At 35.2% G+C, this 144,179-nt stretch overlaps 2 protein-coding genes and 1 long non-coding RNA gene across 3 annotated transcripts; 1 reads left to right on the forward strand and 2 right to left on the reverse strand.

The window, feature by feature from the left end:
* Window positions 1–12,982: 12,982 nt before the first annotated feature.
* On the forward strand, window positions 12,983–42,014 carry LOC121443460 (zinc finger protein 711-like). Its single transcript, XM_041645213.1, has 9 exons — window positions 12,983–13,024; window positions 14,768–14,890; window positions 16,393–16,497; window positions 26,023–26,568; window positions 33,704–33,859; window positions 34,501–34,638; window positions 36,947–37,081; window positions 39,871–40,014; window positions 40,682–42,014. Exons 3-9 carry the CDS (start codon window positions 16,419–16,421, stop codon window positions 41,857–41,859), a joined length of 2,376 nt encoding a protein of 791 aa, XP_041501147.1. The 5' UTR covers window positions 12,983–13,024; window positions 14,768–14,890; window positions 16,393–16,418; the 3' UTR covers window positions 41,860–42,014.
* A 7,111-nt stretch (window positions 42,015–49,125) lies between these two features.
* On the reverse strand, window positions 49,126–61,265 carry LOC121443461. Its single transcript, XR_005973668.1, has 3 exons — window positions 61,181–61,265; window positions 51,277–51,391; window positions 49,126–49,292 (listed from the first exon to the last, which is right to left on the reverse strand). It is a non-coding gene; the product is annotated as an uncharacterized LOC121443461 (long non-coding RNA).
* A 767-nt stretch (window positions 61,266–62,032) lies between these two features.
* LOC121443470 (protein POF1B-like) lies at window positions 62,033–118,254 on the reverse strand. The gene is made up of 14 exons (XM_041645220.1): window positions 118,188–118,254; window positions 117,748–118,071; window positions 102,648–102,722; window positions 95,359–95,439; window positions 87,690–87,791; window positions 84,425–84,598; window positions 79,676–79,806; window positions 75,697–75,724; window positions 74,275–74,349; window positions 67,896–67,988; window positions 66,935–67,048; window positions 65,777–65,929; window positions 65,369–65,488; window positions 62,033–62,221 (listed from the first exon to the last, which is right to left on the reverse strand). The coding sequence occupies exons 2-14, from the start codon at window positions 118,030–118,032 to the stop codon at window positions 62,033–62,035; spliced, it is 1,620 nt and encodes a 539-aa protein (XP_041501154.1). The 5' UTR covers window positions 118,033–118,071; window positions 118,188–118,254.
* Between the last annotated feature and the right edge of the window lie 25,925 nt (window positions 118,255–144,179).

A 144,179-nucleotide genomic window follows, 5' to 3' on the forward strand; every position in this document is an offset into this window, starting at 1 on the left:
GAAATGACAATGGGAAAAATTAACAAACCATGGCCCACTAGCCAAATCTGGACAAGTACCATTTTCTTTTACATATATTCTGCAATTGATAGGGGACTTATATTTGAAATCTCCAAAGGAATGATTTCAAAACACATTAAATGGAACACAATTCAAATGTCAAAGTATATAAATTTCTAATAGAAGACAACCATGCCCACTGTGTACAAGTTATGGCTGCTTTTGGGCCACAAGTAGGAGAGTTGAGAAGTTGTGATAGAGGCTTCACACCCCACCCCCTTGGATTGGGTATGTAGTTCAGCAGTAAAGTCCTTTTTTTTTTTAGAGTGTATGAGGTACTGGGTTGATCTCCAGGACCACGGGAAAAGATTTATTACTATTTATTTTAACAACTAAAATATCTAGTATCTAGTACCTTTCAGGGAAAGACTATTGCCTCCTGGTCAAATAGTACTTTAGACATTAAAAAAGATCTCTATAGGTATATAGTTCTAGATACCTGAATAAATGATCTAGAACAATTACATCTGTGTTTTTAAATATTCAGATTATTTTCTCAATAAAGAGTTACCCTTTCCTCCCCCACAAAGGAACATGTCTTCTCCCTCTTTAAACAGTGCTATAGATTCTGAATGAACCTACAATTAAGGCTTCTTTCTCAGAACAGAAGACTTGTTAGAATTACAACCTGGTTTCTATCTCCTTTTCTGTCACATTTCATCACTCTTTCTTGCATACCAGTCGGATTTTTCACCTTTCTGCAGACAGAAGCTAAAAATGTCACATTCAGAAATTATTTAGTGTTCATTTCATTTAGTGTTCTATCCCCTTTCTCCCCCTTTTAATCTTTTTTAAATTTTATTTTACCTTCTTCCTCAAATTATCTCCGTTATGAAAAGGATGGAATGGAGAATGAAATGTCACATTCAGGAATTATTAGGCGTTCGTTTCATTTATTTTTTGTGTTACCTTTTCTTCCATTTTAAAATTGCATTTTTAATTTTTAAAAAATGTTTTACTTTCTTCCTCAAATTATCTTTATTATGACAGGTTGGAGGGGAGGGTGGAGGAAACTTGTAAAACATATATAGGTTTTATTGCTGGAGAGGCATTATCTCCGTGGTCAGCCTAATTTGTCCGGTCCTCCAGGGTAGAATATATACACATCCACACACCACACACTCCCACACACACCACACTCTCACACACTCCCACACCACACCACACACACACACACACACACACACACACACACACACACACACACACACACTTTTTAAAAGGCAAGCCCCCATCTACTGGACATTCAGCTTTTTCCCTCGTTCTCTTTGCCTCCTTTAGGAAACCTAGAAAACAAAATCTTCCCACGGAAACTCCTCAGGGACGTCCCAAGATCCGAGCTTGCGCACTCGGACTCCTCCAGCGGCAGCTTAGTCTTCGTAGCAAGTCCGTGGGGTCTCAGAGCACAAACCCAGAGCGGGCTCCGCGGTCTGCAGGCGGGCGGGCGGGCGGGAGGGTGGCGCGGCGCGCTCCCCCCCCCCTTGGCCCCCTACCCTGCAGCAAGGGTTGCATGACTTAATGCAACCTCAGCATGTAGTGGCGCTATAAAGCAGGACAAGGCGGCACGCCTCCCAGACGCAGAGTAGCTTGTGATTGGCTCGGGCTGCGGAACCTCGGAAACCCGAAAGCTCGGACCTTCCAGGTCCACAGCTGCCGCCCCCCCGCAGCAGTGGCGAGAGCGGCCTCAGTCTGACTGGCGGCGGCGGCGAAGGCGGTGGCAGTGGCGGTCCCGCGGCGGCGGCGGTGACAGGTAAGGAGACTCCTGAGGAGAAACTTGGGAGCGTCGGCTCTGCCACGCTCCGCGTGTCTCCGCGAGGGGAGAGGCTCCCAACTAGCGTCTCGGGGAGGGCGAAGGGAACAATGGAAGTGGCGTCTAGTCCCCGAGCTTTCCCCACAGCCGCCGGAGTCCCTGCTTCCTCCTCCGCCGCCATCGGAGGTCAGAGAAACGTTGGGGGGAGTGAGGGTCTCTTCCCCGGGCAGCCCCCTCCTCTCCTAGACCGGAGCTTCCCGGGGGAGCCAGAGCCATCGTTTTGGCCGTCGGTGGTTTAGGGTGACAGGAAAATGGCGGAAAACAAAACGGTGGAGAGTGCGGCGTCCCCTCGACATTTTTCCTTAGCGACCCCCCTCCATGATCCCCTCGCCCGCGCCCTGTGTCGCCGCGCCAACTCGCCCGCTGGCGGCGATGGCGGTTGCCCGGAGCTTTCGGCACGCCCGAGGGCTAACGGGGCACGGCCAGGGAAGTGGCCCGGGGCCGGGCGTGGGAGGGAGCGGGGATCCGAAGCCATCAGAGCCCGGCTGGGTGGGGGGTGCCTGGTGCTGTCTGCCGCAGCCGTCGCCGCGGCTGCCTCCAATACCACCATTTTGCTTGGCGCTGGGCTCCCACGTAAGGCGGAGAGGCGGGAGCGAGGGGCAACGGGCGGTGGGGTGGGGGCAGCGCCCGCCGGTGACCTCTGCGCCGCGGGAGAGCAGGGAGGGCGACGCGGGGGACTCCTCCTCGGCCGGCTCTCACCTCTCCGCTGCCAAGGCTCTCTTGTTCTCGCTCGCTTGAACATCAGCGGGCTGGGCGACACCGGAGAGGGCACGTGTGTGCCTTCTGCTGGAAATGATTGAAACTTGGCACGGTCGTGGGAAAGGGAGACTTCTGCGGGAAGAGTGCTGCGTCCAAAGCTGCAATATTGCTACTTGCCAGGGCTCCTTTGTCTATCTCTGCAAATACTACTTTCCCATTCTCTCGCTCAGCCGCCTTACCATTTCTCTTCTGCCCCTCGCCCTGTTGACATCACGGAGCAGCTTGCCCCTGAAAGAGCTGTTTAGAAGAGGCAGATGAGAGTAAAATTTGATTTTTTTTGTGTGTGTTTTCTGTTTCTCGTGTATTGATAGAGGGATGTTTACTTGAAGCATAGTTGCTTGGTTGTTCTCTGTTCGATAACCTTGTGTGGTACATACACTCTTGAGAAGACTGAGCAGCTTACCTGCCTATTGGTTATTAACCACCATACTGCTGTTCCTTTACATTGTTTAGTATTGATCTTATTGAAACTTCCTATAGGTGAAAAAGTATTGCACTTTATCTCTGTGCTATTTATTCAGTGTGGCACTTCCCATAATATTTGCCCAGTATGTTGTAATTTTCACACTTTATTGAGTGTTAGAGCAGAATTTTCTGTATGGATTTGGCAAAAATACACCTTGCCCTTAGTTGTTCTTTACTTTCCAAGTGAAGGTGTTTTAAAAATCCGAAGTAAAGAAGATTTTGCCTTAAGCAGTCGAATTCTAAATGTGATATTTTTATACTACAGGGTTTTTTTTTTTGGGGGGGGGGGGGTAATCTGGTAGTGTCCTGGCTGCTTTTTAGATAAACACAGATTTGAACAGGTGAGCTTTCACAACCTCACCTTACAAGTTTGAAGAGTAGAGAAAAACATTCTTAAGTTGTGTAAAAGCGATTTGCTTAAAAATGTCTTGACGCATCTAATTTGTATTTTCATAATAGGTAAAGAACATTTCCCCAGAGAAAATGCGTTGTTTTGAAGGACCAAAATAAAAAGAAATTTTGCAAAATTCACTTTTCAGTCTGTAAGGAAATCTACAGTTTCTTCAACTCACTTGTGCAAAGGTGATTAGCAAATTACCTATTCTTTTTTTTACTAATTACAAAAATTTAAAACCATAGAATAACATTTGTAACTATTGTTTTAGTTATATGATAAAGAAATCAAATGATAAAATTGAAGTCTGCATAGTACTTTAAAGTGTCAAAAATAAATCCTTACAGCATTTTTACTTAAATGTATGGTTATACAGGTAATTTATGGTGTACTCATTTGCCCTTTTGTCCTTATCTTGGATGACAGCAAGACAAAAACATAGTAATTGGAAAGAAAGGCAAAATAGACCTAAAACGTCCTCTCAAATATCTACTTTTGTCCCTACATAATTGACCTCATTATTTTGATACATAGAAAAAATTAGCCACTGATAAAGATTATTTTTGTGTAGAAAGTATACAACTCAGACATTTAATACGGCGTTTGTTCTCATGATTCTTCTGCCTGTTGGGTAGCTAGAGAACATCACAGCAAGGGAAAATGCTTAGCCATACCCCAGTACTTACTTTGGGTGTCCTCGTTCTAAAATTTTCATTAAGGACATAGCCCTAGTGTAATATGTCTCATTTTAACAAACACTTCTGAGTGAAAATAACAAGTACCTTTTAAAATTCACACAATTTTGGTTGTTTGGTTAGAATCTCTTATTGCTGACGCAATGCATATATGCAATTTTAAGTATTATATTGAGTGGCAACATCTGGCTTTCTGTTCCAATATGTCTGATTGTCTTAATATAGAGAATGAAACAGGTTGAGCTATTGCTTTAAAAACTTCCATAGAATAGCAAGATTTTATTAATCATTACTGGAAAATATCAGTTGTACAATTGCAAGCAAATGAAAGAAGCAATGCTAAATGTTTGTATGTGATTGATTTTATCTTTACCATATTTAGGAAGCAGTCATGTTTCATGATTCCTCAAAACTGTGAGACAAGAGACTGTAGTAGAGTGAGGCCAGAAGTCCTTACTGGTTCAAAGAACTCCGGGGAAACTTGTGATAGAACATTTTGCATTATAAGTAGAGCCCCGGAGCCAGAGGTGAATACAATATCTGCAGAGCTCCGCTGCAGGGCTGATCTGGGTGTGGAAGAAATGGATGAGAGCTACTGGATGAAACTCACTAAATCTAGACATCTGAGTCCTCTAGTAATGTATAAACAAACATACCAACTAGTAATCTGTCCTCATCTTATTCTTTTTCTTTATTACGTATATTTTAACTGGACCTCAGTCTTGCAGTTTTGTTCTTTTCCTTGTTTTTTTTTTATCACATTCCTATGGATCATCACCATCACTGTGCCTCATTTTCCATTAGCTTGGCTTTACTTCCACTTACCTCTTTTGTGTCTAGTTCTCACATAAAGCAACTAAGCAATTTGGGGTTTTTCTTTTCTTTTATAATGAGCCTTGCAAACCTGGTTGTAAGGCATATTTTCTATTTTTCTCAAAACAACTGATTTGGAGGTAAATGTATTTAAACTGTTTTTCAAACCATTTATTTTACAGATATTTGTGAATGAACTTTGCTAAATATGGATTCAGGTGGTGGAAGTCTTGGATTGCACACTTCAGATGCTAGGATGGCCCATACCATGATTATGCAGGATTTTGGTAAAGCATTTTCTTTGTTGTATCTTATGATTATAAAGTAAGAATGTATTAAAATTAACAAGGAAATAGAACTACACTGAAATATTCATTCACTAGGAAAATTGTACAGCAAATTTTCATAAAGGCATATATGAATAGTATATTTAAGATCATATAATATGTAAGAAGTTTGAGATAAAGGAACTTGGTATATAAAGATAGTATTTTATGAGAAATGAAAAACTCTATACATAAGTGCTTATTTGTATCATGTGATAGTATATAATAATTTTCAGATGTAGAAAATGTTAAATCAGCTGTCTAAAATGTGCTTTAAGTTGCATTGTTCATGAAGCTAGAGAGTAATGTGCTTCTATCAAACAAAGGATTAAGATGATTATAAAGAGATAAAGGTAAATCATAGATTTGGTAATTATGTTCAGATATCACTTCCTCAAAGTTACACCAACAAAATAACACCTCTTTTTAAAAAGATTCACAAACGTGTCTGTGTGTGTGCACATATGTGCCACATGTGTGTAGGTGTCCACAACAGACTCCTAAACCAGGCATTGGCTCTCCTGGTGCCAGAGTTAAGGGTGGCTGTAGGCTGTCTGACATATGGGTACTTGGAACTGAAAGCAGGACCTCTAAGAGGGCAGAAAATACTCTTAATTAACCACTGAGCAATTTTTACAGCCCACCACCTTTTCCCTTTTTTGCTCTAATAAAAGATTCCTTACTTCTATGCCCAGTTTTTTCAGTGGCCTTAAAACAGTAATAATTTTGATGAATATGTTAAGACTACATTGATAGTCTAGAAAGAAACTAAATTTTGGGAAGATTGGTGTGAATTTTAAAGGAGGTAATGGTGTCCAAATTAAAAGATACAAGGATCGGATCTTAACAATTGAAGATGAGGTAGGATTTAAAGTAGAAAACAGAAATGATAAACAGTTGTTAAAAAAAACACAGAACCTATAGGGTCATGTGGAATTAATGAAGTTGAAATCAGCGATGGGCAAATAGAACTAGTGATACTTTGCTTGCCTAAGAAAATGCTGCTACTATTCTCAGTGTGATTTAATATGCCATTTGCTGCCCTATTTTAAAGATCTCAGTTTTAAGGATTAGAGGAACTGTATTCTAGTCTTGATAGTGATGTTATCTAGGTTATGAACTTGACTGAATTACTGATCCACTTTTATAATGAGGACGTTGAGGTTCTCTTGAGTTCTGTGATTCTTTGACATTTGTCAGATAAATACATCTGGGTACCTCAAGGTTGAATTTAGTAAGGATTGAGATGATTGTTAAGGTGACATATAAAGAAGCCATTGATTTATTCTTCTAAAAGATGAGTGGGCTTTCTTGTTTATGAATGATTTAGAAATGATTTGGGATGGGTAAAAAAGTAGAAGAATTGTAATAGTTAATCTTGGTTGGTGACTTGATTGGTGTGAGAGGATTTTAAATAGTTACTAAAGCCGATGATTGGGTATTTTTTACACTTACCTTATAAGTAGGCATCACCATCTAACAGACTAGGGACCTAGATGCAGTAAAATAGGAGAATGCCTGCTATCACAGGCATAGTCTCCTTCTGTTTCCTTTTCTCCAGGAGGTTAGCTCTACTACATGCTCCCTGCTGTGATGTTCAGCCTCTCTCACTTCAGTCCCTTAATAATGGAAACAGGTGGAAATTTCTGAAACTGTGAGCCAAAACGAATCTTTAAAATTCTCCTCTCATGTTTAAATCACAGTAATGATAAAAAAGTGACATAGAAAGAACTATAGATGAAAGGAAACAAGGTTAAATATACAGATTTATTTTTTAGTCCTTAAAATACTTGTCTGGAGAGTTTATAAACTTTAAAATGCTAAAACCACTTATGTTATGAGTAAATTGGGAGCATAAGAGTCAAGGGAAATGATAGAAGGGGAGGGGGCAGAAGGGAGGAGAGTGAAGAAAAATGTATAGCTCAATAAAAACAATAGACACCCTAAATATAAAGAAACTTTAAAAACTCAGAAGCAGAAAGGACACATCTTACAGAACTTCCATAAATATATATTATGTACTATGATGATTTATTATATTCATTCCCTAGGTACCACATTATATACCACATTATATTATTTCCCTCCAGTCTTCTGTCTTTGACACGCTTCCTTTCAGTTTCATGTCTTTTGATGCTGGGATACATTGCTGGCTGGTAGAGGTCACAGTCTGCCATAAGCCTAACAGCTTTTTCTCTAATAGGTCATCCTGAGGCTTTGGGGATCCTAAATGTTGCCTAATGGCAGATATTACAGGGAGGAGGAAGAGGGACAAGAGATAGCCTTCTTGGATTTTTTTTTTTTTTTGGTGGGGGATTCTACCAGCCAGCAAAATATTTGCTCTCTAAATTCTACATGTGAAAAATTGCAATCTTGGAGCGATTGGTTAATTTTACTTAACACAATGATCTCCAGTTCAATCTCTTTAAATGCAAATAACATTATTATATTCTTTGTAGCTTAAAGAACTGTACACAATTGAAGTAATATTGGTAATAACTTAAAGTTTTTAAAGTTATTAAAATATAATAAAACATGGACTATTATACAACATTTAATTTTATGATGGTTGAGAGAGGAATCAGAACACATCATTACAGAAAGAAATCAATGAATCACAAAATAAAAGAGCTAGAGAGGAGCAATCAAATAAAAGAACTAAAAGACAAGAAATAAAATGACAAATAATAAGTCCTTCTTTATCGATAATTATTTTTAAGCAAGTGTATCACATTTCCCCAAACCTCCTAAAAAAAGCCAGATTGATTCAGTGGATTAAAACAAAAACATAAGTTAAAACAATAATTAATATTCAAACACATGCTGTTCACAGAGACTACCTTTAAAGATTCACATGTGCTGAAAGCGAGGAATAGAAAGGTTATTTCTTACAAAGGCAACAAAACGTGGTAGCTAAACTTACTTCAGAAAACCTACAATTTAATGAAAAACCTGTTGTAGGAGACAAAGAGAGTCATTATATAGCAAAGGAAAATGAACTAAATATAAATTTATCATGCATTAAAGGAGCTAAATATATTAAAAATATTGGCAGCAAAAAGAAAAATAGTAATATTATTATAGAAGACATGTTACCACACTTTCAATAGTAAGCAAACTATCTAGACACAATAGTGAAACAGATAGATACAGAACATCGTACCTAAGAGAGACAGACTGTACATTTGATTCAAGCGTATAAAATATTTTACATAATAGACCATATATTGTGTGTCACAAAGAGAATTTCAGTAATTTAAAAAGAGCTGAAATAGTATTGTCTAATTAGAAAGGACTATGGATTACCTCACTCAGGACAATGTTTTTTTCTAGTTCCACCCATTTGTTTTCAAATTTCATGATGGTATTTTTTTAACAGCTGAGTAATAAACCATTGTGTAACTATATCACTTTTTCTTTATCCATTCTTTGGTTGAGGAACATCTAAGTTTTTCCAGTGTCTGGCTAATAGAAATAAAATTGCTATGAATATAACTGAGCAAGTGTCCTTGTGGTAGGATGGAGCACCCTTTGGGTATATACCCAAAGGTATATAGGAATGGTATAGCTGGGTCTTGAGAGCACTTTAAAAGGCATTTACCATTATTAGGTACCAGACAAGTGAGCGCAAGTTTAGGATCTAATAAGATACCATTTTCTATGTACTAGATAATGTAAACTACAGAATATCGATACCATCAAATTCTGGTGAAGATACTGATAGGGAAACAAGATATTTGGGTAATAACAGCCTGGAAAAATCTATTTCAGTATTTCATCTCATGTTCCACCATCGGAGATGTTGCCTGGGTCTGTTGCTACATTTGAGACCTTAAAACTTTTGATCTTCTACTAAGGATATTTTGTTGTGCTGAAATAGTTTCTATGGAAAACGTAAAATAGTTGATTTTTCTTTTTCATTTTAATTTCAGAATATTTAAGTCAGTATTCTATGGATGCAAGAAAAATAGCTTCCACTGAATTTTTGTTTGGGAGATCTCTTTTAAGATCCTGACATGACTTAGAAATTTTTGTATTTAATATGTTTCTATCATTAATAGTTACTATTATCTTTGGAAGCTTTTGTGTACTTTTGGCATGAACACAGTTTTTGAAAGTTTCCTCTTTGTTAGAACAAAATGACAAAGTCTCATCTTACCATTTCCTATTTGAAACATGGAGTTAGTCATTTCCCCTAAGTTTTCCTGGTCCTGGTTGTGGAGGACAGTATTTAGAATTTGGTGTGTAATTTGTAGTTTTTATTCTAGGTCATTTTGAAGGAAAATGGTATTATGGTATTATTCAATGTTATTAATTTTATTATGTCAGTTAAACATGAAAAGCCCAGCAGTACAGAAATACACTCTTTGTTCTTTTGTGTGTCTGAGTGTCATTCAGAAAACAAACAACAAGTCCCATTGAAATAACTGCATTAATTTAATATCACATTATATTTTGGATGAAACTAAATTGTAGCTGACACATGAATATGACTGCAGTGGCATATTGAATGTGGCTCGCTCTACTGTATGCTACGAGATGACTCACTCCACCCATTACTCTAACTACCAAGATATTTTATTATGCACAGCACACCAGGTAGTACCATATAATTTACAAATGAAATCTGACTCTTGTTTTATATCATCCCAGAACAATTAAAACAGTATTAGCTACTGTCAACATGTTTGTAAATAGAAATAGAAATATGAATGTTGACAGTGCACGACAGTATATATTTATAAAGTGTTCTTCTAGGTGACCCAGAATATGCTTACGTTCATTCATTTTGTATTATTCCATGGGAGTTGCCTAGGTTACAGTGAAAGCAAGAAGAGGAATAGAGTTCATACATGAAATTCAATTTAAAGAGAATATAGATGATGACAAACTGTGACTGCAGAATCATTGAAGAAAAAAGAGACAGCAATATTTGGTTTCTAAATGTACTATAGCAATCCACTATTAGTTAGCAGAGGTTCCTGAGGAAGTCAAAGGACAAGCTATAAAAATAGCACGCTATAAATTATAAAATTTATAGAACCTAATTAATATTATTGGTCTTGTAGCTAGTAAGAAACAGAAGAGGCGCCAAAATAACATTTATTATTATTATTATTTAAGACATCACAAAAGCCTGCACTTCATGTTTTTTCTTCCATATGGTAGCCAGTTTCCTCCCTTAAATATTTATCTTTTCTGTTTTGATTTGATTATATTGATTTTTTTTCTCTTTCATTAAATAGGGTTGTATGGAAGAGAACGGAGTCAGAAGAGCATTACAGTGGTCAGTCTCTTGCTGGAAGATTCAAGTGAAGGAAGAACGGAGGTGGCAACTCCATTCCATTCTAACTTTTCTGGCTTGGAAACGTGCTATTTTGGGATTTCATGACAAAAGAGGCACAAAAGTGTTGCTTAGCATAGCGCTGTAGTAATGTAACTAAGAAGAAATGTGAACAAAGGGTGATGTTAGAAATGGTCCAAGTTTGGTGTATTCTACAGATGTTAAGGAGGTAGAATTCTTATGACATTTTGCTTGGCCATATGTTTAAGGAAAGAAAAGCAAGGAAGAATTTTGGGTTTTTCAAAATTATGTACTACACTGCTGCCATTCACTATACTGACTCTCTTTCTACACACACACACACGCACACATACATGCACACTTGTGTACACACAGAAAAAAAACCCAAAACAAAACAAAAACCAAATCCAACCAACCAAACATACAAAAACCCTTCTTTTTCAAGTTTCTTCTAAATACTCAGTTGGAATTGTCACAGGAAAAGAGCAGTAAGCAGCATTTGACCAAGTATTAAATATAGAAATATGTCACCATATACACTCATAAAAACACCTTTCTTCATCTAAGAAAGAAAATAGAAGTGTAAAGAAATGACAATGGGAAAAATTAACAAACCATGGCCCACTAGCCAAATCTGGACAAGTACCATTTTCTTTTACATATATTCTGCAATTGATAGGGGACTTATATTTGAAATCTCCAAAGGAATGATTTCAAAACACATTAAATGGAACACAATTCAAATGTCAAAGTATATAAATTTCTAATAGAAGACAACCATGCCCACTGTGTACAAGTTATGGCTGCTTTTGGGCCACAAGTAGGAGAGTTGAGAAGTTGTGATAGAGGCTTCACACCCCACCCCCTTGGATTGGGTATGTAGTTCAGCAGTAAAGTCCTTTTTTTTTTTAGAGTGTATGAGGTACTGGGTTGATCTCCAGGACCACGGGAAAAGATTTATTACTATTTATTTTAACAACTAAAATATCTAGTATCTAGTACCTTTCAGGGAAAGACTATTGCCTCCTGGTCAAATAGTACTTTAGACATTAAAAAAGATCTCTATAGGTATATAGTTCTAGATACCTGAATAAATGATCTAGAACAATTACATCTGTGTTTTTAAATATTCAGATTATTTTCTCAATAAAGAGTTACCCTTTCCTCCCCCACAAAGGAACATGTCTTCTCCCTCTTTAAACAGTGCTATAGATTCTGAATGAACCTACAATTAAGGCTTCTTTCTCAGAACAGAAGACTTGTTAGAATTACAACCTGGTTTCTATCTCCTTTTCTGTCACATTTCATCACTCTTTCTTGCATACCAGTCGGATTTTTCACCTTTCTGCAGACAGAAGCTAAAAATGTCACATTCAGAAATTATTTAGTGTTCATTTCATTTAGTGTTCTATCCCCTTTCTCCCCCTTTTAATCTTTTTTAAATTTTATTTTACCTTCTTCCTCAAATTATCTCCGTTATGAAAAGGATGGAATGGAGAATGAAATGTCACATTCAGGAATTATTAGGCGTTCGTTTCATTTATTTTTTGTGTTACCTTTTCTTCCATTTTAAAATTGCATTTTTAATTTTTAAAAAATGTTTTACTTTCTTCCTCAAATTATCTTTATTATGACAGGTTGGAGGGGAGGGTGGAGGAAACTTGTAAAACATATATAGGTTTTATTGCTGGAGAGGCATTATCTCCGTGGTCAGCCTAATTTGTCCGGTCCTCCAGGGTAGAATATATACACATCCACACACCACACACTCCCACACACACCACACTCTCACACACTCCCACACCACACCACACACACACACACACACACACACACACACACACACACACACACACACACTTTTTAAAAGGCAAGCCCCCATCTACTGGACATTCAGCTTTTTCCCTCGTTCTCTTTGCCTCCTTTAGGAAACCTAGAAAACAAAATCTTCCCACGGAAACTCCTCAGGGACGTCCCAAGATCCGAGCTTGCGCACTCGGACTCCTCCAGCGGCAGCTTAGTCTTCGTAGCAAGTCCGTGGGGTCTCAGAGCACAAACCCAGAGCGGGCTCCGCGGTCTGCAGGCGGGCGGGCGGGCGGGAGGGTGGCGCGGCGCGCTCCCCCCCCCCTTGGCCCCCTACCCTGCAGCAAGGGTTGCATGACTTAATGCAACCTCAGCATGTAGTGGCGCTATAAAGCAGGACAAGGCGGCACGCCTCCCAGACGCAGAGTAGCTTGTGATTGGCTCGGGCTGCGGAACCTCGGAAACCCGAAAGCTCGGACCTTCCAGGTCCACAGCTGCCGCCCCCCCGCAGCAGTGGCGAGAGCGGCCTCAGTCTGACTGGCGGCGGCGGCGAAGGCGGTGGCAGTGGCGGTCCCGCGGCGGCGGCGGTGACAGGTAAGGAGACTCCTGAGGAGAAACTTGGGAGCGTCGGCTCTGCCACGCTCCGCGTGTCTCCGCGAGGGGAGAGGCTCCCAACCAGCGTCTCGGGGAGGGCGAAGGGAACAATGGAAGTGGCGTCTAGTCCCCGAGCTTTCCCCACAGCCGCCGGAGTCCCTGCTTCCTCCTCCGCCGCCATCGGAGGTCAGAGAAACGTTGGGGGGAGTGAGGGTCTCTTCCCCGGGCAGCCCCCTCCTCTCCTAGACCGGAGCTTCCCGGGGGAGCCAGAGCCATCGTTTTGGCCGTCGGTGGTTTAGGGTGACAGGAAAATGGCGGAAAACAAAACGGTGGAGAGTGCGGCGTCCCCTCGACATTTTTCCTTAGCGACCCCCCTCCATGATCCCCTCGCCCGCGCCCTGTGTCGCCGCGCCAACTCGCCCGCTGGCGGCGATGGCGGTTGCCCGGAGCTTTCGGCACGCCCGAGGGCTAACGGGGCACGGCCAGGGAAGTGGCCCGGGGCCGGGCGTGGGAGGGAGCGGGGATCCGAAGCCATCAGAGCCCGGCTGGGTGGGGGGTGCCTGGTGCTGTCTGCCGCAGCCGTCGCCGCGGCTGCCTCCAATACCACCATTTTGCTTGGCGCTGGGCTCCCACGTAAGGCGGAGAGGCGGGAGCGAGGGGCAACGGGCGGTGGGGTGGGGGCAGCGCCCGCCGGTGACCTCTGCGCCGCGGGAGAGCAGGGAGGGCGACGCGGGGGACTCCTCCTCGGCCGGCTCTCACCTCTCCGCTGCCAAGGCTCTCTTGTTCTCGCTCGCTTGAACATCAGCGGGCTGGGCGACACCGGAGAGGGCACGTGTGTGCCTTCTGCTGGAAATGATTGAAACTTGGCACGGTCGTGGGAAAGGGAGACTTCTGCGGGAAGAGTGCTGCGTCCAAAGCTGCAATATTGCTACTTGCCAGGGCTCCTTTGTCTATCTCTGCAAATACTACTTTCCCATTCTCTCGCTCAGCCGCCTTACCATTTCTCTTCTGCCCCTCGCCCTGTTGACATCACGGAGCAGCTTGCCCCTGAAAGAGCTGTTTAGAAGAGGCAGATGAGAGTAAAATTTGATTTTTTTTGTGTGTGTTTTCTGTTTCTCGTGTATTGATAGAGGGATGTTTACTTGAAGCATAGTTGCTTGGTTGTTCTCTGTTCGATAACCTTGTGTGGTACATACACTCTTGAGAAGACTGAGCAGCTTACCTGCCTATTGGTTATTAACCACCATACTGCTGTTCCTTTACATTGTTTAGTATTGATCTTATTGAAACTTCCTATAGGTGAAAAAGTATTGCACTTTATCTCTGTGCTATTTATTCAGTGTGGCACTTCCCATAATATTTGCCCAGTATGTTGTAATTTTCACACTTTATTGAGTGTTAGAGCAGAATTTTCTGTATGGATTTGGCAAAAATACACCTTGCCCTTAGTTGTTCTTTACTTTCCAAGTGAAGGTGTTTTAAAAATCCGAAGTAAAGAAGATTTTGCCTTAAGCAGTCGAATTCTAAATGTGATATTTTTATACTACAGGGTTTTTTTTTTTGGGGGGGGGGGGGTAATCTGGTAGTGTCCTGGCTGCTTTTTAGATAAACACAGATTTGAACAGGTGAGCTTTCACAACCTCACCTTACAAGTTTGAAGAGTAGAGAAAAACATTCTTAAGTTGTGTAAAAGCGATTTGCTTAAAAATGTCTTGACGCATCTAATTTGTATTTTCATAATAGGTAAAGAACATTTCCCCAGAGAAAATGCGTTGTTTTGAAGGACCAAAATAAAAAGAAATTTTGCAAAATTCACTTTTCAGTCTGTAAGGAAATCTACAGTTTCTTCAACTCACTTGTGCAAAGGTGATTAGCAAATTACCTATTCTTTTTTTTACTAATTACAAAAATTTAAAACCATAGAATAACATTTGTAACTATTGTTTTAGTTATATGATAAAGAAATCAAATGATAAAATTGAAGTCTGCATAGTACTTTAAAGTGTCAAAAATAAATCCTTACAGCATTTTTACTTAAATGTATGGTTATACAGGTAATTTATGGTGTACTCATTTGCCCTTTTGTCCTTATCTTGGATGACAGCAAGACAAAAACATAGTAATTGGAAAGAAAGGCAAAATAGACCTAAAACGTCCTCTCAAATATCTACTTTTGTCCCTACATAATTGACCTCATTATTTTGATACATAGAAAAAATTAGCCACTGATAAAGATTATTTTTGTGTAGAAAGTATACAACTCAGACATTTAATACGGCGTTTGTTCTCATGATTCTTCTGCCTGTTGGGTAGCTAGAGAACATCACAGCAAGGGAAAATGCTTAGCCATACCCCAGTACTTACTTTGGGTGTCCTCGTTCTAAAATTTTCATTAAGGACATAGCCCTAGTGTAATATGTCTCATTTTAACAAACACTTCTGAGTGAAAATAACAAGTACCTTTTAAAATTCACACAATTTTGGTTGTTTGGTTAGAATCTCTTATTGCTGACGCAATGCATATATGCAATTTTAAGTATTATATTGAGTGGCAACATCTGGCTTTCTGTTCCAATATGTCTGATTGTCTTAATATAGAGAATGAAACAGGTTGAGCTATTGCTTTAAAAACTTCCATAGAATAGCAAGATTTTATTAATCATTACTGGAAAATATCAGTTGTACAATTGCAAGCAAATGAAAGAAGCAATGCTAAATGTTTGTATGTGATTGATTTTATCTTTACCATATTTAGGAAGCAGTCATGTTTCATGATTCCTCAAAACTGTGAGACAAGAGACTGTAGTAGAGTGAGGCCAGAAGTCCTTACTGGTTCAAAGAACTCCGGGGAAACTTGTGATAGAACATTTTGCATTATAAGTAGAGCCCCGGAGCCAGAGGTGAATACAATATCTGCAGAGCTCCGCTGCAGGGCTGATCTGGGTGTGGAAGAAATGGATGAGAGCTACTGGATGAAACTCACTAAATCTAGACATCTGAGTCCTCTAGTAATGTATAAACAAACATACCAACTAGTAATCTGTCCTCATCTTATTCTTTTTCTTTATTACGTATATTTTAACTGGACCTCAGTCTTGCAGTTTTGTTCTTTTCCTTGTTTTTTTTTTATCACATTCCTATGGATCATCACCATCACTGTGCCTCATTTTCCATTAGCTTGGCTTTACTTCCACTTACCTCTTTTGTGTCTAGTTCTCACATAAAGCAACTAAGCAATTTGGGGTTTTTCTTTTCTTTTATAATGAGCCTTGCAAACCTGGTTGTAAGGCATATTTTCTATTTTTCTCAAAACAACTGATTTGGAGGTAAATGTATTTAAACTGTTTTTCAAACCATTTATTTTACAGATATTTGTGAATGAACTTTGCTAAATATGGATTCAGGTGGTGGAAGTCTTGGATTGCACACTTCAGATGCTAGGATGGCCCATACCATGATTATGCAGGATTTTGGTAAAGCATTTTCTTTGTTGTATCTTATGATTATAAAGTAAGAATGTATTAAAATTAACAAGGAAATAGAACTACACTGAAATATTCATTCACTAGGAAAATTGTACAGCAAATTTTCATAAAGGCATATATGAATAGTATATTTAAGATCATATAATATGTAAGAAGTTTGAGATAAAGGAACTTGGTATATAAAGATAGTATTTTATGAGAAATGAAAAACTCTATACATAAGTGCTTATTTGTATCATGTGATAGTATATAATAATTTTCAGATGTAGAAAATGTTAAATCAGCTGTCTAAAATGTGCTTTAAGTTGCATTGTTCATGAAGCTAGAGAGTAATGTGCTTCTATCAAACAAAGGATTAAGATGATTATAAAGAGATAAAGGTAAATCATAGATTTGGTAATTATGTTCAGATATCACTTCCTCAAAGTTACACCAACAAAATAACACCTCTTTTTAAAAAGATTCACAAACGTGTCTGTGTGTGTGCACATATGTGCCACATGTGTGTAGGTGTCCACAACAGACTCCTAAACCAGGCATTGGCTCTCCTGGTGCCAGAGTTAAGGGTGGCTGTAGGCTGTCTGACATATGGGTACTTGGAACTGAAAGCAGGACCTCTAAGAGGGCAGAAAATACTCTTAATTAACCACTGAGCAATTTTTACAGCCCACCACCTTTTCCCTTTTTTGCTCTAATAAAAGATTCCTTACTTCTATGCCCAGTTTTTTCAGTGGCCTTAAAACAGTAATAATTTTGATGAATATGTTAAGACTACATTGATAGTCTAGAAAGAAACTAAATTTTGGGAAGATTGGTGTGAATTTTAAAGGAGGTAATGGTGTCCAAATTAAAAGATACAAGGATCGGATCTTAACAATTGAAGATGAGGTAGGATTTAAAGTAGAAAACAGAAATGATAAACAGTTGTTAAAAAAAACACAGAACCTATAGGGTCATGTGGAATTAATGAAGTTGAAATCAGCGATGGGCAAATAGAACTAGTGATACTTTGCTTGCCTAAGAAAATGCTGCTACTATTCTCAGTGTGATTTAATATGCCATTTGCTGCCCTATTTTAAAGATCTCAGTTTTAAGGATTAGAGGAACTGTATTCTAGTCTTGATAGTGATGTTATCTAGGTTATGAACTTGACTGAATTACTGATCCACTTTTATAATGAGGACGTTGAGGTTCTCTTGAGTTCTGTGATTCTTTGACATTTGTCAGATAAATACATCTGGGTACCTCAAGGTTGAATTTAGTAAGGATTGAGATGATTGTTAAGGTGACATATAAAGAAGCCATTGATTTATTCTTCTAAAAGATGAGTGGGCTTTCTTGTTTATGAATGATTTAGAAATGATTTGGGATGGGTAAAAAAGTAGAAGAATTGTAATAGTTAATCTTGGTTGGTGACTTGATTGGTGTGAGAGGATTTTAAATAGTTACTAAAGCCGATGATTGGGTATTTTTTACACTTACCTTATAAGTAGGCATCACCATCTAACAGACTAGGGACCTAGATGCAGTAAAATAGGAGAATGCCTGCTATCACAGGCATAGTCTCCTTCTGTTTCCTTTTCTCCAGGAGGTTAGCTCTACTACATGCTCCCTGCTGTGATGTTCAGCCTCTCTCACTTCAGTCCCTTAATAATGGAAACAGGTGGAAATTTCTGAAACTGTGAGCCAAAACGAATCTTTAAAATTCTCCTCTCATGTTTAAATCACAGTAATGATAAAAAAGTGACATAGAAAGAACTATAGATGAAAGGAAACAAGGTTAAATATACAGATTTATTTTTTAGTCCTTAAAATACTTGTCTGGAGAGTTTATAAACTTTAAAATGCTAAAACCACTTATGTTTCAATTTTGGTTATAGACCAGAGGGATATTTGAATTTCAATATACTAAACAAATTTTCATTTTCAATGTCAACTTTGTAACTTCCTCAGTAGCTTGAGTTTTTCTTGTATGTAATACTTTATTTATTTTTAGTTGCTTGGGAAATAGAAGCTACAACTTTTTTCTTTTTCATTAAAAATAATTCATATGTCATACCATTAACCCCTTTTAAATTTTATATTTAAAGTAGTTATTTTTATTTGTAGTTATATGTATTGTATATGCATGTATGCCACATGCATGTTGGTTCTGAAAGTCAGAAGATGATGTCAGATCCTTTGGAGTTGTGTTACAGGCAGTTATAGGCCACCTGATGAGGGCTGGGACTGAACTCGGGCCTTAAGGAAGAGCAGCAGGCGTTCTTAACTGCTTAACCATCTCTTCATCCACCATTTTAAAGCTTATAATTCTGCATTTTAGTACACTTTGAGAATTCTGCAGTGATTACCAGCCATTTTTTTTTCGAGACAGGGTTTCTCTGTGGCTTTGGAGTCTGTCCTGGAACTAGCTCTTGTAGACCAGGCTGGCCTCAAACTCACAGAGATCTGCCTGCCTCTGCCTCCTGAGTGCTGGGATTAAAAGCATGCTCCACCACCGCCCAGCCCGGCCAATTTTCAGATATATATATTATACTAAAAATTATAATCTCAAAATTTTAAAAATATAAAAATGAAACAAAATTTCACATACTTGTTAGCAGTTACTGCCTATTCCTTCTTTCTCCACCAGTTCTTTTTTTTTTTTTTTTTGGTTTTTTCGAGACAGGGTTTCTCTGTGGTTTTGGAGCCTGTCCTGGAACTAGCTCTTGTAGACCAGGCTGGTCTCGAGCTCACAGAGATCCGCCTGCCTCTGCCTCCCGAGTGCTGGGATTAAAGGAGTGCGCCACCACTGCCCGGCTTCTCCACCAGTTCTTAACAACTAGTAATTCAATTTATGGATTTACCTATTCTGAAGAGTTCCTATAAATACAATCATGTAATGTATGGCCTTTAATGCTTGGCTTCTTTTACTTTAACACATTTTCATGTGCCATTTATGTTATAACACATAACTCTTTTATTACCAAATGCTGTATTATCACATAGCTGGAAGAAATGTTTTCATTTGATACATTCCTTGTTTAAGGAAGGAGTGAGAAGATGGGAAGGTTTGCAAACTACTTCCAATTTTAGTTGGCATTGTCATAGTTATATAAGTATTCTCTAAAGTGAACTAATGAAGTAAATGTTTCTATGTCAGAAAAAAATTAGAGAGCTACTGTATTTTGTTATATACCTATTCATGATTCAACTGCTTAGTTGTGTTTTTAAATGATAAGTTATCTTAAATTCCATTTTCATGATCTTTTAAATTGAAATGGGTAGTTCAATCCCTACTGAATTTTTATATTGTGATAATACTGTTATTCTTAATTATAGTGAAATCAAGAGTTGCTAATATGAGTAGTGTCTACTCATTTATTGATTTATGGTTTGTGATTGTGCTGTTCTAGAATATGTTAGGTTTCCATTTGTAAATAGATTTTGAATTTTTTGAAGTTATACAGCTATGTGTCACAAGGTCTCCAAATTCTGTAAGGTTCTCATTTGAGACTATGAGATGAATATTGTATAGAAAATTGAAAGAATTAATTTACAAGTTACTAAATCAATTTCTTTTGAAGGATTGTTAAGATTTAAAAGTTTATAATATTATGTCATATAATAGTTTTGCTGATGTTTGAGAACAGAGATTCACCTTACAGTCAGTGGCATTGAGTTTAATAGTTTTTTAAGATTTTAGTGTTGGAAAGGTAAGTGTTGCTTTGAAACTTATAAAGCAAAATGGCCTTATATACTAGCCAAAGACAGGCTGTTAAGAATTTTTCTTTGCTGTCACTCCAATGTGGTGCTAGATAACATTTGAAGAAATCCTCACAAAATAGAAAGTACTTTGTCAGAATTTACCGTTTGTTGTTGTATGTTTATCTCATTGATTCATCTGAAAGAATCCTATGTAATTTTTTAACTAGTAAGATAAGTTCTTCATGCCATTAGGTACTACTAAATAAATGTTAAAATAACATTTAAATGAGTTTCTATGTGCTAGCTCTTTTAATTCTTCTCAAAATAGTCCTATTTGCTTAATTTTATAAATCTCTCTTTTAAAACTTATCTAGGATAAGAAACAAAACTTTTCCTCTTAGGAGAGTAGAAGAAGAAGAAAATAATACTACAACCCTGAGTCAAAGGATGAATACAGCTAACCTCTCTAAAATATAATTTGGGGTGGCTAGCGAGATGGTTTACCAGGTGAAGTACTTATCATGAAAGCTCAACAACAACCTGATAATTACAGGTTAATGGAGAGAAGCAACTCCACAAAGTTGTCCTTTGGGGTTCTACCCGTATTTTATATGCACAGCAGTAATAAATACATTTTTAAAGACAAATATATTTTCTTCATAAAAATGGAGAAAACACTCACACTTAATTTGAGGATTAAATGAGATTTTTATATATGCGTGTATATGCTCTCTCTCTCACACATATATAGTATAAGGTTGCTTAATGCATTGTTAGCGAATAATAAATATTACCTATGTGTATCTGAATAAATGACATTTTTAAGGAAGTACAGCTCATTTATAGCTGAGTAAATAAATTTGGTTTTGGAATTTAATGAAATGTAACAGATGAACTGATAAGAAAGCAAAATTATGGATCTTTTTAGTCTGAGTAATTTGACGTTATTTTGCAGTACTCATTAGTTCTTGGTCTAGATTCTTTAAGGTCTTTGGTTCAGTTTAAAGAAGTATAATCAGGGTAAACAAGTATATTTAGCTTCATTTTGGTTTAGGTTTGATGGATTTTTACCTATTCTAGGCTAGGTGAACTTTGAATCATTTATTTTCTTAGAATCAGCTTAGCCAGTTTAATCTGAGCTTTTGAGCATAGGCTAGCACTAGCATTATTCTAGCCTTCCATCTTTTCCCCCTGTCTAATCATAAATCAAACTAATCTCCAAGAATACTTTGAAATAATTAGGATTTCCTGAATATTAAATTATTGATCTGTAAAAACAATTTTATGAAATAGTAATCTTAACATTTACATATATAGCATCCCATTATTAGGAATTTAATAGACTTAATATTTAATTTTCTTTGCTAAAGCTATCATTTCTAGTCTGGATAAATGTGAGACTTGAAACTCTACTCTGTCCTCATCTCTTAATTTTCTGGAGTAAAAAACGAGAAAAAATACTTTTTAAATTCATATTCTATTTGTCTACCAGTTTTGTAGGGTTGTGGTTATGTTCTTTTTTCTTTTATTTTTGAGATAATATATAATTTTTTCCTTCTCTTTCCTCTCTCCTGACCCGTCTCCTAGATCCCTGCTTACTTTATTTCAAATTCATGGCGTCTTTTCTCATTGATGTATATTGATAAATATTTTTCATACATGTATGTTTCTAAGTATAACCTACTTAGTCTATAAAATACTACTTGTATATATGTTTTCAGGCTTGACTATTTGGTATTGGATAAGCAGTGGGTGTGCTCTTTCTTGAGGAAGACTGTTTCTCCCACTTTGAACATTTTTTAGTTTAAGGTAGCTCCTTGTGTAGGTTTGAAGCCTGGTGTCTATTTTGGCATGTCTGTTGTTATGTTCTTTTGATGTAATTTAGGATTTAGGTGAAAACAGAAGAATGTTGAGAAGAATTTAGAATAGTTGAAAGGAAGGATGGGTGTGTTGGCATGTGCCTGTAATTCCGGAACTCCTGAGGCAGAGTCAGGTCAACTATGAGTTCCAGGTCACCCTTGACTACATAACCAGTTTGAGGCCAACTTAAACTGCATGAGGCTCTGTCTCAAAAATCAGTAAAATAATAGTAATTATTCCCAAGACCTCTGAAAATCAGTTTTCTTTTCATTCTTAGCTTTTATCATTAATGGTAGAAACTGGTTTCCAGCTTTAATTAACATCCTGATGAATTGATTATAAGTAGTGAGCATTGTAGTGCCTACTTTACATTTTTTCCAGATAGTATTTTATAAGAAAGTAATCATTACGTAGATGTATTGGTGTATATGTGTATGTCCTAGTGTTTATGTACAGGCTATGTACTGGTGCATTTCATATAGATAATGCATTATAAGTAGACCCACAAACTCTTTTTTTTTATTGCGAAAAGAAGAAAAAAAAACATAAACAAAAAACAAGTTTCCACCTCCTCCCAGCCTCCCATTTCCCTTCCCCTCCTCCCACCCTTCTCCCCCTCCTCCCACCCTTCTCCCCCTCCCCCCACTCCTCTCCCCCTCCCTCTCCAGTCCACAGAGCAGTTCAGGTTCCCTGCCCTGTGTTAAGTCCTAGGTCCTCTCCGTCCATATCTAGGAAGGTGAACATCCAAACTGGCTAGGCTCCCACAAAGCCAGCACATTAAGTAGGATCAAAACCCCCTGCCATTGCTGGCGAACAATGAGGGCTGATGAGACAAACTCTTTTTTTTTTTTATTGCGAAAAGAAGAAAAAAAAACATAAACAAAAAACAAGTTTCCACCTCCTCCCAGCCTCCCATTTCCCTTCCCCTCCTCCCACCCTTCTCCCCCTCCTCCCACCCTTCTCCCCCTCCTCCCACTCCTCTCCCCCTCCCTCTCCAGTCCACAGAGCAGTCCGGGTTCCCTGCCCTGTGTTAAGTCCTAGGTCCTCTCCGTCCATATCTAGGAAGGTGAACATCCAAACTGGCTAGGCTCCCACAAAGCCAGCACATTAAGTAGGATCAAAACCCCCTGCCATTGTCCTTGGTGTCTCATCAGCCCTCATTGTTCGCCATGTTCAGAGAGTCCGGTTTTATCCCATGCTTTTTCGGTCACAGTCCAGCTGGCCTTGGTGAGCTCCCCGTAGATCAGCTCCTCTGTCTCAGTGGGTGGATGCACGCCTCGTGGTCCCGAATTCTTTGCTCATGTTCTCCCTCCTTCTGCTCCTCCTTGGGACGTTGGGAGCTCAGTCCAGTGCTCCTGTGTGGGTCACTGTCTCGATCTCTATCCATCACCAGATGAAGATTCTATGATGATATGCAAGATATTCGTCAGTATTGCTCTAGGATAGGGTCATTTCAGGTTCCCAATCCTCAGCTGCCCAAGGAACTAACTGGGAACCTCATCTTGGGCACTAGGGAGCCCCTCTAGGGTCAAGTCGCTTGCCCACCCTAAAGTGGCTCCCTTAACTAAGAATTGTGGTTCCGTGCTCCCCTATCCACCTTTCCTTTATCCCAATTCTCCCGTTTCCCAGGTCCCCCCTCCTTCCCTTCTACCTTTTCTCTCCCCATCTCCCCTTACCCCCATCCCACCCCCCCCCCCAAGATCCCATTTTCTCCCCGGAAATTTGGTCTACTTCCCTTAGCGAAGAGGACAACTATATGTTTTTCCTTCGGTTCACCTTCTTCCTTAGCTTCTTTAGGTTCACCTATTGTAGACTCCGTGGTCCTTATTTATGGCTAGAAACCAATTATGAGTGAGTACATCCCATATTCATCTTTTTGGGTCTGGGACACCTCACTCAGGATAGTGTTTTCTATTTCCATCCATTTGCATGCAAAATTCGAGAAGTCATTGTTTTTTACCGCAGCGTAGTACTCTAGCGTGTATATATTCCATACTTTCTTCATCCATTCTTCCATTGAAGGGCATCTAGGTTGTTTCCAGGTTCTGGCTATTACAAATAATACTGCTATGAACATAGGGCGCTGGGACCGAATCTGAACCGGGAGACAAACTCTTAATTTATTGTACCACCTCAGGGTAGCAGAACTTAAAATTCCCCGTGAAGAGAATCTATTCTCTTACAGTATTTACAATGGAAGTGGGAGCTGGTGCCTACCATGCTACTCAAGAGAAAAATTAAAATCTTCTCCCAGTTGCAAACTTATTAATATTATCGAGCTAAATCTTAGTCTGATATGAGTTAAGATTCGTTTCTCTAAAATCAGGTATTAAAAGATTCTAAGGTTTTGGATATAGCAATTTCTTTAAGTTAAAGAATTTCTTGGGAATTTTATGGCTATATGTTTTGTGGTATGATGTTATATTAACTTATAACAGTATCTCTTTTTCTCATTTTGCTTTCATTTTTCACAAATATATAGTCATTGAAAGTAGGAAAAAATAGTATAGTTAAGGTCTTATATACTTTTTATTCATTTTCCTCAATGCTGGTATCCTATTTAACAATAGTACAATATCAAACCCAGAAAATTAAAGTTTTAGGTAATTTTTGTTATCTAAAACCATATACCTTGTTCTTCTTCTATCGTTTGGACATACATTGGCTTGTGGATTTTAAATTTTTTATTTGTACTTTTTTACAATTTCACATATGTATCCCTTGCATTCTGATTACTCTTGCCTCCTCCTACTTTGTACCAGCTCTGTTCACTCTTCTCCCCAATAATTATTTTTTTATGTCCATCTCTCTCTTTCACTCTGTGACTCACATAGATTATCCTGGGCCATTGTGCATTGGGGTGTAGAGCTATTGTTGGAACCTGGTGGACTCAGCAGAGGTTATACAAGTAAAGACAGTGAATTCCCTTTCTCCCATATAGCTAGCAGTTCACAAGTAAAGGATTGAGCCCTGTGAGTTCTTTTGCATTCTTTGACTGATTGTTGATAGGACTTGTCTTGTGGGGGTAAGTGCAAGTAACTACAGTTATGTGAGTAAGGATTACAGTGGTCTAGGGAATGCCATTTCTAACTCTTCACCTTATCTTTAGGTATTACATACATCTTTAACTCTCCCACCACCTCTTTAATTTTTTCTTAGCCTCTGAAGGGGTGATTTAAGTGAATTGTTTAAGGATGGACCCACATCTGTCATTTATTTTCTTCATTTTGTGTAGTAGATCCATGTCAAGATAAATTTCCGTAGATTTATTCTGGTTGTTGGTTCTATCAGTACCCTTATTCCTCTTTATGACTAAATGTTACTCTGTGATAAGGATGTGCCAGCGTTGATTTAGCTAAACATTTATCTGCTGATGGACTGATATTTGGAAAGTGTTTATTTTTTACTATTATGAATAAAGCCACTATAAACTGTTTTGAACATTTAAGTATAGTTTCTGTGTAAACATGTTTTACATTTTCTGTGGAGAAATTTCCTAGAGTGCAATTGTTGCTTTGTTTAGAAAATGAATGTTTAGTTTTGTCAGAAACTGCCAAACTGTTTTTCGCTGAATGACTTAATATTTTACATTCACCCAAACATATAAAAGATACATTTTTCTCTATCTTCAGCAGCTGTGTTTTTTTATTTTAGTTATTTTAATTACAGTGTGGTGATATCTTATTATGTCTTTTTTGCTTTTAAATGACAATAAATTACTTTTAAGAACTTACATTTTTTTTTGTTTTTTTTACACTGATCTCTAACCCAATTCCTAATTAGTGATTTTTTTTATTACAGTTAAATTATCAACAATGCTTTTTAAGTTTTATTTATATATATATTATATTCCTCCAGATATCTAGTACATACTTAAACTATTTTATAGAAGTAGATATTTATTGAATATAATATTTTATTAATAAAATAACTTTACCCTTTTTTGAATAATTGTTTGTATTGTAGTGGCTGGAATGGCTGGTACTGCACATATCGATGGAGACCATATTGTTGTTTCAGTTCCTGAAGCTGTATTAGTTTCTGATGTTGTCACCGATGATGGGATAACTCTTGATCATGGCCTTGCAGCCGAAGTTGTCCATGGGCCTGATATTATTACAGAGACTGATGTAGTAACAGAAGGTGTGATTGTCCCTGAAGCTGTACTTGAAGCTGATGTTGCCATTGAAGAAGATTTAGAAGAAGATGATGGAGATCATATCTTGACTTCTGAACTAATTACAGAAACCGTTAGGGTACCAGAGCAGGTTTTTGTAGCTGATCTTGTTACTGGTCCAGATGGACATTTGGAACATGTGGTTCAAGATTGTGTTTCAGGTGTTGACTCTCCCACAATGGTATCAGAAGAAGTTCTTGTAACTAATTCAGATACAGAAACTGTGATTCAAGCAGCTGGTGGTGTTCCTGGTTCTACTGTTACAATAAAAACTGAAGATGATGACGACGATGATGATGTCAAGAGCACTTCTGAAGACTACTTAATGATATCATGTAAGTGAAACATAAAGTCAATTACTTGGGAGATTAATTTCTATAATTTAGAAAGGTATTCTGGGACAAAGGATATATTTCATAAAAGCAATAGAAGGGATCTTTTTTTGAAAATAATTTCAAAGCTGTGGTGTTGAACTTTCAAAGATGTGCCTTTTGAGCTTACATATATTTTTAATGTACTCTGAAATTGCAAGCCAAAGTAAAATGAAAAGGCCAATTATGTCTTAGAATAGAAATATGTATTTAAAAGGCTTGATAGAAATATTAGTTGATATGAAATTTCAATGATAAATATATATATATATATATATATTTCAAAATGAGCAGTAAATTATATTATTACTGCTTCTTAAAAACATAGCGTGCAGGCATTGTTAATAAACTTCTACTTAAGAACATAAGCATAATATGTTTAGATAGGTTATGTAAATTTATAAATTTTTCAATCAAAACATAAACTTTGTGTCCTGCCATTCTTTCTAGATTATGTTTTATTTTGATTGAATGATTATATGTATTCATATGTGGTCTATGGAAAACTAATGCATTAGTTTCAGACTACTTATAGCACTCTGTGTGAACGAAGATAGAACTATTTTATTTTCACTTTGGGTGACAGATTTGCGAGACCAACCATCAAATATATCCCATGATATGTTTTTGATGGTGTTTATAAAATGGTCGCATATTTGCCTTGAATGCAAAAACTCCTATGTTCAATCCCCAGCACACACACATGAATGCACATGCATGCACACAGGCCTGTGTAAAAAGAGTGGGTATATTTTTTATAAATTTTGAAGGGATCATGCTTCAAATAGCAAAAAGTAGATAAAGGTTTTTAACTTTTTCAGTCGTATTTTTTCCTTTTAAAAATAAAAATGAAACACAGGGAAGGGAATCACTATGCAGAAAGTCTATGTATGTGTGCCTGTGTGTTCATACAATGATTCTGTGTTATAAATATGATAGTTATTTTAAAACTAAAACCACAAACTAGATTTATTTAATTTTTAAACATAATTATAAAGTCTATTATGTTAACCTTTCTTTTGCAAGCACTTGTTTTTTTGAGACAGAGTCTTACATAGTGCAAGCTGGCCTCAAAGTTGTTAGGTACCCAAGAAGAACCTTGAACTTATGGTCCTTTGAACTCGTTTCTATGTCTGGACCACTAGGATTGTACGCATGTGCCATTATGCCCAGCCTGGAAATAATTTGCCAGTGAATATTTACATTTTCTTTAAGAGAATTAGGTTCACTACTAAAAGATTTGGGGAATGTTATTACCTATTCTTACATGTATGTGTCTTGCTGGGACAGCCCCAGATTTACATACTAACTTGACACTAAAAGCTATGACTATCAGATAAGATGTTATAGCAAAATTTATTAGTGTCTCTATATTAAAATAACTGCAATATACATTCAAAAGTTATTCATTAAATTAAACTAGTATGAAAGTGCTAGAAAGTTTAGACATCATGTTTTTATAGGTAATCATAACTTAATATTTGTTTTTGCTTCTTTTATTTAAGGTTAGTATTTTCATTTTACATACCAACCACAGTACCTCCTCTCGCCCCTCCACCTGCTCCTCTTCTACCCCCCCCATCCACTCCTTATATAGGGCAATGTCTCCCATAGAGAGTCAACAACAAAGTCTGGCATATCAAGTTTAGGCAGGACCGAGCCCCTCCCCCTGTATCTAGGCTAAGGAAGGTATTCCTCCATAGGGAACAGGCTCCAAAAAATCAGTTCATGCACTAGGGATAAATGCTGGTCTCATTACCAGGGTCTCCCCAAACTGCCAAAGCCACACAACTGTTTATCATAATTAGAGGGCGTTTTGGTGGCCCATGCCGGTAGGATTTGCTAAATGAGGTGAAGTCAGGAGCATCACAACTTTAAGGCCAGCCTGGACTACACATTATCATTTGTTTTTAAATTTTTTAAAGAAAAAGACAATTCTAAGTTTGGTACCATGGTGTGTGCCTGTAATCAGGATGTAGAGAGACAGGAGGATCGTCAGAAAGAGTCATTAATTTTTTAGACGATTTAAGTTAGAAAATTTATCTTTTTATTTTAAATAATAAAATATAAGATAAAACAAAAACTAACACATCAGAGTTGAACAAGACAAACAAACTTAAGGAAAAAGCCCAAGAGAATGTACAAGAATCAGAAATTCATTTATTTGCGTACCCAGGAATCCAATAATGACAAATGAAGAGATTTCTTCCCTTTTAGGCTGATAGAATTTAACAGAAAATTAAAGAGAAGATTCTATTATTAGCATGTTATTGAAACAACAGTGATTTAGTTTTAGAGTGACCTTAAGCTAGAGATGGATTACTTCTTAATTATTTGTGAGAGAAAAGCAGAAACAGTTTAAAAACTTCCTTTAGAACTTAATCATGTACAGTGAATAATCCAATCTCACAAAGCCAAGCATTGTGTGGGGTTTTTTTCTCCTATATGGAATCTACAGGGGTGAGTGGGCTAGAGGAAATGAAAATAAAGTATTAGGGATCTGGAACCAGAAGGGAAAAGTGAGAAGAGAGCAGGAAACATAACAAAGTGATAGAGGGTGTAAATATGATCAAGGTACATTATATACATACATGGAAATGTCATAACGAAATAGATCTTTGTACAAGTAGTATATGCTAATAAAATAATACTATATATATATATATATATATGTATACACAAAATCAAATACTTTCTTATATTATCCATGAACTCTAATTTTCCTACCCATTCTCCCAAGTTCAGGGACTCTAAGTATGTTTTGCCAAATCCAATTTAGAATTTTTTTCATTAAAATTTTTACAGACAAACCTAGAAAATATTTTTGTAAGCTGTGACTGACTACTCAGAACGTTCCCACTATTTTTTTTTTACTTTTTTTAGTAGTTATATTCATATTTGAACTGTTTACTCTTAAAATTTTATTTTTATTCTCCTCATCTTTTTATCTTAATTACCTTTTGATGTCTGGTGGCTATTCAGTCAAGAATTATAGCACAAATTGCCTTTAAAAGCTCCATTTTAAATTAAGAGGTCCTTTACTTTATTGCCCCCAAATATAGACTTTCCAAAATAGTTAAGGGCTGCAGTTGAAGACTTCAAACAGACTCTATCTTCCCTAAATATTCCTATAAGGAAATCTTATCAAGTAGCAGGACTTTAGAGTTAGAGATTTTTTTTTCTGTCATTTTGAGGTGCATCTGAATTTAATCCATGTTCAAAACAAACCTCACAAGTTCTTTATCCTACCAGATGAATAACATTGTCCACTCGTGCTAAGTAACTTTGAAATTAATATACAGTAACTATGTTGGTCTAATGTTCCACATGAACTCTTTTTAAAAACTCTAATATATTTAAGAAATGTATGGGTGATTATTTCCTTTGTGAAAAGCTTCACTAGAATGAGGAATCTCCTTTATAAATGACCCATTGTAGTGTAACTAACACTTTTTATGTATGAAATTGAATTTATGTAGGAAAATGCATTTAAACATCACCAATTTTAAGAGTAGAAGAAAAATGTTTACAGCTTTCAACATTAAAAATATAACTAGATTAGCAAGATATAATTTATAGTACAAAATTCAGATAATATTTAAATTAATTTTTGTTCATATATTAACAGTAGAATCACCATCATGTCAATCAATTTTAAAAGTTTTAATTATACCAAAATTCAACCTCATAAGCTCTTAAAGGTACTCCCCACTCTATTTACTTCCAGGAGGCAGTAAATTTGGTTCATAAATTTTGCTTATTTTATTTACATATTTGTTATGAATGGAATTGGGTAATATGGGACCTTTCCTTTCTGTCTTAGTGTTTCTCAAAGGCCATCAATATGATAGCATTTACCATTGTGACATTCATTTTTTATTACCAAGTGATATTTCATTATAGATATATACTAATTTTGCTTTCCCATCCATCATTGATGGACACTCTCGTGGTTTCTACTTTTTAACTATTATGAGTAAGGATGATAGGAAAAATGTGTACAAGTTTTGTTGGGGTAAATGCTTTCATTTCTTTTGGATATATACTTGAGCATGGCATACTATTGAAATTTAAATGTGATTTCTTTCTTTTCCTTTTTTCTACATTATAAAAGAGAGCCTTTGCTCATTGTTTAATCACAATGTTATATTAGTATATTGTATAGTTATATAATAGCCACACCATTATTTTTTGATGTACTACAACAGTGGCAAACTCAAAAGCCTTTGTGGTTTTAAAAAGAAGGCCATCAATTTGGGGATTAGTGAGGTGGGCATGGGAGACATGAGAGAGATGAGGGAAATGATGTAATTATATTTTAATCCATTTTTTAGAATGAGTATTACACTGTATATTGCAATAAAATGGAATTTTAATCAGATTGTGGCAGTGATCTACAAAAGAATATTGAATACTTCCAACCTTTTTAGTGCTGGTAAACAATGTACCTTACTTATGTTCTTGTCTTTAATGCTAATAGAATTTTGTGGATGTGTTATATTTCTCACCTAGAAGGTGGGTCCTGAAACTATGGTGTATGCCTTAAAATAAGCAAAAAAAAAAATTAAGCTTGAATCTTTTAAGTATTTAATTTTTATCTATATTAAGAACGGCCACTTAAAGGCAATTAGTAATCCATTCCTATAATTTCAGTACTGGAGAGCCAAGGCAGGAAGCTTGCAAGCTGCAGTGGCCTGCGGCTCTATGTCCTAAAATTAATTAGTAAGAAAATATGTAAAAATTTATTTCTTAAGTCATTTTGTTTCCTAGTAAAACTTTGTTAATGTTGTATTTTCTGTACCTAAGAATATAGAATAAATATTGGTTAAGCTGATAGCTAAACTCTTCAAAGTTCACACCAGCTTTAAAAATAACTATCATTTATGAGTTAAAAATACAGAACAAATTCAGTTGCTTCATACATTTCAAAATTGTTCATTCTGAAATGCTTAATCTAATCAAAAAACAATGGGTACATTAAATATTAAAAGTATGAAGCTTCTTTTTTAAGTAGAAGTAAAATCAGAAAGAACACCAACAGAAAAATTGATTAGGACATATCAACTATAATTTCAATATTTACAGGTAAAATTAAGATATATAGTTTAGAACTAGCCAAAAATATTTCATTACAAAAATCTTTTATTTCAATTATTTTAAATTACTGTGTTCTAGAAGGAAATATGGTCACTTAATTTATGTGTAATAATGACATATTTATAAATGAGTGTATTTTATTGTTTTTTTCAATTTTCAAATATTCCAACCTCCCAAATTTGTATTTTGGGTCTTTAAAAATGTGTTCTATGAATCCTGTTTTCAAATCATGAATGAGCAAGTGCTTGTTCCTTAAAAATTAACTTTTTTAAAAATATTTTTATGATCTCATCATTTTATTTGTTATTAGTAAGAAAAACTTTCAAGCAGTATATATATATATATATATATATATGTATATATATATATATATATATTCATCCTAATTTATGAAATTGTCACCCCAAAATTGCTAAAAATACAGTAATGTGATTAGGAGCTTTAGTGGAATAGAAATATTTACATCATTTTTGTGTCATTTGAGTGCTAGCTTTTATTGGCAATAGTATATTTAAACTTTTAAGTGGAATGGAATCATTTATATTTAAACAAAAAGATAAAATAACTTTTCAGTGTTAAAATAATTTGTGAAGTGCTTTCATTGTTTTCCATTTCATTGGACAAAACAGCATTTTTGATGACATACCAAACTTGAAACTGAACTAGGGAAAATGTAGATTTTTCACTCATTTAGATCTGCTTCAATTTTTAAGAAGTACCAAGATTATAGCTCTTTAGTGCATTTTATTCTATTTTTCATAGTTTTAAAATTGTTAGATATTAGATAAATACTAGGGCTTCAGTCTTTTATGTTTCATATGTGGTATTCTGAAATATGTAATGGCACAATTTTGGTTTCTATTATGCTTTAGTTTTTATAGGAACAGTATTGGAAGTAAAATGGTAGGGACATACTTATAGAGAATATATTGCTTGAATATGACTTATGGTTGTTATAAGATCGTTAATAGAATATCTATTTTATAGTGATATGTTGTGTCCTCAGAAACTGTAGAACAGAATAAAATTTATGCATATTGAAAATCTTTAGTAATAGTCCCAAATATGATTGCTTTACCTTAATATATGACTTTTATTCATGTGCTCTGAAGCATCAGATTTTTTATGAGGAAAAGTACCATGCAGTTAGGTATTATCTGTGTTTCTGATTTTAAAAGAAAGCATATGTTTACACATACACAAAATTTGTGTTTTGAAATTCGTTTCAAATGCATCAACAGAAATTTGAGCTCTTAGATAATATTTCATGATGAGTAATGAAAAGTTCTTTTTACTAAATCATTTGCGTATGTTTTATTTCATCTTTTAAAATAATAGATTTTATAAATTAATTGTTTTAGAAAGAACTGCTTTTTAATTTAGGATTTGTTTATGTAAATTTATAACTCTTCTTTTTTCTGTTACAGATTTTAGTGATAGGATTTTACATAAAATACAGTCTATGTTTTATTTCATAATTACATGTAAAATGAATACCTAAGTAGATGATACCCCTCTTTTCTCATCTAAAGCTCGATGCTTCAGTGAATATAAAAACATTATATATGAAAAGGCAAAGGCACAGTTTTTGAAGTCACCACTTTTTTATGTTAAAATTGTATTCTCTATAGTTTTAAGGATAACATTAATATCATAGGAGCACTATATGTGAACTGCAGTGTATAGGTATTCATAAACTGCCAAAATCATAAGTCCTATTCAAGAAATATGGCCTACCTAAATACATGTTTGCTTTTTTAAATTTTAATATATCTTATACAGAGACTGGTTTGGGTAATATGATGTAATTTAAAAAAAAATTAAGTAATTCTGATCTTGAGTATTGTTTTCATGAAACATCATTTTTAGTGACTGTATAATAGGTCACTAAGGGACTATAGTGGGTAGGTGGTTAAAACATTTTAATTTTGCCATTATGCTTACCACTCATTAAATGTCAGATGTAATTTTTGACTGAAATAGTTTCCTTTATATTTTGCAGTGGATGATGTGGGAGAGAAGTTAGAACATATGGGAAACACACCATTAAAAATCGGTAGTGATGGCTCACAAGAAGATGTTAAAGAAGATGGATTTGGTTCAGAAGTGATAAAAGTGTATATATTTAAAGCAGAGGCTGAAGATGACGTTGAAATAGGTACAGAACTCTTTTAATTCCATGATATAAGAGACATTAGAATTCTTACCTTTCATGGGGATTATTCTAAAGTTCTCAAAGACAAAAATGTTTATAGGCTTCCTAATGTATTTCTAAAACTGTGTATGAATATCTACATATAAAGTGGAGTGAGGACGATTCTGATATGAAACTATTATGGCATAAAATTGTAAAACAAATGAAAATAATTGGAATTAGAATAAGGCTTATAATGAGTGTTAATGAGCATTGATAACAGAGGCAGGTATTTTGGTTTTTAAAACTACTTCTAGCGCTTAACTGAGAAACCTTCAATGACTTGTATGATCTCTGCCTTGTTTCTTATGATGGCCATAATGATTGTGACTATCTAATGTAGTTTTTATGAGAAAAAAGTGATATATATATATATATGTATTTTATATATTATATATATAATTTTTATAGTGCATGGCATGTAAGTATGACATAAATGTTAACATCTGAAACGAGGGATAAGTTTTCCAAAGTATAATTTACATGAATATTTTCATGTACTTTGAAGTTTTTTAGAATTTTTGTATGTTCTCTATATCCTCTTCATTATTTCATGGATTTATTTCATGATATATTTATAGTTTGCATGTGTTTTAATTTTTAAGGTGGGACAGAAATTGTCACAGACAGTGAATATACCAGTGGACATTCTGTAGCTGGAGTGGTTGACCAGAGCCGAATGCAGCGAGGGAAAATGGTTTACATGGCAGTCAAAGATTCTTCCCAAGAAGAAGATGATATCAGTAAGATAAAATGGCACTGCAGTGACTTATAGGAAGCAGTGATAAAACTTTAAAGCATTGATAACAAAAGTAGATTACTAAATAAAAACAAAGTTTAGGAAATAAGGAATTTCTTGCAAATATTTTTTAAAAGTGTTCTTTTAGGCATTCCTGCACCAATGTATTACTCAGATAGGGATACATGAATTCTACATTTCAAATAATATGTTACAAAGAGATGAATAGTTTATCGTTTTTGATATAATGAAGTTTACAAATATATAGAAATTGAATCATATAGTATACATTTTGTTTATATAATTACATCTGTTTAATTGGGGCTAGAGAGGTGGCTCAATAGTTAAAAGCACTTACTGCTCTTGCCAGGTTCAGTTTCAATTCTTATGTCTAGCAAATTATAACCACCTGTAACTCTAGTTTCAGGGGATCCAACACCTTCTTCTGGCTTACATGGGTACATGCACACATGTAGTGCATATAAGTTCACATTGTAATACACATATAAATTTAAGAAAATAACCATTTTTAGATCTGTTTAGTTTCATTTATCTTTAATAATTCAACTCTGAGGTGGAAAATACTTTTCTTTTATAAGACAATAAAGGCTCAGAGAAAATAAGTTGCCCAAGACCTTTATAGTACTAAAATTTGAATTCTTGTCTAACTTTACTTCCTGTGTTTCCTCCACATGGCAGTAAGCACATTTGGCCTATGTGGATTTAACAGTGGAAGGGCTAACTGGTTCATATCCTATCATTGATAAGTTAAGTGGGTAAATAATTATATAAGTTATTCTGCCAGGATCTCAATTTGTTATGCTGTTCATGAATAATTGTTATTAGGGTTTCTTGGGAGTGAGAACTGAGGACCACAGGGTAAAAATCTTATTCAGATTTGCTTTCTTTTGTCATGTTTCACTCTTTATGTTTATTTTTCATGAAGGTATTTTATTCTCCATTGTCTTTATGTCATTATGCAGTTTTTTGCTAAGGCTACATTTGTCTTGTTGCCATGCTGACAAACACTATTTTGTCATCATAGAAGGGCAAGAGCCTCCTTTTCACAGAAAGACCATGATAGTTTATGTTCTACTTATGCCAAACTCTAATAACTACTACTAAAGTCTTTCTTTATCAACTATAGAGGGCTGAATTCTACCTCCCTTTCACAGCTGAAAATACCAAAATACTTGGTGGAGAGTATTTGAATAGGGAACAAAACGTTTATTGAAATAACCTTTGTTTCATCTCTAAATCATATTATTTTTTACTCACTGATTAAGTAAGAGGCATGGTAGGAGATGAGAAACTGAGGCATAGGTTTAGCTAATGCCAGAATTCACTAGGAATTTGGAAAACTTAGACCAGTATTTTGTGGTTATTAAAGAGGAGAAACTGGAGGATACCTTTCACTCTACTGTGTTTATACATTTCCTCTAAAGGAAATAGACGATTCAAATTTTTTAATCGTAAGGAAAGCATATATTGAATTCAACGATGCATTTATGACATTAAATAGAGATCAATTTTCGCAGAAGGCATGTAAATTTTCTCTCTAGGTTTAAATTCTTAACTCCAATAATAATATTTTTAAATGTTTTATTTTTCTGTCAGTAGTGTACTTAAATTTCATGCTTCTTGAAGAGGGTCTACTAATTCTTGAGCAACAGCATTTCATATTTATATATGCATATATAATATATAATTTTAATTATTTTTAAAAGTTTACTCAGTGATTAGTATATTGATTATTATTCATTATACATATGGTTCTTTCAAAATAGTGCAGGAAAGCATAAATTACTCTGTAGCAATATTTTCATAGAAAATGTTTTCTGAGTTCCAAAAAGCTCTCAGGAAGATTGATAGAATAACTCCCCGATTATAAAATTGCAGTGTCTTATGGATTGTAATACCCTGTTCAAGCACACCTGTTTTGTAAGTATAAAAGTCATTTTCAGAGACAGGCATGATGGTTCATGGCTGTAATCCCAGGACACAGAAGGCTGAAGACTGCAAGTTTTAGACCAGCTTTTGGATGCAAAGCAATACCTTGTCTCAGAATGAAAAATAAAGAAGCCATTTTCATAGAACTTGTTTCTAATACATAAAGATACTACTTTTGGTAAACAATTGTCTTCTAGAAGCATTATCTATCAAAAATATCTAATATAAACTAAATTTAAATTTATACATTTTAAAATTAACTAACGTGAAATTTTGAAAACTTTTTAAACTTGTTTGAAAATATTTTTGCCCATTTATTAAATACTTGAGATTGTAAACAAGCAATTATTTCTAAAATTTAGGTTATGCTGAAATATCAAATGAACCATACATGGAAATCACTATAGGGGAAGAGGAAGAAACAGTCCTTGAGATTCAGCTTGAGAACACTGATGTTAATAATGCAGGTTTCCCTGTTGTCTATCCTGCATCATATGGTAGGATACTAGTATTTTTACCTAAGTACATAAAGTATGTATTTACCACGCCTTTGAGCAATTTAATATTCTGTGCTATAATGCCACTATGTACTGGCTAATAGTGAAATGGATTAATAAAAATGCTGCAGGATCCCCGCAGCAGCAGGCAGCAGGCCATGTGGCTTCAGGCAGTGGGCAGAGTCTAGGCAGAGACTGGACAGGAGACCATGCCACCAAGTCTCTGAAGGTGGCTGGTCCTGGGCAGGGAACCATGTAGTGGCAGGGAGAGACAGACAGATAGGCTCGCTATGCAGAGTGAGGTTGGATATTTATTAAGTAGGTTATGGATGGGAGGGGAGAAGGGGAGAAGAGTAGAGAGGGAGGGAGGAAGGGAGAGAGAGAGAGAAGGGAAGGGGAGGGGAGGGGAGAGGAGGGGAAAGAAGGGAGAAGAGAAGGTGGGAGAGAAGGGAGAGATGGAAGCTGCCTTTCTGAGAGGAAGACAAAAAAGAGAGAGAGCTCAGGCAGGAAGCTGAAAATCAGCCTGTCTCAGGAGATGGGGGAGTGAGCGTGGCTTGTCTATTAAAGAGAAAAAACAGTCATTACGAATAGAATGAAATATTCTTCTGTGAATTGATTCATCTCCAGTTATTTTACATGATTTTTCTATCACTATTAAACCTTGTTTACTGCATTTTTGTTAGGATCGCTTCTAAATCCTACCTGTATAGGTGAGCACCATAAAATATTTTTATAAAATAGGAGTACTATTTTAAAATTTATCCTTCCCCTTTTACAAAAATGTATTTCATTTGTTGACACACAAACAATAAAACTGAGGTTCTGAAAAAAGCAAATTCTCTAGAATATATCTTCATTTATCAAGTTTTTTTCTTAGCCCATTTTGTCTTTTGTTAGTCTCATTTTTTATAATGTATACATTAAAAGCTTCTGATGTACAATGCATTAATTTATCCAAAGTTGTTTTTTTCCAAGTTTCATTCATTTCATTGTTTCATGTATTGAATATCTTCATTGCTAAGTGTACTCTGCAGAAATAGCTACTCAGTTTTCACTTAAAATGAAAAACTGTTCAAGATATTATCAATTCTAATGAAGCAGACAGTAATATTTATTTTCAGAGTGGAGAATATTATCTAACTTATGTAAATTTTCAATAACAAGTGTATTTCATTGAGAAATTTGAGCAAAGGTAAAATTTTATAGGTTAAAATAGGTTCTGTAGGCAGTATATTAGTTTATAATTAGTCCCTTTTTATAGATGAAAGAAGAGTTTCCAGAAGGTATGAAGATTGTCAAGCAACAGGTGAGACAGCACTATAAAAGAGATAAAAATTAAATGTTTTGTTTTATATACTACTTGATAAGTAAAAAATTTAGCTTTGATTTCAGTAGTCATATTTGTTGGACTATTATTGAAATTATGTAGGGGTTTGCCTCTTTAACAACCAACATACATAAATACAGTGTGCATTAAGTTATGAATGAAATCCATTTTAGATTTCCCTGATGATACAAGAATTAGACAGTTTACCACATAGGCTGTAAAAGGTCCCTTTAGAAAAACTACATAAATTACTTGAAGAATAAAAGAACAATTGTTCATATCAACCATTTGTCAACGTTAGAGTGAGACTGCCTTCTTAATTTCTATGGAAAACATCTAATATGAATATATCATAAATTCATACCTAGTTTAATACATTGTGTTTAGTGTTATTCCATGATGGATCAGTTTCTTTATCTTAGGGAGACTTTTTCTAATGACAAAGTATATAATTTTTCAGTTTTTTCCCCATGGGCAGTATTTCACTCTAAATTTTAATATAGGTTTAATAGAAATCAACAGAAGACATATAAATCAGCATATATGCTAGTCTGACAGTTTTGTGATTTGAAAATTTAGTGTATTTCTTAGTTATTATTCTATTGCTGTTAAGAGCTGTTACCAAGGCAGCTTTTATTAAAGAAAGCATTTAATTGGTGTCTTGCTTACAGTTTCAGTGATTCAGTCCATTATCACCATGTCAGGAAGCATGGCAGTAGGCAAACAGGTAGGCAGGCAGGCTTGGGGATGAGAACTTACATCCTGTTCAGTAGGTAGGCAGGCCAGCAGAAAGAGATACTGTGCTTAAGGTAGGGTTTTGAAACCTCAAAGTCCACCTCACCTTCTCCTACAAGGGCACACTGTCTCCAATAAGTCCACAGCTCCCAGTCCTTCCCAAACTGTTCCACTAACTGGGAACCAAATACTCAAACATATGTGCCTTTGGGGACTATGCTCATTCAAACCGTCACAATTTTGCATGCATTAATCATAATTAAATTGAAGAAAATTACCTGCTAAGTCTATTTTAATTCCTGAAGTCAGTCTAAATAATAATTTTCACACCATAAAACTTACATGTAGCATCTATTTTACATATAACTACAATGACTATATTGGTTCACTTAGTTATATATGTTCTTTTCTGAATCCCTTTAATATTGTCAGGTTCTATTCATAAGAAATTAATCTGATGTCATAATTTTGTATGTTATATTAATCTTACCAGTTTATTCCTTAAGAGGGTGGTCATGTTGAAATAACTTAAATTTGTGTGCTGTCTTACTCAATGTGCTTGCATGTACAAAAGAGGATATGAATTAAACTTAGAAGAATGAGAACATGTGTATACTTTTTGGATTTTATATCATAACTTAGTACCATGTCACATCAAGTCATTTACTTAACAAAGCCCTAAAACTATAAATATATGCAATTGAACAGTTTCCATTTTTGTTCTCAGGAAACACTTTTGACTCAACGTTAGAAAACAGAAACACTACAGCAGCACAGTACCTTCAAATTTGTGATAGCATTAACACAAATAAAGTACTTAAACAAAAAATCAAGAAGAGGAGAAGGGGAGAAACAAGGCAATGGCAAACAGGTAAAAAAATCTGTTTTATGAATATAGCAATTTGAGATGTACAATTTTATGTAATACAAGGAGGTAAATCAATGTTGGCAAGTTATGCCTCACATAGCCCTGTATATTTTATAGATAACTACATATATTAAGATTTATTTTAACTTATTGTGTGTGTTTGCACCACATGTGTGCAGGTGTTTATGAAGGGCAGAAGACAGTGTTGTATCCCTTGGAACTGCAGTTACATGTAGTTTTGAGCTACCCGACATGAGTGCTGAGAACTAAGCTAAGATCCTCTGCAAGAGCAGCAAGTGCTCTCAACAGCTAGGCTATTTCTCCAGCTCTGATACTACATTTAGCAGTATATGATTGGTGCTCTAAAATTGCTTATTTGCTCCTCTTTAAAAGACATCTAAAGGCAAATTCCATATGCTTTAATTATAAAGGTGATTTATTCCTATTTTTTGTATTTCATGCCATAGATTTGTAGTCTATTACTCAGTACTCATTAGTCAGTTAGCAACATTACTACAAAAATTTTATAAAATGCATTTTTATCTTATAAGGCTTTTATTCAACTTAGTATTTCCACATAGTGAATTTTAGCTAGTTTCAGGAGCAGTTTTGTAAATTATTTTAAAGCAGTGTGATCAAATGTCACAATTTCCTTTTTTTTTCTATCCAGCTGTTATAATAGGCCCTGATGGACAGCCCTTGACAGTATACCCTTGCCATATTTGCACAAAAAAGTTTAAATCCAGGGGATTCTTAAAAAGACACATGAAGAATCATCCTGATCATTTGATGAGAAAGAAATATCAGTGTACAGATTGTGACTTTGCAACTAACAAGAAAGTTAGTTTCCATAACCACTTAAAAAGCCATAAGCTCATAAACAAAGTTGACAAAACCCATGAATTTACAGAATACACTCGAAGATACAGAGAAGCTAGTCCACTGAGTTCAAATAAACTCATCTTAAGAGACAAGGAGCCGAAGATGCACAAGTGCAAGTACTGTGACTATGAAACTGCCGAACAAGGACTGTTAAACAGACATTTGCTGGCTGTTCACAGTAAGAATTTCCCTCATGTTTGTGTTGAGTGTGGAAAGGGTTTTCGTCATCCTTCTGAACTCAAGAAACATATGAGAACCCATACCGGTGAGAAGCCATATCAGTGTCAGTATTGTGTCTTCAGGTGTGCAGATCAATCAAATCTGAAAACTCACATTAAGTCTAAGCATGGTAACAACTTGCCGTATAAATGCGAGCATTGTCCTCAAGCATTTGGTGATGAAAGAGAGCTTCAACGCCATCTGGATTTGTTTCAAGGACATAAAACACACCAATGTCCTCATTGTGATCACAAGAGCACCAACTCAAGTGACCTTAAGCGGCACATCATATCTGTCCATACCAAGGACTTCCCTCACAAATGTGAAGTCTGTGATAAAGGTTTTCATCGTCCTTCAGAGCTTAAAAAACATAGTGATATTCATAAGGGTAGAAAGATTCATCAGTGTAGGCACTGTGACTTTAAAACATCAGATCCATTTATTCTTAGTGGTCATATCCTATCAGTTCATACTAAAGATCAGTCATTGAAGTGTAAGCGGTGCAAGAGAGGGTTCAGACAACAGAATGAGCTCAAAAAGCACATGAAGACGCATACTGGAAGGAAGATTTACCAATGTGAATATTGTGAATACAGCACCACAGATGCATCTGGATTTAAACGGCATGTGATTTCCATACATACAAAAGACTATCCACACAGGTGTGAATTCTGCAAGAAGGGATTCCGAAGGCCATCAGAAAAAAACCAGCATATAATGAGGCACCACAAGGAGACTCTTATATAGTAAGATCAATATAAGGAAGTTATTTACAAAATAAGATGCTATTTGGGAGGAGAATCTCACTGTTTTATCTGGTTTCAAAGCTTGATATTAAGTCATACCTTTACATTCTTTGTATTAAAGATCTTAAAATATTTGGATTAGAAGGGGGATCTCATAGCCCTTTGAAAATTACTTAATGAATTTAAGATGCACCATAGGATGGTTGCAGAGAAACTTAACTCTGTATTAACAGTATTATATGCATAACTAAACTACAGAGGGGAAAAGTTAAGACACCTTATTTGATTGGTCACACTAGAGATAAGTGTTTTTGAAAGAAGATACATAATCGATTTAGAAATGCTTTGCTGTAGCAAGCAGCCTCACTTTTATGCAATTTTAGAAATGGGGTGGGCAAAGAAAATGCAGTCATCCATCAGTCACTTAGTCATTGAGCCTTTTATATTGTACCTGGACATTGGATTCCAGAAATGGCAAATGTTTTGTGTATTCGTTACAAAGAATCTCACTGAGAAAACAAGTTATATTAATTCAGTGCTAGTAAAAAAAGAGAACTTTAGAGTTGCCAATATTTTATCACAGGATAGGATGTTTAAGACATCGTATTCTGTGCTGAAATCTGAAGTGAAATATAAGAAATAAAGTTCCAGTTTTGGTGTTCAAGTAGATTCAGTATGGCATATATGATAAAGGTGTATTTGAGTTAAATGTGGCTTTCTAAAATGGCTACAACTATGTTACAAAGTCAGCACTATGTTTCTTATAATCTAAATATTAATTGAGTTTTCTTAAATATTTAGAATTTTTAGGACAGTTTTAGTAAGTATGACTGTTTAAGTCTTACTTGCTTTAATGTTTAAAGGTGCAATTTTATGCCATTATTGTAAAGTTTGGTTTTTACAATCTATATACCATATTCTTAATATAAATTTTCAATGAGGCGGTATTTATGCAGTATTTAACAGAACAATATGCTGCCAATAGAGTTTGGAGGTGGATATTCAGTTTACAGTGTATAAATTTAAAATATGCATCCCTTTAACAACGCTTTGTGTTAGCATGCTGCAAATCAAAATGACACTTAATATTAAAAGCTGGTGTAGGGAATTTTAATGAAAATCCTGTTCATAAATGTAATGCATATGATGTGTACTTTTAAGTTTTAGTTGGCTTAATTTAGTTTATATTCATCTGTTCAGCATAACTAAAATGTACTTTTTCTTCATGCTATATTGTGGCTTTGTATTTTAAGTAATATTCATCTTTCTGTTTTGCACCAGATAAGAATCAGTTACTTGAAAACAAATTTTTTATCTTTCTTAACTTCAGAAAACTAAATTTGGAAAATGTACTAAACTTGTGTGTTATGTGGCTGTAAATGATGTACACGCTGTAAAATAAGATTGTTACTGTTATGTGGACTTATTATTTCTAAATGTTACTCATTGAAATGAGCATACAATAAAAAGCATTTATTGCACTTCAAAGTTTTCTAAGTTTATTTAAAGTTGTGTTATAATGGCATTTCTTTATTAAAGACTTCTCACTTAAACTTTCCCAATATACATTCAGAAGACAAATCATTGATTTAATCATTTGGGAAATGTTTCTTAAAATAAGCATACACTAATGTGCTATTCTCCAGTAGTTATTATTTAACAGAATTCATATTGCTAATGTACATATATATCACTATAAGTTAAAATTCTGCCAACTGAGTGATTATTCTTTAAAGCCCATCAGCAGTAAAAATCTGTTAACTTCATGTATTAGACCAGTACCCACAAATCCAGTAATTCACATGTTCACGTAGGGATCTTATTGACATGCACATTCAAATTCAGTTGTAGTGACTGCAGTTTTGTATTTCTAGCAAGTTTACCTGTGTTGTCGTCCTGTGAGTACTAAGCTGATAAAAAGTATCCAGTGTAATTCTAGAATATAGTTCTCTGTTCTTGCTTAAATAACTGGGTAAGTGGATAAAGACAACCCATATTGAGGACATGCCATTAAGAGCAAGAAAATGAAACCTGTAAATACAAATAATCTGATTTGAAATAAACTGACAAACAATGGTGAGCAAGTAGGACTGATAAAGAGATGAGACCAGTGAGAAATTTCTGGTTGGAAACCACTGTGGATTTGAAAGAATGGAGTACAGCTTTCTTTCTTTTTCTTTATTTCTCTTCCTTCCTACCTCTTTCTTTCTTTCATTTTTTCCCTTTAGTTTATATTTGAGGATCATTCCGGAGACCATAAGGACTATATCACAGAGTTTCTGAGGGAAGCAAGGTGCCATATAAAGAGATTGTTCGTGATTACAGTGGAACTAAAAAAAATAGATCTGTTACAAATTGTCTCTTAAAAGCTTCAGTCCAGACAGAATCAAAATTCAGCTCACATTACAAATTAAAGGTAGTCATTTAAAGAACAGGTTTTCTTGGCACAGGACTGCCCTGTGTGTCTATATGGAAATTACTGAAAAGTCCTTTTTACAGAATAGCCATCATGTGCTGATGGATTTTTTCAACTACTTTTAATGTTCAACAACTTTAAAAATGATCTATGGCTTGACACAAAGTATCAGGAATTTCTTCCCAGATAGAGTTCTCAGAATCAACTCATGTCCCAAGCACGATAACCACCAATATCAATCTTGCACTGCTCTTGAAAAGATTTTTTATACACACAAATTCAGGAATAAAATTAAGTTCTGTGTACCCATTACAAATCTTCAATGATTAAGGTTACATTACAAAGCTTGTTTCATTTATATTATTTTTATTCTCTTTATTCACTTAACAATAATTGGTTATTTGATGCCTCCCTCTCCCAGTGGTTTAATTTGAAGGGAACCCCAGAAACTATTTAAAGAAGTTTTGGTAAATGATAGAATTTTCTCATTTATGAAGGCAGAGGAACCATAGAATCATAGCCGACTAAACCTGGGACTCTATCCAATTAAGTTTTTTTTCTTTAATTTTTGAGTAAATGTTTGTTTAGAAGAACATGCTGGTATAGGACTATGTAATAACTATAGAATATCATTAGTTTGAAGAATCTTATTTCTCAATTTCATGTAGATCAACTCTATCCTTCTAAAGCATTACCTTGTACACCTGAAACCTATAAGAGAGGTTGCATACAAACTCTGATCCTAGATGCCTGCCTTTTCCAAATATTATGCCTTTATATTTGTACATTTTCAAGTAACTACCCCAAAGAGAATTGTGTTTTATTTAAAAACCTGAACCAATTGGAAGTATTAATATTGCCTCATACATTCCTTAATGTCTTAAGTCACCTCCCATCTGATTTACAATCTCTGTCATTCTAGGAACAGATATTTTCCTCAGTATGACTGTCTCACTAGACTCCTTTAGGAAACTACATAAAATATGTATATATTGGCTCATTTAAATAAATTGGTTTTGTTGGGTCCAGATTCACACAAAAAGTATTCAACACCGATGGTATTAGCAAAGTACATTACTAAAGCATTTTTTTTTATTTTTTTATTTTTTAAATTTATTTATTTATTAAGGATTTCTGCCTCGTCCCCACAACCGCTTCCCATTTCCCTCCCCCTCCCCCGATCAAGTCCCCCTCCCTCATCTGCTCGAAGAGCAATCAGGGTTCCCTGACCTGTGGGAAGCCCAAGGACTGCCCACCTCTATCCAGGTCATTTTTTTATGCATTTAATATATTAAAAAGGAACATAGTATAAATGCTGTGGTATAAAGAGGATCCACATTTTTCACAGAATTCTTAAAAACGATTTTACAGTGAACAAGCATCTTGAAACATGGAAGTATTATTAAACAAAATTTCAAAACTATAATCCTTGCAGTGAAACATTTTGCCATTTTATCTATCAACATCACTGTTCTTCTAAAAAGAATTTATCAACACTGTCTTCTTATGTAAAAATATACATGTAGATATTTAACTTCCTGAGTGACTAGTCATACATCAAATATAATTTAATGAAAGGATTTTAAAGTTCTTAGAATGAACTAGTATAGATTTATAATGTATACTTGTGATAAAATTCAAGAGCATACCACAGAATTTGTACTTAAATTCTGAATTAGAAAATGATTTATCCCCAAACAAAACCAATAAACTGTTTTAAATAAACTGTTAATAAAACGGATTACTGAGATCCATTTTCTCATTTATTAACAAAATGCAGATAGTCATTTCAGACTACCAACTTGGATACTTCCTACTATATACACCAAAATGATTTCATTACCAAGAAAATCTTTGCAACACAAAAGGGTGAGATAATTCAAATATTTGCTTTATAATACAACCAATCTATACAGTTCATCTTCCCTAGACTGAAGTGACTGGAATGGTGGGACATTCTTTTCTGTGGAATCCTCCCTCTTCAGAAGCCCTGAGGTACAAATGTGGAGCTCAGTCCTGCCTTCTGTAGGAAACTGATGCTAGGCTTAAAGTCGTCTCTTTTTCAAAGACAGGTGGAAAACTGTGGGGCTACTCCATACAGTTTTAGAAATATTTCCAGAACAACTTAATGAAAAGGGCCTAAGCATTTTGTTTTAAAGTCTGCCCCTTAAAAGAATTCTGTAGCATGTATTTCAAACAAAAACACTGCTGGGATGAGAAACCAAAGTTTACAAACACAATTTGGTGTTTTTGAGGGTTTCTCTGTGGCTGTCTTGGAACTTACTTTGCATACCAGGCTGGCCTCAAACTCAAAGATCCACCTGCTCTAGTTCCTGAGTGGAGTGCTGAGATTAAAGGTATGTGCCACCACGACCAGCTTTGTATAAACACATTCTTTATGAGATAAAGATAATTGTACTTGTGTCACATAACAATTCCACTATTCATTTGTATAATAAAAAGAGGTAGGTCTTATTCTGGAGTATATAGTAGGTATTTTTATTAATAAAAGATATGCTTATTATAGTCTTTACTGAAATACCTTGTTTACTATTTATCCTAGAGTAAGTATTGAACACTATGTGCTTTTCAGTTAAAAAAAAACTCCCACAAAATAAAGTACATTTTGTAATGGTGTGTCATGGTGAAAATGGGCGATTTGAGGAAATTATTTGAAAATAGTTACTTTGAAAAGAATTTCTGTTTTCCAAATAAGTGTAATCTTTATAAATTGCAACAATGAGAAAGAAATGCAAAGAGAATTTTGTTAAATTGATATAAATTTGATGGTTAAATTTTTTTTTTAAATTGCCCTCCTTTTATAGTCTTTAAGTTTGAAAAAATTAATATGGCTAAAGCACCCGTATAAAGATGGGAAGAAATGTCTTAGCAAACGATGTTTGGGCTTAGAAAATAAATTTGTAAGCAAAGGTATTATGATATTGTACTTTGCATCAGTTGGTTGTCAAACTTTTGTTAAAGTTCCACATTTAGTAGGCAACATCAAAAAGAGTTTTTTTGTTTTCGTTTTACAGTATTGCTTCTAACCTCCTGTATAAACATTCGAATGATAAAACTTCCTGCCAATATATGAAGATAAGCTAAAAATTGTTCCTATACATCTCCAATTTGAAGTTCCACAAAGACCATATAGATGCTTAACATCTTATTTATTTAGACATATACACAAATTTGCATGTCAGACTTTAGTCTTCATTTTATTTGACAAATCTGAAGTGAAAACATAGAAATAGAAATGAGATAAACAGGCATCCTCACCTGACATCATTGAGAAACTTTATGGAATTGGTGAAAGGAAAATACATCAATTTAGTTCGTCTTAATTCTATTGATCTTATTTTCAAATACAGAGAAAATCTCTCTGCCATTAAGTTTTGTAAGAGGGTTTTTTTTCTTTAAAAAATTGGTAACTATAATGAGAAACTTTTAGATGACTCTAACGCACCATCCTTGATCAAATGGGCTGTCATTTTAATTGCTCTATAATTTTGGATATGAATAGTTTTTAGTTGTTTTGAAACAGTCCTACTTATTCTCATTTTCAAACTAATTATGGCAGCTTTCTGCCAAGGTAATTAAAACATCCTCTTACAACCTTTTTAATGGATAGATAATATACTACACTTTTGCTACAGTTAAATATATGAGTAGCTAACAGAGGAGAAACATCTTTTCATAAAATAGAGGATCACTGTATTGATAAAACAAATTTTATTCGTGTTTCAGAACTTAATGTCTAGCTCAAATGTTATGATAATATAAATAAGACTCTTAATTTCATTATCAAGACTTTTTAAATATTTCTCAGCTATAGGTCCAGTTAGTATAGTGCCACAGTCATGCCTATATTAACTGCTTCTTAGTATAATGAATAATTTTTAGAATATGCCTATAAACTGAAAAATTTTATAAAGGTTTCTGTAAATATTTTAGTACAAAACTATGTACTAGAAATGTAATCTGAATGTATTTGTTACATTAATTCTAACTTTGATGAAATAAATTGTAGGTTTTAATTAGGTTATACTATGAAATTTATTATTGTAATTTATTTAGCAAATATTTGTATCTACCTTGTAAAGTCATTACAATTCAACTAAGAAACTTCTAAATACATTAAAGACCCTACTATAAAATATTCTTCAAGTAAGATACAGTTATCAAATATCTTTTATTATTTTTATTACTTAAGTTTTTATGATTATGCAATATTTCAATGTTATAGCTATATCACTATGAAAACTTCTACATTCTTATTGCCCCACTACTACAGTATAGTACTATATGTTTTTAAGAAAGTGAATTGGATTACTTGCAGAAAACATGTTTTGAAAGAACAGATTTTTCCCAGGTACTTAGAACAAGTTGCACAATGTATAATTTAGTTAATGTAGTTATTTTAAAAGACATTAGCCCATTTCCTTGATTAACAACATTAACCTCCACCTCTGACTTAGCTATTTCCAAGGCATATTAGCATTGCCACACTCTTGTTTAGTCATAAGCTCAATATGAGAAATGTACATTTAGGCTGTTTATTTCATGCTCTAGTTAACCTATTTTTTTAATTTAATTGTCCTTTGCCTCTGCTTTCTGAAAAATAGCATTGAATCTTGTAGCTAAACTGCACATTTAACATAATAAAAGAACTTGTAAAGAATCTATGCTTACGAATAAGTTCAACATATATGAAGCACCCTATATAAAAGTAGCAGGTTAGGTTCTATAATGTCTGCAACAAGAGTTGAAACAAAGGTTTTTTTTTCCTATTTGTATGGTGTTGTATCAAATATTTCAATGTGCACAAAAGGATTCAGGTCTCTTAAATGGCTGGGGGAACTCATCTTCATAATTAAATCATCTTATTAGATTGATTGGGATAGGACTATGGTTCACAATTTGATTGTGCTTTAGCAATAGAAAATAACTATTAAAATACTGATGCAGACAGAAAATTTCCTTTGAATTGTAGTCCTGAAAAGTGGATCCATTCATGGCTAGAAAAGAAAAAAAAATGTATCTTAAAATTGATTCACAATTACTTTAAAATGCTGCCATTATTACATGCACATACATCCCAAAATTATTCAGCTGGATATGTATATTGCTAACAGAATATACTCCTTTATATAATGCTCAATAAAATTATAATCTCTCTGACTTAAGGCATGTGTTTTAAATGGCTGCAAACCAGAAGAAGGGAGATCGGTGTATTTTCTTCTTATGGACATATTTAGAGGTTAAGTACATGCTGAAACATCTCTGATAATAAAGATCTATCATCTGTGAACTTATATAAACATACTCTTCTATAACCCTTTCAGACCTTAACTATTTCATTGGTGACACAGAAATGGCTACTACACTAGACTCTTTATTTCACAGGTTCTCACTCTATTGTCACCTCTGAGGCACATGTCTAGCAATTGTTTCTGAGTCTTAACTTTCAGCACCAAATTATCCTTAAATGAAAAGTATGTGCCCTGTGCAGACCACTTTTGTTGCTAACTGGTTTTTGAGTTATCAAATTCTCTGTATCACTTGATAGTAACAGTTCCCAATTAGTTAATGACCTAAGAAAAATGACTTTGAAAGATTAAACTTTGCATGTATTTTTATTTTTGCTGAAGATTTACTAAATATGGCTTACTTGCACTAGTAACTTAAAAAATTGGTGCTTTCATAATGTGTAAAAGACCATTAGAACTAAAATCATGGTGACTTTATTATTACTGAAGTATTTGGGCTTATTTGACCAAAAGATATATATTTTAGTGAATCATTTAACAACTTTTAATTTTAGTAACAACATTAGAGAAGTATTATTTTAAAACTTAAAACTTTGGTAACTATGTTTGTCATTACAGTAAAAATGTAAAAATACATATATCATAAACCTCAGTTTCTAAATTGCACAATATACTCAATACTATACAACTCAGAAAACAAAACATTATTAGTAAACTGTATGCCCTTCTTATGCTGTCTTGCAATCAGCCATGCTTTTCCTGATTAACCACTTCTTGAGTTTACTAACAGTGGATTTGCTTTGTTTGTTTTTAGTATATAAGTCACTTGAAAAGTAAATATTAACATAACACAGAAGTTCCTTTCCACACAGTTTTAAATAAGATCACGTATGGTTTGAAAGGTGAAACTCTGAAACTTCTTTCTGCCCATTGTACCTGAGAAATGTTACACATTCCTATGCTTATGATCAATGATTTACTATTAAATATCACATAAAACTGTAGAAGTATATAATTAAGAAAAACTCCAGAGCTCTTTTTTTAATATTAGCAAGTTTGCTGAAGTTCAGCACTTTTAAAATTTGGGGATAGAAAATTGTTTTGTAACTGAGTAGTCCTGCACACCATAGGTGGCATGGGAGCACCTGTGGTCTATACCCAGTAGATGCCAATATAGTAAACCACTAATGAAAACTGAAACTGTCTAAAGACACTAAGTGCTCTGGAATTTAGAAGTAGATGCCACTGGAAAGAACCACTGTGCTAATGAATGTCTATTTTCTCTTTGACAATCACTATTATAAAGGTTAACAAAGAAAGTAGTAAAAGTCTTAAGAAATAGCTGTCGTCTATTTATAATAAAGAGATTTTAAAATAATCACCCCCTTCATGGCTTGAATTACTTAGAATGCTGTTGATATCTATGTTGTCTGGTCATGTTGAAGGGAGTTATAGAAAGTAAATATGCATGTCATTTGCATGGTTATTTAGCCTTACATTAAACTCCAGAATTTAAAGCTGGAGGATCTTACAATCTAGAGAGAAAACAGACACAACTCTCTTTTCAAATTTTAAAGCAATAAAAGTTAATAAGTATTCACATTCAAGAATACAAGACAAATTCTATTGATACATGACATTCATACTCCGTTGCCTTTCAAGTTTTCTGCTGCATTTGATACTTTACCTAAGTTTTAATTAAAACAGCCTAGAAACGCCCAAATAAACTTACATGAGTCCATTTATCTTCAGTTTTCTCAATCACGATAGTCTGTGTGTCACTTCCTGGTGGTATATATTCATAGTCATCATACAGGAGACCTAGGATTGGATATTGTGTCCTGTACCTATACACGAAAAACAGGTACACGTATTACAAAATAACTGTCATTTGTAGCCACTCCTATTTCCAGTCCCCTATTTAAATCAATTTATCCCTGAATGACTTTTTACTAATTTCAAATGAAATGCCCTCTCAAATATAAAAGAAAAACTGTCACTATTTTTATGTTTAATAAAGGGGAGAAACTTTGTCACTGCCCATGTTGGAACATTGTTAGCACAAGATAATGATACAGAGAAAAGACAAAAATAAAATAAGAACCATAAGTAATGAGCTCACTCCTTAGACAGTTGTTCATGTTTACAGGATAGAAAAATAAAAAAACAAATGAGTTTCAGAAATCTTATCAAGATAAAGTGACACAATAATGTATGCCGCTGCCCTATCTTGAGGGGCAGACCTCTCTAATGCTATTCTCTACATAGAAAAAAATCAGTATCGTGCTCCACCTCTCACTATGACAGTTCCAAATACTCATTGTCAAATATGTTTCAAAATACTAGATAAAAATTCCAACATGAGGGGCTGGAGAGATGGCTCAGTGGTTAAGAGCACTGCCTGCTCTTCCAAAGGTCCTGAGTTCAATTCCCAGCAACCACATGGTGGCTCACAACCATCTGTAAAGAGGTCTGGCACCCTCTTCTGGCCTTTAGGCATACACACAGACAGAATATTGTATACATAATAAATAAATAAATATTTTTTTAAAAAAATAATTAAAAAAATTCCACCATGAAATAATTCTTAAATTATAAATATTGCACCATTCTTAGTAGGGTAATAAATCTTGTTTTGTTGTACCTTATTCTCCATGTGAACTATTGTTTTACCTAATATATCCATGCCATAAATGCTACTCACAGTAACTCAGCTTTCTTTATTACCAGATCAACCAATGGTACCCCACATCACCATTTTATTTTCCTAAAGTACAAGGTTAGTGATGCTGAATATTCAGATATATACATTCTTTAAGCGACTAGGTAAAACATCTGTACTCAATAAAGGAAAAAATTATATGCTGATATTGATAATATCTGTTTTTAAAATAAAATAAGAAAAGACAAAGTTTATATAAGGGTTTATACTTTCCAGGATGTCAGATATGCAGTGTGATTAGGAGCATATGCCTGTCACATAAAGGGTTACTATTCTCACTTTGAATAATGTAGGCAAGATAAAGATTGTTTTCCAACTTAAAAAGCCGATTGTATTGTTTGCTAGAAGAGCAGCCAAAAATGCAGGAAGAGAAATGTGATACTGGATAAAAATTGGACCCAGGGTAAAGATTTAATAGAATCAGAAAAGACAATGATGTAGAGAGATTTAAAATAATTGTTTTGTTATTCTCAATATGTTTTAAAAGGTAGTTAACGTTTAAAAGTAACTTTTTTCATTATGTATATGAGAAAGTACACATGCTAAAAATAGAAAAGAGATCATAAAGAAGAGATAAAAATATACTTCTTATAATAGAGTATAATAGTGTTTGAGGGTAGATTGATAGGCTAAATAATGCTATTTATTAAAAATTATAAAGTAATGAAAATAAATACACATAATAAACAAATAACATAGATGATATATAATCATGAAAAATTCTAAATAAAAGATGGAAAACGAAGGAACAATAAGAATGTTGAATAAACAGCAAGCATCTAGCAAAATGGTAGATTTTAACACACCTTGTAGATAGTTGCAATAAGTATAAGGGTTTTTAATATGCTTTCTGACTGTAAATTGTTTAATTATATAAAGAACCAGCTAGCTGTGCTATTTAAAAATAAGCAAACAAAAAGTAATTCTCTAAATTAAAGAAATCCTCAGAAAAACTGATTATATTATATAAACTATATAGCAGAAAATTCTGCTATAATGTAGGTATGTTTTCGAAAAGCAAATGTGGTTGCTAATCTGTAGCACTACTAGGAAGTGACATGACCTTTAGGAGATGAGATCAAGTGAAAGTAACTAAGGTCATTGGAGGTATGGTATAGAAGATGTTGAGACCAGAGCCAGACCTCTCATCTTCTTCACTTCTTGACTGTAATGTGATAAACATCTACTTCTGTCATGTGTTCACTGCTAAGAAGTTGTGTCTTACCATAGGCTAAACAAAGGCAGTGAGATCAAACAACCATGGACTGAAGCTTCTGTGTGGTGGTCTGAATGAACTGTCCTCCACAATCTCAGAAATTTGAATGTCTGGTCCCTAGTTGGTAGAGTTGTCTGGGGACATTTAGGAGGTCTGGCCTTGTTGGAAGAAATATGTTATTGGAACCAGTCTTTGAGAGTTTAAAGACTTTTGCAAGAGTGCATTACACTGAAGGCCAGAATATTAGCTAACCCTTTCTTCTGAGCTTGCTGACCAGAGTTCAATCATCAGAATGTACTTGATGGAATAGGAAAATCAAGTCCCACAAGTGGTCCCGTAATCAACACATGTGTACCGTGGTATCCATATTCAAAATAAATAAATGCATTTAAAAAAGAAATTCTGTAGGAAATTTCAAAAGCCATTACAAAAATAATACACATACATAAACCTAATAATAGAATTCAAAACTACATGAACTAAAACTGGGCAGAAATGAACATGGTTTCAGTAACCGCTTTCTATAATAGAATGGACAGTATGTGAACATGGGAATAGGCTTGAATAACATTTTACAACCATGCCTAGAAGATATCAATAATATTTTCTACCTACAATGAATTAAAATATGTATTTTAATATATATGGAATTTTGTGTTTGGTAGACTAAATGTTAGACAAAGAAACAATAGTCAACAACTTTAAGAACAGTGTATGTTCCAGTTAAAATGAAGTGATATCAGAAATAAAAGTGAATACCTTGAGAAATTCACAAAAAATTGTAGGTTAAGTGATATTTTCAAACAATTAATAAAGTGAGGCTCAAGAAAAATATTAGTTATATTGCCTCTTTTATAAGAAAAGAACAATCCCAATCACATAGGTTTGTATCTTAGAAACTATTTTTAAAAAGTAAGCACACACACAGCCTAGTATAAAATAAAATTTTAACCAGGCAGTGGTGGCACATGTCTTTAATCCCAGCACTCAGGAGGCAGAGGCAGGTGGATCTCTGTGAGTACAAGACCAGCCTGGTCTACAAGAGCAAGTTCCAGGATGGGCTCAAAAGCTACAGAGAAAACTTGTATCAAAAGTCCAAAAAATAAAGATTATATTAGAGATAAACAGAAATCACTGAAATCAAAATTATTTCTAAATTATTAACATTGATTGACCAAGAAAAAGAGAAAGGTCTCAAATTGCTAAAATTGCACAGGTAAAATAGAGAGTCACTATTATTGACTTTGAAGAAAGAAAAAAGCCATGGATCTGGGAAAGGAATTTGAAGAGAGGAGGGATAGATGACAGATGAGGGAAATAAAACCCAAGGACAATGGCACGGGGTTTTGAACCTACGTAATGTGCTGGCTTTGTGGGAGCCTATCCAGTTTGGATGTTCACCTTCCTAGAAATGCACGGAGGGGGGAGGACCTAGGACTTACCACAGGGCAGGGAAATCTGACTGCTCTTTGGGCTGGAGAGGGAGGGGGAGAGGAGTGGGGGGAGGGGGAGAAGGGTGGCAGGAGGGGGAGGGAAATGGGAGGCTGGGAGGAGGAGGAAATTTGTTTTTTTTCTCTTTTCTCAATAAAAAAAAAGTTAAAAAAAGAGCCAATGGGAAATGAGAATAGATAGAGTACATTGTATACCTTTGTGAAATTGTTAAAGAACAAATTTAATCAATAAAAATAAGTATTATAAATGAAAAGCAAAATGTTAATACAGATTGACCAAGAAAAAGGAAAGAACTCAAATTACTGAAATCATATAAGGAAAAGGAAAATCACTATTACGGACTTTGGAAAAGTAAAACTCATAACATAGAAGTTCTATGAAAATCTCTATGTTGAAAAACTACATAACACAAATTAAATGTATAAATTCTTGGGAGAATACCAAGAATAAATCTCACAGGAACAAACAGAAAAACTATAAAAAACAAAGCAAGAGTAAACTAACTTCCCACAAAGAAAAAACAATCCTCAAATATTTGCAATGAATATAGTGTTTCAGGAACTTAAAGAATTAATGCTTGGTATTTCTCCCAAAAATATAGATTAGACACACACACACATACACACACACACACACACACACACACAATTTTGATTTCATTTTCTAAAGTAAGTTGTACCCTGCTACCATAACAAGAAATACATCACAAGAGTAAAGGAAAAAAAAAACAGATCAATATCATTCGGGAATGCAGAAGTAAAAATTCTCAATAAAATGTTAGTAAATCAAATCTAATAACATATAAAATAATTGCACAAATCAAATCTAATAACATACAAAATAATTTTGTAACATGAAAAAAAGCATTTGATTCAAACAATATGATATTGTAACATCTTAGAAATCACTTACTGTAATATGTTATTTACAGAATCATGCATGCACTCTTTTGATCATCTAATATAAATTTTCTAGCACTATCATAACTTGAAAAAGAACTTTATAAAGAACACAAGTGAACATCTTCAATTAAATAAAAACTCACAGCTAACATAATATTTTAAAAGTACTGAGTAAATTTCACCCATCCACTAACCAAGAACAGTAAAATGAAAAAATTCCCTTTTTTTATTTCTATTTAACATTGTATTGGAGGTATCAAGGCAATTTAAAAAGGAAATAAAATGTATCTAGAATGAAAATGAAGAAATTATATGCAAATGGAATGATCTCATAAGACTATTTTGATGAATTCAGTAAAAAACCAAACTATTATATCTTTAACCTTGAAGAATATAAAATGAATACACACACTACAAACTGTGATCCTATACCCTTATAATGAGTAATGTGAAAATAAAGTTAAGACAACAATTCTAGGAGTTGGAGAGATGGCTCGGAGGTTCAGAGTACTGGCTGCTCTTTCAGAGGACTCTGGCTTAAAACCATCGGCAACCTGGTTGTGGGAGATCTAATGCCCTCTTCTGGACCTCCCATTCACCCAGATATGTAAACAGGACACAGATACACATGCAGGCAAAACACCATACACATGAAGTTTTTTCCCTTAAGAAAGAAAGAAAATAACTGTACTAACAGTAACATGAAAACAAAACCCCAATACTTAAAAATAAATGTAGCAAGAAGTTTAAGATTTATATAGTATAAGATTCTTTTTTGTTTGTTTGTTCGTTTTCTTTAAAGAAAATATACTGACAATATCATAAAAAAATACTTAGGACAGAACATAACAAAGAATGTAAGATTTATAATTTGAAAACTACAAATTACTGTCTCATTAACTGAAAGGCAACTGGGCATGGTGGTGTACACCTTTAATCCCAGAAGTTGAGAGACAAAGGTAGGTGCATTTCTGTGGTTTGGAGGCCAGCCTGGTCAACCAAATATGGGGGCTTAAATGGGAATATTCCTCATTGGTTCATACATGTGAATGTTTGGTCCCTAATTAGTGGAACTGTCTTGGAAAGGATTAGAAGGTGTGATCTTGTTGGAGGAGGTGTGTGACTGCGGGTGGGCTTCAAAATCCCAGGTCTAGTCTTTCCTCTCACTCAGTCTCTCTCTTTCCTCCTCTTTCTTTCTCTTCTTCCCTCTCTCCCACACTTTTCACTGAGATTGTGGACCAGACATAACTCTCAGCTACTGTTCCAGTGCCATGCTATCCTGCCTACCTACCATGCTTCCTACCAGTGCCATTGCCATCCTGCTTACCTACCATGCTTCCTACTCTGATGATCAAGGACTCACCTTCTGATACTCTAAGCAAACCCTCAAGTAAACTCATTTTTTATATATATATAATTTGCTTTGGTCACTGTCTCTTCACAGCAACAGAAAAGTAACTACAACACCAGCTCTGCACAGTAAGAGCATCTCTTAAAATGAAAAGAATTGCTTGCTTAGCTAGGTTCAACCTCATAGATTTCTGGGAATTTCTGTTGTGCTAGGTTTCTAGCTCATCCTCAAGATATCCCCCAATTTCTGTTGTCTCTCTCAGTACTCTCTCCCTCCATCTGATTCTTCATGTTCACATACCTAACCACTCCCAGTCCACCCATAAGATCCCTTGTATTCACCTTCCCATGGAGATCTATGTGTCTGCCCTTGAGCAATCCTTGTGGTTGAGTCTCTCTGGGTCTGTGGATTGTAGTGTGATTATCCTTTACAGCTAATATACACTCATAAGTGAGTACATATCATGTTTGCCTTTCTGGGTCTGCACTACCTCACTTAGGATGATTTTTTTTCTAGGACCATTCATTTGCTTTCAAATTTCATGATATCATTGTTTTTAATGCTTCATTGTGTAAATGTATCACAATTTCTTTATCCATTCTTTGGTGGAGGGACATCGATGTTATTTCCAGTTTCTGGCTATTACAAATAATGGTGCTATGTACATAATTGAGCAAGTGTCCTTGTGGTAGGATGGAGCATCTTTTAGCTATATGCCTAGGAGTTTTATAGCTGGGTCTTGAGGTACATCTATTCCCAATTTTCTGAGAAATCACATGCTGATTTCCAAAGTGGCTCTACTAGTTTGTACTCCCACCAGCAGTGGAGGGGTGTTCCCCTTGCTTCACTTCCTCACCAGTATGAGCTGTTTCTTGTGTTTTTAAACTTAGCCATTCTGACAAGTGTAAGATGGAATCCCAGAGTTGTTTTGATTTGCATTTCCCTGATGGCTAAGGATGTTGTACATCTCTTAAGTGTTTCTCAGCCATTTGAGATTCCTCTGTTAAGAATTCTCTGTTTAGAACTGTATCTCATTTTAATTGGATTATTTGGTTTGATGGTATCTAGTTTCTTGAGTTCTTTATATATTTTTGATATCAGCCCTCTATGTGGTCTTGGAGGAAATCTTTTCCCAGTCTAAAGCTGCCATTTGTCCTATTGCTGGTGTCCTTTCTTATAGAAGTTTTTCAGTTTCATGAGGTCCCAGTTATTAATTATCAATCTTAGTGCCTGCATTATTGGTGTTCTGTTCAGAAACTTGTATCTGTATCTCTTGCTAACGTGTTCAGGGCTATTCCCCAGCTTCTCTTCTGTCAGATTCAGTGTATCTGGTTTTATGTTGAGGTCTTTGATCTATTTGGACTTGAGTTTTGTGCAGAGTGATAGATATGGATTTATTTGCTTTCTTTTATATGCTGACATCCACTTAGACCAGCATGATTTATTGAAGATGCTTGCTTTCTTTCCTCCATTATTTTACTTAGGCTTCTTTATCAAATATCAGGTGTACATAGGTGTATGAATTTACATCTGAAACTTTCATCCAATTCCATTGATCCACCTGTCTGCTTTTGTGCCAACACCATGCAGCTTTTATTGCTATAGCTTTGTAGTAGAGCTTGAAATCAGGGATGGTGATAACTACACAAGTTCTTTCAGTGTACAGGACTGTTTTATCTACCTTGGTTTGTTGATTTTCTATATAAAATGAGTTATTTTTCTTTCAATGTCTGTAAAGAATTATGTTAAAATTCTTATGGGGATTGCATTGAATCAATCTTGCTTTTGGTAAGATCACCATTTTTACTATACTAATCCTACTAATCCATGAGCATGGGAGATCTTTCCATCTTTTAATATCTTCTAGACTCCTAGTAGTGGGGAATATGGACCCTGAACTGGCCATCTCCTGTAACCAGGCAAGACATCCAGTGAAAGGATTGGGACAACAACCCAGTCACATAAATTTCAATCTACAAATTGTCCTGCTTACAAGATGTGTTAGGATATAGGTGGCTCAAAAATTATGGGAGTGGCCAACCAATGGCTGGTCCAGTTTAGTTCTATGCCACAAGAGTGATCTCATCCATGATACTACCTGGTGAGCCAGGAACAAGATGCTATATAACCCAGAGACCTAGGATAAAACCGAAAACAACTGGAAAAAAAGCAATGAAATGATTCTTAATAATATTCTGCTACACTCATAGATTAATGCTTAGCCCAATCATTATTAGAGATGCTTCATGTAGCAACTCACAGAAACAGATGCAAAGAGCCGCAGTCAAACATTAGACAGAACTCGGGGGGAATCCTGCTGAAGATAGGGAGGAAATACTGTGGGAGCCAGAGGGGTCAAGGACACCACAAGAAAACCCACAGATTCAACTCCCTGTGCTAATAGGAGCTCACTGAGACTGAACCGGCAAACAGGGTGCCTCCATGGAAGTTAACTAGACCCTCTGATTATATATTACAATTTTGTAGTTTGGTCTTCTTGTGGGGATTCCTAACAGTGGGAGCAGGAGCAATCTTTGACTCTTTTGGCAGGCTTTGGGACCCTCATACTCATACTGGGTTGCCTCATCAATTTAGTATGCCATATTTGATTGATAACAATGGGAGCCCTGCCCTCTGAATAGAGACAGAGTATGAGATGGGGAGGGGCAAATGGATAGCAGAGAGGAAATGAGGGGAGGGATTAGGGATGAGAGGCAGGAGAGGAAACATTGGTTGGTTTGTAAAACAAATAAAATATATATTTAGAAAAAAAGAGAAAAAAGAATTGACTTTGGAATCAGAGGTGGTCGGTAACATCAAGAAAAAAAATATTTTCCCAAAACAACAGGGCAGGTAAACATATGAAGTCACAATAAAGGTGACAATATGCATAAGATCTGCACATACTTCAACCAAAAGAATAAAGAATTTGGAGAGAAAAGAATGAATTAAAGATAGAGTTTAACTCTAAAAGTTCCCATACACATGGATTAGAATAGTTACTATTTTTAAGATGTTGATAAGAACTATTATATATATGAAATGTAATGAGAATTAACAAGGTAAAAATACATTTTTTACATAATTCTACAAACATACCTAACATTCATATAAAAAAGCAAGAGTTCACTAGTAGGAAAAATAATGTAGGCAAGAATGATTTGAAGAGCAGCATTCCTGCTTTAGATTTACTGACCTATAGGAATAATAGTAGTGTGACAATGACATAAATGCAGGCAGATCAGTGGAATAAAATTAATATTCTACCATAAAAACTAGCCAACTGCAAGGGGAAAGGAATTTAATAGAAATCTATTTAAAGAATATATAGATTTCATATATATGTGTATATACATGCACCATGATACATATAATGTCATATACATATAGTCATACATAATAACCAATTATTTATTTTTACTTCTCTAGTACTTAACATTCTATTAATGATACACCGTAGTTATATTTCATTTATATTTTAATAAATAAAGTTTGCCTGAAGTTCAGAGAGTAAAACAGCTGCACTGATTAACCTTACAGACCAGGTAGTGATGACACACACCTTAAATCCCAGGAGTCACACTAGTTTGCCATAAAAACCAAGCAACAGGGGTGCATGTCTTTAATTCCAGCCCTAGAGTGGAATATAAAGCAGGAGGAGACAGCTCTCACACACAGTCTCAATCTGAAATTCCTGGAGGGAGGACCACCATTTTTGGACTGAGTTAGAGGTAAGAGCCAGTGGCTGACTGGTTTGATTTTCTGACCTTTAGGTTGAACTCCAATTTCTGTCTCTGTGTTTTATTAATTATGCTACAATACACAATTATCCTAACTATGGTAGTAATGCCTTTTTTAACATCCATTCTTCAGTATAATTGCTTATGAGTAAAAATCAACCTCTTTATAATGATCTACACATCAACTAAGAGAATAACAACTTAAATTTTATAATAACATCACACATTCAAATGCCATTTTAAAGTACATTACTTTTTTGTGGTGATTGTTGTCCTTCCAACACTGGAGGGTTGGTTATGGGATGAATATATTTCCTGTCTCAACTTTGAGAGTTCCTTACAAAGAAAACACAATGATTCTTTAAATAGCAATATAAACATGAGCTAATATGATTACTAAGAATAACCCCCACCACTTCTCCTGCTTTGTTTTTATATAAAATGTTTTAATCCTACTAATCTTGATCCACAGTAGCCAAAATGCTATACATGCCTTTGAAGAACCCCACTAACTGAGGTAGGATATCAACAATTTATTGGACATGCTTCTCTCAGTATGAGAATGTGATTGCTTTTGTTTTGAACAGTTTAAAGTTAGGCTAATTAATGATGATGATGATGATGATGATGATGAAATTTCAATAAGGAAGTAGATGCAGAGTCCAAACAGAAAACTGCAAGTGACATTTTTTAAATAACAGCAATAAAATATTAGCCCATTGTTTTTAATAGTTCCTTTAGTACTTATTGTATGACAGATTTGGGGCGACTTGCTGCTGATATAATATAGTACCTTAATGAAAGATTAGTTCATGACCTAGGAGTGAGATCACGGGCTTTGAGTAATTTCACTGCTAATGAAATATAAATTAAATTTCTTAGAAATAGTAAAAGTACAACACCAATCTTTTTCCTTTAACTTCAATTTTTTCTTTCAGTTGAATTATTTCTCAAGTGGAAATCTTACTATTCACATATGTCCTCTCATGTGTAGTAAAGTATGTCTTCGTAAGGTGTCCTTTCCTTGATGTTCTAAGTGTCTAGTCTTTCACAACAGAACCATCCCTGCAGTTTAATGTCTTCTTTCTTAATCTATGGAAAGTATTTATTCTACAGAACCTATTATACCATTCTTCTCCACCATGTATTTTCCTCTTCTTCTTACATCTGATTGACGCTTTATAAGAGAATCCTTTTCTTCTAGCAAGCTTGTTAGTTCATGAAGCTTGAATTGGATGTCACTGCAACTTCCTTCTCTTTTGGAAACATCTTTTTGGTACTGGTTTAATTGAGACTAAGGATTTAGAAATAGGAATTTTATTATAAGGATTTTTAAAAAGACATATAATTCCAGTGAGTTATAGTTATGACACGTCATCAAATGAAAAATAATGTATCAATTTCCATAAATGTGTAGCAAATTTTGTTTATATAAAATATAATCTGAAATATCAGTTAGAAACTTCTCATTTTAAAAATTTGTGTTTGATATTTACAATTAAAGTACAAGCAATTGCTTTAGGCCAGAGCAATAAAATAAAGCTAAGAAAATAGGCATTTCAGATTTCTTCAAACACTAATTAAGGCACCTTCAATCTTAATGTTACGCTGTAACTTTCAGTTCACAAAATGATTCATGACGCATGTCTTAAATGAATTCTCACAGAATCCCAGAGAGATAAGCATTATTTTCAAAAGAGTTAAAATGAATCCCAGAAGGAATCCAGAATAACATAATAATGGCTGCAACTCAAAAGAAAAGACGCTCAAATACAAATCACAAATTTTGTCTTTCTCAGTTCCACATATATGGAAATAGAAGCTGCTTGGTTAAAGTGCTAGTAATAACATTAGGTTGGAAAAGAGGAAACCAGTGGAAGAAATTTCAGAATGATCAATAGATATATTAACAAATTAAGTTCCATTTAATTTATTTTAGAAAAAAACTTCATTGATATAAGATGAGAAAAATTATTGGCCATTTTGTTCATTAAAATATTCAAATGCATCTGACTACATTTAGGACACAATTAATTAAGGGTTAGTTAAATCAATTCAGCATGGAATTATAAGGCAACATACTATATTCTTGCAAATGTTCTAATTTTGATGTAAATTATAGATGGACGAAATCCAATATAATACAGAGAGCGAATGATCACGAGGTGTCCAGACTCAATTGATATATCTAAAACACAATTCCTGAACCTAAGTCTCAGGGAGCATCATGAAAGGAATGGGGGGGTAGGGACAGGAAGATTCTAAAAGCCAGAGAACCTATAAATCTGCTGTGAGATTGACCTTCTAGAAATGACTGGGAAATTTCACCCATGGTGCCTCAACATTATGGCTGCCTAAAAAAGACATGAAGAAGTATACCCCCAATAGACATGCCAACAAAGAAAGGGAAGATCTCACTAGGCTGAACCCATAGCCAAAGAATTGTAGGCAACTACAGAATGCGGAGAGTAGGAGAAATAAGTTTCCTTAGGGATGAATTCCTTAATTGGCTATTCAATACCGAATGCTTAACTTTAAAATTATATACATACAAGTAACATTAAGTGGGCTGAGCAGGTTGTATTTATGTAGTTAGGCATTTGTAAAAAAAATATGTAATAGTGACATTTTAAAGTAAAAGAGGCCAGGCTATCTAGAGAAAGCAAAGGATGGGTATATATACAGAAGGGATTGGAGGGAGGAATGAAAAGGGGGAAATGGTGTAATTATTATGATTTTGATTTTGCTTTTTTTGAGACAGGGTTTCTCTGTAGCTTTGGAGCCTGTCCTGGAACTAGCTCTTGTAGACCAGGCTGATCTCAAGAACTCACAGAGATCTGCCTGCCTCCGCCTTCTGAGTTCTGGGATTAAAGGCAATTAAAAAAGTTAACTAAAATATTTATAATCACTCTAATAAACTATGGCTCTTAGCTGTATAATTTTAAATATTACTCTTTTCTGAGTAAACATGCAATTTTATGAAGGGTCCTCCACCCATATCCTAAACATAAATTGTTAAAAATTGATAAAAATCAAGGTAATGAAATTAATATCTTTTTAACACCTGAGAAGAAAAAATAACCTACAGTAGAAAATAATTTAACTTAAGATAGCACTTAGAAATTTCATTGCTTTTTAATATTCAGAAATATGATTTTAAGGAAAGGTTTTAGAAAACCTTGAACCTATAATCCGTGATCCTAGAGAAGCTAAATAAGAAGGTGAACCCAAAGAAAAACATATAGTAATCCTCCTGGATACTGGAAGGAGACAAGATTGCTAGGCAAAAATTGGAAACTTGGGGGTGGGGTGGGGTAAGGGGAAATGGGGAGAAATAAGTGGGAAGGGGAAATGGGGAGAGCTTGGGGGAATGGGACGGTTGGGATGGAGGAAGGGTGGATATGGGAGCAGGGAAGTATATATCTTAATTAAGGGAGCCATTTTAGGGTTGGCAAGAGACTTGACTCTAGAGGTTCCCAGGTGTCCATGGAGATGTCCCCAGCTAGATCCTTGGGCAGCTGAGGAGAGGGAGCCTGAAATGGCCCTATCCTATAGCCATACTGATGAATATCTTGCATATCACCATAGAACCTTCATCTGGCAATGGATGAAGCTAGAGACAGAGACCCACATTGGAGCACTGGACTGAGCTCCCAAGGTCCAAATGAGGAGCAGAAGGAGAGAGGACATGAGCAAGGAAGTCAGGACCACGAGGGGTGCACCCACCCACTGAGACGGTGGGGGCTGATCTAATGGGAGCTCACCAAAGGAAGCTGGACTGGGACTGATGGAACATGTGATCAAACAGGACTATCTGAACATATCGGACAAGGAGGACTGGCTGAGAAGCCAAGGACAATGGCACTATGTTTTGATCCTACTGCATGTACTGGCTTTATGGGAGTCTAGTCTTTGTGGGATGCACACCTTCCTAGACCTGGATGGAGGGGGAGGACCTTGGACTTCCCACAGGGCAGGGAACCCTGACTGTTCTTTGGACTGGAGAGGGAGGGGAAGGGGGAGGGGGGAGGGAGAGGGAAATGGGAGGAGGGGAGGAGGTGGAAATCTTTAAGTAAAAATAAATAAAAAAATCTTTAACTTACATATTTTTCTTTGTAGATTTAAAATTAAAACAATCATATTTATTTTTCTTTTTAATGGTAATAGGGTGGGGGATTGGTGCTGATGGTGATAAAAATCATTTTCTTTAATAAAATTTTTCTTTTCATGCATGTGTAAGGAGGCCAGAGGAGGGAGCTAGATCTTGGAGAGCTGTAGTTACAGGCATCTGAAGGCTGACTGGTTTGTTACATTGGTGATCAGACCCAAACTCTGCTCCCCATGATTAAACATCTCAGTTACCTCTCAAGGTCCAAGCATCACTTTTGTTGAAAAAAGTTTCTATAGACATGTACATTTATTCAATATAGGATCAACATACCCTTAGCTTGCTGATTTCTCTGTCTTTCTCAATTCTTAAGTTTTTTACCATCTCCATATAATGGTTGCCAATCTCATCCATTTTAGCCTGTAGTATTGGGCCTGTGCAAGTCTCAGAGACCTGTACAAAAACAAAATAACTGTCTGTAATTGGATTGTTAAGAAGGAAATATATATTAGGCTTCAGTATTTATTATTACATGAATACTGTGTGATTAAATAAGACATTGAAATAATAAAAATGACCTTGAGAGATTATTTGACAAATTTCAAGTGTCAGCATGATAAAACTTTCATTCAAGGTCAACAGAAAGGAGTCAATGTACTTCACAAGGTAAAGTTTGTGTATTCTGTTAACAATGATAGCTTTATAATTAGTTAAGTAGGACAATACTATAAAGATTAGTACCTGTATTCTAAGGTTTTTATTCTCTTGCTCTAAATTACGTTTACAATACTCTAGTTCTTTTAGTCTGTATTCCATGTCTGATAGTGTATGTCGAAGAGAAAGGTTATTTTCTTCCAATGTCTGACATTTTGAGCTTGAGTCTTGAAGTCCTTGCTGCAAAGAAGACACAAGTCCATAAGAAAATGCATTTTGATTTTAAAGTTGAAATGGCCTTTTAAGTGATTCATTGTGAAAAATAAAGCAAATGTTTCAAACTGAATCTTTTGAGACTCTTGCCTTTAGATGATATTTTAAACATCATACTAAACATTAAGATTGTCTCTAATCTCATTTGCCTAACTTGAGTAAAAATAAACATTTACATAAAATTTTCAGTGTCCCAATTTATTATTATATTCATGATAGTCTGACCACATCATAGTATACTGATAGTCACTAAAATAATCATGCCCTTGATTGTGGTAAAAAATATCAACTTTATAAAATCTTTGGGAAAGCCATGAGAAAAAAAAAAGAGAGAACAAACTCTTGGGCATCATTAGAGTTTGGTTAGATTTATCTCTGCTCAGTCAAGTATAAAAGTGCATAGAGTTCATTCCCTTGTTTATTCAGTAAACAAACAAGATCTACAAAGCTTCTTTTTTCCATTAACATAGCATTAGATTAAAAGAATGAGTCAACATCGACTTTCAGTGACAAATCATGTTGCTCCAAAGTACAGAGAACTGTGTGCTGCATATACTATCTAACACATAACGTTGCCAGGTTTTGTTTTGTATGTGTGTGTGTTTGAGAGGACATTCAGTTGTTGAAAAATGCGAAGCTAGCCGGGCGGTGGTGTTGAATGCCTTTAATCCAAGCACTCGGAAGGTAGAGGCAGGGAGATCTCTGTGAGTTCCAGGCCAGCCTGGTCTACAAGAGCTAGTTCCAGGACAGACACCAAAGTGACAGAGAAACTTTGTCTCGAACCCCCCCCCCAAAAAAAAAAAAAAACAAAAACACAAAAAAAATATTCAAAGCTGTTCAATTCTTAGGTGAACAAAGTGTTCCATTGCACTAAGACTCTCTGAACTGTATCTTAGAACTCCAGTATGCCAGTAATTGTGCATATGGAAAGCTATCAATCTAGAGTATCAACTACAAAAGACATCAACTTACTTGCTGTTGGCGATTATTTGCTCTCACCGATGCCAAGAGTTCTTCATACTCTTTTATTTGATTTTCTTTGAATGCCAAGTCCTTCTCAAGTCTTATCTTGTCATTTTCCAGAGACTAAAGGCATAAATTACTTATTAGGACTCAGAGTTATATAAAACTGTTAACAGGCAAAGGCTTATTTATGTTGCAAAATTTAAATAAACACTTGTTTCATCTGTAACTGCTTAAAAAAGTAGAATTCTTCAAAGTCAAGCAAAAGCTAAGATAGAAAAACCCAAGCTTTGAAAACATGTATTAGAAGGGCTGTTTTGATGGATTGGCTACTGCTAAGTGCAATGAAGCAGAAAGTGCTCAATCATTTTTATGTCTTACTTCAATCTACAAAGACTTCTTAATCCCAGCAGGTGGACAATTTTCAAATTAATGTTCAACTACACTCATGAGGATGCAGAAACAAACCAGAAAATTAGGAAAAAAGTGCTCCAAAGTCCTTAAGGTGTTTTTCACTGTGAAGAGAGCATTCAGAATGTTCTACCTGATGGCACCAAAAGTACAATTAAAATAAGAAAATATGAAAGGTTAAGTATTGGCAGGAAGGGGTTTTCAAGTTGTTTTATTTAAAGAGAAATTCAAAGTACGCTTTATTATTACAGTAAAGAAGGGAAATTCTATTAAATGGCTATGGTTGTTTTAATTTTATAGGCAACTCTGTTTTAAGCACTAAATTATTTTAGTGGTAAATTAAAAGATTGGTGCATGTCAATATATATTCATGCACCCGTGGGGAAGTTCTTTTGTCATCTTTTAATGCTAATTAGCTATTTCACAAATAATTTGTGTCTAGGTAGGTGTAATATTGTAATGTTGTAATACATTTAAGAAGTATATTGAATGTTTTGATTTCTGTTAGAAAGCTAAGAATCAGAAACATTTTGGAAAGAAATCTCGAAACAAATCTTACTGTCAAGTCATTTTGAAGATGTCCAAGTTCTTCCCGTATGTTGCTAAATGTGGACAACACTAGTCTCAGTGACTTATCAGACATACCCCTCATCTGTGGGAAGAAAGCAGTTAATGGTTTATTTTGCTAATGTTTCAAAATAGGCAACACAAGCAAACATACTTTTTTTTCCCGGTCCTACAAAACACTTAAAAGTCTTTATTTTTAGCCAGGAGGTGGTGGTACATGCCTTTAATCCCAGCACTCGGGAGGCAGAGTCTCTGTGAGTTCGCGGCCATCCTGATCTACAGAGCAAGTTCCAGGACAGGCTACAAAGCTACAAAGAAATCCTGTCTTGAAAAAAAGGAAAAAAGAAATGATATTTTTAATACATTTTTTTATGAGAAAGTTGCTCACTATGTAGCCCTGACTGTCTTGGAGCTTGCTTTCTAGATAGAGCAGGCTGGTCTTGAACTCCCAAAGATCCACCAGCTTCTGCTTCCCAAATTCTGGGATTAAAGGCCTATGCCACCATACCCAGAATCTTACACATATTTTTAATTAAAATACAATTACATCACCTTTTTCCTTGCTTTTCCACCCTTCAGACGCCCCCCCCCCATATACTCCGTTGTAATCCCTCCCATTCCCCCGCACTCTCAGAAACAAAAAGAACTTTCTGAATAACGCTCTTAAGCAGGCCAAGCAGTATTCCTCAAAAGATTTCAACTATGCCTTTGGAAGACATTTGTTTTCTTTTTTTTTCTTTTGTATGAACAAAGCATCATCTCCTTCAAACAGCACAATTTTATTATCGAATTTTGCTTTTCTTTTCATTCTTTGCTTAAATGTTTAGAGAAGAGACACTTAATTTTCAAGCCACAAAATGAACTTGCCTAAGTATGCTGTAAAGGGCATGGGTTCTGCCTGCGGTGGGAAGAAGAAAGTATTATGTGGAGTACAGTGTGCTCTGCTCTAAGCTATTACAATTGGTGTTTTCAGGTGGTACCCTGCACTGAGTGATTCTATTTCCATCCCCTGCCCCAGAGGCCATTTGCTACTACTTTCAAAGGTGTCTTCATTTTATTTCATGTGTTGGAGTGTTTTGCCTGTATGTATAGATAGGCATCACATGAGGGCCTGATGCCTAGGCAGGGAAGAGGGCATCACATGTCTTGAAGGTGGAGTTACTGAACGTTAACTTTGTGGGAGTGCTGAGACATCAAACCTGGTTCTCCACTAGGGCAAACAGTGATTCATCTGCTCAGCCCCTCAAAAATCACACAGGGCTGTTGAGACAGACAAAGGAACAGAACTAAGGACAAAATGCTGAGTTTTGAATACAAATCCCAAGGCAGAATGACTTCCTGTTTTATTTATTGGAAATGAATAACACAGTAAGAACCATGGGACACAGACTAAAAAATAATCTGCTTAGGCAATTTGACTCTTACCTTCTCTGAACTTATGTAGTAAAATTAAATGAAGACCACATGGGAATATGGGCATTTCAAAACCATATAAAGCAAAAAACAATTCCAAAAAGTTTATCATACACACCAGACAAATAAATGATACAACATTCATATAAAAGGAGATAACCCTAACACTGATGTGTGGAGACTTATTTTATTATCATCAGATCTTGTGGTACATGTATCATGAAATCAACAAGTGAGAAATTTTCAGCTCTGACTCCAGAACTGCAGTTCATGATGGCCCTACCTTCCTGCCATGGCTAACTAGAATTGACATTAGATGAGTTGACCACATGTGGACTACCCTTGGACCAAGTTTGTCTTGAAGAGATTTTTGTCTTGCAAAATTCCTTCAGGATAGGGTTCCTAAATGTCTTACCTAACTACCTCCAATGGCTCCTATTGCATTTATATGAGTGTACTGTTCAAGCTTTTATGAAAACTTCTTTGAATCCTGTAGTCTCTTTAATGGTTATTAATTTAATAATTCTTAGCAATTCTTTATCCTATTTGTCATTGTGTAACATAAAATGCATAAGATGAGTGTTAATATTAGTAAGACTTGAATAAAAGAACTTGCCATTTCCAATGGCCATCAGGAGTAATTGTTGATGTACAGTCAACTTACTGACATAACGTGTGAATTTATTATTAATCAATAATTCCTGAAATTGTGGAAATACATGCAAAGTTCTATGCCTTTGTCAATGTTTTTAACATAACATGTTCACAAAATACTAATAAACTTTAGTGTTGAACTGACTCATTTCAAAGAAAGACAACTCTTTTGTTCTCACTTTTTAAATTTTATTACTTTAAAAAAAATACCAATACAAATTCCCACTTCCTCCTCTCCCTCCACTCCTTCCACAACCCTTTTCCTGCCTCCCTTCTATCTTAAGAGAGTGCAAAACACCCTTGCTCAACCTGGATATAGTGGGGAGGGCCTTGGACTTTGCATGAGAGAAAACTCTTACAATAAATTAGTCTTATTTGCTTATTGAAGTCTCAATCCTGAATATATATGTCCCTAATATAAAAGCACCCACATATGTAAAAGAAACATTACTAAAACTCAAATCACACATCAAACCCCACACACTAATAGTAGGAGATTTCAACACTCCTCTCACGCCAATGGACAGATCAACCAGACAGAAACTTAACAGAGAAATAAGAGCACTAACAGGTGTAATTAATCAAATGAACTTAACAGAAATCTATAGAACATTCCACCCAAACAGGAAAGAATATACCTTCTCAGCACCTCATGAACCTTCTCGAAAATTGATCACATACTCAGTAACAAAGCAAACATCCACAGATACAAAAAACTTGGAGTAACCACCTTTGTCTTATCAGATTACCATGTTAGAATTTAATAACAATATTACCCTAATGGAAACTGAACAGTCAACTACTGAACCACCCCTGGGTCAAGGAAGAAATAAAGAAATAAATTAAAGTCTTCCTTGAATTCAATGAAAATGAAGACACAACATACCCAAACCTATGGGGCACTATGAAAGCAGTGCTAAGAGGAAAGTTCATAGCACTAAGTGCCCACATAAAGAAAATGGAGAAAGCCCACATTAGAGACTTAACAACACATATCAAAGCTCTAGAAAAAAAGAAGCAAAATCACCCAGGAGGAGTAGAAGACTGGAAATAACTAAACTGAGAGCTTAAATCAACAAAGCAGAAACACAGAAAACAATTCAAAGAATCAATGAAACAAAGAGCAGGTTCTTTGAGAAAATCAACAAGATTGACAAACCCCTATCCAAACTAATCAAAAGGTGGAGAGAGAATACCCAAATTAACAAAATCCAAAATCAAAAGGGGGACATAACAACAGACACTGAAAAAATTCAGATAATCATTAGGTCTTACTACAAAAACCTGTACTCCACAAAATTGGAAAATGTAAAAGAAATGGACAAGTTTTAAGATAGATACCATATGCCAAAATTAATGTGAAAGTTTTAAGGGAAAACTTCAGCTTCTGCAAAGAGGGAAGCGAAATATATTTTCCTGATGTTCTTATTGTGACTGAAAAATCATAGATACATAAACGATGGTGGCTCACGCCTTTAATCCCAGCACTCGGGAGGCAGAGGCAGGCGGATCTCTGTGAGTTTGAGACCAGCCTGGTCTACAAGAGCTAGTTCCAGGACAGGCTCCAAAGCCACAGAGAAACCCTGTCTCGAAAAACCATATATATATATTAAAGGCTCAAGGTGATGAAAAACTTTGTCTCTAGCTATGACCATGAAAGAAAAAATTAGCAATGTGAAAAAAACAAACAAGGAAAGAAACTTTAGACAATAACAATTTGACTCCAACCAAACACCACATCGGGTAGGATTGGGGAAACTGTAACTGTTATCTCATCTAAGGATAAGAGGTTGATAAATGAGCCCATATGTCTGCCATGATTAAGATTTAAACCAATACACCAACACTATTTACTAGGTTCATGTCAGGAAAAGCAGAGTACAGAGTTGAAACTTTCATCCTAACATCACAAAAATGATACTCCAAGCTCTCTTGTGTTCTTAATACCATTAAGCCTTCCATCCTACAATATGTGGACATACCAATTATAAGAATGCTGACTTCCAATTGGCAGTAATAAAAACTATCTTACTTCCTCTGATCCTTTACTGTAGGAGCTGACCTTCTAAAATAAAATATCTGAATAAGACTCAGAGTTTCATAACACAGTAACAAAATGTTCAGGTTTTCATCTAGACTAGACTCACTAAACACTGAAAGACAAAAGAGAAGTCTGAAGTTGATAAGAAAAATCAGTCAATAGATGCCAATAAAAAGATAACAAGAACTGTTAGAATTGGGAAAGGAGGAGTCAGACTCTTCCATACATTAATCCAGGAATGGAAAGAGAGAGAGAGAGAGAGAGAGAGAGAGAGAGAGAGAAAGAGAGAATTTGAAAAGCACAAGAGTAACCTTAGCTACTAGGAAAACCATATAAAAAGAATAGCAGAATTCTCCTAGAAATCACAGAGAAAGGAAAAACTGATACAATATTTTTTCAAATGCTAAAAGAATAAAAATATCAACTATAAATTTTATATCCAATGAAATAGAGCTTCTTTTCAAATGTAGAAATCAAATCATGATATTTTTCAGGCCTAGGAAAATGGAAATAATAAGTCAATATTAGACCTACTTTTAAAGACTAGCTAAAAGAATTTTTCTAAATAGAATAAAATTCTAAGTCAAGAAATGTTGGACATTAAGAAGGAAAAATCATATGGGTAAACATGAGAGGCTATAATTATGTTGAGCTTTCTTATTTATGTTTGGTAACTGAAACAAAATTATAATACTAATATGTTGTTTATGAAAGGAGAAGAAATGTTTCAGAATAATATTATAAATATAAGGATAAAGAGACATAAAGACCCCAAAGCTTTCTACAATTTTCTAAAACTGGGAAAATGTTCAAATCCACACACTGGATTTATATCACTATATAACTTGATAGTGAGAGAAACCACTGAAAAATATGCACCCCCAAAATAATAGCAAATCAAAATGGAATTCTAAAATATCATGTATTTGATCTGGAAGCAGAGTGAATGTCTGTGGGATATTGCTTTGATTGATGATTGATGTGAGAGGGCCCACGTCTCTGTGGGCAGTGCCTCCCTTGGGAAGGTGATCCTGAGTTGTATAAGAAAGTAGACTGAGCAGATCAGAGAATTAAGCCAATAGCAGCATTCCTGCAAGGCCTCTTCTTTAGCACCTGCCCTGACTTCCCACACTGACAGACAACCGGAAGTATAAGGTAAAATAAACCCTTATCACAGTAATAGAAACCATAACTACGACAGCAGTTTTAGTTTTAGTTTTTTTTAGACCCAACACAGTGATTTCTATAGTGTCTGGATTAATTTGCTTTCCCATAAGATATATATATATATATATATATATATATATATATATATATATATATATATGTTCCTTTTCTTCTGGATAGCATTTGTTTTTAAATTTTCTTAATTCATGCTACTTTTAGTCTTATTTCCTTAGCTTCTATCTTGATTTATGGATTCCCCTTCATTCCAGGAGCATTTCCTGCTTCATTTGGATTCAATCCTTCTATAACCCAGGAAAGTTAAGGCCATGCTTTTGCATCTTTCACTGCCAGAACGTGGAATTGGAGGAGGGGAGGGACTTAGAGTGTGAAATGGGTGCAGGGAAGAAAAGGAAAAGACCATGATTTGGAATCAGTTGGTACTAAGCCATGGAAGAGTGGATAAGAACAATTTACAGAAAGTAATAATATTTCTATATTTATTTCCTGAGTGCCAGACATCCTAGTCATGGTGATCAGACTAAGCTCTAATGTGATCCTATCTAATTAAACTATAGTCAACTCTTGTGGAACACAATTTTTACTTGAGACGATTTTTATGAGAATCATGCTTGGTCACAGTTTCCTAGAACTGATCTCTTAAAACACACACACACACACACACACACACACACACACACAAACACACACAAACACACACACATAAACACACATAAACACACACACACACATAAACACACACACAAACACACACACATAAACACACACACACACAAACACACACACACTGACACTTTAAGTTTATTAAGAATTTTTTAAAAAGTTATTTGGATAAATTGATCTGAAGTTTCTTTTTTTAACTGAAAATGGGTTTTTTTCCTCACAGAATGTATCTTGATTATACTTTCCCCTCCATCTACTTTTCTCAGTTCTCCAGACTTCTGCTCCTTTCTGGAACTACTTCCTTTCTGTTTCACATTAGAAAAGGACAGACTTCTTAGAGATGACAACCAAACACGACAAAATAAAATATAATAAGATTTTATTAGCAAAGTTGGACATTGTGATCCCATCTTACCTGCAGAATATAACGAATTTGCTGTTTTGTAAACTCTGACAGTCCTTTAGGAATCAATGACTCAATGTCTTCTGACTGTAAGAAAATGGAATTTATCCCTTGAAAGCATCAATATTTTAATCTTATGGGCTTTGGTTCATAGGTTTTTGTATAAAAAGCATATTTAGAAGGATAGCAGAGGATTAAATTACCTTTTAAAGAATAGTTCCTATGAATACCATTCACAGCTTTACCAATTCTCACTTTTAAATAAATACTCAGTTATATTACACATACATCAACATAATACTAAATTCCAGAGATTGTTAGAGAAAAGATTTGGGCAACCAGCCAAAGATTCCATTTCTGCTTTAAAAGATCACTTTAAGGCTAGGGCTCAGTGATACAGTGCTTGCATGTATTATAAGGTCCTGGCTTTGAACCCCAAAACCAAAGGGGTAAGGAAAAGTCATTTGAAACAAAATGATTACTTATTATGCTTGTGGTTGTATATGCCAATATTCTCAGGACCCAAGTGTCTGAGGCAAGAGGAGCAAGGCTAGCTTGTGTTACATAATAAGTTCAAGGCCGTGCATGATATATAGCCAGATTCCATCTAATAAAAGCAAATAATAATGATGATGGAGATAATGACAATGATACAAAAATTCAAATTCCACTGAAAATAGCATCACTGTATCCTCCAAAACTAAGTTTTGTTGGGTGTTATATATATATTTGAGAAGCTTAATTTTTAAATTATGAAAACTGCCATATAAATTTATAGACATTATAGGATTCAAAGAAAATTTGCTTTAGGCTATAGCGACTTTCGAGAGATTGCAGTGTTGCCACAGCAACATTTGTAAGCTTCAACTAAATTTAAGAGAGAAGCTTAAAAAAAGCATGCTTTTATAAGTCAGTTTAAGATATATAGAATTACTTTTGTGAATGGAGGGAGAATAGTGATTAATACTGGAAATAATGATAAAATTAAAAAAATAATGCACAAGAGGTGAGTTTTCTTTTTATTGTGTTAAAATAAACTCTGTTTGATTGCTTAATAACTTAAAATAATTGTTACATAATTACAATGTAATGAAATTGATACTTAAAGGTTTTTCACTTCAAGTTGATGTCACACACAATTTCAAGCATATTAGAAGAAATTGATTTTTACTGTATAGATTTATGTCTTCTAAATACAGTTTTGTGATCAGGTAAATTTTAATTGTACATTCAACAATGACAACTTAAATTCTAGTGACAGTCATAAAACTATTCTTTGTAATTATTATATTTGCAGTCATTACAAAGATATAAACATTATTTTTCTAACCTTTGTTTCCAGTCTAATAAACACACTAAATAAAAGGATATTATTGGTATCACAATCACAATGTACTTTGTTATCTATTTAATTTTAATGATTTTTGGACTGACTGCATCTGCAGACTCAAAGTCTTGTTTGCTGTAAGAATAACAAAAACACAACTTTAGAAACAATAGATTCAGTAATTATAAATAAAAATGTTTGCTCTATCTGTTTTATATTTTGTATATCATAATAGTACCGGCTTAAGTTAGAATCACAAATAAAATAATTTAAATATCAAAAATGGAACTTTCACTTAGTTTGACTAAAATAATTTTCCTGAAACTATCTGACCTACTAAAAATGAGTATCATATAAATAACAAAATATGCAGAATTAGTTAGGACATTGTCCATTTTTACCAGTCTATCTGAGAGCAGATGTAGAAGTGCTTGACAGCAAATGGTACTTGGGTGAATGAAACAATTACAGGTTTTGTCGAGTTCTACCTCCTTTTTCTCACTCTGGTTTTCACTTTCAATTTTGAGTTTAGTTTCTCTCTATTGATATTTTGATACTATTCATTCCATTTTACCAAAACATAAACTTTAAAGATATGGTCAATTCATTTAATCTATGTATACTAGGAAACCATGAGGTAACAACAGTATATGAATCTACACCAAACAAAGCAAACTGATCAAAATTCTAGCTGGATAATAAAATTTTGAGTAAAAAAAAAATCAATATTTGGACAGAGGTTCAGAGAGTATTTGTGGAGCCAAATTATGAAGGCAAATCTTATGGTATTGTCAGTGGTTATACCAGTCTGCTATGTCCTCCTGTAGGAATTGTGAAGATTTGGAAGAATACAGTTACAGTGTTGTCAAGGGCAACAGACCAAACTTTATTTCTGTCTAATTGCTTTTTCTGCACATAGTAGAATAATGAGGCATGAACATGTATGTGAACATGTCAAATAAACAGAAAAGCAGTTGTATATATTCTGGCAGCAAGACAGAAATAATTTTTAAGGTAAGAGAGTTTTAGCACATTAGTCCCTACCTTTATCTCTTGTGTAATTGCTTATAAGCAAATTGTTGCTTATAGAGATAAGTGGGTCAGTGTTAAAAACCTCTTTCATACATTAATAAAAATAGACAAGGTACTGCAGCAAAAGAAAAATGTACATTCCCATTCTTAAGGCATGCCTAATATATGTACCAAAGTTTGCATGCATGTATATGGTACTGGTTTAGAAATATTGAAAGAGAATAGAGAAAAATGAAAAATGCAGAAAATATAAAGACCAAAAGAGATTCATTTGGACCTAATCAAGATCTAGGAAGTGTGTTGCAGAAAAACTGAGTCATATTTTATAGATGAGAGAATAAAATACTCAAAAACATTTGAATATATCTCAAGCCCTCAGTAGCTATGTGATCTTAATTAATAACATGTCTCCTAGACCTTCATCTGAAATTTTATGAGGTTAGTTTTGAAATTTTATAATACAGATGAGCAGTACAATATCTGGCACATTTTGGTCACTCAATGAATAGGTCATTGAGGGGAATAAAATTATTAACATAGAAAACTTGTGCAAAAAGAATTGAATGCATGAGATAGTTCTTTGGGTCATAGGAAAGAGAGTAGTTCATGTAATGTGATAGGATGTTATTAGGTATAATGATCAAAACCTCTCAAAAGAGAAAATTCATGTATTTATAAGGGAATAAATTTAATAATTAGCTGTACTTTGATGTATTTGAAATGAATAAACAGTAATGAAAGTAAATGATTAGTCAACAGGTACTGAGTCCTGCATTAAGCTTCATGAATCCCAAACTACATAAAATAGCCCTTATGTAGCATTCTAAATACTATGGAGAGTGGACAGTAGAAGGTGAGTAGTAGGAATGGCAGTAGAAATAGATAAGTGAGAGAGAGCCCTAGTGAGAGCATTATACTTACCTAGGAACAAAAATAGTTATGGAAAATGATTGTAGGAAGGTGATAAAATTGATAGAAAAGAAATGGGTAAAAGATTAAAAGAATATATTAAAGACACTAAACATAAATATTGATTTGGAAAATATATTACCTTCTTTAACTTAAAAGGTATGCAAAATTGTGTCATACCCTCTATATTTATATGACATATAAATTCTGTATTATAAAGATTTAGAAGCTAAAGAATGTAGCCAATGAAAACTTTGAATTAAAAAAGTCTATTGGCATTTCTTTATCTTCCAGATGACTCTGAATTCATGTTTTGACTTGATAGCATTAGGTATTCATTTAATGGCCATGTGCTGTCATCTACAAATGAATGATTCCCTCCAATTCCAGAGAATTCAAATTCTACTATTCTGTGCAGGCATCTGTAATAATACGGTGCATATAAACCCATGCAGACTCACACATGTACATATAAAAAGGTAAATATATTTAAAAATATATAGCTGCATGTTATCTATTACATTATATAGAGTTTTCTATTTAAAAACATATAATCCTCCATAATTTATGTTACAGACAATATACTATGTAAATCAATACAGTATGTGGGTTATAATGTATAAAATATAATATTTAAAGATAAAACATTTCTATTCTATCAAACATATTTTCTTTATAAGGATAATACTCAAAATCTTCTAGATTTGAAACTTAAAGTTCTTTATCATTTTCTATAGTCAACACTCTGCAATAGCACACTAGAATTTGTCCTTATTCAGCAGTAATTTAGTGTACATTGAGTAACATTTCCACTTTGAACCTTCTACTGCACTGAGCTTGTGACAATAGCCATTCCACACTCACTATGAAATTATTTTTTAAGATCACAAACTAAGTCATGTGACACTTGCTTTATGCGGCTGTGTTATTTTACTGAATAGAGTTCTCTCCAATTCGATTTATATTGTTAAAAATGACAGGAATTTATTTTTTTATGCTGGTAGATTATCAGGTTGTTTCCATTCCCTGGTATCATGAACAGGGAAGCGAAGGTGTGTCTTTTACATACTCATTTCATTGTATTTGATTGTATACCCAATAGTCAGATTTCTGGATCACATGGTAGCTCTAGTTTTCATTTTGAAAATCTTTCATATTCTTTCCCATACTGACTAGTGTACATTACCACAATATTCATTTCCTTCTTCTCCACATCTGCACCAGCATTTGTTATCTTTTGTCTTTTTAATATGTCAGTCATTTTACTTATTTTCTTTCCCAAGTAGTAGTTTTGCCATCAAAGGGCATTACGAAAGAAAACATACACAATACTTAACTGATCTAAAATTAATGATATCTTTGCTGAATTTCATAAAACACATCAACTCTCCTTTATTTGTTTGGTTTTGACTTTTTTTGAGACACATACTTGCTAAATAGCACCAGCTGGAAAGATAAGCTATGTAGTCCAGGATGGCATCAAAATGAACGCTGTCCTCCAGTCTCAGCCTCCTGAAAGCTGCCATCACAGGTATGAAGCCACCACAATCAGCTTGACTACCTTTTTTTTTTTAAAAAAAAATGTTATATACTGTGATCTGCCTGCATATACACCTGCACATCAGAAAAGGGCAACAGGTCTCATTATAGATGGTTGTGAGCCACCATGTGGTTGCTAGGATTTGAACTCAGAACCTCTGGAAGAGGTCTTAACCTCTGAGCCATCTCTCTAAACCCCTTGACTATTTTAAAATGAAAAATTTGTTCGGTTTTTTCATATAATTATTCTATTTACTCATTAAGAGCACTAGCGTTCTGCTGTAAACCTGAACCTGCTCTTTCAGAAAGTCTATTTTAAGGGCTAGAAACATACTCAGTGGTTGCAACCACATACTGCTCTTTGACAAGACGCAAGTTTCATTTATAGAGCAATGCTGGAGATCTCACAGCTGTATGTAACTCAAATACCAGGATCTCCAGCTCCCTCTGGACTGTGTGGGCACCTGAACATATGTGGTGCACATTAACTCATTGAGGCACAATGCATGCACATAAAAAACTTTAAACATCTATTTTTAAAATTACAAGAATGTACTAAAATATGTGACAACTGCAACATCAAGACAAATAATGCATTTACAGTACCTTCCTCCAATCCTCTCCAAATGTTCTAATAAGCAGTGATATAGGTCTGTATTCTTGCGGCTTAGGTCAGCAAGCAACTCTCCAAAATATTTGGGATCCAATTTTTCAGGGCCATCATCCTGAATTATCACCTGAAGCAATATCAATTACAATTATAAGCAATATTGTTTTTCTAAGTTCACAGATATATTGATATGAAAATTCAAAGAATAAAAGTCAATTAAAATCATCCCATGAATCAAGTCACTGAATTTTCTATGTATCAGTAGTGTATATTCTTCTTAGTAGGGGAGCAATTGCAAGGAAAATCAATATTGACATAGTATTTTTAAATATCATTTCACTCAATTTTAAGTGATCTAGTGAATACAAAAGGAGTGAAATAATTTTTCCTCTTATTAAAAATAGGTGTTTTTCATACAAAGTATTCTGATCATGGTTGTCCCTCCTCCATCCTCTAAGATTCCTTCATGTTTCCCCCCATCGGAATCCACACCCTTTCTGAAAAAAAAAAAAGAAAACAAGCGGGCATCTAAAGAATAATAATGACATAAAATAAGTAGGGTAAAACAAAACCTAACAAACTGGAATAGGACCAAAAACAAACAGAAGAAAAAAGCTAAAGAAAAAGCACGAGATATACACATTGATGAAGAGAAACACTTATTTGTACACATAGGACTCTCCTAAAAACATAAAACCAGAAGCCATAATATACACAAAGGACAAATAAGGTGAAAAATAGAAGAAGAAATAAAAGAAAATGCCCTGTCAAAATGCCTTATTCAACAAAGAACCTCCAAAGATGCTAATGAGTTTCTTTTGTGTTAGCCATCTACTGTTTGGCATGGGGACTGGACTTATGAATGGCTTGTATTCCCATTGAGACTTCCATCTAGAAAACTGATTTTTTCCTTTACTTTCATTTTTTTAATTCTGCATACCAGCCCCAGTTCCCCCTCCCTACCCTTCTCCTGTCTCCCACTTTCCCCCATCTCCCCCATCCACTCCTCAAAGGAGCTAAGGCCTCCCTTGGTGGGGGGTCAACAAGGTCTGGTATACCAAGTTGAAGCAGAACCAAACCCTTCCCCCTTTATCAAGGCTGAACAAGGTATCCCACCATAGGAAATGGGTTCCAAAAAGCCAGTTTATGCACCCAGGGTATGTCCTGGCTCACTGCCAGACCACCACAACAGATGAAGCCACGTAATTGTCACCCACATTCAGAGGGTCTAGTTCAGTCCCATGCAGGATCACCAGCAGGACTGAACACTGATTTTTTTTCATCTGTGAATGGTTATTAATCAGACACAGCTTCTGGGTAAGGGATGGGAGCTTGTGTCCATGTCTTCTCTCAGCATTGATATTCTCTACCTGGAGTAAACCTATACAGTCCCTGTGAATGCTGTCACTTTCTCTATGAGTTCATATATATTATAATATATAATATAACAGATTGAGTTTAACCATAAATGCCAAAAATTATTTTACAATGTAACCAGTTTCTGACAGTGATGCTTTAAACATCTGAGGTCCGAGACAGGCAGTAGAAAGTTCAGTGATTGAACATTGATTTGAGAATCTGCTAGAGAGTTGACAGTAAGCAGGGTGCTTTGCAGATTTTATTTCAACCTTCTTCTTGTAGGATACAGTGTACATGAAATTATGATCCCCTGTTCCAAAGGAGGAAATTGAAGCCTGTTCAAGTTTACTGCTGGAGGTCATGTAGCATCATGTTTTATCAACTCAAGCAACTGAATTGAAAGCTCGTGTCTTTTTTCTTTCCCATGCTACATCCAAATTACAATCTCAAACACAAATTTTAAAAATAGGTCAAACTCCAACATATAGTGAACTCCACAGTTTTTGTGTGTCTTTGTTTTGTTACAGTTTGGTGGGTTTATTTTCTGTATTGAGTGCTGTTTTATTTTTTTTTTTTATTTGGGAAGGATTTATTGCTGTATTGTTTTTTTGTTTAAGAAAAGTGACTTAATCTCTTCAAAGTTTAGTTTTAACAAAAAGACAATAACACCACTTTCCTAATATGATCATTATGAGAAGAAAATGAAAAAAATTTGATAGTCTACTTGGCACAAAGCTGCCATAGTTAATCTTCTAATGCAGTAGTTTTTTTTCTTTTCTGAGACAGGTTCTCTGTGGTTTTGGAGCCTGTCCTGGAACTAGATCTTGTAGACCAGGCTGGCCTCGAACTCACAGAGATTCACCTTCCTTTGCTTTCCAAGTGCTGTGATTAAAAGTATGCACCACCATCTCCCAGCCTAAAGTAGTAATTTTATTGGTACTTTTCTATTTAATATTTTTTACTAACTATCCATTATATAGTCTACACTTGTTTTTGTCTCAACTTTTATGACTTCATGACATAGCCTATATGGACCATGCTAATACTTTAACCTAAACCTAGTACACCCTTGTTGTGCACCTTCCATTCTATTCAGATCAAACAACTGACTAGTCTTGTTCTTGTTTGTTCTCTCTCTCTACTGTGTGTGTGTCTGCATGTGTGTGATACATATGTGTGTTCATATGTGTGAATGTGGCCCATATGTGCCACCGCATGCATGCATTTAGACATCAATGCACAACCTAAATATAAGGTCATGTATTCCTCTGTGTTCGAGAAAGGATCATTTACGTGCTTGCCACTACATATACCAATCTACATGGTCCACCTGCTTCAAGGGATTCTCCTACCTGCCACCAGGATTACAGATGTGCACACTGTTGCTGAGGTTCACAGTTCTGGGAATCTGAACTCAGGTGCTCATGCTTGCATGGTCAATGCTTTATAATCTAATGGAGCTGTCTCCTCAGCCCATGATTAACTTAATTTGGAAACACAAAATATACTTCTCCAAACCTGTAACATTATCCATAGGATTATTTTCTTCCTTGGCCATTGTCTCCATGTAACACCATGGTACTAAATGTGGAAATACTGCTCATATTTCAAAGTCAATTCCCACCTCCTGAAAACACCCTTGATCTCCCAGTTGAAAGTAATTTCTTCTTTCTTTTCTTCTGAAATGTGTTGTTTGTTACTTTTAAGGAAGATGCAAACATTTTGCTTTGCATTAAATTTTAGGTGCTTCCACTTTCCTTTATTAGAGGAAACCAAGGCGAAGCGAAATTAAAGATTAAATTGCACTATGCAGAGGCATTTCTATTTCATCAATTATGAAATATAAAATAGCAATTTCAAATGATTTAATCTAATAACTTGGCTATTTTTGTCATCACAAATCCATGTAACTTAAGACATTTCACACACTACTTTAGAGGCTAATGTTTCCATGCAGACAAAGGAAAGATAATTTTAGACATTTTTATATTAGAAAAATACGAATTTTAAATTATTTCTAGTTATTTTTTAACAACCTGGCCAAAGTGTGTATTTCAAAGCATCAGGAATAATCTCATGTATATGTAATATAAAACAATTCTTTTGTTCCAATTCTTGAATTGGAAGCTAACTTTCTTTTTAAGTAATTTTCTCTTATTATTTTATCTTCTCTTTAGAGTTGTCTATGAGAGAGGTCAATTTGAAATTGGAGCAAGTACAAATAATGTCTGACTCTTCGTTACTGCAGTCATTATCATTAGTTTTTACCAGATCGAAGAAAATCTTTTTTTCCTATTATCACTTGTGCAGCAGATATTTACAAGACTCCAATGACTTCACAACATAAATTAGTCACTCAGGCTTGTATCCAGGGAGGCTTCTCCTTAGCAACTAAGTTTTGATTCCTATTTTGTTATAATGTGCAGTAAAATATATTTTGACTTTTATTAGAATAATGTATTCTCAAAGAATATATACAGCAACTAATTACCAGCTTGTGAAATGATATCATTAACAATCATCTCAGATGATAGCATTTGCAACTTGTTGTTCATTTGAATATTCTATCTCATGAAAATGTGTAATACTGAACAACAGTTGGGCTCATTTCTAAGGACCAGCTATTAGTTATAATTAAATATTCATGAATCAAGTCATAAATTCATACATTTAATAAACCTGAGTTATTTTGTCTTTTGAGAGGAGTATGGATAGTTCTTAAAATGTTGTAAAAACACACATACCAGGGGTGGAGAGTTCACCCTGGTGGTGAGGACAGAGGAGAACTCATAGTTGGCCAAACCTGCAGCTTCCTAGGGCCAGAACCAGGGTTAAGGTCTTGGCCCACCCCAACATCCACTACATCTATGATCTGCTGGAGCATGTGAAGGGGCCTGATCCGCAGACTCAAAGTTTCAGGATCTCAACAACACAGGACAACAACAGGATATCCTAGAAGAGTCCCAGTGAGGTCTTGACATTGATAGTGTAGTAGAAACCAGAGGCCTCGAATCAGACCAATGACTCTGCAATGAACATTTGCAAGTAAAGATATAGGGACAAAGTGCTTTACTGCATGACTCACTGTGTCACACTGCAGCTTTCATGATGAGATTTCTTGTCTTTTCTTTCTTTTCTCTTAAATTTTGTTTTATTGGGAGGGGGAGTTTGCAGGGGTGAAGGGTAGGTGCAAAGGGATGGGGAAATGAATAGAATCAAGATGCATGATGTGAAAGACACATAGTAAATAAGAAGAAAGTTAAGAAAAACACAAATACCACTGGCACATTTTCTCAGTGTTTGGATGGAAATTTACTATGATTGTTAGAATTCTTGTGTAAGAAATGTTCAAGACCTTTGCTAAGCATTCAGTTGATTGTTCTTACCTGCTCATGTAGCTGGCTTGAGCCACCATGGCAGAGTTCATGCCCAATATTTGAGTCATTTTCTGTTATGCATTGGATTTGATGGCTAGAATGGGACTGTTGACAATGCGGAGAGTGGATGATCTGGGGTTGCTGAATGACATGATGATGGCATTGAATTTGAGGACAACATTCCTAAAACACATATACATGTCAAAAAATAACCACCTAGAATCAGAACTACTATGAACCAAGAAAAATTTTGAAACAAATTTGAAAACCACAATGTATGTTTCATAAAATAAAGATGTAGAATTGTAATTTTAATTAGTGATATATTATTTAATTTGTACACTGAGAAATTTTATTGAATTTTGCTTTTATTTAATCAGTAGCTATGACCACCAAACTACTTACCTAGATATGCTATAGAACTACATGTCTAATTAAATTAATATTTAAGTTTTACTTAATCCTAAAACTATTATGAATAATAATTAATCTTTCTTTGATAATTCAACAGGCACTGTAGCTTCTAATTACATAATACATCTATGATGTTGGACATGCAAAAGAATTTAAAATTAGGAAATAATACAATAGAGTGATTTTCAGTGTCAGGAATCATGCTTTTATCCATGTTGGGGAGGCAATGATCTCATGCTTATTAAAATGGAGAAGAGGCTTTTTATGTTTCAACAATGAAAACCACCAATTGGTGCTTTTAATCTATACAATGTAAGACTTTACACACACACACACACACACACACATATACATACATGTGATTTTATAAATATATATATATATATATATATATATATATATAGCTTTTGTATGAATAGAGTAATAAACTTCTAAGAGAGGTTATCTAAAAAAGTAAAAACTAGAAACATGAAGGCCCAGATAGAGAAGTCAAGTACCATTATTTGCATCCTTTTTAATATTCTTTTTATACTCTGAAACTTTTTACTCCATGTGAATTGCTTTTTAGCTGCATAAATTATCTTGAAATGAAGAAAAATATATGAGGAGGCATATATTATGAATGGAAACTGCCTTGGTAGTTATAAAATAGGAAGGAAGGGAGGAGAATGGAGGAAAATATACAGCTCAATAAAAACAATTACTAAAAGTCATAAAGTCAGTTCTTGGCTTTCCTTTCTCTAGACTTAAATATGACTCATTTTATAAGTACAATAGCACTGAGATGTTTACAGTTTAGAAAACTAACCATATGCTTTAATAAACTTTGCTTAAAAATTTGACAGATAAATATATTATCTGTTCTTTTATGCTATAAAATGTCACCTTAAAAATGTGTTTATTGTTATCAGTCCTGGCGTTAAGATAGAAGCCAGAGTTTCATAGGCTCACGTGCTTTACAGCACCAGTTCTTAGAGTCAACTATCAAAGTTATCACTTTAAAGAAAAATATTCATATAGACATCATATTTTGAAATATATCATAATCTAAACTTAAAAGCACAAAATATCAAATTATTGTTAACTGTCAAAGGTGATTTCTTTAGATAGAGGGGAAAAAGAATAACATAAAATACAAATATTTTGAAAGGATCTTGTAAGTGGTACTATTTGACCAACTTTTTACTACAAAAGCCTCCTTTTTATTGGATAGGTCTAATTTCAGTAACTGGTTGTATTTGATTCAGTTACAAGTGCCAATAAATGGTTTTGTTTGGACCTAAGCTTTGTTCAGCATGTCATGGTATAGTCCCTATCACTGAGGAAACAACAGAACAAAACTTATACTTGCACAGGTAATTTTAATTTGGACAGCTTAAGTAGCAGTTCTACAACTTGCAAATCATTGAAATTATTAGTGATAAAAGGTAAGAACAGTCAAGCATTGATATCAACAATAAGCAAAAGCAGTGTTCTTAAAATATCTTAATTGTTTCACCTGCATGAGCGGAATGACAGTGTACAGAACAGTCAACATTGTATTCTAGAGGATATACAACAGAAAAACAATTCATTCTCATTAAAACGATAACCTGAAAGCAGCACTAAATGATGTACCCCAAACATTTCTTACTTCTTAAAACGTGTGAAGCATCATTTTTGACGGACAATTTGAATAAATATAAATGTATGTTGCTAGGTTTAGAAAAACATCATTTGGAAGATCAGAAACACTCAGTGATTTTTTTTACTCAATATCATAATTTTGGTCTCTTATTTCTGGAATGCTTTGTTAGACACTATTCAGTTTAACAAGTAAATCAAAAAGTAGACATTTTGATGATTATCATTCTGAAATTTTATGTCATTTCATTTTTACTGGACATAAAATAAGGAATAGCATGTTATTTCTTACAAGTCTACTAAGAACTGCCAATAAGTGTTTATAAAAATAGAGTGTGTTCTCATGCCAAGAAGTTTAAAAACAAAACCCAATACATTTTCAGTGTGTTTTACTTATAAATGAAAAAGTGATTTTGTTATCCACACTGATTTTATAATATTTAATTGCCTATTATATACTGAGTTGTTACCCATACTCCAAATTTATGGTGATGTTCTAAGTCCCAGCAATACGCAATTACTAGAGTGGGGTTTAATTCAATATGACCAATGTCTTCATAAAATTGGGAAATTTGACAGCCAGCCAGGCAGAATGGGACACTAATGTGGAGATGCACATGTAGGGCACCATGTGATAACAGGGGGGTTGGGGTGCTATTATGCAATCAAAAGAATGCCTGCAGCTGCCGCAAGCTAAACTAACAAAAAGGGTTCCTTCCCTCAGAGTTCCAGGAGGATGGTGGTCTTATCCTATACAGTAATTTTTGATTTCTGCTTTATAGAATTTGAGACAATACAATTATTTTTTTCAAAGTGCCGAACTAAAATGTTTACTTAAACTTTCAGTTTTCTGTATCTTTCAGAAATTTTACTTATCTATTATTATATACTGTTCATTTAAATATGAACATACCAAAATAATGAATATAATATTGTAGCCTTTAAAATTCTTTTTTGTAATCTAGTTTAAAATAAAACACATAATACTTATTAAGCTCAGTTTCTAAGATTAGCTTTTTATGTGACTTCAGGTTCCCTTTCAGTAAAATGTGCTTCACAATAAAATAATTATAAAAATATTAAGGATAGCATGAAGAATTGTAGACATGATGACACAGGATAACTCACAGTGGTATTGCTTGGTATTTGATAATTTAGTATTATTTCAGTTCTATTATAATATTCATAATTCAAAACTTATACTTGTAGAGCAAGTTCTAAAACAATTATTACTTACCTGATCTGTATTTAGATTTTCCACTTTTCTAATTGTTTTTTCATAAATTACATTGTTTCCTGGGAAGAAGTGGCCACCTCTTAGGAAAGGAGACAATGGTTCCTAATAAGAGATTAAATAACATGTTTTGATTTGAAAAGTGTAGTTTTCATAGGAACTCCAACAAATACCTAGTATCTATAGGCTCTGAAGTAGCAGATTTTAGGAAAGTAATGGAATGATTCATCAATATATTTCTTCCAGGAGAAAAAAAATCATTTTAGAAAACAGTCCATTATCAATGAGAACATTTTGATTTCCTTATTTTTTCTAGTTCTCTGTGGGAGATTTGAAGGATGTAGGAAGAATAACATTTGTTTCTCTGAATGAGAAATGAGTAAAAAGTACAAAGCAGATTGGGTCTGAGCTTCTGTGAATCCATTGACTCTAAGGCAGGACACAATAAAAGTTTCTTCTAAATTAGTCTAGCATGAGGTCGATATCATTTAAACTAGGGTCATAGGCAGGTTTCTTCCTACACAAAGGAATTACTAGAGAAATTTAGAATTAATATAGATCAATTTTACTAAACCATAAAGTAGGTAGAACTGCATTAAAGTATTTTCTTAGGATGCAACTCACATGTCATAGAAGTGTACAATTCCTATTTCTGATGATAATCAAGGCTACAATTCTCAGTACAACATATGTTTTGAGAACTGAGAGCAGAAGCTTTAAGAGTCACTGTACCTGTATAATCAACTAAATTGCTATAGTATTAGCCAAGTGCTTAAAAGATGTTACTCAATGAAATAAAGGCCTGTGATATATTTTAGATCGAAAGACTAATAAAGAATCAGACGAGGAGTCCAAAATAAATGTAATTTGCATCACATTCTTTTTTCTTCTCTTTACTTTTGAGAAAGGATCTCTCTACAGCCCTGGCTGCCATGGTACTCTCTATGCAGATCTTGCTGGCCTAAAACTCAAATTTCTGCTTACCTCTGCCTCCAAGTACAAGGGAACTAAAGGTGAGTGCCACCACATCCAGTTTCTCCCTTCTTTTGAGTTTAATTTGAGTTGTGAGGTTGTTTTATTCATTGATTCATCAAAAAACAAAACTGTGTTCATTTGTTTTGAATGTACTTATAGTAGATGAAATTGCTAATATACAGCAGAGATTGTTGTTTGGAAAACACAGCAATTACTCTTAGGTCTTAGACTAACTGGGCTAAAAGACTGATTGTTAAGAAGGAAAAAAATTCTGCAGCTCAAGTCCCCAGATCCAGATTTCTCAATGAACAAATTAGAAGTGATGCTTATAATCACACAATTGCTCAAAAAATAAGGGAAGATCAAAAAATAACTGAACACAAAAATGCTCCAGAGGTATCAACAGATGAGAATCGCAAAGCAGATTAGATTATAGCTGTTGTGAATCCATTGACTCTGACTTTAAAAATCAGTGGAAGCAGGTTTACTGGAAAGAAAAGGTATAGTGTCATGAAATAAGAGTTAACAGCTCTTTCTTCATCATCTGTATGCAGTGGATACCTAGGTAAGAAAGGCATTAACTTTCTCTGAAGTTTAGTGTGCTTATCACAAGGATAAAATATATGGGGTATTCTAGATCAAGTGATACAATATATTTTAAGGTACTATCAATCTTAACTTTTTTGTACATTGGTTTTTAATATACAGTTTCATATTTTAATATATTAAAAATGTTTTTGAAAATTTTGTTATAAATTTCTAGGACAATAATTTGAATTATACAAAATAGACTGTTTTAAAGCTAAAGAAAGTATTGACTCTGCATTTTTGATAGTAGATAAACAGATGACTGAATGAGAAGCGTAGTAACTCTTACATTGTTGATTTAAAATTTTCATAAAGAGGAAAACAAATGTAAGATTATCTTCTCTATGAAATGTAGCTTATTTTAAATCTTTATTAGTGATTTTCATGAAGAAAAAAGCTAAGATTTATAAACTACTGATGCTCTTTAGAGTATATTTTGATTTTCCTGTTGAAATGACAATAAAAAATGCACCCAAATTTAGATTATAAATTATCCAAATTTATAAGATTGTAAAAAAAATATTTATATGGATAATTACTCTAGAAAAGCAAATCAGCTAAAAACCTTAAATTGGAAATTGTGGAGTTCTTAACAGCCGAGGAGCTCAACAGTTTTAATGCTTTGGTATCTTCTTTGCTTTGGTATCTACATTTGATTTGGTGCCAAATCCACCCTAAAAATTAGCAGGTGTTTTCAAAATGGTTGATGTTATAACTTTAATTGTTACTTTCAAAACCTCCAGCAGTAGTTCTCACATTTAACAAAGTATGTAATTCCCAACATCTATCACACTGTTCCCAGGCCACAAGGCTATAATAGAGAAACATTTCTTAAAACGAAAATAAAAATTGGTTCATTACAAGTTCAAGTTATTCAGTTTTACGCATTGCTTCCAAGCTTTATGATCACACTTGGATTAATCAAGTAGCATAACTGTGGTTTGAAAGCCTTTTATCTTTCCATAACCCTGTCCTCATGTTCCCTTAGCCCTTTCCTTCTAGAAGAAATCAAATTAATGTAGTTAATGTCATCCCACCATGTTTCTTTACACTTCAAAAAACTGCCCTTTACTTTCTGTCCTTTCCAGCTCATCAAAGAGTAATTCATTCCTTTGTTTCCCTAAAGTTGTGTCTCGATGTGCATCTGAATTGTATCCCTCTTTTCTCCTTCAGAATCTCTCCGCATTTGCCTTTTTACTCTGTTGCATCACTCTTCACTCACCTTACTGATTCATTCTATCTACAAATCTTCCAGGGTTTCCAAGATTTAGCTTTCTCTTCTAGTGATACCTTTTCTTTTGCCTTTGACCAATATCCTTTTCAGAAAGGCATCCCCATACTTAACTTCCTCCACTTCCCTTTGAGAAGTATATCCATTAGCTTCCTGAATCTGGATCTTGCTCCAATGAGCATATTGAAACTGCTGTTTTAAATATCACTGTCACTTTCTTAACTGTCAAAGTTCATCCCCATATTTATTGTCTTTAGCTTTATGTTTACTTGACATGGTTACTCAATTTGTTCTATTTACTTGTTACTGTTTTAACAACCTTCTCTGAGAAGACATTTGCTGTGACAGTGAGTTCTTCTTTCTGTTCCCTTGAAGTGGATATTTCTCCAGTTCTGGCCTCTCTACCCCACAGCAATCACACCCATGCCTTTGTTATTGCCAGTAAACTTTAGATACCAACCCTCTTATTTGTATCTCCAATGTGACATTTAGCTGTGTCATTTTGAATATTCACTAGGTACCCTCTCTATTAAGCACCTCACATCCCACTGGCTCAAGCAGATCTTATGGTATTCCCCTTTAATAAACCAAATTCTCCTCATCTCTTCTTAATCTTTTCTATTGGCCACCATAACCCAATATCCCCACCTATCAGGCCTTTAGGCTCACATTTAATTTTTCTTCTGTCAGCCCCCGTAACACAGATTAGCTGTCAGAAAGGAGAAGAATTTGTGAAGACCTGGACAAAGTACATATATTTAATTTGTTTCCTTATATATAATGATTCTAATATTTTGTAAATTGTATCAATATATTACATGTCAAAACAAATATTTATTTAATTTTCCACAAATACCAAATGTGTTATCTGAAGTCAAACTGCAATGTAGTGGTTTGAATGAGCATAGCTCCCATAGACCCATCTGTTTTAATACTTGGTCTCCAGCTAGTGGAACTCTTTGAGAAGGATTGGACATGTGACCTTGTTAGAGGAAGTGTGTCACTGGGGAAGGGCTTGAAGGTTTCAGAAACCCACACCACTCCTTACCATTCTCTCTCTCTCTCTCTCGCTCTCTCTCGCTCTCTCTCGCTCTCTCTCTTTCTCCCTTTCCCTCTCTTGCCTAGTGCTTGTGGATGAGTTGTATGTTCTCACCTACTCCTCCTGTGCTATAGCTGTCTGCCTGTTGTCATACTTCCTGGCACTATGGCTATGGACTCACCCTTTGGAATCATAAACCACCAAATTAAAGTCTTTCTTTCAATGTTGCCTTGGTCATAGTGTTTTATCACGGCAATAGAAAGGGAACTAAGACAAGAGTCAGTACCAGTGTGTGGGCTATTGCTGTGACATGTCTAACCATACTGTTTCGTATTTTGCCCATATCCTCTGGTTTCAGAGGTAAACGGTATTAACAACGAGGCTAACAACAATTCTTAGAATATTTTCACAAAGAATGTAGTTGCCTTTTGTCCTTATGCTAAGAATCTGCCTGCTGGAAGGAAAACTGAAGAGTGTCAGACTAGTTTTGCTGGGAGTGAAGATTTCAGGTATTGCCAAATATTGCCTGTGTCATGTGGCTATGAGTGATCACTACTATGCTGATCTACAATGAAAAAAAAAGCAAGCAGGGCAAAAAAAATACAAAATGTACAGTTCGAGGAAAAAAGGAACACTAGGATATTAACATTGAAGCTTTAGTCTGTGATAAAAGATATGGAGAAATGTAATAATGGTAGTGACCCTCAGTGCAAGAACCCGCCCAGTAGTAGGCTCTCAGCTACTGCTCCAAAACTCTGCCTGCCTGCTGTTGCCATGATCCCTGCCATGATGGTTATGAACTCACCATCTAACACTGTAAGCAAGCCTCAAATCAGAGGCTTTATTTTATAGGTTGCCTAGATCCGCATGGTATCTTGTCATGTCATCAGAAAAGTAACTAAGATAATTTGCATTTCTCTACTGGTATCTATCACTCACACCATGCATTTTCCAAAGGATTTTACACAGTCATTTGTGGACATGCCTTACTTCCTACACTAAAAGAAAATGTAAGCACTTTTTAAAAAAAAATGCCTTATTTCCTTATTCCTAGTTGAAGGCTATAGAACAGTAGTTCTCAACCTGTGGGTCATGACTGCTACAGGGACACCTCGTATTATCAGAAAAACACATATTTCTGGTGGTCTTAGGAACTGAGACTCCTTCTCTTTCATGTCCATGTGGGTCCACCCACATGCAGACACACACAGCAGTACAGAACTGTGTTAAAGGTCACCACATTAGGAAGGTTGAGGACCACTGCTATAACATATCTTCTCCATATCAGGATTATCACAATGAGAAACTTCAAAAAACTGATAAATATCATTAGATTTCACCCACTAATGAAATGAATGCGTTTTCTTCATTTTTAGATAAAATGTAAGTCAGTATATATAAATCCTATGATTATAATGACAAATTGAGGATAAGGAAAATCAGAAGCAACCACAAATAAAAGGTCTGAAAAGAGACAGAAAGAATCATAACTAGACACGTTGTTTGGGATTATTTTAATTCCAAAAACAAGGAATAAAATTTGGAAAAACTAGGAGGTGAAAGAGGATGAGGTTACCATTTAAGAGCCTCAATTTATTATCAACATTGAAATTAAACTAAATCTTCTCCTGGAGAGATTTAAAAGTGAAAAATACAAAAGAAATATACCTAAAAAAGAAAATAGGAATACACACACACACACACACACACACACACACACACACACACACGGACAGAGTGTTAAAGCTATTTTGCAAAACCAATTCGCGTTATTTTAGTTTACAAAGAAAGTGGCTTGAATTTTGTTTTATTGCTCAATAAAAGGCAGAGTTCAAAATCTTTAAAAGGACCAATTTTCTCCACTGTTCTGTTAAATTTTCCTGAGGAAATGTTTGCAGTTCAGCATGGTCTGAGATAACGAGTTCTTAAAGGAACAAGCCCAATGTTCTTAATATGCCCTTACTTATACACACATGTCAAATTTTGCTGCTTTTTAAACAACATGGTGTAAAAGTAAATATGTAATTACATAATTTATTGGATAATCATTTAAGGTCTATTATGAGTTGTTCTTCACTGTTATTTTTCTTATGCATTATTCAAGTCCATTTCCAACTTCATCACTTTGTAACTCAATGTTCCTGTAGCACTTAAGAACTTATTCCTCAAGAATAAGAAAAATACATTTTAAAGAATATGCGCTTCAGGCTTGGGAGATGACTTGGTTGATAAAGTGCTTGTTGTGTAAGCATGAAAACCAGAGTTTGGATACTTGGCATTCAGAAAAGTCTGTTCATGGTATCATATCTAACAACTTAGCCTTGGGGAAGGAAAAACAAGTAGATACCTGGAGCTTACTGACCAGGCAGGCTAGCCTTACCTATGAGTTCCAGGTTCAGCAAGAAAAGAAAGGCACACCGTGATTGAAGAGGACACATGATGCTAACTTCTGATCTCCACATGTACTTACATACATAGGTAAACATAAACATACATATACATCATATTACCATATACAAGAATAAATACCTACGTAAGTAGAAGAACATGAAACATTTGGCTAAAAAAGCAGATTAGATGTGTATAAGTACAGAACATACTAGAAATTCTGTCTTTTTAAGAAGCCAATATATTAGGGTATAGTCACCTAGTATGCACTCTACTCCAATCGCAGGACTGGGAAGTGAGCAGTAGAGGGACGAAGGTTAGGGAGACCCCACTGAGGGTCTCCTTACTGCACCTAGTCCAGCCACCTTGCCCCTGTTTCCAGACTTGTTGCTTAACTATTTTATTATGCAAAGGAAGGAGCAGGCAACTGCTTTAATTATAATCACGTCCTTCTTCTATGTTTACACAAATTTATGAAAACTCAAGCAAATATCCAAAGTAATCATCACCTTATTCAGATCCTGTGTGTTCGCAAATTCACACAAACACACATGCACAACTAGCAGATTCCTTAATTAAGGAGACTCAAGAACATGATTTTAATAAGTAAATTTAAAAAAAAGAGGTGGAATAGTAGCAGAAGTACATCCTCTACACCATCTAGATTAGGAAAGATTTCTTCTCTTTCTAATGGAGAAATGAAGAGTAAAGGGAAAAATGTCTTGTCTCTATTCATACCCCAGTGTTTCCTATAGGGAGGTTGAAGCCTTAAGAGGCCAAAATGTTCCGTTGCCACTAGAAGATGAATGTGTGCATGTATATGTGTGTGTGTGTTTGTGTGTGTGTGTGTGTGTGTGTGTGTACTCAAGGAAGGTTTATTATCATGGAAAAATGCTGTCTTAATTTTCTTCTCAAATTAGACAGAGGAAACTATGTACTTTGTAAAACATACGATTATATATCTTAGTTAAAAATATAATAATGTAAATTTCTAAATATCTCATTACTAAGTACATAATTCACACATCAGAGGCTACAAGCACATGAAAACATTTTTTGAGCTTTTGACTTTTAATCTTCTTCCTAGTCCACAGGTGAAAGTCAAATGCAAATACACTAAACCTTCCAGCTCCCAGTGTTGTGGTTGGTAGATTTTATGGGAAGCCTGTGAAGACCTTTGTTCCTTTTCTCTATGGTTCAAAGTGCACCAAAGTCCCTTGCACTGCCAGGGTGGGGCTATAGAAAAGAAAGTATTATAACAGCCAAGCTGTTTGGAACTTTTTCATTGCTATATCAGAACAGAACGGTGCATGGCACCCTGAAACTAAAAATGGAGTTTTATATTAATGATTAGAAGTGCACTTTTTAACTGGAAGATAGGCCAGCAATCTGCGTTTAAGGATCTAGTAACTGACTCACCCACTGGAAAAAGAGATCACATGACACCTTACCTGTTCAGGTTTTTGTACTATGTATCTCCTAATGGTAGTTTGTGGATACGTAGTAACTTTCACTGTTGGAGAATGAAGTTCCTGTAAAGAAAAATGAAATCCAGACAAATACATATAACTATCATTATGGGTAATTAATAATAAGGAACAATTTTCATGGTGAACATTATATAGTCATTTTCATTAATAATGTTTTGTGACTTTATGATTTATTTAACTTTAGTGTTGGAAATACTTTTACAAAGCAGCATTTGCTCAGTGCTGTTGTAAGTAGTTGATTATACTAATTTCTATTTTTACCATACTTTTTCATATTTTATTATGTTTTTTATATATTCTTCTCTGCTAGAGTTTGCAAGGTAAAAAGTTCTATGAAAACTAACAGTTATTTATCCTTACATTCTACCCTACCTCTTAAGATTCAATACCTAATGACAATAAATACTTTACAAAAATAATAGAGGTACTATTCTTTCATAAAATATTGAAAGTGAATATTTCCAAGACTCCAGTTCCTAATTCATTTTTATATATACATACTGGAGATATATTGGAGTAGAGTGAAATTGCATAAATGGTGATAGAACATATTAAATAGGGTACACTATTTTCCCTTTTATTGTGCTTCTCTTCCCATTTTGGAAAAGTTCTGCTCCTTGTTTTTATGTCTAAGTTTTCTACAGTCTTCTGAACCATCTAAGACACAAACAGAATCGGCAGTTTCTCAGAAAATTAGGAAACAACCTTCATCAAGACCCAATACCACTTTTGGATATATACTCAAAGGATGCTCAATTGTGCTACAAGGACATGCACTCAACTGTGTTCATAGCAGCATTGTTTGTCATAACCAGAACCTGGAAACAACCTAAATGTCCTTTGTCCAAAGAATGGATAATGAAAATGTGGTACATTTTACACGGAGTACTACACAGCAGGAAAAAATAATGACATCTTAAATTTTTCAGGCAAATGGATGGAGCTAGAAAACATCATTTTGAGTAAGGTAACCCAGACCCAGAAAGACAATTATCACATGTACTGACTCATAAGTGGTTTTTAAGCATAAAGCAAAGAACACCAGCCCACAAATCACAATCCAAGAGAACCTAGACAACAATGAGGACCCTAAGAGAGACATACATAGATCTAATCTACATGGAAAGTTGCAAGAGACAAGATCTGAGTAAACTGGGATCATGGGGACATTGGGAGAGGATGGAAGGGAGGGGAGACGGAAGAAGGGGAGCAGAGAAAAATGTAGAGCTCAATAAAAATAATAATAAAAAAGAAATAATAGTGTTCATAGTCATTGAATAGAATTGTAGCATTATGTTTCCTGTTCTATTTTAAAGTCTATTTAAAATAAGGGCCTCAAAATTGCCCTAAATCTTCTCACTCATCTCACTTCCTCCTACCTAGTCTGAGGCAAGAGAATTTGGAAAATTTAAAATTAGTAAAGTGACTTGAATCTAAATAACAACTGGTTTAAAGTAGGTGTCTCCACTGGGGTATTTATTTTTAAGAAATTCATTGCAAAATTCCCTTTTCCTACATTTTATTAATCTGTTTTCTTTCTAAACTTTCTAAGAGAGAACTGTGTTGCAATGACATGTTTAGATAAAAAGTTAAGCTTAAATTCAATTCATATTAAATAAGTTGTACAGAAAAATTACTCATAATTTACATGATGTCAACTTCTTTTTTTTCTGGAAGACATGGGTTCTGAGTATGAATCAAATGCAGTATGACTTCCAGGCTCTCTGATTTTTATTATTTCTTTTTCTGTTGGCCCAATCCACCTGCCCATCTGGCTATTAGTAATATTTTCAAGGCTATGGACAATCACCATACATCACAAGGATAGTGCAATATGACACACCCTATAGCCTGGTACATATCCTTAATGTACTCAATAAAAAATACTCATGCATATAAAAATAAGCAGAGCCAATCAGTAGAATAGCACAGTGTGTTTGCATCCAAAAATCAGAAAGGGTACCTCCCCTTCTCTTCTCAGTCTCTTTATTACTTCCTTACTGTTTGTTTTACTCATTACCTAAATAATTCTATATGTTTCTGTCTATTGTTAGAAGCTGGGCCTGCTTGTACATGCTTCAGTTAACATTGCAGATAATCCACATCAGAACTGTGTAGGAGGGTTCAATGGAGAACTCGATGCTGGGAAGACTGGGAATTTCCACCTATTCTTGCTGCGGGCGTGATTTGTCACCACAGAAGCAGCACTAGGCAGCCGCTCGGATGTTCTCTATGAACAGCATAAAGCAGATGCAATCTTGGACCATGGAGCTGAATATCTCCATTGTCTTTTTTTTTTTTTTGCCCCACCTCTGCCATAGCACACTTCAGAGGAAGTTTTCAGGATTTATATTGTCAAAGGCACTAATAGATTCATGCTGCAGGCTACCTGCATGGAAAGGAGCTGGAGCAACTGGGGGCACATTGACCACCTTGTGTACTTACTTTGCTAAGAATTTAACTGTTTTCAAGCACATGCATGACTCACATCTGTGTCCCTTTCCGAAAGGTTAGAAGCTTCCAAAGTCTAACACACTTGGGCTCCAGCTCCTTTGAAATTAGTTCCTATTTATGGACCGTTTGGATCACCATTGTTCTAGATTTCGTTTCAATGACTGCATTGCCACCAGACTTGGTGTATTTTGGATTATCATTACAGTAGGTGATATTACGGAAAGACCAGAAACTTGCAGCCACACTTACTGTCTCTGGGATCATAATTTGGCTGTTCTTTGCTTTCAAAAGTCTGTTGTTCTGATTCTGGATCCCATCTTGGGGGAGTGGTGGTTTGAATAAGTTTCCCTTATGGAGTCAGGTAGCTGAACATTTGGTTCCAGTTGGTGGTACTGTTTGAGTAGAACATGGAATATTTAGGTGGAGGAATCTTTCTGGAGGAAGTACTTCATTGCGGATGGGCTTTGTGGGTTTATAGACACACTCTACTTCCAGAATATTTTCTGTTACATGTTTATGGTTAAGATATGATCTCTCAGATTTCTGCTCCCGCCACCTCTTGGTATGGTTCACTTACCATTATGGACTCATCTTCTGGAACTATAAGCCCAATAAAGTCTTTCTTCTTGTGCTTCCTAGTGTTAGTCAACTTGACACAAGCTAGAGTCATTAGAGAGATGGAAGCCTTAATCAAGAAAATGCTTCCATAAAATCAGGCTGCAGGAAAGCCTATAGACAACTTTGTTAATTGGTATGGAAGGACCCAGTTTATTGTATGTGGACCCCGGGCAAGCGGTCCTGGGTTCTATGAGAAAGCAAGCTAAGCAAGCCATGGAGAACAAGCCAGTAAGCAACACTCTTCCATGGATTCTGCGTTAATTCCTGACTCCGCAATCCTGCCCTGTCTGAGTTCCTGTGCTAACTGCCTCCAGTGATTAACAGTGATGTGGAAGCATAAGATAAATAAATCCAGTCCTCCCCAAGTTGTTTTTGGTCATGGTGTTTTATCACAGCATTCCCAACTCTAAGACAGAAGTTGGTATCAGGATAGTGGGGTACTGCTGTGACAGACAAGATCATGCTGTTTTGGGAGGATTGTGGAGAGACTTTGGAACTTTGAGCTGGAAAAGTCATTGAACGTTGAGAGCTCAGTGAGCTCTTCTGGAAGACATCAATGTTGATAGCAGTACAGATGATGAAGCCCTGGTCTGTGACGTGACATAGGGAAATAAAGCCTCTATCAGGTCATTTGTATGAAGGATCTGTGGTGGCTTATCAGCTGGAGCTGAATAATTGGCTGTGACTAACAAGAGACCAGAACTACTAAAGTAAAACCTTTTCCTTGCTGCGACAACCGTTGCTGGTCAGCTGTGATGAAGAATCAGTGGGGATTAAGAAGAGATCAGCATCACTGAGATGAAGTCTTCTAGGAAGTGGTTCCTGAGAGAACACAGAAGCTGTGTTCTAGAGGTGGCCTAGGTTGGCAACTGAGCTTGGTAATGCCTAAGAGTCACCCAGGTGGTACTAGTTTTGAAAGCATGAGGAGGTCACCGAGAGCACCTGAGTTTTAGCATTGTGAGAGGCCATTAGTAAAGGTGCATCCTCAGTTGCAGTTGAAGACCCAGAATTTGAGGCTTGGCACTATGAAGAGAGCCTATGGGAGGGTATTGTTGAAGTGCAGCCCAGGTGCAGCAAAAGACCCTAGCATTTTGGAGATGCCAGTACCATGGGATGACCACTAAGAACAGCCCCAGCTGTTTGAGTTCCTGTGCTGACTTCCTTCAATGATGAATAGCAATTTGAAAGCAAAAACAAACCGTTTTCTCCCCAATTAATTTTAGTTATGATTCCTTATCACAGTAATGGTAACGTTAATTAAGACACTTCCCTAATCAATTGTGGTCATAGTGTTTTATCATAGCAACAGGAAAGTAACTAATATATGGTATGTAAATGATTATCATTCCTACTTACAGTCCTGGTCCCCACTCTTTTCCCTCACCAAGGGCAAAGACTTCTGCCATCAGGGTCGCAAGCTGTAAGAAGCACGTAGGTCCTTGTGCTTACAGACAAGCACTAGGGGGACCAGAAATGCTTAGCACTCCTAGTTGTCATTTCAAAGGGAGGTACATAACTTGTTTTCATTTTGTTTTGTTTTGTTTTTGGCCAGAATGCTGAGAACAGATGTGCTTAGTAGCCTAATGACATCTGTACTATCTGTATGGCCAGGCAACACTAGTTCCCCCAGATTTATGTTTATCTCAGTCAATCTACAGTGCTTTCCTCCCAGAGCCCTTATCATGAGCATTGTTTACCTTGAATCTGCTTCCTTAGTTACTATATATAAACCTATCTTTCACCTGTATTTTTACAAGAGGTTCAATGCAATCATGTCTTAAGCATTATTGTATACATGGGATTAGGTTAATTATCATGAGAAAATATTTTTCCAAATTGTGCTATACTTACATACGTCTAAAAATAAACTGCCCAGTGTCAAATTTTGGAAGTTTGAACTAGCACTGCCTACTGAGTCACGTTTAATCAGACTTTCTTTTCCACTCACTGAGAGATTCTGCTCGCTGTAGTGTTTGCAGAGACTCCCACAGCAAGTTAGGGAATAAGAGTGACTAATTTATGCTTCATTTATGGATATTTAAATGCTTTAGAGAAAGGACTTTGGGCAACCTCTACAATGACTTGGGTATTTTTATTTTACCCACTGATATCAGTTTTGAGAAAATCTAAAAAGTTTCATAGATCAAGGAGAAAAGATCTGGATCTAACATTTTGTAATTAAGAGTACCTGGTCTCTTGTCTGATTTGCTTTCTGGAGAAGGATTGATGGTGCTTGCTCAATGGTCAGATAGTCCTCTGGTACTTCTTTGTGGAGAGTGAAAGCCAGTTCAGATGCGGAGTCACTTTTCAAATTAAGGTTATTCTCTAGTTAAAGCTAGCTGATGTGGCCACACAAAGTACATTGGAGACCACAAAGAAATGTGCTATGCAAGTATGACCAATAGCAACTCAAGAAGCAATAGCAGCAGCTTGGGGACTAGGTGCCTCTTTATAAATTTTAAAATATGCATGGTGAGATTTTTTTTATAAAGTATTTTGTTTTGCTGTATCCATCCCTGCAGAATTAGAACAAAATACTGCTTAATGTTAGTCAATTAAAATTTTGGCTTTATCTGGGCATTGTAGCATACCCCTTAAAATATTCATCGTGTTGGAAGTAGAGAGCCACAGATTATATTAAAAGAGACAAAAGAGACAGAAACCCTGTATGTATTGCTGCAGGCCTGTAATTAAAGTACTTAGGAGGCTGAAACAAGGGTATCTGGCTTTGCAGATTAGCCTGGTGTACATACCTAGACTTGTCTCAGAAGTTCAATAAAAAGGGAAGAAAGAAAGACAGAAAAAGAAAAAAAACACTAGAATAAAGAAAAACTGGAAATGTTTTATAGAAAAGCTCAGTATTATTAATATAAGAGGCTTGTTTTACATTAATGAGAACAAGATCTGTAAATTAGTAGTGAAGTAATCAAATACATATACAATTAAATAAAATAATGCTCAGAAATTATGAACGAAAGCATGGGAAGTTGGGAAGATTATAAGAGCCAGAAATCAAGACTATCCCTAGCAAAACCTTATTTGCTGGATCTAAAACCATTGCATACATGAATTCACAGTGACTGTGATTGCATGTATAAGACCTGTCCAAGATCAAACCAGTCAAAATACCAACACAGTTGAGGGAGATCATGAAGTCCCACCCCTACCTAAGGGAGCATCTGGAAACTGATAGCTACTAGGGGATGGGAAGTAAGATTTTGTCAGGGATGTGTCCCTGAGAAGCTCTCATTCTCTAACAAAGGCTCCAACAGTCATACCTATACAGGAAGCACCAAGAGAACTCTGAAAAATTGATAAAAGCTCATGAAGGCTGGAGAAAAGGGTGTTGTGAGGGAAGGATATGAATCAATGGAGGAGGAATAGAAAGCAGATTTGATCAAAACACATTATATGCAAAATTCTCAATAAACATATGAGGGAAAAGAAAGTGGTTAATAAACCTCAAACTATTCAACCAAACTAGGAATCAGAGCTTAACAACAGCAAAATACTATGTGTTGGCCAGAAACTTCAAATAGCATCTTCTCTCTTGTTTACACCCTCAATTGTGTGCTCCTGTCCCGTGTGACTACAGCTTTAATATGCTTTATTTCTTAGACTTTTTTGCATGTATCAGTTAAATAAATCTTTTTTATTACAGATCTCCTTTAGATATACAATACTTACATTAAAACCTAATCCAATAACTAGTATTATTAGGTCATAAAGGTGAAAGATAATTACAGTCGGTTTGTTATTGAAATCATACACTCATAATGAGCATAATCTCTTGTCCTGTAAGGGTCTACCTCTAAATATAAATTTTTAAGTATAACCACTTGCAAAGGCAGTTCCTCAGTCAACCCAAAATGCAGATGTTTTATTTGCACTAAAACCAAGAACCCTTAAAATAGCCACACTCACCAGAAGATTCTCAGCTAAAATTAAACTACGCTTAAACTGAATGTTTGAATGAGAGAGAGTAATGGAAGTAAAAATGTAATTCATGGCACTTGCTGCACATTCTTTTCCTGAGCAGGACTTATTTTCATATGAGAAAATTCTCTTCCTTTGTGAATGTGTAGTTCTATAAAGATCTAAAGAATGTTCTCACATATGAACATGACTTACACAAAAAGGAGAAAAACAAATCTAATGTAGCATACAACCTTGTTTACCTGTTCGGCATTTTGTGTTATATGTAGAGTGCTTGGCGCGCAAGTAGAGATTTTCAGAGTTGGAGAATGGAGCTCCTGTTGAGAGAAACAAGACATTCAGAAATTGTTTCAGAGCACTGTGCTTTGCAAGTCTCCTGTCACTGGGATTATTAGCTCATACAATTTAAAGGATAACATGTCCTTTATATTTTTACAATAATCTTATTAGTCACAAATAAGAGCACTGCATATAGCTTTCTTTGATGGTGTCTATCTTTCCAAAGGGTACATTTGCTGAATTAATTGGCCAACTTTTTAAAGTAACCTAACAATAAAATAAATCCTAGAGCACTTTTATAGCAGCCCAGTCTTGTATCGTTAGCTTTTATTTTTTCTTCTTTGACAACCATACAAATATATACCACAATGGTATTTTATGTCTTATGTGAATAAGATAAAAAACTTGTTGGGCAAAAACAAATAAAAATTATCAAACTAATAGAGGAAACTACCTTTGAAAACATGAGTGTTACTTTTAGATTCTTTGAAGTTGGCTCCATCCCTCTTAATCTGTTCTGGTACCAGCTTTAATTCTGGACTCAGCACTACTGCTTCAAAATCATTCACAGAAGTGAAGCGGTGTGGTATTCATAGTGATTAGACAAAAATGATTACCCTTTTGACTATGCTATACCATTGTTTATCTTTCTCCCCAAGTTAGTTAATATGCATTGCCTCATTATTGTGTACAGGTACTGGGGATCCAACCTGAGACCTCACATGTTACCCAAGTGCTTACCACTAAGCTCCATCCCCATCTCCAGATTGCAAAGTTGATAGCATTACTCAAGCTCCTCACACCTCCCTATAATTTACAATGGATTGACGTGCCTCCAGGATATTTTCCCACAAACAGAAATGTTTTACTAAGAAAGGGATAATTAAAATTATCACAGGTATACAAGGTAAACACTGACAAGTTTATCAGAAGCCAAGCTACAGTGGAAGTATAACATGTGTTTTTAAAACACTTGCTCAAACTGGAGACTGTTCTAGACACTTTTGCACTTTTTTATCATTTTGTCTTCAACTTGTTACATTTTCATCTTGCCCTTCTTTTGTGTCAACTTCAATAACACAGATTCAGTATTTTCAGGCACCTCTGAATAGGTTCCTGCATTTCCTGCTAGAAGCTAAAAATTGTTCAGGTAAATGCAGAAGGTTACAGACTGTACAGCAAAAAAGGTACATATTCTTCACTTCAAAAAATGATTCCAAATACAACCATGTGCTAATGGATCTGGTAAAAAGATCATGGGGGAAAAAAGAGAAGTTATTCTATATGAACATAATGCTTCTATTCTTTTTTAAAAAAAAATTAGTGAGATATTTTAATAGCATATTAATTATACAAAGTAAACGGTTTCATCATGACAGTCACATGCATAAAATGTTGTTAGATTATAATTATCTTTTTATTGATCCTGCAGTCATTTCCTGTTTCATAAGAAGTGAGAAATTGTTTGTGAATGAATCAATGAAGAGCATGTCATAATTTAAAGGTCACCACAGTAATAAGGTTTCTTTTTTTAGCAGTCTTTCTAAGTGTTTAATTTTGTATAAATCACACACATATGTATATGTATATGCGAATATATAGAGAGAGCCTTTATACTGAAATCATTAAATTCAATGGGCAGTGATATTTTGATTCACACAGCTTTTGAACCACAGTCTGATAATTAACTCCTGATAATTAAGTAAGGCACAGATGAGGTGTTTTGTTATCATGGTACAATAGAAAGGTGCCTGGGCTTGGAGTCGGGCTACTTGGGTTTGAACCGTGTTATAGGTCTGGACAATTTGTGATATTGGGTAACTCTTGTCTCTTCTAGGAAGTTCAGTTTCCTTGTGTGGGAAACGACATGAGGTTGTGTGTAAACACGACTTAGATAATCCTTACTCTCTGTTTTATTTCTAATATTTCTATAAACAAAGGAAGATCATTTTTATACTTTAAACTTATTTTTCCATATTGGTTCCATATAGACAAAATAATTTTAAATTCTTTAAGCTTGTCATTTTTGCTTTCCTTTAATGATGATGTTACTGATGATGATGAGATAATAACACATATTATGAGTTTTCTATTTCAAGCAGCTTATATAGCATTTTCTAAGTCAATACTTAAAACAAGTTCATAAGAAAGGTACCAGAACAACCCCATTATACTCACAAGTAATGTTATATAAAGAAGCTCAATTTAATAGGTGAAAGTCATACAGGCAATATTAAGTACTAGAATTTCAATAAAAGTAGCATGGCTCCAGAAATCACACATTTAATCAATCTACATTACCATATTTATAACTTGCTTGATTATACTTTGTTTCATACATTGAAAAATCTACTTATAAAGTAAGTTATGATTAGATGTTATATTAGGAGCCTAAATATATTTTTATTTGCTTCTTTAAAATTAGTTCTTGTGAAAAGTAACATTTATATTTTTGGCTATTGGAGAATTAACTGAAGACTTTGTGCATGCTAGAAAAAGGGTTTTACTTCTAAGCTATATTCTGGCTATTGTTTTCTGTGGCAGCATTTCAGTATGTACCTCAGGCTGACCTCATCATTTCCCTGCCTTTAGTCACAGTCTCCTTGAATTACAGGGGTGCATTATCACACCCACTTCAAAAGCAACTTTTGTATTCTTCAAAATATTACACCTATCTAAAAGTGATTGCATGAGGAGACAGTCCTGATTAAATAATTTAAGCTGTTATAAATTAAATAAAGGGTATCTGTAGACTGCATGATAGATTTGCAAAATATAGCCTCAGGGCTCTAAATTAAATAAGGTACTGAAGTTCTATTTACCACCTACATCATTTAATCCCTTTAATATTTCAGGATAGTTCTACTTTTTCTTATAAAATATACACTATATTATTGAGTCATCTATCCTTGTGGCTCAGAAATGATAAACATCACCTTGTTGTCAACTTTCTTTACACATAAGTCTGGTGAAATCAATGTTCATAATTACACAGGTGAGATTGGTAGAAAATCCAGGTCTGTTTGTCCTCTGTTGCCTCCAGTAATGATTTTCAGCTTTGACAAAGTTGTAACAGTGCTGCTCCTTCTCTTCCTCATTTACTTTTTATGAAGTAGACATGGCCTTGGCAATTTTAAAATCAGAGTGGATTGAAATCAGTTGACTTTTTGAGGAAATTTTGCCACACCACTCAAAATAATTTTCTACATCGTAGCACATACTTCATCAGAGCTAGAATCTTTGGTTTCCAGTAGGGAATTCACTATTCACAAAAAATGTATCCATTTTCAACTGTTAAAATAGCTATGTTTCTTCAGAGTTAAATCAGTTGAAGTGTAATGGGCCAAGTTCCTCAGTTATTTACTCTAATAACTGCTTTTCAGAATCACAGGGCAGGGAAGAAAGTCAGAGGCTGGGAAACTGTTATTCTCATGTAGACATTAAAGAAAACCTACAAAACATACCCTATGTTCTTAATTTAAGAATTGTTTGGAGAATGGAATTAAAAATCAGAACAAATGCTATTTTGGTCCTCTAATAAGTTTTTATGCTATTCTATGGTGATAAAAATAGCATTATCACCAAATGGCTTATTATAATAAAAATACAAACATGTTTAAACTGAGACACTTTATTATCTAATTAGAATGAACTAAAGAAGATAATTGGTATAATGGAAATATTTGAAAAAGGCTTCTAAATTCAGTGATGCATAATTCATTGAAATAGCTGTGTTAACTTGGGAAGTTATCTTTGATGGTTGGAACACTGGATTTTTTAATTTGTATTCTTGTTTTATTTTCTCTGAAAACCAAGTCCTGCATAACCAAAGCTAGTCTTGAATTTCTGTGTAAGCCAAAATAACTCTGAACTTCTGATTCCCAAATCCTTTTAAGCCAGACATGTATGACCACATGCAGTTTATGTGGACACTGGAGATCACACACAGGGATTCATATATTTTAGACAAGCACTCTAGCAACCGAGCTGTATCTCCAGCCCTCTTTCTATGTGTAATGGATGTTACTTGTTGTGTAACAGGGTAGAGAGATAGATTGTTTAGCAGACTATAATCTCAACCCTTATCAAAGTTATAATCAGTTAGCAGATAAAAATTTACAATTAAAAGTGAAATAAGAGCTATAAGGAGTTAACTATAGAAACTTCAAGTGGTAAGAGGTACAGTTAACCTCACCATAACCAAAGACTGGATTACAAAGAAATATTAGAGGAGGGTAATAAATCTTGCTACAATTTTATCAGGTGCAGAGAAGTGTAAACATTGGGGGCTTATTTCGAGAACAGAGGTATATATTTGGTTGAATAAGATTTCAACAAAACAATGTATGTACATAGGAAGCAGATCACAAGCAGATCTAAAACTCAGACAAAGAAATTTATAGACTGAATCTCACTGAAATTTTTATGGGGAGAGGAATGACATGAAGTATTTGCAGAGTCCTTGAGAAGTTTTCTAGAAAAAAATTTAGGTGTATTGATTTTGGGAGTAATTCAAAATAATTTTGTATTGGAATATCTACATTGGATGCAATAACTTTTCTATAGTTTTGATTGAGTAAAAAAATGGGCTAAGGGAAAGCTCATAAATGCTTGGCCCCATGTGATTAAGAACATGTGTCAGGAGACTGTGTTGGAGAACAGCTGATCACATCACAATAGATTAAGAAACAGAGAAAGTGATCCAGGAACTGACCAGGGACAATATATACTGAAGGACATACACAAAGGGAACTTATTCTTTTAGAGATGCCACAGTTCCCTGAAAGTTTATAGATTCTCCAAAAACAGTGCTACCAACTCAGGCATAGATGTTTAAAACATGAGCCTGAGAGTGCCATTTTATAATCAAGCCACAATAACACCCAGGCTAAAGTTCGTGTAAGTAGATAAGTGGGTAAGTAAGTGCTATGTTTGAGGCAAACATCTTTCCTTAGAAAGTTCCAAATAAAGCTTGGTGTGTAGATGAGTACTGAAGAGTTATAATAGTCCTCACAAGAGAATCTTTGGGCACATAAGTAATGTGTCAAACCATTAGAGGGTTATAGAATGAAATTTAATAAACAAAAGAACTTCACTTTGACAGAATTTCATCAGCAGGGCAAATACATGAATATATCTAAAAGCAAACTAATTAACAGCTACAAGCAACAATAGCTCTAGGAACTGATAAGAGAACCGATCAAAATACCTGGCCTTTAACATCATATGCCATAACAATTGTGACAAATATTTATCCATCAAAACAACAGACTAAATATAAACAAGTCAATTTCAGATGCTTAATAAGACCTATGATCTGGAAAACAAAACTAACTGGCTCATTGAGTGACTTCCTTATGTCTATTAAGGTGATGTGCTGTTCAATTTTTTTAAGAAACAATATGTGCCTTTCTAGTTTAATTTCAAAGAAAGGCTGTGGAAGAATAACAGTCTGAAACAGTTCAAGTTAATAACTATGCCTTTACAAAAACCATATTCAGGAATTTGGAAAAGCCATAATCATAGAAAAGGAAGAAAAACCAGAGGTATGAAATACAAAAGGGGTAAGGGAAGGAGCAAAAAAAGCAGAATAAAGAGAAAGAAAATGCTTACATATTCTATTTACACAACATTTATTTTGATTTGCCTTTGAGTCTTGATTTTACAAATAATGTGCCAACCTTTCAGAGGTGTAAAGCCTGGGTGGAAGGACAGACCAAAGCAGTATTTTATGTGTGACTCTAGTTAATTCAAGCTAATATCAGTTGTAAAAGTAGACCACATCTAGATGAAAAAGCTGTAGGGTAAGAAGAATCTTAAAGATGACTTTTCAAGTGTGTTTTGAGGGGTAAGTACGATCAACAGATATCTTAGTCAGTATTAACTATTTACAGAACCTGGAATTTAAATAAAAAATGTGGCAGGGAAGTGGGGAGAGTGCCAAACTGAATGTGTTTAGGAAACAGCAGTATGGATATCTGGAATAGGAGATGGAAAGATGTAATAAATGGGGGACAGATTCAAAAGCAGAATTGGAGGTCCCAAAATGGTCTTCACATCACCAAGAACATTTTGTGTCATTATGACCATACATTCCATATCAAGGTAAAGAGAGATCTTATTCTTTCAATATTTCCACTAATGTTACCCCCAGGGCATTTGTACATTTGAAATAACTAAAAATTAATAAATTTCTTACATCACCATATGTTTTGATAACATAATCAGTAAACTTAATGGAAAATATTTTAAAAATTAATTCTGAATGACAACAAAAATTTTTGATCCTGAGAAAGAACATATTTCAGACAGAATGATATTAATGCTACATATTCTTAGGAAGTTTATGATGACCTCAAATTCACTATGTAACTAAGGCTGTTCTCAAATGCATTATGATCCTACTACCTCAGCCTCCTGAATGATGAGATTATACCATGTCCATCCTATCTTATTTATTTATGTTCATCTGCATCAACTTAGGTGGTTTATAACTGGTACATGTTAAAGAAAATAATGATAAAATGCAACAATGAATGAGATAGCACAGACTTTATAATGGAAATAAGTCAAACGCCTATGCTGAGAATATAAAATATTGCATAATGGTTATAAGTATAGTCCTGCAAATAACTGCTAGCTTTAAAGCCCAGTTTTAGCTGTATGGAATTCCAAAGGTTATATTACATCTCTGTAATTCATGGACTTAGTCTGTAAAACTGGAATGGTATAGAACTTCATTTATGAAAATTCATAAAACAGTTCTGTAGAGTAAAAGTTAAGAGACAGTTCCAGGGAGGATATGAAATCCAAATCATGTGTACAAAAGGAAAAAAAGCCTGGGTATAGTGATATGTATTTGTAGCCTAAACACTTGGTAGACTGAGGCAAGAGGATCACATGGAATTGGGAGTTTCAGGCCATCTTGGCTATCATAGTGAGACTGTCCAACTTCTTCCAAATGAAACAGACAGGAAAATGCACTATGATTAATAGGAATCACTTTTCATCTTTCTTCTATTCCTAACAACTTTCTCTTTAAAACAATGGGATTTTAAAAAAATTAAAAGATACATGTTTACAAATATATGCATTTTGTTCAGGTCTCTAAAGGTTTTGTTTTGTTTTTACTTTTGAAATAGTTACTGTAAACTCACACTGTAGGCTGTAACTTCATTATTTCTTTCATCCATGTGTATCCATCATCACTGATCAAACAAATTAGCAGCACATGGATCATACATTTTTACCTTCAAATATTCCTTTAAATTCAATGGTCTTTAGAGACATTTCTTTATTTAGATAATGGATGGCTTGAGTTTATAGATATACACTGGTAGATAGGCATGTTCTGTATCTGCACTGCTTAGTACACAGACCAATAGCCACATTCAGGTATTAAATGCTTAAAATGACAGTAGCGTGACTGAAGAACTGAATTGGGTTTTAACTAATTGAAATATGAAAGTTAATAGCAATATGTGGCTATGGCTTCTGTACTGGAAGTACATTTCTTTTGTTTGTTTTCTTCCAAAATAATATTTTTATTGATTATTTGATAATTTCACACAGTGCACTCTGATCACATTTACTTTTCAGTTAGTTCTCCCAGGTCCAGTCCCTTACCTCTGTGCCCTATCCTCCCCAAAAGAAGAAAAATAAACCTAGTCCAATTTGTGTTGCTCATATACTCACTGGAGTGTGGAGGCCCAAAAATGTGAGCCTATTTCTGTAGTAATAGGAGCGGAGGGGCTGCCTACCCGGCACCCCGGCCGCCTGCTCGGCTATCTTATGCCCCGAAATAACAACACACAAACTGTATTCATTTAAACACTGCTTGGCCCTTTAGCTCTAGCCCTTACTGGCTAATTCTGATATCCCGATCAACCCATCTCTAATAATTTGTGAGCACCGGTCTTACCGGGAAAGGTTCAGCAGGTCTAACCTGGCGGCTTGCTTCATAGCGTGCATCTGCCTGGGAGAGCCGGGCATGGTGTCTCTCTCAGGCGTCTGCTCCCGAGAGGAGAGCTGTGGAGTCTGAGCTCACTTCCTCTTCCTCCCAGCGTTCTGTTCTGTTTACTCCTCCCACCTATCTTCCAACCAATAAAATGGGCCAAGGCAGTTCCTTTATTAGCCAATGACCTTCCTCCTTGTCTGAAGGTCAGAGAGTTTTAGCTTGTTCAGAGTTGCTGACATGTGTGGTTGCACATCCTGACCTAGGGTGTGGTTACTTGGTCTTTTTGACATTAAGATGGCCCATATAGGTATATCCACAACACCCTGAACAATGTTCAGGATATTAAAGCATACTTCTGCTTCTTCTTTGAAACAGGCGGTTTGACCTTGGGAGTGGCTGCCTTTAGAATATTTGGTCTAGGGTAGGTTCCCTGCCTAAACAACAGAATGTTTTCTCATGGATTAATGGCTTAATGGCTTAAAGTATTGAAGGAAGTAACTGTTCGAGTTGTCCTTTGTGTCCTTTGTATCATGTTAAAGCAGCCTTTTGTCTTCTTCCCCCTGTTGTATTGTAAAAATGTATGGAAAATTAACCGCAAGAAATTTCAGTATTCACTGGAACTCCCTCCTGGTACTATCCTATGTTTTCTGTTTTATTATTTTCACTTGTTTCTTCATTCTCTTTACTATTTTTCTAATCCCCATGTCCCTAACCTGATAAGCTGGTCTCCTCCAACACTGGAGCATGATCAAACTCCCAGTGCCCAGTACCTTAAAGAAACCTGAGCTTTTTCCCACCCCCACAAGAAGCCATCAACTGTGAAGAGCTAAACTTCAGCATCCCCATTCCAAATTTTAAGGGTACATTTCTAAGGAAAACATTAGGAGATTTTAATTCTTGGTGTAAAAAGAAAAAAATAAATTTTAAATTCTCATCTCAAATATTGAGTTTCAAGATAACAACTAAGAACATGAAGAGTTCTAAATTATGTTCTCTAAAGAATATTTGTGTCATTAAGCACTATAAATACAAGTTTCTATTTAAGTCTTCTGATCATATACTATACACTTTGTAAAACTGCTTTAATACTTTTCTCCCTATCCTTCCCTAATTGACCAAGCCCTATTAAGCTTTTCAAACACACGAATCTACCTAATATTTTAATGTTAAATGAATGCCTACAGTGCAGTGAGGTTATTGAATTTATTTCCTTGCTTGTGCCACAAAGAGGTTTCGTTGACCATACTTTTAAAGAATCAAATAAATTAAGTGCTAACTATCTCAAAGATTGTACTGGATACCTTCACATTTACCTCATTCAGTAATCTCTGAAGTTCTGAAGAAAGACATCATTTTTCCTTTCCAAATAAGCAAACATAGATTCTAACAAGTCAAGTAATTTATTCAAGGTAATACAATACTTAACACTTAATCTGGTGTTTTCCACTATATATAATCCCATTTGACTGTAACAATAATCCTATGCATTCCTTGTTGTGATTTTCCCACTTTATAGATGAGAAAAATGGCATATACTGCTAAAGAGTTTCTGTACCAGGAATTGAACTCAGGCTTAAAATCCAAAGTACATTGTTTCAGAGTTCTGTTCTATCAGAATCCACTTGAACATTCAGTATCTGAACATTTAAATCCTGAACGTTTAGTACCTACAGCAATCACTAGAACATTCCACAGATAGCAATTTTGTGGGCATTTTCTCTGTAACTGCTTTTTGGACTACAGAATCTGAACCTCTCAAGCATCTTTAACTGGCTTTTACCTATCTCTTGGTGGCTCTGGTCAAAGTGTTCAATATATTCCAGTAACAAAGAATAAATAAATGAATTAGGTAGTAGAGAATATTATATCCATACTGGAAGATTTTTTTTGTATATATTTGAAAGTATATTGCAATGAACATGGAACTTTTTCATGATTTTTAACTTGAACTTTCAGTCTTCGCTTAAAGACTAATATATAATGCTTTCCAACAAAGATCATGGGAGCATTATGGATCCTCCTGTTAGTCCCAATAATTATAAGAAACATTGAAAGTATTAATACTGAGTTAGGTCTAGGCTCAGAAGTTTCAAATGAACAGTATTTTTTAAACTTTTTTGGTTTTTCTAGACATGGTTTCTCTGTATCCCTGGCTATCCTAGAACTCACTATGTAGACAAGGATGACCTCAAACTCAGAGATTCACCTGTATGCCTCCCAAATGCTAGGATTAAAAGCATGCACCACTACTGCCTGACTCTTTTCTTGTATTTTTATAGCTCTTTTTAAATTGAAAATAATTTTCTTCATACAATATGTTCTGATCACAAGTTTCCCTATTTCACCCACTCCCAGAATCTCCCCAATTAATTCCAGTCCCGTTTTTCTCTTTCTCTTATGAAAACAGATAAAACAATAATTAAAAAAATAATAAACGAGAATAAAAAAGAAAAAGCATTAGAAATACACACAAAAAAACCCACAACCCATAAAAACACAGAATCTGAAACCATAATATATTTAAATCTACCTGACATTTATCCTGACAGAATTTCCCAAGGCACACTGGCATTTGAATAATGTTCCTGAATAGTGTGAAGAATGCTTTTGTTAGAACCTTTCAAAGTCAGTAACATCGTCAAACACCTGCCTTAGGTTATTGTTGAGATGTTATTCAATGTTTTATACAAGAAACATGTAAATTATAAGCACCTATTTTCCCGTCCCGATGAGACAAACACTTCATTTACTTAGAATAAAAGTCTATGATTGTGTTGTATGTAAAGCAAAGAAAAAGTAGCTCCACTTTTTTCTTCTTTCAAGCCCAAATTCCTCACTTACGATAGTTATTCCTGATTCTTATTCTCTCGGTCTTTTTAAATGAAAGGGAACAAAAACAGAATATATAGTTCTTTTCAGTGCATGCTATCTGTCTTTAGCTATTACTAGGATATATGCTCCCACAAATGTAAAGAAGACATTCTACTGGGATAGCTTCTGATGCAAAGAGTCCATTTCAATGTGCTTATTTAGAAACTCTTTAGCTTTTATACGAAGCTTAAGAGCATGACAAATCTCCCAGTAGTTTCACCATAAATTGCGAAGAAAGATCAGTTGATAAAATGCTTTGCTCTTCTTCCACTGGCTACATTCCCTGCCCATTACCACGGCCCCAGGACAGCTTGTAAATGTCACTGTCTGAAAGCTGGCCCCGAAATTTATCAGACCTGCTTTAACAAGAGACAATTGCCATGAACATTTTCACCCAGCAATTACTTGCACTAACAAATTCTAAAGCTTCATTTAATTGTGAGCATAAAGGGGATGACCAACTCTGAAAACACCAGCCCCTTTATCCCATGACCTCATTCGTTATTATTCAGGCAACCTACTTCCCTGAACAATCATTCTCTTTACTGACCACACCCTTGAACAACAATTTCTCAAAGCCACACACCCCTCCACCCAGAGCAGAAAAAATTTCTGGTAGGAAATAGAAATTTTAACACAGTAGGGAAGTCATTCACAGTCTTTGCAAACAGAGACGAAGGAAAATAGTAACGCATACAGACCTCTGCCCAGGTGAACTGGCAGCGAAGGTCATTTCCAAATTCACATTTACCTCTAGGCTGCTCTCTGAGGCCAGATTCTTTGTGTTACAAGTTTTTAAATAAAAAAGAATGGCAAATTAGCTCATACGTTAAAACCAAATATTTTATTTAATAAAATCCTCGTGGCAACATATAAACAAATATTTTAAAATGTACATCGGCATGTGCCACCTACAGCCCAGACTCTGTGTGTTTGCCCCCAAAGCGGACTTTCCTGTGACAAGCAAATGGTATTTATTCAGATCACACAATTTTCTGTAAAATAGGCACTTAAGAAGCATCTGTTCACTGAATGACTGGAATTTAAAATATTTAATTTTGATCCATTTTCTTTCTCAAAACAGTTTCTCAGTATTCATGGAAAATATCTTGACCTTCATGAATACTTAAATTAGCCAAAGGAAAAAAAAATATAAGTCCGATGAATAATTCACATCAGTGTTGTTCATTTAAGACAGTATGCCATTTTGAGTTAATTTTGGTGGTTTAATATTTAAGCGTAAAGGATTGAATTCTAGAGGGTTTTGTTGTTATTGTTTTCTTTGGCTTTAAGTGGCTTTTAGAACATTATTCATTTATTTCTAAGACCACATTGGGCTTAAAAGTGTTTCTGACTTTGTATGATTATTTTTGTTCCTGAGGGCAAACCTAATAATTTAAATTCTACTATTAATTCAGATAACTTAGTAGCAACTGGTATCTACACTTAATTTTATTTGAGAAATACCCTATTAATCAGACAAAATAATAACCAAGAGAGCCAGAAGTATGTCTCATCAATTATAGATAAGAAATAAAAGCAATATTATGTATCATATAGACAGAAATATAAGTGTTAATATCCATAAACGTATTTTTAGTACACTAGAGCACAGTAGTTTAAAAAAAAGAAATAACTAAATATGTTCTAAAACACCAGGGATAGAAAACACTAAATAGTTGTAAATGACATTTAGTTAAGTATAAAATTAAGATTAAAATTCATGAAACAAAGCAATGTGGCATAAATTGTTTCTCAAAGTAAACCTTTTACTACTGAAAAACTATTTTAAAATCTGAGTTCTCTAAATATCATATATTCACCAAGACAAAGCAAAAGCTTAATTGAATTCATCGTGGCCAGAAATTAAATGTTAACCATCATTGTCTTGGCTTCACTTTGACTGACATTGCATAATTGCCACATATCAACTCATCTGAAATGCGGCATCTCAAAGAGAAATTTTATTAAAACCGTAAAAGGAGTTTTGAATAATATTTACTTCCCAGTGCCTAGATGGAATATAATAGAGTTACCATTAGAGCGTAGACATTTTGTCAGCACGAAAGTAATTTCAGATCACATCTAGGACAACTTTACATAATGCCACAATCTCATCCCACCAACAAACAGGAAGACAGGAGAACTAAATAGAAGGGCTTCCTGATCATTAACATTGTGGTGACTATCTTAAAAAGCTGGTTTGTTGTAGTCCCTTTTATTGGCCTTCATATCCAAGTCAATTTGAAATTTTATAGTCAAATTTCTCTTTTCTAACAAGGGAATCTTCTTCCTCTCTATCACATAGCTTGAATCTCATCTCCTTCCTCATCACTCACTCATACTTTTATTTCTCTTTAGTGATTAATAACTCAGATATCACAGTGAAATCCTTTCCTGTCTCTTATCTCAGCTACTAAGGTTACACTTTCTGCCCCTAAGGGTCTGTGCTATTTTTTTTTTCTACAAAGAACTAAGTTTCAGGATGGAAATAGTCTTAGAGGGATTAATTTGGCAAATTCCATATAAAAGATGGAAAATTTTATAAAAAGCTTAACCATTTTAGTTTAGACCTGACATTAGTATTAAAAAGGAAAGTTGAAACAAGGAACAAACAATAAAACACAATTCTCAAAATTGTCCTATATTCAATATTTATTTTTTTTATATTTTGCTCTTAAGTGTGTATCTATTATTCTTTTACTAGCATGTAAAAAAAGGCTGAGGGCTGAAATAACTGAAAAGTAGGATGACTTCAGCGTTTTTAGGATAATAGTAATTGTTGTTTTCAACCTTCATCCTTTTGGAGGTATTAAGGAGCTAAGATGGCACCAACTTTCTTGCTGATTAACATGCTAATGTTGCATATTGGAATGTAAGTTTGCATCACTATGGTCACTTTATACAACCTGAGATTTTTTTAACTTTCATATTTTTCTACCCCCTGAACTCAATACAGATGACGGCTTTTCCTTCCTACAGACAGAAAGGGTGTGAATTTGGATAGGAGGATCTTGGAGGAGCACTAAACAGAACATATTCTATGAAAAAAAAATCTTCAATAAAAGGAAAAAGAAAATTATTGGTATTAAATCCTAGATTTGTTATGTATTTTCCCCTGAAATTATGCTAAGTGTTGAATAAAACAATAGTAAAATTGTTGTGCCTATGATTTGGAAGCAATCTGTATCTTTGAGGAAATCTTTTTTTGTTTCATTGTACATTTTAATAATATTGCTTCATATTCTACTTTATGTGTTTTCAAAAATTAATCTGTATTCTTTCCAATTGATATAGTAATGTAAGGTAGGATAAGATCCTGGTAATCATTTTATGAGGTTTTCATAGTATACTTTGTAAATATGATTTTAGTTTGGATAGAAGCTCACAGAAAGCTGAAAATATGTACATTTTATATAAAGATAGAGTTATAAAATCAAAGCGGAAATTAATCTGTCGTTTTATATTGTCTTTCCACATTATTCTTCATGTGCTTGCCAGACTATTAACACAGATATTGATGTTAAAAGCAAAACAAATAAAAATCTTAGAAATTATTACATTTTCAAGAGTATCTTAGAGATCTGTCTTTTGTAGCTTTCATATAATACTCATTTACCTTTTTCTTGCTTTTCAAATCCTATAACCTGTTTCCTACTAACATTCCACAAATTATTCAGCTAGTACGTATAAGAATCAATGTGTCATTTTGACACATAAGAAAATTCTAAGACATGTGTACCTGTCACTTAGCCAGGATCAGCATACTATTAGCTGAACACAAATAACTACACGTCACTCCATATATGCCATTGTCTCTATATCATTCTACTTGGCACAAAACACCTGTTCTCTCCTGATATGAAGCGAATCAGTGGGGAACTGTTCTAAAAATAAACCTTTTTGCATTTAAGTTGATGACTACTTTTGTCGTTATAGGCAAAATGGTTTGCCACTTAGAACACATCTTTCAATCAACTTCAATTTTAAAAATGTGGCTTCCTATGCTCTGGTTAGGTTATGTAAATCATTGGAATGGCAACCAACTAACCACAGGCACTAGTAAATGAAAAAATATAGCTAAGAGACAGAATTTGGGAGACTGTCCAACACAATCCTAACTGCAATCCACCAAGAGCTCTCCTGTAAACTACAGCGAATGAAACGGAAAGGGAAGTGAGGTTTAAGATGTGTTTCTTTTCCCCCAATAACCTGGAAAAGCTATCTTTTATTACCTGAGAATGGTCACTCCAAACCAAATTTTGGTAGGAGGAGGCAGTTTTGAGGGGGGAGAGCACTTCCTGTGAGCCGAGGGTGTCCAAGGCCTGCACCACCTTGTTCATGGGCCCACTGTAGGTCCTCACTCGCTCATACACGACACTTTTTTCTGGAGGCTGCTGGCCTTGACTTGACTGATGGTAACAGTGGTAATGCTGAGGCTGGTACTGCAGTACCTCTGTGGGCTGCTGGGTCCCACAGCTGCCGCTGCTGCTCTCACTCCAATAGCTTGAGCTCATCATCTTCTCAGTGGTCAGAAATGGTTTCCCCGGGTGCTCTCCCTAAGGAATAAACAGAAAAAAAACTATAACAGGGCAGGCCGGCAAGTAGGGACACGCAAAGAGGGCCTTTATCAACCACCTTTTATCCCCGGTGGTGCCAGTGAGAGATGAGTTACCTGAGCAGCAGCAGGAGCAGGTCTGGCAGCTGCAGAGTAGACAGTACAGGATTTGAGCTCAAATGAAAAGTGGAGCCACCCTGGGAGATTGCTCCAGGAAATAGTACTGACACGCCCCTGAGGGGCGGATTCACCTGGCAGGTTTGCGTGCCAGGAGAGGCCCTGCCTTGCCACAGAGATAGCAACCCGGCTTCCCAGTAGGTAAAGGAGTCTATAAAAGGCAGAGACAGAAGTTCAGGGCTGGAGATCGTAGGATTGGAAATCTGAAGACAAAGACACCAGTGTCCAAACTTGTTTGAGAAAACAAAGCTACTTTCCCATGGCTTGTAAACTTAGCAAAGGTGGTTTCAGCCTAAGTACTCATTCTGGTATCTCAGTCCAAATTAAAGGGTATTAGCCTAGGGACAAACTAACTTTCAGAAATAAGTTTGCATTCTTCACAAACTCCTGGTGATGATAATGAGGATAATGCAGATTGCCATGGGAACGCCAAGAAAAATTTCTCTAATTTGTGAACCTGTTTATCTGGCTCCAGTCATAGTCTGTATTTTGAACGATATTGACAGAATTATTTCCAAATGATAGAATTTCTGCCTAGAAATTAAAGGGGTGGGGTGGGAATGGCTCAGGAAAATGCTTTGTATTTTGCTTTTTCCTTTTATTGGTTTGCATTTTTACAAAGGAAATTGCCCTGACATTTTTGGGGCCTTAGTAAACACAGAGTTCCACTGTTTCTTTAATCTCCAATTGTTAAAGGAGATTGTTAAACTGTAAGCCTTTAAGATTCATTCTAAGACAAACAGATTTAAATGTGTTCAGCGCTTATTTACAACCACTTGCGAATCAAATCATAATGATATTTATCAACCAGGTAATGCCTGGCGAGTTACTCCAGCACAACTTAACTGTAAAATACTACTTGAGGACTCCTTCCAAAAAGGGTGTCTTCCTTATTTATATATGGACCTTGGGACCACTATTTCAGAGAGAAATGAGATAATGTCTTTCATCTGGGTAGCCATCTTTTTCTCTGATAAATAGCAAAAGCTAATAATTTACTAGTCATTGTGTGCTGGATCACATTCAACAAATGTTAGATAAATTGCTACACTCGTATAACTCTGTAAGGATTTACTGATAAGAAATTGAGGCACAGATGTAGAGACATTGAAGAAGTTCCCACAGTTAAATACGTATTAAAGATGGAGCTGGAATCTGAATATAGAGGGATTCACATCAGAGTCTAAACTTCGTTGAACTACATTATACTGTTAAATAAAATTTTAATTGTTCAGTACATAGTCATCTAAGAACTCTCCTATGTGATGGGGGGGAACACATTAAAAATGACAAGTTACAACAGTCCTTACAAGTAATCTGAATTGTTATGGAAGGAAGGTCTATACAAACCACCTCAAAATTAACCTTTAATGCTTTAAAATAACTTGCTGTTATTTCATATTTATTGCTACTTGCAGAGCTTTCAGAGATAATTCTTGTTCGTTTAGATGTTGTTCCACAAAAATCAATGTAAATTAGCTGGCCATGGTGGTACATGACTATAATCCCAGTTCTTTTAAGGCTGAGACAGGTTTATCATGAGTTGGAAGTCAATCAGAGCTAAACAATAAATTCCAGTCCAGGCTAGGCTACACACTGAGACCTTGTCTCAAAATCCAAAAATAATAAAGAAATTAATGAAAACTAACTAGAAATATGTGATGTACCAAGAAACCAGGTATAATATCAGATCACTACCTCAATCATTCTGCATAAACTTTGTGTTAATAGGGCCTGGATATAAATAGTAAAGCCTAGTTAACACCAACTGAAATCTGAATTTAACACATACACACATACTATTAGTATCTGCTGCCAGTCAGCAGGTAACCTTATATGTAAAAAAGAAATTGAAATGAAGAGTAAGTATGGTCCCCATAAAATTCTGACTATATCTTCCCACTCTGTTTCTTAGAAATAGGAGCAGTCAATTTTGATGTAGTTGGGCTACAATTAATGTGTGAAATTATGCTCTTCCAATTTTTAGGTGTCTTACATCACTGTTTTCCTTTCCTAGGTATAAAGAATACAATTTGAAGGTCAAGAACTAAGAAATGAGCTTAAGCACCACGTGACTAACAAAGCCATCCTGATCATCCTTCTTCACGTCCAACAACTTAATCATTCTCAAGAAAGATTCTATTCCTTCTCAGAGAACAACTTTGTGAATACATGATCAACATTGCCAATTATTTTTATAGATAATATTTTATAGATAAATAAGTATAAATACACTTATCTATGTAATAATATACCTACAACATTTTACAATTGAAAATCAAGTGGATTGATACTATGTTCTAAAAGGTTCATGATTGCACTCTCCTTCTAACTTTGGTATACGGGGTAAAAGAGTTCATTTCTTTTACTTAGTGCTAGACTTGTTCAGAGAATTCTTGATTATATTTCTAGCAGTCATTTGTTTCTCTGTGCAATATGGATACTTTATATTTGGTAGCACAAAAACTAATTTAAATGCTTGATTGGGGGACTAGAACAGATATTCCCTTAGAAGATAATTTAATTAAAAGGAGCTACAAATTTTATTCACTTTTCCTAGCTATAAAACAATTCATTCTTTAAGAATTCAAATGAAGGTGTTGGGGTGATGGTTCAGTTGTTAAGAGCACTTGCTGCTCTTGCAGTGGACAGGATTCAGCTCTTAGCACCCATATGGTGGCTCACAACCATCTGTAACTCCAAGTCCAGGGTAATTGATGCCCTCGCCTCACCTCTGAGGACACCAGACATGCACATGGTCATTTACATACATACAGGCAAAAGATTCACACACAGTAAGTAAAATGATTTAAATCTAAAACAGAAAAAAGTTAAAAATTCATACACAAATAAAGTAGAAGATGAAATTTCCATATTCATGATAGATATAAAGGTTGAAACATCAGCTAAATACATTAAAGATAATAAAAATTAATTTTCATTTTGGCTGAACTGTCTTGAGAGTCATTTAAAAAGTACTGATTTGCCCTACAGAGCATATTGAATGAATAAACTCAGAGTCTCTCATAGTTACAACAAAAAACCACTCATGTAAACACAGTTATGTGTTTATGGGGAGGGGACTTTTCCTGCATGCTAAACAAGCAGTTGCTTCTTCCATGGACGCCATCTGAGTGCTCTCTATTTTAATTCAATTTTGTCTTTGGGAGCTCAGTCTTACAAGATTGTCTGAAAGCCTTGATGTTCTATACTTTAGTGTTTCAAGCAGCCAGTGTTCACCTTGTAGGTACCTAATGACTTCCAGTGATTAATCAGTTAGCATGTCAAAAAGTGAAATTATATTCCAGGAAAAGAGGAAGACCGTGTATATTTGTGTGTGTGTGAGTGAGTATGTGTATGTCTGTTTTAAATACTATCATATCTATCTCATAAACTCATTAGACTCAAATATGAAAATGCTTGCTAGTTGCAATATACTACCCAGCTATTTGACTTTAAAATACACTGTTCATAGAGTTCAGTGTAATTTTGTGAATTAGTCTATTTGAAAATCAAATTAAATGTCTCAGTGAAGTATGGTGCTGATTTTTGGAAACTTGAGCTGCCTGAAAGAATTACAATAAAACAAAGCACCAATTAACTTATCAAAATTGACATATAGAACTATGTTAGGCCATTAAACAGCAAAAGTAATTATAAATTTGTCACCTAATATATTTCACCAGCATCGGCAGTTTTTATGTGTATACTAATCCATTACTCCATCTTCTCTTTTATGAGGATGATGCTTAGATCTATCTCTAGCCCAGGCTCATAGCTTGGGGCTAATGATACAAGAACAACAGATAAAGTTAATACAAAGTTACTTAAGCCTTTTTGCCTTTCCCATTTCTATGATCAAAAGAAGAATGTTCATGCTATAAAAGGTCACCAGGCATTGGTCTGAAGGAGGTTAATGCCAAGTAGGTGAGTCCATTGTATGATTACATGAAAGGATCTGTGTGTTATTAACTGAGTCCAATTCATTTGATCCTGCAGAACTCCATTCCAGCCTGCTGGCAGGGCTTTACGCTGATCTTGTTTAACTGCTGTTGAGAAATTTTTGACTGGGCAAAGTTTCAGATTATGACGTATGAAAAAGATATTTATTTTAAGTTGAACAAAAATGAAAGGCAACTTTTATAATCATGTCAATTTAATGTGAAATGAATTCAAGTTAAAATTCTATATCAAAATACCAGCTGTCTAATAATACATATAACTAAATGGAGAACAGATAGTCCCTTATAAAACCTGTATCACTACATCAAAGAGGTGCAAATAGGTATTTCTCTTACCAAAGAACATTCTACTGGTCGTATATTTTTGTTCAGAACTAACTGACTTCTGTGTTCTAAAGACATGCTAGAGAAAATAAGACCTGGCTTCTGGACAGATTACCCAACTCTTTGTGTGTGCAATCATAGTGGAATATAGGATCTAAGATTTTGGAAGATTTTTAGGGATGTAGCTTTTCTCAAAGTGTGTCAAGAACAATTCTAACTATACTGGGTGCTATACAAAGAAGTGTTTTATGACCCAATGGGTTTTTCTATATAGTTGGTTAAATATAATCGTGGAATAGCTTTATTACTATATAAATAGATTTTATAACATGATATACATTATGACCATATTTTTCCAAATGAACCCACTGTGTGTTGTGTTTCTTAAATTTTTTATTGACAATGATACACACACACACACACACACGTATTGTTTATGGAATAGTCTTCATATTTTTTCTGTGTGACTTTTTCTTCTGGATCTTTTTGGATGGATTCAGACAGTAAATGAGAATCCATATCTGGTTTTTAATTCTAATCATATCATGAAGACATATTAAAGATAATTTGATTGTCTGTATCAACATATCTGTCATACTCAAAAAGAGATTGTGGAGCCAAAAACAATAACACCTAGAAATATTTTTTTTTTAATTTTGGGGTTTTTGAGACAGGGTTTCTCTGTGTTGTTTTGGAGCCTGTCCTGGAACTAGCTCTTGTAGACCAGGCTGGCCTCGAACTCACAGAGATCTGCCTGCCTCTGACTCCTAAATGCTGAAATTAAAGGTATGTGCCACAAACCACCCGGCAACACCTGGAAAATTTTTAAGGCAAAAATTCAGGCCTTATTCCTTATCCTTATCCAGCCAAGAACTCTAGATGTGTGTTCCAAAAGTCGGTCTTAATAAGCAGCATTCTTCATAACTGTGATACACAGCAAGGTTTACAAAATCTCCAACATATACTATGGCATTGGGAGCAGTAATGCAAAAAAGAGGGAGATGGTAATGGCAGAGTGCTAAAACATTTTGACTCTGTAAGAATTTGTTGAGAACTAAAATCTGTAAGCAAGTGGAGGTATGCTCTACTTCTGGGTAAAGTCAATTGGTTCTACACATGCAGAGATGACAGGGGAGTACAAACATGCTACAATGTTTGTCACTATTAAAGGTGGTCTGACATCAAAAATAAAATTAAGAGGATACTATTGGAGTATATCAAAAAGTTGTATAATGTAGTGGTGAAGAGTAGATTTGTAATCAGACAAACCTAGATTTAATCTCTTGCTCTAACATATAACAGATCTATGGGCCGATAAAGCATGTTTTTGTTTTTGTTTTATAAGCTAGACAAGACTAGAGTAGATAAAGCAAATATGAAGGATTTTACATTATGTCCAGTACCTTGTAGCTCTACAACAAATGATAGTTCTTAAAATTATATTTTAGGTCTGAGTTAAGATGAAAGAAAACAGGGCTTGCTGCATCTTCACAGAAAAAATTGCCTATGGTAGAAAGTATTATGTGATGTAGACCTGATATGAAAAGAGGAAAACAAAATAATCAGAGAAATTCCAGATGATATTATCACAGATCAGGTCTAGTGATTATATATATATATATATATATATATATATATATATATATATATCAAAGATAGAATGAATCTGAGTGAAAGATAGTCATTCGCACTGTAAATTTTGGTTGAGGGTAAACTCCAATGTTATCAGCTCTAGCTATCTGTATTGTGGTACAGAAAAATTGTAAGAACAGTTGTAAAGTAATAAGAGTTTAAACTATATGCACTCAAAAGTAACGGAAACAAAGAAGGGGAGTTGATAAGCAGTATAAAAATTAAAATCTCTGAGTTTGAAATAGAAAAATAGAGAACATGCGTGACACAAAACGAATGATTCTTTGAAAAAATGACTCAATATATATTAGAAACTTCTGCTAAGATATGCACTTTTATAAAAAGAAAGAAAATAGTAATAACAGAAAACGCTAATGAGAATGATAGTGGGCATGAACTACTGACCCCACAGAAAATAAAAGGATAACCAGGTATTCTCTGAGCAACTTTATTCATGTACATCATATGAAATGGAGCAGTTCCTTGGAAACCACATATTACTACAACTTAATCAAAATGAAATGTATAAAAGGGGTTTGAAATCACAGTTATTACCTTTCCACAAAGAAAACTTCTGATTGCACTAAACATTCAAAAAATCTGTCTATTGTTTCAGTGTCCGTCTGTCTGTCTGTCTGTCTGTCTCCTCCCTCCTATCTCCCTCCCTCCCTTCCTCTCCCCTCCCCTCTCTCCTTCTCTTCCTCAGTTGAGCCCAGAGCTATACATCTGCTAGGAGAGCACTCTACTTCAGCATTCCACTGCTACTAAACAGCTTCCAAGCCCATATATCTGAACAGAATTTTTCCTATAAATTTTGAGGGAATGCTTTTTTAAGACATCCTTGTTGTTTTCGGCCAGCAGTTGTGCCTCTGTAGTTACTGACCTGCTTCTTTGGCAGCAGCAGGACCACGCAGGCCACCACCTTTTGGGAATTCTGTTACCACAGGCATCAGCCCTGTTGCTGCCACTAAAGGTACCTTTAATTAAATCTCTATTATTCTATGTATAACAACAATTGAAGATTCAGAGACTGGGGTGAAAACCTGCTAAATTGGAGAGGTAAAAGTAGCACCTAGCTAACCTTCTCTCCTTACTGGCCTCCCAAAGAGAGTCTTTACTCTGTCAAACAAGCAAAGCCTGGCCACTCCAAACCCCTCCCTACTGCTTCCAGTGTGTCTCTCTATCTCTTCCAGATGCCCTTTGATGTTCTATGATTACTGTTAACTAGTTGCTAACTCAGCCTTCTGGTCCAAGGTTAATTTTATTTAATTAACACAAATGCAAACTCGGGGTTCACAGTTTGATCAATTATTCCCCAATATATTATTCCAAGGCTAACACCAGATGAAGGTGATACAAGAAGTGTATAGAATGATGAACAGCTCAGAAGTCAAATCCAACAATAGAAAAGGAGGAGGTAAGTCATTAGAGGTGAGCTGAGGTTTCAAAGGCCCACAACCAGTCCCAGTCTCTCTCCTTCTGCTTGCTGTTTGTGGATCATATCTAAGCTCTCAGCTACTGCCCCAAGGTCAGGCCTGCCTGCCTGATTTCTGCAATGATCCCCACCATGGTGGTTATGGACTCACCTTCCGAAACTGCAAGCAAAACCCCAAATTAAACGTTTTCTTGTATAAGTTGCCTTGTTCATGATGTCTCTTCGCAGCAGCAGAAAAGCAACTAAAACACTAACTAAAAGCAACTAAAACACTGACTAAACATTCCAAAATCAATATAATTCAGTGACTAGCAAACTGATAATAAAGAAGTCTACGGTCTTCTTATTCAATGAAGACAAAACATATTTGTCAAAATCTTATGTCCATGTCTGAAAAAGATCTGTAAACTGAGAAAACAAAGGAGATTCCTCACTCTGATAAATTATGCCTTCAAAATAAACTATGTTAGATATCTTGACTACCTAGTGATAAAAAATTTAATATTTTATTTTACATTAAGGAATGAGCAAGAATTCTATTGTGACCATTCCCATTTAATATCATATGTGAAATTCTATAGAATGATGAAACGAATGAAAATAAAATAAATGGCTTTCAATTGGATGGTTTAGTTATTTACTCACAAAATTTTTGTCCAGATATGGAGTACAAGGAATTCAGCAAAACCTTCTTATCAATAATAAATTAATTTGAATGACTTCTATATACAATATGAAGTTACAAATGTTTGTAGTTATTCTATAGTTATTCTATATACTATCATTGTGACATAAGACATGTTTTGACCAAAATTATTGGCCTGTAACTTATTTCCTAAAGTGGATCAATGAAACTGTAATCCTTTCTTCATTCCCCCTTGGAACTGACTATAAAGGACTTATTTGACCTAACCCAAGTAGATGAATGCTACACAGACAGACCAAGACAAATCTGAGTAGAGAGGTTTTCCTGTGTTCCCCAACCAGTCTCTTAGCAATCACATCTATACAATGTACTCTCAATAAGACTCAAAAGCCCAGTTTGGTAGGTTTCCTGTTAGAGCAGTAGTTCTCAACTTTCCTAATTCTAAGACCCTTTAATTCAGTTCCTCATGTCATAGTATCCCCAACCATAAAATTATTTTGATTGCTACTTCATAACTTTAATTTTTTTCTATTATGAATTATAATGCATCTGAATACAGGATATCTAATATGCAACCCCTAAAAAAGGGTAATTGGACTCTCAAAGGTTCATGATGCACAGGTTGTGAAATGCTGTGTTAGCGGAACATGGGGGAAGGTTCCTGGAGGATCGCACACACAGACAACATGAAGATCTGTGATTCTTCTTCCAGAACTTGTCCTATTTCAATTTTTTTTCAGAGTACTTTACAATACTCTTTATAATAAATATGTGCATTTTGCTGGTACATGAGCTGATTTAGAAAATAAATAGAGCCATAAGAGTGTATTGTGGAAATCCCAGTTGTATATCAGGTCTGTCATGAGTACAGATAAAAATAGCCTGGGGCTTGTAACTGGCATCAAATGTGGGAAGAAACAGTCTTAGAGATTGAGTCCTCAACCAATAAGATCTGACACCATCTCCAGGTGGTGTCAGAATTAAATTGGATTAGCAAACACCCAGCTGGTGTCCACTATAAAATTGATTGCTTGATTGCTAGTGGGGTGAAATCTTTCCACCTTTGATGTCACAAAAGTTATCCGTGTTGATTGTGGTGTGAAAGTAGATGAAAAACAAGAAATAATCATAACTGAACAACTGGGAATAGAACTCATTCAACAATAACATTTAGAATACTCCCCCTTCAGTGAAATAATAAGATACACACCAACAAAACATGTGTAAAATATTCATGCTAAAACCAGAAAATGTTAATAACAGAAACAAAAAGATATTATATAGAAAGACATTGTGTATGAAATAGAAGATTTAAAATATTTAAGCTGACAATTTCTTAAAGTTGGCTTATATTTGCTAAATATAAATTTAATATTTATAATAAGATAAATTGAAATCAGTACTTGCATAAGTCAAAACAAGATTATTTGAAAGTACATTTTGAAATTTGTGTGAGAAATAATATATTTAGAATAGCCATACCAACTTCAAAAAACTAGAAGTTAAAAAGTGCAAGAGTGAAGGAAAAGGAGCTTCAGGGCATAGCTCAGAGTCAGAGTGAATGTTCAGCATGCTCAAACCCCTTGGTTAAATATCTAGCACCTGCCTCCCAAAGTTGTAGTACACCTGATATTTAATAGTAAGACCAAATGTAAAAATACAAATAAGTAGAATTGGGAGAGAATAATGCCCACATATACATTAAAAAAAATCCTGTCATTTTTTTTCAGCTTCTAGAGATTGAATCCATGAGGACTTTTTATATGGCAGATAATCACTTTACCAGTAAGTAAAGTGATTACTTACTCAGGGATTGATTTATAGGAACAAACTTAAAATATTAGGTTAAACAAAAGTTTCTTATATAGAACATCCAAAACAAAGTTAGTTTAAATAATCAGGTGGATTTCATCACAATTAAAAATATTTTCCTCTTTAAAAGACACAGTCTAGAAAAAAATATAAACCAAAGACTGTGGGAACTGGTTTCAAATTGTATATCTGATTATTTGATTAAAGCCTTGTATCCAGAATACAGTTTGGGTTTTTGTTTGTTTGTTTGTTTGTTTTTTAGTTTTTCAAAACAGGGTTTCTCTGTGTTGCTTTGGAGCCTGTCTTGGAACTAGCTCTTGTAGACCAGGCTGGCCTCAAACTCATAAAGATCTGCCTGCCTCTGCCTCCCGAGTGCTGGGATTAAAGGTGTGCCCCACCACTGCCTGGCCAGAATATTGTGTAGGAGGTTTTTCTGTCTACGTGTTGCTTTCATTGGTTAATAAAAGAACTGCTTTGAGCCTATAGCAAAGCTATAGGGGAACAGAGCTAGGTGGATAAACCAAAATGGAATGCTGAGAAGAATAGGAGGAAAGAGACGCCATGGACCAGCAGCCGGAGATAGATGTGATGGAACTTTGCTGGTAGGCCATGATCTCGTGGTGATATACAGATTAATAGAAATGGGTTAAATTAAAATGTAAGAGATAGCCAATAAGAAATTAGAGCTAATGGCCAAGCAGTGATTTAATTAATACAATTTCTGTGTGGTTATTTCAGTTCTGGGTGGCCGGAACAAACAAGCAGGCCCTTTTCCCAACAAGAATATAGATTTTTTTTTAAATTTTATTTTTAATTTTATTTATTTTATTGAGGTCTACATTTTTCTCTGCTCCCCTCCCTGCCTCTTCCCTCCAACCCTCCCTCAACATACCCATAATCCCAATTTACTCAGGAGATCTTGTCTTTTTCTACTTCCCATGTAAATTAGATATATGTATGTCTCTCTTAGTGTCCTTATTGTTGTCTAAGTTCTCTGGGATTGTGTGGGCTGGTTTTCTTTGAATAAGGAAAATGTGGTACATTTACACAATGGAATTCTACACGGCAGAGAAAATAACATCTTGGATTTTGCAGGAAAATGGATGGAGCTAGAAAACATCATTTTGAGTGAGGTAACACAGACACAGACAATTATCACAGGTATTCACTCATAAGTGTTTTTTTTAAACAGAATACAGATTTTAAAACTCTCTAGGGACCAGAGAGATGGCACAGCTGTTAAGTACACCTTGATACTCTTCCAGAGGATCTGAACAGAGATTCTGCACCCACATCAGGTGGCTCACAGCTGCCTTTAACTCCAGGGGATTCAATGGCCTCTTTTGGCTTTCATGGACACATGCATATATGCGCACATATGTGTACCCAAAACCAACAGACCCAAAACAGATACATATACACATAAATCAAAATAAAGTAAACTTTAAAAATCCAAATCTCAACAATAAAGCAAACAATCTCATTTTTAGGCCATTCACAATAAATAAGGGTGTTTTAAGTAAGCATATTGAACATGCTGAGCATCATGAGTCATTAGGGAAATTCCACTTACAACTACAAATCTATCCATTAAATACCTATTAAGACAGAAATAAATAATAGTGAAAAGTTGACATTACCAAGTATTGACAAGGATGAACAGTATCTAGAATTTGGTATCATTTGCTGGCAGAAATTCAAACTGGGATACAGCCACTTCCGAAAACAGGCAGTTTCTTATAGAATTAAACTTACTTACTATGTGATCAATCAACCATACTTTTAGATGTTTAGATTATGTTCACTGAAAAGTCTGTGATTAAACATTTGTTGAAGAATATTCATAATTACTAAAATCTGTAAATAGTCCAGATGTCTTGCTACTTTGGAACATTCAATAAATACAGTTCTATTCAGCAGTAAAAATGAATAAAATATTTGTATACTAAATGCACAAATGTAACCTTAAATTTACTTCACTAAGTAAAATTCATAGTCAAAATCAATGTAATATGTGTTTTTATTTATATGACATTTGGAAAATAAAAAAATCAGAAAGATAGAAGTCAAATTAATGCTTTTAAGGGTTAGATTGTAATTATAAAATGTCAGCTTGGAAAATTTTCAATATCAGCTATGATAGCATATATAAAAGTCTATTTTGTCAAAAACTTTGGAGCTACACCCATAAATGATGAGTATTCCTGTATATGAGCTATGTTTTGATACTTAAAGATTCATAAAAACCCTTGTAAGTAATACTTGAGATGTAAAGCAAATTGTGATATATAGAGGATTATGTTTTAATTATTTAGTTCAAATATTGCTTCCATTTTGAGGAGGATGGAGGGTGATAGAGATCAAACCCAGAACCTTGAACATGCTAGGCAAGCACTCTACCATTAAGCTACATATACATCCCAAATTGTCTGCTTCTTAAATGCTCTTTTCTTTGATGTCGGTTTATTTATAGATGTGATTATTGATTCTGGAAATATATGGACTTTGTTTAACTTTTTACTATTGATTTCTAGCTTAAATGTATTGTGGTTACAGAACATGATGTAAATGATTTTAATTTTTAAAGCCTTGATACTTTCTTTATGACCTAATATAAAATCAATACTTTAGAATTCTGTGTGCTGTTTAAGAAAGTGCATATATGGCCTTTTAGGGCACACTATTCTATGTTTGTTTATTTTTTGTTAATTTTTATTTTTTTATAAATGTATTATTTGTTATGTCTTTTATTTACATTATTCAAACAATAGATATCTGGGCTTTTCTCTTCCTCATATATCTGGTGTTAAATTTGGGTCTGAAGATTTTTCATTTGCCACTTTTACTTTGCACTTACTAAGATTTTGGTTTATGTATTTTATTTACTTTTAAAGTGCATTTTAACACTGCATTTTGTCATACATCCCCTAATCCTTCCTTCCAACCCCCTCCACTCCACCCAAAAATCTCCTTTATGCCTTCTAAATTCATAGTTTTTCTTTTAATTATAACCCACACATATGTTCTTGTATATAAGGTCATCCACTCAGGTGTGGGCAACTTCTCAATGCCTGCTGCTTCCTCATAGAAAAGTGACAACCCCTTTCTTAGGAACCATGAAATTCTATTAGTTCTTCAGGTGCCCTCCATGCTGGGATTTTTTAACTTTCTTGATTGGGCAGAGGTATTGTGGAGGTAAACACAGCTATGTCGTGCTAAGAAAACAGCACTTCATAGCATCCCTCTCCATCTTCAAGCTCTTGCATTCCTTTTGTTCTCTCTCCGGCAGTGTTCCCCAAGCCATGAAATGGAGGTTAATATAGATTCTCCATTTATAGCTGAGTACTCAGTCACTTAGTCTCATCATATAGAACAGTTACGACCCAGAGCACTAACCACTCTCTTCTACAGTAAGAATTTTCCTTAAAGTTGAGACTTAGCAAAAATAATGTAGATAGAAATATAAAGATTTAGAAGGCGGTTTGACAGCATGATAATTTAGCAAAACAATGTCAGTAGATTCTCCCCTAGGGCCTATGGCTTCCCAAGCCATGGGTTGTGAATATGCTTTCAATACCAATATGAATTCCCTCCCGTAGAGCAAACTTAAAATTCAAGCCTTAAATCCAATCAGGAGAGTGGATGGTTACCCCCATAAACAATTTTTCCATTATTGTACCAGTGAGTACAACTTGCCTAGCAGGTCATTATTGTAGCATGCAGGGGCCAGTTCTTGGTAAGACTACTGACATCTTTTCTCTTATATCAGCCTGCATAAAGGTTCCTAGCACTATGAAAGCTAGCCAGCATATTAAGTACATATAATTTTCATATTATCTTGCCTATGAACTGAAAGTTTTGGTACTATGGTTATCTCTGTGTCTCCAACAATACTTTTTATGTTTGTGTGTGCATGCACAGATGTGTGCATTCATGTGTGCATGTGTGATGTGTTCGTGTGTGTGTGTGTGTGTGTGTATGTGTGTGTATGAGTCTACAGGTGCTGCCATATGCTAGATAGGCTTAAGTCTAATTGACACAAGCTAGAGTTATATGAAAGGAGGGAATTTCAAATGAGAAAATGCCTCCCTAAGATCCAGCCATAAGGCATTTTCTTAATTAGTGATTGATGGGGGAAGTCATAGACATTGTGGGTTGGACCATTACAGGGATGGTAGTCCTGGGTTCTATAAGAAAGCAGGAACCAATTATAAATGTCACTGGTGATAGTGTTAGTTTTACTACCTGAAAATGTATCAAGTTCTAATACTGAATACCAGAGAATTTATAGAGGTGGGGGAGGTAGGAAAATGAATTGTGTTGAACTGTCAAATGATGTTGGATTCGCCTCTGTATGTTGTGAATACCATTGGTTAATAAAGAAACTGGCTTGGCCTGATGGGGTCGAACTTAGAAAGGCAGGGAAAGCTAAACTGAATGCTGGGAAAAATGAGGCAGAGTCAGGAAGAAGCCATGTAGCCCTGCTGGACACAGATACTAGAACTTTACCCAGTAAGCCACAGCCTCGTGACAATACACAGATTACTAGAAATGTGATAAATTAAGATATAAGAAATAGCCAATAAGAAGCTAAAGCTAATGGTCTAAGCAGTGATTTAAATAATATAGTTTCTATGTGATTATTTCAGGGATGAGCAGCTTGGAACAAACAGCAGCCTCCTTACAACAGTCAAAGAATTTAACAGTATACAAAGTTGGCCTTTTGCTGAGAGCTCCGTGAGCTGTTCTGTAGGAGTTTGGAAGATAAGAATGTTGAAAGCAATGCACAAGTTGGAGTTCTCACTTATGAAGTTTCAGAAGGAAGTTTAAAGACTCTATCTGGGCCATTTATTAGTTTGAATTAAGATAATGTAGTTCTGGTTAACAGGGGCTGAAGATTAACAAGATACCAGAACTACTAATGTGAAACTTTGTTTTGCCATGATACTCAATGCTTGTTAAACAGAGCTAAGAAATTAGTGATGATTAAGGTTGTACCTTGTGCTGGAAGCCAGACTTGGGAATGTGTATGCATCACTTAAGTAGTACTGGTTTTGAAGGGATGAAAGGGTCATGAAGAGCAACTTAGGCTTGGCACTGTGAGAGGCCAGAAGAGGCCATTGGTGAAGGTGCATGTCAATGACCCAGGACTGAAGAAGTCATGCAAAAATGTTGAGGCTTGTCACCATGAAGAGAGCCTATGTCTTGGTAAAAGTGTAAACCAGTTACAGCAAGAGACCTAGCATTTTGGAGAAGCCAGTTCTGTGGAATGACCAGCAAGAACAGCAGCAGCAATGGAGTGAAGCCAGCTGGAGCCTAGAAGACAAGCTCTATGTGCAGCAGAGGCAGAGTTGGAGAAGTACCCTGAGCCCTTTGGGGGAACCCAGAAGTGGATCCCTGACATTGGACAATTGGAGTTTGATTCTGCTTTGATTTGATTGTGACTGTACCCTGGTTCTTTCTTGTTGAAGTAAGAAAATATTTAATTTTTGTTATACTGGAGCCCACAGTTGAAAGACTTTGAATTTTTAATGACTTTGAGTTTTTAAAAAGATTCGTCATTTTTTATTGAGCTATTTTTTCCATTCCCCTCCTTCCTACCTCCCTATCCTTTTCACTCTCTCCCATGATCCCCATGCTCCCAATTTACTCAGTAGAGCTTGTCTTTTTCTACTTCCCATGTAGATTAGATCTATGTATATTTCTCTTAGGGTCCTCTTTGTTGTCTAGGTTCTCTGTAGATTGGATTTTCTTTGTTTTATTTCTAAAAGTCACTTATTATTGAGTACATAGTATATTTGTCTTTCTGGATCTGAGTTACCTCATTCAATATGATGTTTTCTAGATCTGTCCATTTGCCTGCAAATTTCAAGATATCATTATTTTTTTCCACTGCATAGTACTCCATTATGTAAATATACCTCATTTTCTTTATCCATTCTTTGGTTGAGAACAACAATTAATAAATGGGACCTTCAGAAAGTGAGAAGCTTCTGTAAAATAAAGGACATGGTCAACAAGACAAAATGGCAGCCTATAGAATGGCAAAAGATCTTCACCAACCTCACATCATACAGAGGGCTGATCTCCAAAATATACAAAAAAAAAATTAAAGAAACTTGTCATCGAATAAACAAATGATCCAGTAAAAAAAGGGGTACAGACCTAAACAGAGAACTCTCAACAAACGAGTGTAAAATGTCTGAAAGACACTTAAGGAAATGCTCAACATCCTTAGCCATCAGAGAAATACAAGTAAAAATTGACTATTTTAAAGGAACCAAAATTTTAATGTGTTTGAATTTGTTAAGATTGTCAGACTTAACGTTAATTGTATTTTTAATGTGAAATCTTGGGGGCAAATAAGAAAGGAAAAAGTTGTGAATTAATAGTGATGTGTTTGTGTGTCAAGTTGACAAAGGGTAAATTGTGTTGGCTATCGATTTGACACAACCTAGAGTTTTCTGAAAGGAGGGAAACTCAATTGAGAAAATGCCTCCATAAGAACCAGATGTAAGGCATTTTCTCAGTTGGTGATTGATGGGGAGGACCAACCACATTGTGGATGGTGCCATCCCTGGGCTTGGGGTCCTGGGTTCTGTAAGAAAACAGGATGAGCAAGCCATGAGGAGCAAGCCATGAGGAGCAAGCCATGAGGAGCAAGCCATAGGAGCTGCTTACTCAGCACCTCTCTATCTGAATTGGTTTCTGACTCCAGATTCCTGCACTGATTGAGTTCTTGTCCTGATTTCCTTCAGTGAAAAACAGTGATATGGAAGTGTAAACCAGCTTGCTTTTTTGTTCTGGTGTTTTGTCACAGCAATAGTAACCCTAACTAAGACAAGGTACATATGGTAGAAGCATGTGCTTACATGTATGTGTGCTATCATGTAGAAGGCAGAGAAAAACTTCAAAGTCATTCTTTGGGTGTATCAGGTACTATTTTATTTTATTTAAAATCTGTGACCAGCCTGAAACTTGTCAAGTAGTCTGGACTATCTGGCCAGTGAGCCGACGGTGTTCTCTTATGTTCACCTCCTCAGTGCTAAGGTTACAAAGGCACATCAACATGTCTGGCTTTTTTGAAAACTGGATTCTGAAGGTTAAAGTCAGGTCTTACTGCTTAAAGCAAACACTTTACTGACTTAATCTTATCTCCATCCCCTCTAATAATACTTTTTATGTTCAAATCAATTCTGCCCTATACTAACATGTTTACACCCACTTCATTTATTTTACATTTCTTTCTCTATTGTTGGACTCCAAACTGAAAGTAGGGCACTATTCACACTAGGACACCCTATTTAAAACCTTTAGCCTTTATTCTATTAGCAGATGTACTGGAACCTTTTTTCGAATGTTTGTTGTCAAATTTTATCTTCATGTTTAGGATATTATTTATACGAACAACATTTTTCTTGGATATTTAAACAGTTCAGACAATCTACTCTTTTAACTGGAAGTTTACTATTTATGCATTTAATTATTGCCATATTTTGTGTTTAAATGCACCAACTTATTCTTTTCACTTCTTTCAGGTAGTTCATATTTCTCTTTTCTCAATTCTCTTATTAATTTGTATTGTGATTATTTTATATTTAATTTTTTTCTTCCGTAACACTCTAGTGTTCTTTTGATGTCTTACAATAGAGATGTTGCACGGTATGAGCCTGCCATATCTAGATATCACACAGAGACTGTATGAGACAAGAAAAAGACAGTTATTTCAAGCTCTTAATTTGTGGAGTTGTTTTAATATATGCATATACTAGTGAAATAAGTTTCCCACATCTGTGAAAGGCATTAGCCCTGGGAATAGAAGTTTGCATGGACAGTAAATTTCTCTGAGCATATTGAAAATGTAATCGCAGTTTTTATTTTGTCTTGTGGCTATAGAGATAATCAGTTGCTATTTATGTGCTGCTTTAGATAATTATTTTCTTATCAATTTGATGTTTTTCTGTTTTGTCAGTTTTCTGTACTTTTATTATGCTATATTTCAGTGTTTATTTTATTAATTTAAACTTAATTTTGAAATGCTGGGACTCAAAGACAGGGTCTTGTACATGCTAGTCAAATGTTCTATCACTGAACTACTCAGTAAGATTTCAAAAACTTACTTCACCTAATTCATTGGCTGTATTGATTTAGTAAATCAGGGTTTGATTCATCTACAAAACTAGTATCATTTTCTTTCCAATGCTGTTGCTGCTACATGCTTCCTACTCTGTTTTTGGAATACAGACTAGGTACTAAATAAAAAAGCTCACATTAGAGCTTGTTAAATGGCTCAGTGGCTAAGGGGCCTTGCAAGCAGGCCTGGCAATTCAAGTTTGAGCCCTCAATCCCACAAGATGATAGAAGAGAAACAACTCAGAAATAATAACCTCTGACTTACACACATCATGGCACACAGGCTCCTGCACACACACACACACACACACACACACACACACACACACACGATCAAAAAGATAAAATTTTAACACATTATTTCCTCATTATTTAGTGTTTTTTATACTATATACAATCTGCTATTAATACTGTCCAATGATCTGGAGTTGGATATTTTCTATTAAGATAGGAAAATCAGGTTTTAATTTTAATCACAGCAGGTTAAGTTGTGGTTAGTCAAATATTTTAACCAGAAGGCTGATAATTGTATTTTCTGTTAAATTCTTTGACAATTTTACATAATTCATTTTCTTATGCCCCAAATTCTCTGGCATTCATCATGAGAACTTAGTACACTTTCAGGTAATAAAAGTCACACTATTGTCAGTGTCATGTATAATTGATTCCTCTTGGAGGTTTTATTTCTCAGACTAATAAAATCACTCTACTAGAACTGGTCAATTATAGTGGACTTTCTACTTTGGCTATACGTCACATAGATACTATTACTCATATTTCTGCTTTGGTAAGTTGCAATTTTCTGCATCTACCTATTTTCCCCACAAGTTTGGGGTATCATAACTTACACACATGACCTCAATTCCTTTACATATCTATGAACAATTTCTGACTTTCCAGGATTTTTTGTTGTTATTTTTGTTTTGTTTTGATTTGTTTAATTTATCTTGCTACTAAGATAGAGTGCCAATTTCTTCACTAATTACCTGCAAAGGCTACACCTGGAAATTCAATATCACTATGTAATTTTTATCCAACATTTATTTCTCATGTGAAGAGCCAAGATCAGAGTCAAGCTTTGTCTACTACTCAGATACAGAGTAACACATTTTTTTTTAAAAGAAAGAAGCAGGTTCTGGTTCTGTTCTAATAAAATTTTATTGAAATCAAGCTGGAGGTATAAAAGGTAAAGTGTGTGGTTAGCATATCCTGGGTACTTTCACTCCAAGGATAAATGATTGTGAAATCCAGGTTTTTGTAGTAAACTATGGTTTGCCAAATCCTACTGCCAATTTATGAATTATTGTACTTGATTCATATTCTACACATGAATTTGTGTGTTCTATTTGTGAATAGGTACATGAAGAATCAAGAAGTCAAACTTTGGTGTTGTTCCCCAAGTATCATTTACATTGTTTTTCTGAAAGGAATGCTCAGTGACCTGGAGCTATGCAAATACATTAGGCTGGCTGGACATAGATCTTCATAGATTCACTTCTCTCTGGTTCTGTAGCACTGAGATTGCAAACTCCTGTTACTATACACAACTTTTTAGTATGGGTGCTGGGGATTGAGCTTCAGTTCTCATGTTATCTAGTTTAGTTACCCCCTGAGCTTCTATCGCTTGAATAAAATGTTAAATTTAATTTAAAGACATGGGGTAAGTCAAACTTAGTCTTAATAAATTATTATCTTGTTATAAGTACTTGATTCATATTTACATTGGGCCAAAAATATCTTAATACTGAAAGTAGACAATGATATTATAAGAAAACCATAGATCAATATCTTTCAGGAAACTTCATTCATGCAAAAACAAATATAATATACATAAAAGCAATGAATTAAGTATGATATATACATTGGTAAGAAATTGGAAACTCACACACCAAAAGATCAGGGACAACACAAGGATTTTTTCTCTGACAGCTTTTCAATATTTTTACTGAAAGTTCTAGTTAATCTAGTAGGACAAGAGTTAAAAGAAGAAGAAAAACCAGTTTCCTAACTGGCTGGTCAGGATTGGTCAGAAAGTGGCATGAGTGTTATGGGGTAAAGAACTTCTTTCTGCATAGATTTAAGGTCTGCTTCACTGGAAGAAATTCATGCCTCATATTGTAAACCCAGAAAAGCTATCCTTTCTCATTTTACATACCAATCCCAGTTCCCACTCACTCACTCACTCCTCCTGCTCCCTCCAACTTCTCCACCACACCACCCCCATTCACTCCTCAGAAAGGGTAAGGTTTCCTATGGGTAGTCAACAAAGTCTAGCACATTGCTTTGATTCCCACTATATCTTGACTGAGCAAAGCATCTCTCCAGGGAGAATGGGTTACAAAAAGCCAGAACAAGCAATAGGGATAAATCCTGGTCTCTCTGCCAGTGGCCCCACAGTCTGCTCCAGGCATACAGCTGTTATCCGTATTGAGAGAAACTGCTTTATTCTTTTAGTTGATCGGAGAAACTCCTTTTGGCAGTAGTCAAATGTCAATGCTGAGACTTATAATTGGACAAAATGCTGTGAAATGCTGTGTTCCAGGGGTTATTGGACCAATGAACTCACAGCCACTGTGGTTAACTGCACAAGACCACCACAAGACCAAGATAGAAAAAAATTAAGCATAGATGAGGTAGACACTCTACAGGCTCGAGTCCTAACTGGGGAGATGCTGGCAGTTGGTAACTTCTGTGAGGTGATGGAGTAGCCATGGTACAGCACTAAATGGACTTAATAAAAGTTGGGAATTGGACAAGTGGGAGGAGATGCAGAGAGAATTTGAAGGGTAAATATTATCATATTTGACTATATAAAAGTATGAAATTCTCAATGAATATATATTTGTGTATGTATTAGTGTTAATTACTTTACTATATAAAAGAAATCTAGAGTGGAATTTGAAATTAAAAAAAAAGTTTGCATTGTAGTGATGAGGCGAACAGGCCTTCTTTTCTTCCCTCCCGGCTCCTGCATGGCTAGCTTAGCCCCAGAATAATTACATGGAAACTGTATTCATTTAAATACTGCCTGGCCCATTATCTCCGGTCTCTTACTGGCTAACTCACATCTTGATTAACCCATTTCTAATAATCTGTGGACCACCATGAAGTGGTGGCTTACCAGGAAGATTCTAACCTGCATCCATCTCTGAGAGGAGAGCTATGGCGTCTGACTCACTTCCCTTCTTCCTCCCAGCATTCTGTTCTGTCTTCCCCATCTACCTATGTTCTGACCTATCAGGCTGAGCAGTTTTCTTTATTAATTAACCAATGAAAGCAACAGACAGATAGAAGACCCACCTATATCATTTCCCCCTTTTCTGTTTAAACAAAAAGAAAGGCTTTCACTTTAACATAGTAAAATTACATACAACAAAACAGTTATCAAACAAGAATTACAGTTACAATATTTATATCTACTTTATCTTTTATCATAACTAAGGAAAACAATAATTATCTATATATTCTTCAACTCCATCAAAGACTCCAGAAGGATATAATATTACCTAAGCAAACAAGAAATAAGCAACTTCCAAACTCTAGAAATGACAGAGACATCTTACTGCCTGGACAGTCACCCAAAGTTCCTCTGTACCATTGGGGCATCCATCTTCAGCCTACAGGCCCATAGTATCCAGCAGACATTTCCATGAAGCAGGAAATTCCAAGACAGTTCAGTCACTTTCTGCTGTGTCCTGCAGAATGTCTCACAGAATCTTTCATGAATCAGGAACCCCAAAAGATCATTTCACCTTTAGGCAAGTTCAGCAGTCCTCTCTCTGAGGGTTCTGTATGTCCAGGTTATGCAAAAGTCCAGGCAAGAGCAGTTTCTTGACCAAATGGCTATTAAACTCCATAAAGAGCCTCTTTGATGCCCATATTCCTTTTGAAGTAGATTGGTGCTGCCAGGAGCAGACGTGTCTCATTGTCATGAAAAGCCCTAAGTTATTAAAACATTTAAAATGCCATATTCTGTAGTCTTTGAAAGATATGAAGAATGTCTATCTAACTGAAATATATCTCTACATAACTAGAAAATCTAACATGACTACAAGCTTTACTATTATCAATAATTATCCATTAACAACCTATATTTCCTAATTATACATTACATTTTTAAATGAACTACACAATCACAATACCTTAATCAGTACTAGAAATACATATACATATAACAAAATTTGTTGAAATATGAATGGCAGGGCTGCGTTCCCAGCACCGCGGCTGCCTGCCTGGCTAGCTTATGCCCGAAATAACAACACACAAACTGTATTCATTTAATCAGTGCTTGGCCCATTTCTATCTAGCCTCTTCTAGGCTAATTCTCACATATTAATTTAGCCCATTTCTAATCATCTGTGTAGTGCCCGTAGGTGTGCTTACTGGGAAGATTCTAGCCTATGTCCATCCTTGGTCAGAGCTTCATCACATGCGTCTGCCTGGGAGCTGGGAGCATGGTGTTTCTCTGAGGCGTCTGCTCCCGAGAGGAGAGCTGTGGAGTCTGAGCTCACTTCCTCTTCCTCCCAGCATTCTGTTCTGTTTACTCCTCCCACCTATCTTCTAACCAATGAGGGCCAAGCAGTTTCTTTTTATTTACCCAATGACCTTCCTCCATCATTTGACCTTCCTCCATCAAAAATTGACCTTAAAATCCATACCAGTGCAAATTATTCATATCTATATCATACCCCCTTTTAAATGTAAAAGAACATTTATAAACAATATTTGGGAATATGGGCGCAGTTATTTCTCACCAAACTGCTTCGTGCTGAATGGGGGCACTGTTATTCAGGTCTTTCATGGTGTAACCTGTCTGCCAGGTTCATCTCAGTTGGCAGTTGAGTGAAGTAATTTTCTGAAGGTGTTCACGGCAACCTTTCAGGAGGGTGTGGTCTATCGTAGCATATTGGAAAAGTAGCAATCCACAGGGACTCATCCTCTATGAAAACAAAAGAAGACCCTCTCCAAAGCATCATATCCTTAGACCCAAATTTGGAAGTCATGATACCTTTAGAACATACATTTTGGATCAGCTTAGCAGCCCACACAATGAAATATCTCTCTGTATTTAGTTCTTTCACAGTCAAAAAGTTTAAAGACAATACAATATACAGAATCCAAATTCTTTGTGAATTTCTTCATCTTTATGTGGCTTATTTTTCTTTATTTCTTTTAGTCTATAACTATCTTTACTCTGTCTCTTTAAAGACTTTACCCTTTTTTCTAAGACATTAACTTTATTCTCTATATTATGGAGAAAGAGTTTATTTTGACTCACAATTTGAGGACATTCTGTCTTAGTCACTTTTTGATTGCTGTAACAAAACACAATGACCAAGTCAACTAATAGAACAATGAGTTAAACATGGGGTTTATGGATTCAGAGTGTTAGTGTCCATGACAATCATGGTGGGGAACATGGCACCAGGCTAGGAATGCATGATGCTGGAGAAGTACCTGAAATGCTATGACTTAGTTACTATCTTTATTGTTGTGAGGAGACACTATGATAACAGCAACTCTTAGAAATGAAAATATTTATTTGAGATAGCTTGCTTACCGTTCAGAGGTTCAGTCCTTTGCCATCATGGTGGGACATAACAGCATTTAGGCAGACATGGTATTGGAGAAGTAGCTTAGAATCCTATATCTTGCATGCAACAGGAAGTAGACTGTCACAATGGGTGTGGCTTGATCATATATGAGACCTTAAAGCCCACTTCCATAGTGACAATTCCTCCAACAAGGCCTCAATTTCCAATTGTGCCATGGGAGCCATTTTCTTTCAAACCACTACAAGTTCTTACAAGTACATGGCTGAGAGGGGAGAGGGAGGAAGGAAGGGAGGGAGGAAGAAAGAGAGAGAGAGAGAGAGAGAGAGAGAGAGAGAGAGAGAGAGAGAGAGAGAGAGAGAGAGAGAGAGAGAGAGAGAGAGAGAGAGAGAGAAAATGAGAACTGGGCCTGGCATGAGTCTTTTGAAACCTCAAAACTTGCCTCCAGTGGCATGCCTCCTCCAATAAGGCTATACTTCCCATACCTTCCCAAACAGTTCCACTAACTGGAGACCAAACATTCAAATATATGAGCCTCTAGGCACAGTTTTTATTCCAATCATAATCTTTAGTTACTTTTCTTGTTTCTGTGACCAAATATCCCAAATAAAGCAGCATCAAGGAGAAAGTATTTATTTTGCCTCAAAGTTCAAGTGTATATTCCAACATAAAGAGAAAGTCCTGGTGGCAGATCACTAAGGCAACTGATTATGTTGTATCTGTGGTCAGGAATCAGAGAATAATGAGTGCTACTGGTCAAATATCTTTCTCCCTTTTGTTGTACTTATTTATTTTAATATACTATTTTTTTTTCCTTTTTTCTTTTTTTTTATTGCGAAAAGAAGAAAAAAAAACATAAACATAAAACAAGTTTCCACCTCCTCCCAGCCTCCCATTTCCCTTCCCCTCCTCCCACCCTTCTCCCCCTCCTCCCATCCTTCTCCCCCTCCCCCCACTCCTCTCCCCCTCCCTCTCCAGTCCACAAAGCAGTCCGGGTTCCCTGCCCTGTGTTAAGTCCTAGGTCCTCCCCCCTCCGTCCATATCTATGAAGGTGAACATCCAAACTGGCTAGGCTCCCACAAAGCCAGCACATTAAGTAGGATCAAAACCCCCTGCCATTGTCCTTGGCATCTCATCAGCCCTCATTGTTCGCCATGTTCAGAGAGTCCGGTTTTATCCCATGCCTTTTCGGTCACAGTCCAGCTGGCCTTGGTGAGCTCCCAGTAGATCAGCTCCACTGTCTCAGTGGGTGGATGCACGCCTCGTGGTCCCGAATTCTTTGCTCATGTTCTCCCTCCTTCTGCTCCTCCTTGGGACCTTGGAAGCTCAGTCCAGTGCTCCTGTGTGGGTCTCTGTCTCTATCTCTATCCATCACCAGATGAAGATTCTATGATGATATGCAAGATATTCGTCAGTATTGCTCTAGGATAGGGTCATTTCAGGTTCCCAATCCTCAGCTGCCCAAGGAACTAACTGGGAACCTCATCTTGGGCACTAGGGAGCCCCTCTAGGGTCAAGTCTCTTGCCCACCCTAAAGTGGCTCCCTTAACTAAGAATTGTGGTTCCGTGCTCCCCTATCCACCTTTCCTTTATCCCAATTCTCCTGTTTCCCCAGGTCCCCCCTCCTTCCCTTCTACCTTTTCTATCCCCATCTCCCCTTACCCCTATCCCACCCCACCCCCAAGATCCCATTTTCTCCCCGGAAATTTGGTCTACTTCCCTTAGCCAAGAGGATAACTATATGTTTTTCCTTGGGTTCGCCTTCTTCCTTAGCTTCTTTAGATTCACCTATTGTAGACTCCGTGGTCCTTATTTATTCCTAGAAACCAATTATGAGTGAGTACATCCCATATTCATCTTTTTGGGTCTGGGACACCTCACTCAGGATAGTGTTTTCTATTTCCATCCATTTGCATGCAAAATTCGAGAAGTCATTGTTTTTTACCGCAGCGTAGTACTCTAGCGTGTATATATTCCATACTTTCTTCATCCATTCTTCCATTGAAGGGCATCTAGGTTGTTTCCAGGTTCTGGCTATTACAAATAATACTGCTATGAACATAGTTGAACAAATGCTTTTGTCATTTGATAGAGCATCTCTTGGGTATATTCCCAAGAGTGGTATTGCTGGGTCCAGGGGTAAGTTGATCCCGAATTTCCTGAGAAACCGAAACATTGACTTCCACAGTGGTTGCACAAGATTGCATTCCCACCAGCAATGGATGAGGGTACCCCTTCCTCCACAGCCTCTCCAGCAAAGGTTATCCTTGGTGTTTTTGACTTTAGCCATTCTCACAGGTGTAAGATGATATCTCAAAGTTGTTTTGATTTGCATTTCCCTGATTGCTAAGGAAGTTGAGCACGACCTTAAGTGTCTTTTGGCCATTTGAACTTCTTCTTTTGAGAATTCTCTGTTCAGTTCAGTGCCCCATTTTT

This window comes from Microtus oregoni, unplaced genomic scaffold (genome assembly GCF_018167655.1).
Source record: "Microtus oregoni isolate MIOR12 unplaced genomic scaffold, Mior012 000107F_ref0000227, whole genome shotgun sequence".
In the NCBI taxonomy this organism is placed as follows: domain Eukaryota; kingdom Metazoa; phylum Chordata; class Mammalia; order Rodentia; family Cricetidae; genus Microtus; species Microtus oregoni.

Excerpts from the sequence above, each read along its gene's own strand:
- LOC121443460 (XM_041645213.1), top strand. The coding sequence starts at position 16,419 with ATGGATTCAGGTGGTGGAAGTCTTGGATTGCACACTTCAGATGCTAGG. Across the intron at positions 33,860-34,500 it reads TGAAGATGACGTTGAAATAG|GTGGGACAGAAATTGTCACA; the intron begins GTACAGAACTCT and ends TTAATTTTTAAG. Across the intron at positions 37,082-39,870 it reads TGTCTATCCTGCATCATATG|GAAACACTTTTGACTCAACG; the intron begins GTAGGATACTAG and ends TTTTGTTCTCAG.
- LOC121443470 (XM_041645220.1), bottom strand. The coding sequence starts at position 118,032 with ATGATGAGCTCAAGCTATTGGAGTGAGAGCAGCAGCGGCAGCTGTGGG. Across the intron at positions 95,440-102,647 it reads TAACACAAAATGCCGAACAG|GAACTTCATTCTCCAACAGT; the intron begins GTAAACAAGGTT and ends TTTTCTTTACAG. Across the intron at positions 87,792-95,358 it reads TAGTACAAAAACCTGAACAG|GAACCATTGTCTCCTTTCCT; the intron begins GTAAGGTGTCAT and ends ATCTCTTATTAG.